The following is a 144,179-nucleotide window of genomic DNA, read 5'->3' on the forward strand; positions in this document are numbered from 1 at the left end:
ACAATATAAGTTATACATGTTATATATCGTTTTAATCGTAACGACTTGAGGAACATATATAACAAGTCAGTTTTACCCCAGGGCGAATGGCGTAAAAACACATTTCCCCCAAATAAACAAAATGCTTTTTTTTTTTCAATTTCACCACACTTTGAATTTTTTTCTGGTTTCGCAGTGTACTTTATGCAAAAATTCAGCCTGTCATTGCAAAGTACAATTAGTGACGTAAAAAAGGCTCATCTGGGTTTCTAGGTGGAAAAATGCAAGTGCTATGGCCTTTTAAGCACAAGGAGGAAAAAACTAAAACGCAAAAATCGAAATTGGCTCTGTCCTTAAGGGGTTAAGAGCGAAATGTGTCCCTTTAAGAGCAAAATGGATCCCTTTAAGAGCGACCTGGGTCTCTTTAAGAGCTAAATAAGTCCCTTTAAGAGCGAAATGGGTCCCTTTTAGAGCGACCTGGGTCCCTTTAAGAGCGACCTGGGTCTCTTTAAGAGTGATCTGGGTCCTTTTAAGAGCGACCTGGGTCCCTTTAAGAGCAATCTGGGTCCCTTTAAGAGCGATCTGGGTCTCTTTAAGAGTGAAATATGTCCCTTTAAGAGCAAAATGGGTCCCTTTTAGAGCGACCTGGGTGCCTTTAAGAGCGACCTGGGTCCCTTTAAGAGCGACCTGGGTCCCCTTAACAGAGACATGGGTCCCTTTAATAGCGACCTGGGTCCCTTTAAGAACTAAATATGTCCCTTTAAAAGCAAAATATGTCCCTTTAAAAGTAAAATGGGTCCTTTTAAGAGCGACCTGGGTCCCTTTAAGAGCGACCTGGGTCCCCTTAAGTGCCAAATGGGTCCCTTTAAGAATGAAATTGGTCCCTTTAAGAGCAACCTGGGTCCCTTTAAAAATGAAATTGGTCCCTTTAAGAGCGATCTGTGTCTCTATAGGAGTGAAATTGGTCCCTTTAAGAGTGATCTGGGTCTCTATAAGAGTGATCTGGGTCCCTTTAAGAGCGAACTGGGTACCTTTAAGAGGGACTTGGGTCCCTTTAAGAGTGAAATGGGTCCCTTTAACCCCTTGCCTCTAAAGCCTGTTTTGGCCTTAAAGGAGAAGTCCAGTGAAAATTTTTATTACAGTATTGTATTGCCCCCCAAAAGTTATACAAATGACCAATATACACTTATTACAGGAAATGCTTATAAAGTGCTTTTTTTCCCTGCACTTACTGCTGCATCAAGGCTTCACTTCCTGACTAAAATGGTGATGTCACGACCCGACTCCCAAAGCTGTGCGGGCTGTGGCTGCTGGAGAGGATGATGGCAGAGGGATGCTCTGTGTCCCTCCAGTGCCCTGTGTCCCTCAGTGTCCCCCTGCCATCATCCTCTCCAGCAGCCACAGCCCGCACAGCTCTGGGAGTCGGGTCGTGACATCACCAGTTTATCCAGGAAGTGAAGCCTTGATGCAGTAGTAAGTTCATGGAAAAAAGCACTTTATAAGCATTTCCTATAATAAGTGTATATTGGTGATTTTTATAACTTTTGGGGGGCAATACAATACTTTGATAAAAATTTTTGCCAGACTTTTCCTTTAATGACCAAGCTAATTTTTTAAAATCTGACCTGTCTCACTTTATGCGCTTATAGCTCAGTGATGCTTTAACGTATGCTAGCGATTCTCGTTAATTTCGTGAAATCTCGAGATTTTTTCGTCACATATGGCACTTTATGTTAGTGGCAAAATTTGGTCACTACTTCGTGTTTTTTTTTGTGAAAAACATCAAAATATCATGAAAAATTTGCATTTTATGAACTTTGAAATTCTCTGCTTCTTAACCCCTTCAAGACCAAGCCTATTTGCACCTAAAAGACCAGGCTCATTTTTCAAAATCTGACCTATCTCACTTTATGCGCTTATAGCTCAGTGATGCTTTAATGTATGCTAGCGATTCTGAGATTGTTTTTTCGTCACATATGGCACTTTATATTAGTGGCAAAATTTGGTCACTACGTTGTGTGTTTTTTGTGAAAAACATCAAAATATCATGAAAAATTTAAAAAATTAGCATTTTATGAACTTTGAAATTCTCTGCTTCTAAAAAAAGAAAGTTGTATTACATAAATTAGTTACTAAGTCACATTACCAATATGTCCTCTTTATTCTGGCTTCATTTCATAAACATATTTTACTTTTTTAGGGTGTTACGGGGCTTAGAAATTTATCAGCAAATTACCACATTTTCGTGAAAGTTTCCAAAACTGATTTTTTTAGGGACCAGTTCTTATTTTAAGTTGATTTAGGAGATTTGTATACTGGAAACCCCCATAAGTGACCCCATTTTGGAAACTAGACACCTTAAAGAATTAATCTAGGGGTATAATGAGCATTTTAACCCAGGGGCTGGAGGAAAGTATTCACCATTAGGCCGTAAAAAAATGAAAAATTAAAATTTTCCAATAATATATACATTTAGATTAAAGTTTCTCATTTTCAAAAGAAATATGAGAGAAAAAACACCCCAAAATTTGTAACACGGGTTCTCTTGAGTACTACGGTACCCCATGTGTGGGCGTAAACCACTGCATGGGCACACAGCGGGGCTCAGAAGGGAAGGAGCGCCAATTAGCTTTTCCATTGCAGATTTTGCTGAAGAAGTTTCTGAGCGCCAGGTGCATTTGCAGAGCCCCTGTAGTGTCAGCAGAGAGAAAAAAAAACCATAAGTCACCCCATTTTGGAAAGTACACCCCTCAAAGAATTCATCTTCGGGTAGGATGAGCAATTTGACCCCACAGGTGTTAGAGGAAAGTATTCAAAATTAGACAGTAAAAATGAAAAACTCAAATTTTTTCCAATAATATGTTCGTTTAGTTTGAAATTTTTCAATTTCACGAGGAAAAAGAGAAAAAAAGTACCCCAAAATTTGTAACGCAGGTTCTCCTGAGTAAAAAGGTACCTCATATGTGAGCATAAACCACTGCGTGGGCACACAGCAGGGCTCAGAAGGAAAGGAGCGCCAATTAGCTTTTTCAATGCAGATTTTGCTGAAGAAGTTTCTGAGCGCCAGGTGTGTTTGCAGAGCCCCTGTAGTGCCAGCGGAGTAAAATCTCGCCATAAGTCACCCCATTTTGGAAAGTGCACCCCTCAAAGAATTCATTTTGGGGTGTGGTGAGCATTTTGACCCCACAGGTATTAGAGGAAAGTATTCAAAAGTAGACAGTAAAAATGAAAAACTCGAATTTTTCCAATAATTTGTTCCTTTAGTTTGAAATTTCTCAATTTCACGAGGAACAAGAGAAAAAAAGTACCCCAAAATTTGTAACACAGGTTCTCCTGAGTAAAAAGGTACCTCATATGTCAGTATAAACCACTGTATGGGCACACATCAGGGCTCAGAAGGGAAAGAGCGCCAATTAGCTTTTTCAATGCAGATTTTGCTGAAGAAGTTTCTGAGCGCCAGGTGGGTTTGCAGTGCCCCTGTAGTGCCAGCGGAGTAAAATCTCGCCATAAGTCACCCCATTTTGGAAAGTGCACCCCTCAAAGAATTCATCTTGGTGTGTGGTGAGCATTTTGACCCCACAGGTATTAGAGGAAAGTATTCAAAAGTAGACAGTAAAAATGAAAAACTCGAAATTTTCCAATAATATGTTCCTTTAGTTTGAAATTTCTCAATTTCACGAGGAACAGGAGAGAAAATTCACCCCAAAATATGTAACGCAGGTTCTCCTGAGTAGAACGGTACCCCATATGTGGGCATAAACCACTGTATGAGCACACAGCGGGGCTCAGAAGGGAAGGAGCGCCAATTAGCATTTTCTCTGCAGATTTTTCTGAAGAAGTTTCTGAGCACCAGGTGCATTTGCAGAGCCCCTGTAATGTCTACAGAATAGAATCCCCCCAAAAGTCACCCCATTTCGGAAAGTACACCCCTCAAAGAATTCATCTTGGGGTAGGATGAGCATTTTGGCCCCACAGGTATTAGAGGAAAGTATTCAAAATTGGCCAGTAAAAATGAAAAACTTGAATTTTTCCAAAAATATGTTGGTTTAGTTTGAAATTTCTAAATTTAACAAGGAACAGGAGAAAAAATGTACCCCAAAATCTGTAACGCAGGTTCTCCTGAGTACAACGGTACCCCATATGTGGGCATAAACCACTGTATGGGCACACAGCAGGGCTCAGAAGGGAAGGAGCGCCAATTTGCTGGAGCAAAACCGCAGATAGTAACAGTTATTAGAATAGCGCAGTTACTAAAATACAATAAAAAAAATTAGATTACAGGTAATGTGGGGTGGTTACGGACAGTCTGGGGTGGTTCCGGGTAATCTAGAGGTGGTTACGGGCAGTCTGAGGTGGTTACGGGCAGTCTGAGGTTGTTACGGGCAGTCTGAGGTGGTTACGGGCAGTCTGAGGTGGTTACGGGCAGTCTGGGGTTGTTACGGGTAATCTGGGGTGGTTACGGGCAGTCTGAGGTGGTTACGGTAATCGGGTGGTTACGGATAATCTGGGGTGGATACGGTCAACATGGGGTGGTCACAGGCAACCTGGGGTGGTTACAGGCAACCTGGTGTGGTTAGAGGCAACCTGGGGTGGTTAGAGGCAACCTGGGGTGGTTACGGGCAACGTGGGGTGAATACGGACAACCTGCTGTGGTTACAGACAGTCTGGTATGGTTACAGGCAACCTGCTGTGGTTACGGACAATCTGGGGTGGTTGCGGACAATCTGTGGTGGTTGCGGACAATCTGGGGTGGTTACGGACAATCTGGGGTGGTTGCGGACAATCTGGCGTGGTTACGGGCAACCTGCTGTGGTTACAGACAATCTAGGGTGGTTACAGGCAACCTGGTGTGGTTACAGGCAACGTGGGGTGGTTACGGACAATCTGGGGTGGTTACGGACAATCTGGGGTGGTTACGGACAATCTGGGGTGGTTACGGACAATCTGGGGTGGTTACAGGCAACCTGCTGTGGTTACGGATAAACTGAAGTGCTAATAGGTAATCAGAGGTGGGTACCTGTAATCTGGCTTGGTTACGGGCAATCTGGAGGGGGTCACTGGCAATTTGGGGTGGTTAGAGGCAAGGTGCAGTGTTCAGAGGCAAGGTGCGGTGGTCAGATGCAAGGTGCGGTGGTCATAGGCGACGTGCGGTGGTCATAGGCGACGTGCGGTGGTCAAAGGCGACGTGCAGTGGTCATAGGCGACGTGCGGTGGTCAGAGGCGATGTGCGGTGGTCAGAGGCGACGTGCGGTGGTCAGAGGCAAGGTGCGGTGGTCAGAGGCAAGGTGCGGTGGTCAGAGGCAACCTGCGGTGGTTGCGTGCAATCTGGGGGGTTACATGTAATCTGGCATGATTACGGGCAACCTGGGGTGGTTACGGGCAACCTGGGGGGGTTACAGATAATCTAGAATTGTTACGGATAGACTGAAGTGCTTATAGCTAATCTGGGGTGGTTACATGTAATTTGGGGTGGTTACAGGCAATCTGGGGTGATTACGGACAATCTGGAGGGGGTCACTGGCAACGTGCGGTGGTTACTGGCAACGTGCGGTGGTTACGGGCAACGTGCGGTGGTTACGGGCAACGTGCGGTGGTTATGGGCAATGGGCAATGTGCGGTGGTTACGGGTAATCTGGGGGGTTACGTGCAATCTGACGTGATTACGGACAACCTGGGGTGGTTATGGGCAACGTGCGGTGGTTACGGGCAACCTGCGGTGGTTACGGGTAATCTGGGGGGGGGGGTTAGGGGTAATTTGGGAGTAAACTGCAATTATTACTATAATAAAAAGTGTGTTTTATTTTTTTGTATGTTTGTCACTTTTTGTACTTTATACATTCATGTTCACTGTATTACTATGATTACTGTGATATTTTCTATCACAGTAATCATAGTTCAGTGACAGAGACCAAATTGGTCTCTGTCACTTTAAATTTTCAGAGCTTGGCTGGTTGTGGAGCGCATGCGCACTTCATAACCAGCCAGGACACGGAAGAGGAAGGAGCTCCAGGAGCAGGTGAGTATATGGGGAAAGGGGGGGGGGGGTGACTGGGGGACGGGGGTGACAGGGGGGTGGGGGGCGACTTGGGGGGTGGGGGGGACATCACTTTTTATCCCCTGTCACCAATCATTCATGGTGACAGGGGATAAAAAGTGCCGGCGGCACATGGCACAAGCGATCAGCGGTATATAGTATATACCACTGATCGCTTGTACCGGGACCCCACAGGGGGGGTCCCGATGACTGCCCCATGCTCTCCGCTACCTCCAGTGGCGGAGAGCATGGGGCTTTCATTCATTTTTCTTTTTTGATCACTGTGAACAGACATTAGTCTGTTCACAGTGATCGCGGCGGCCATCTTGGATCCAAGATGGCCGCCGCGGGAGGGGGGGGTTAGTGACTGGGGCACTAGGGGGCTGATCTGGGGTGCCGCCGCTGTATTTCATCTCCCCCCACCGTGAATCCACGGTGGGGGGAGATGAAATACAGCGGCGGCACCGGCCCATTAGTGACCGCCGTTTAGGCGGTCACTAAGGGGTTAAGGGGGGGTCAGCTGCCGGATCGCAGCTGATCCTCATTATCTCCGGTGCTGTACACAGATGAGAGCGGGATCGCTGTCCCTGCAGCGATCCCGTTCTCATCACAAAGCCCCTGTCAGTCAGGAACATATATGTACATTCCTACTGCACGGGGCATGTGCAATAGGAACGTATATAAAGATGGCTGACGTGAAGGGGTTAAAAAAGGAAGTCATAGCACATAAATTAGTTACTAAATCACATTATCAATATGTCTTCTTTATTCTGGCATAATTTGGTAAACATATTTTATTTTTTTAGGGTGTTACGGGGCTTAGAAATGTATCAGCAATATATCAAAATTTCATGAAATTTTTTTTTTAATGGATTTAGGAGGCTTGTATACTGGAAACCCCCATAAGTGACCCCATTTTGGAAACTAGACACCTTAAAGAATTAATCTAGGGGTATAATGAGCATTTTAACCCTACAGGGGCTGGAGGAAAGTGTTCACCATTAGGCCGTAAAAAAATTGAAAATTTTAATTTTCCAATAATATATACGTTTAGATTAAAGTTTCTAATTTTCAAAAGGAACATGAGAAAAAATGCACCCCAAAATTTGTAATGCAGGTTCTCTTGAGTACAACAGTACCCCATATGTGGGCGTAAACCACCGTATGGGCACACAGCGGGGCTCAGAAGGAAGGGAGCGCCAATTAGCTTTTTTAATGCAGATTTTGCTTAAGAAGTTTCCGAGCGCCAGCTGCGTTTGCAACGCCCCCGTAGTGTCAGCAGAGAGAAACCCCCCCATAAGTCACCCCATTTTCAAAAGTACACCCCTCAAACAATACATCTTGGTGTTTGGTGACCATTTTGACCACACAGGTATTAGAGGAAAGTATTCAGAATTAGACAGTTAAAATGAAAAACCTGAATTTTTCCAATAATATGTTAGTTTAGTTTGAAATATCTCAATTTTACAAGGAACAGGAGAAAAAAAGTACCCCAAAATCTGTAACACAGGTTCTCCTGAGTACAATGGTACCCCATACGTGGGCATAAACCTCTGTATGGGCACACAGCCGGGCTCAGAAGGGAAGGAGCGCCAATTAGCATTTTCAGTGCAGATTTTGCTGAAGAAGTTTCTGAGCGCCAGGTGCATTTGCAGAGCCCCTGTAGTGCCAGCGGAGTAAAATCTCACCATAAGTCCCCCCATTTTGGAAAGTGCACCCCTCAGAGATTTCATTTTGGGGTGTGGTGAGCATTTTGACCCCACAGGTATTAGAGGGAAGTATTCAAAAGTAGACAGTAAAAATTAAAAACTCGAATTTTTCCAATAATATGTTCCTTTAGTTTGAAATTTCTCAATTTCACGAGGAACAGGGGAGAAAAAATGTACCCCAAAATCTGTAACGCAGGTTCTCCTGAGTAGAACGGTACCCCATATGTGGGCATAAACCACTGTGCTGGAGCAAAACCGCAGCTAGTAATGGTTATTAGAACAGCGCAGTTACTAAAATACAAAAAAAAAATGAGATTACAGGTAATGCGGGGTGGTTTACGGGCAACCTGGGGTGGTGATGGGCAACCTGCTGTGGTTACGGGTAATCTTGAGGTGATTACGGACAACCTGCAGTGGTTACAGGCAACCTGCTGTGGTTACGGCCAACGTGAGGTGGTTACGGACAATCTGGGTTGGTTACAGATAAACTAAAGAGCTTATATGTAATGTGGGTTGGTTACGGCAATCTGGCGTGGTTACGGGCAATCTGGAGGGGGTCATTGGCAATTTGGGGTGGTTAGAGGCAACGTGCGGTGGTTAGAGGCAACGTGCGGTGGTTACGGGCAACGTGCGGTGATTAAGGGCAACGTGCGAGGTTACGGGCAACGTGCGGTGGTTACGGGCAATGTAGGGTGGTCAGGGGCAACGTGGGGTGGTCAGGGGCAACGTAGGGTGGTAAGGGGCAGCGTGCGGTGGTCAGAGGCAACATGCGGGGGTCAGAGGCAACGTGCGGTGGTCAGAGGCAACGTGCGGTGGTTAGAGGCAAGGTGCGGTGGTCAGAGGCAAGGTGCGGTGGTCAGAGGCAAGGTGCGGTAGTTAGAGGCAAGGTGCGTTGGTTAGAGGCAAGGTGCGGTGGTTAGAGGCAAGGTGCGGTGGTTAGAGGCAACGTGCGGTGGTTAGAGGCAACGTGCGGTGGTTAGAGGCAACGTGCTGTCGTCAGAGGCAACGTGCGGTGGTGAGAGGCAACGTGCGGTGGTAAGAGGCAACGTGCGGTGGTTAGAGGCAAGGTGCGGTGGTTAGAGGCAAGGTGCGGTGGTTAGAGGCAACGTGCGGTGGTTAAAAGCAACGTGTGGTGGTTAGAGGCAACATGCGGTGGTCAGAGGCAACGTGCGGTGGTCAGAGGCAAGTTGCGGTGGTTAGAGGCAACGTGCGGTGATTAGAGGCAACGTGCGGTGGTTAGAGGCAAGGTGCGGTGGTTAGAGGCAAGGTGCGGTGGTTAGAGGCGACGTGCGGTGGTTAGAGGCGACGTGCGGTGGTTAGAGGCGACGTGCGGTTGTTAGAGGCAGTGTGCGGTGGTTAGAGGCAGTGTGCGGTGGTTAGAGGCGACGTGCGGTGGTTAGAGGCGACGTGCGGTGGTTAGAGGCGACGTGCGGTGGTTAGAGGCAAGGTGCGGTGGTTAGAGGCAAGGTGCGGTGGTCAGAGGCAACGTGCGGTGGTCAGAGGCAACGTGCGGTGGTTAGAGGGGCAACGTGCGGTGGTTAGAGGCAACGTGCGTTGGTTAGAGGCAGTGTGCGGTGGTTAGAGGCGACGTGCGGTGGTTAGAGGCGACGTGGGGTGGTTAGAGGCAGTGTGCGGTGGTAACGGTCAACGTGTGGTGGTTACGGGCAACGTGCAGTGGTTGCGTGCAATCTGGGGCGGTTGCGTGCAATCTGGCGTGATTACGGACAACCTGGGGCGGTTACGGGCAACCTGGGGCGGTTACGGGCAACCTGGGGCGGTTATGGGTAATCTGGGGGGTTAGGGGTAATCTGGGAGTAAACTGCAATTATTACTATAATAAAAAAAGTGTGTGTTTTATTTTTTTGTGTGTTTGTCACTTTTTGTACTTTTACACATTTGTTTCACTGTATTACTATGATTACTGTGATATTTTCTATCACAGTAATCTTAGTTCAGTGACAGAGACCAGACAGAGGTGGCTGGTTGTGGAGCGCATGCGCACTTCATAACCAGCCAGGATGTCGAGGAGGAAGGAGCTCCAGGATCAGGTAATGTATAAGGGGTAGGGGGGGTGACTGGGGGACGGGGGTGACAGGGGGGTGGGGGGCGACTTGGGGGGCGACACTGTATCACTTTTTATCCCCTGTCACCAATGATTTATGGTGACAGGGGATAAAAAGTGCTTCTTTGCACTGGGAACAGGCGATCGGCATTATATAGTATATACCGCCGATCGCCTGCTCCGGGACCACACAGGGGGGTCCCCGATCACTGCCCCATGCTCTCCGCTACCTCCGGTGGCGGAGAGCATGGGGCTTTGATCATTATTTTATTTCCATCCCTGCGAAAAAACATCGTTTGGGATGGGGGCGGCCATCTTGGATCTGATGGCCGCCCGGGTACGGTGATCTGGGGTCTGATCGGGGGGCTGATCTGGGGTCTGAGGGGACATTTTTCATCTCCCCCCACCGTGGATTCACGGTGGGGGGAGATGAAAGCTCTTGGCGGCGCCGGTAATTCCCGGTACCGGAGATCACCGCTATAATGGTAATAGCGGTGATCTCCGGTATCGGGGGACAAGGGGAGGGGGGCCGGTGGACATACTAGTTGTGGCGGTGGGGGGAGGCAACGTGCTGCAGCCTCCCCCCGCCGCCCGATCGCCGGCATATTACAAATCTCCCCATAGATGCTGCGGTCGCATTGACCGCGGCGTTTATGGGGTTAACTGCCCGGGGGGAGCGCGGCTCCCCTCCGGGCAGAGGCAGCAGGGGGATGCTGTGTGACACAGCCTCCTCCTGCTGCCCGATCGCATCTAGGGACAGAGGGGGGAGGCAGGGAAGCCATGACGTTCCTGGAACGTCATGTTGCGGGAACTACCTGCTTTACATGACGTTCCAGGAACGTCATTTTGCGGCAAGGGGTTAAGAACAACCTGGGTCCCTTTAAGAGCAACCTGGGTCCCTCTAAGAGCGACCTGGGTCCCTTTGAGAGCGACCTGGGTCCCTTTAAGAGCGACCTGGGTCCCTTTAAGAGCGACCTGGGTTCCTTTAAGAGCGACCTGGGTCTCTTTAAGAGCGACCTGGGTCCCTTTAAGAGCGACCTGGGTCCCTTTAAGAGCGACCTGGGTCCCTTTAAGAGCGACCTGGGTCTCTCCTAAAGCGACCCAGGTCGCTCCTAAAGGGACTCATGTTGCTCTTAAAGAGACGGGAGCCAAGTTGCTCTTAAAGGGAAGGGACCCAAGTCGCTCTTAAAGGGACGGCACCCAGGATTAAAGTTTCTCTTAAAAGAAAGTCACTGGTTAAGGGGCGCTCTTTTCAAGCTCTATGTATTTCCCTGGAAATGCAAATCTAGTTATATATATTATACAATATATATACACTATGGGGGAGATTTATCAAACTGGTCTAAAGTCCAATTGGCGCAGTTGCCCCTAGCAACCTAACAGATTCTACCTTTTATTCTCCAAAGTATCTGTGAAGAATAAAAAGTGGAATCTGATTGGTTGCTAGGGACAACTGAGCTAGTTCTACTCCCCAGACCAGATGTCCCATGCTTTGTCTATCTCAAGAGGTAGCGACCTGCCGTATCCTCTGGGAAAGTCTATCTCCACCATCAGGAGTATCTCATGAAGAACAGAGGATACACATAGACAATGACCTTAGGGATAGACGGACATGTGACACAGTGGGCTCATGTCCACTAATCCTAACATTACAGCTTCTTTCTGCTGAACCTGAAGGAAACATTCTGCGATTAGACTATAGCAGTCCTAATGTCTTATTGCAGACAGAGAAAAGAGGGAAGGTCCCTCCTTCACCCAACTTACACTTTATCCATGCACAAGTTTTTAAGTAGAAAAATGACCGATCCTCTGGGACACATATAAAGAATTTATCATTTATTTTTCATGTATTTTTTATGTTCAGTTATTGACTTTGAAAAAAAAAAATAAGTAAAGAGTTACCTGTTTTAAAGTGCCACTGTCCTGATTTTTTTTTTGCATAAATCAATAATCCAGGCGATTTTAAGAAACGTTGTAATTGGGTTTATTAGCCGAAAAATACATTTTTATCATGAAAAAGCAGTTTGAAGCTCTGCCCCTGTCTTCATTGTTCTCCTATGGAGAGAGCTAAATAAAACACCAAAACAGGACAACAAAGAGTTAATGTACAAATACATCACCCTCTATCTCCTCTGACAGTCAGCACTGACCTCTCTGACCTCTGAATACAGAGTTTCCCCTCAGCCTCTAATCCTTTGTTCTCAGCTTTCTGCTGTCGGCTAACTCCCTCCTCCCCCTCCCCTCTCCCTAGAACAGACAGGGTACGTCTGATGCATTAAGTCACAATTTCCTGATTTTTTGCAGTGAATGGAAAAGAGGAAGGAGGGGGGGGGGGGGGGCTGGGAAAAGGCTTTTTGAATGCAGATAATGGCATATTTGGCTAATAAACCCAATTACAAAGTTTCTTAAAATCGCCTGGACTATTGATTTCTGCAAAAAACAAACAAAAAACGACTGTGACTCTTTAAAGCTCGATGCAACAATTCTATTGTCAGTGGCACCATATATGATAATAAGACAAATCACGGCTACTGTTCTGTCGCAGCTGACTTCTCCCTGGCCTGCTTGGCTTGAATAACAGGTGTTTCCCAGGCGTCGCCTTTATCATGTACAGTGTGGAGGAGATAAGCTGCCTAGGACATGTCAATTCCTTGGGCGGAAAGCAAATCCGCGGGAGCAAATTCTGCAAAAAATTCTTCCGTGTGAACAACATAGCGGAAATCTTATTGAATGGGACATTGCTGTGTTCACATTTTACAGGAGAAATTTCAAGCGGAAATTAAGAGCGGATTCCGCTTCAATTCCTCGCCTATTCTTCAATGTGCACATACCCTAATAATGTGGTAAATATAGAATTAAACCCCCCCCAAAAGATTATAAAAAAAGAACATTTTCCAGTATCCGACTCTAAGCGGCAAAAACACATCTAGGCAATGCATTCACTTTACATTCCTCCAAATAATATAATATAACAAATTCATTGTTAACGAATTAAGGTGCATGAACTTGCAATATCAAGTAGATAAGTGCAAATTATGTTGCAAATAGTTATATGGAAGACTTAAGGAAAGGTAACCAAATAGCTTTTGAACTTTACTATAGGGATGGAAAATGTAACATCTCATCACAAAGGCCAAAAGGCTCCTGAGTTCCCAGTCTATGTACATATGGTTTTGTTTTGTGATTTGGCTTATCTGCACTTCCGCTCCATGTTACAGGGCAAGACATCTATGCCCTCAGATTAAGTATACCAAGATAATAATAATACTCTATAGGACTATAGTAAATTTTAAAGGATTTACTGAAATGATATTAAGGGTATAAACCCACACACCGTATATGCAGCAGATATGCAACAAATACGCAGCAGATTTGTTGGTACAGATTTGATGCTGTGTTCAGTTATTTAGATCTAATCTGCTGCGATTTTGCTGCGATTTTGCTGCGAGTTTGCTGCGTATCGCAGCAGTAAATACGCTGCATATACGGTGTGTGGGTTTATACCCTAAAGGTAGATACATATTTTTTATATATTATGCTATTACCTCAAATTTAATACGTTTTTTTTTACCTGTTTGCCCATGTTTCTGGCATACAAAATATATTGTTTGCTATCCTATGCCTCACTGTTGTTAGTCTGTAGTGCTGGGGGTAGGCTTTGGACAGAGCCAGTCTCCTTCCCCCTTTGGCAGCTGCCCATTCTTATTCTGCACAAATACCAAATATACTGCCATGCTGAGGCTCTGTTCCTGCCCAAAAAGACAAAGCAAAAAGTTCATGGCTGCTCTGCAGTGAATAGTAAATTAGTATGCAAAGACTTGCGAGTGGAGAAAGGCACTGATCATGTGTGTCCACCAAAATACAGTTCATTAGGTGGATGTGCATATTGCTATACAGTATAAACACCAGGTGGCACCAAAGTATATAGGTAAAATTCATGATGCTTCAGTAAATTCTTTTTTAAGTGAAAGGAAAGAATTATTAATTTTATAACATATGCAATAAATCTGACCATTTTGCCGTACAAGTGTAAGGAGTGTACACTCAGATTATGAATCTTCACACTTCTTTTGCCCAAGCAAATAAGCAACAATATGTAGAGCACCACTGCTTATAGTGAAGTAGCAGGGACTCCTGCCTTTGACAGGTGTTCATGCTCTTTTATGTACTTTGCATGATGCTCTACATTAGAACCTGATGGGAACTATATACTGAAAAGCAAGGGGAACATTGTATTGCAGTGAACATTTGCTGTTGTGGAACGCCCAGTTTAGTGAATATAGTGTGTAAGTGTGTATACAGCATACAGCATGACCACCAACCTCTTGGTGGCAATCTATCTGTGCCCTGATACCTATTTGCCTGAAATGAATTACAAAATGTTTGATCTAGATGATCCTGTCTATTCTTTATCAGAACAAATTTGATTTACTTCAAATTGATTTGCGTATCTCTAGTCCCAAATAATGCATTTAAAAAACAAACAAAAAAAACTTATTCTAGCTAAGCCAACATTTGTCAGAAAGGAAATATGTCAAAAATGCATAATAAATAAGTAGAGAGAAGATGACCATGAAAAAATGGGTGCAAGCGCAGTGATAACCTGCCCCTATTGTCCATAATGAACCTCAGATGAAAACTCGGCAATACACCTGTCATCTGCTTAGTATTAAAAGCCATGCATCACATAGATAAAACAGCATAGTAAAAAACACAGGCTCAGGCCAGAAGATGGAGCAAGCACGCTAAATATACAAAGCTGAGAAGCACTAATAAGCTAGATAGAGCAACAACAAATCTGAAGCATGATGACTTCTAATGCAGTGGGCAGCAAAGTTATCAATGGAATATAAAACTAGGTTTCAGTAACTCCTGAGATATACTGCATTTTCCAAATCACTCTAAGATAAAGTATATACATATTCATAAACGTTCATTATTTTCAGCCTCATTTACACATTAACAAAAATACAAAATTAATAATGCACCTGAAAAGAAATGTTGGATTGCTGCAAAACACTATATGCAGTTGTGCCAGGGGCGGATATGTAAATAATTACCGATGTCATCTGATTAGACCAGGGGTTGGGAACCTCCGGCCCGCGGGCCGCATCCGGCCCCTGACACCTCCGGATGTGGCCCGCGGCTCCCCTGTGACATGCGCCGCTCTGGAGGAGAAGGAGCCGACACACACGGCATCCTCCTGTGTCTGTGACAGCTGCCAGGAGGATGCTGTGAGCGCCGGCTCCTTCCCCTCAGAGCGGTGCACATCTTCTGACTCCTGTCCTCCTGTGACGTGCGCCGCGCTGGTGAGGCAGGAGCTGGCACAGACACAGGAAGATGTGTTGTATGCCGGCTCCTGCCTCACCAGCGCGGCGCAGAGCGGCGCACGTCTTCTGACTCCTGCGGGCCGCGCGCGATGACGTCATTTCATCGCGCGCCGCCTGCAGGAGAAGACCGGCACAGAAGAGAGGAGGGAGAAGAGGACCTGGACAGCGTGGGAGCGGAGGAAAGGTGAGTGGGATGTTTATTTTTTTCATTTGGGGCAGACACTGGGGGTTAACTAGGCCACCAGGGACATGACTGGGGGGGGGGGGGGGGGGGTAACTAGGCTACCAGGGACATGACTGGGGGTTAACTAGGCCACAAGGGACATGACTGGGGGGTTAACTAGGCCACCAGGGACATGACTGGGGGGTTAACTAGGCTACCAGGGACATGACTGGGGGGTTAACTAGGGTACCAGGGACATGACTGGGGGGGTTAACTAGGCCACCAGGGACATGACTGAGGAGTTAACTAGGCTACCAGGGACATGACTGAGGGGTTAACTAGGCCACCAGGGACATGACTGAGGAGTTAACTAGGCTACCAGGGACATGACTGAGGAGTTATCTAGGCCACCAGGGACATGACTGAGGAGTTAACTAGGCCACCAGAGACATGACTGAGGAGTTAACTAGGCTACCAGGGACATGACTGAGGAGTTAACTAGGCCACCAGGGACATGACTGAGGAGTTAACTAGGCCACCAGGGACATGACTGAGGAGTTAACTAGGCTACCAGGGACATGACTAAGGAGTTAACTAGGCCACCAGGGACATGACTGAGGAGTTAACTAGGCTACCAGGGACATGACTGGGGGGGTTAACTAGGCCACGAGGGACATGACTGAGGAGTTAACTAGGCTACCAGGGACATGACTGAGGGGTTAACTAGGCCACCAGGGACATGACTGAGGAGTTAACTAGGCTACCAGGGACATGACTGAGGGGTTAACTAGGCCACCAGGGACATGACTGAGGAGTTAACTAGGCTACCAGGGACATGACTGAGGAGTTAACTAGGCTACCAGGGACATGACTGAGGAGTTAACTAGGCTACCAGGGACATGACTGGGGGGGTTAACTAGGCCACCAGGGACATGGCTGGGGGGTTAACTAGGCTACCAGGGGCATCACTAAGGATTCAAATCAGGTACAAGGGGCATCACAGAGGGTTAACTACAATAGCAGGGGTATTAGGGGAACAATACTTTGCCTTGTTCGGGTGCTGCAAACCCCCGCTACTAACTGCCGCGCACGGTATAACATTGAGTGCGGCCCTCAAATGATTTTATTAAGGCCCGACCGGCCCTCGACATGGAAAAGGTTCCCCATCCCTGGATTAGACAGTGAGTCTTACCAGTGGTACGCCCGAAGAAAAAAAATGTTTGAAATCAACTGGTGCCAGAAAGTTTTATAGATTTGTAAATTGCTTATATTTAAAATCCTCAAGTTTTCTAATACTTATCAGCTGCTGTATGTCCTTTCCAGTCTGACACAGTGCTCTCTGCTGCCACCTCTGTCTGCATCAGAAACTGTACAGAGCAGTAGTAAATCTCCATAGAAAACCTCTCCTGCTCTACAATGTTCCTGACATGAACAGAGGTGGCAGCGGAGAGCACTGTGTCAGACTGGCAGGTTTGAACTTTCATGTGATGCCTATAAGGGGGGAAGTAATATATACCAGACAGTTCTGTCATTGGCTTATCCCTCTGAGAGCATTAGGGTTGGGCAATATAAATCCATCAAACCCCTCCTTTCTCTCCACCTACATCATTTCTTGATGACTCTGGCCAACACTTGTATAAGGTGTACGGGCACTTTTAGTGGGTACTTTTGACTAGTGTACCTCATGGTGAGTGTTAGACATGTCTCTATAATGCAGGTAAAGACATTTTATCCAGCTGACAGACTTTGAGAGCAGGCACATCACTGGAATGGGAAAAGGATGGTCTATTTTAGAGTTACCTTTGTATCTAGGCTGTTCGGACCAAGCTGTTAGGAGGCGCTCTCTTATTCCATCTATGTCCCTATCAGGAACTGTCCAGAGCAGAAAAGATTTGCTATGGGGATTTGCTACTGCTCTGGCCAGTTCCTGACAAGCAAAAGGATGTTGTTGACCTCATGGAGATCAACCAAAAACACCACAGAGACACCATCACGTGTCTCGACGTCTAGGACATTGCCCCCCTGGGAAATCAAATATGCAAAAGAACATTCCAGAGACACAATCAGAGTCTCAACGTAGTGAGCTAGCCAGACCTTTCTCCAGGAAGGAACAACCAAGCCAAGGAATGTCTCCAGTCAAGGAATCCACCCAAGCAAAGTATCCATCCGCAGACAGCTGTTTCAGGGTATTTGCCCCTCATCAATGTAGAGTAGGATTTTGGCTAGTGGGAGCAATTTTAGTAAGTGCACGCAAAAGGACGCTGGTTGATCTCAGGGAGATCAACCAAAAACACCACAGAGACACCATTACAGTTGCATCCGTTTCATTTTTTTTTGGGGGGGAAGAAACTAACCACAACTGATGTCACAACTCATGCTAAAAAAGCATCCGTTGTCATTGTGTCAGTAACTTACCTGACCGCGCTCCAGCGTCGTCTGGTCCGGCTGGAGCGCAGCGCCGCCCTCCTCGGCCGAGCCGGGTGACGTCACGGAGACCCGACGGCGTCCCTAGTAACCAGGGAAGCCGCGGGTCTCGCGTTAGTGTACGTCGCCCGGCCAAGCAGCTGAGTGCTGTTGAGCTCAGGCTGAGTGACGGATCTCTCTGCCACTCAGCCTGCAGCGCACCAGCTGCTATGTGTCTGGATTCAGGAGGCCGGACCAATCAGTCTTTGGTCCGGGCTCCTGATCCAGTATAAAGTGTTTTCAGTATCAGCCTCTAATCGCTGGCTATTAGTTGTTTCTGATCCCAGCTCCCCAGTCCCTTGTATTCTGTCCTATCCTTTTCCATTTTGTCTTGCCTGGATTCTGACCTTTTGCCTGTCCCCTGACTCTCCGCTCGGTTCTGATTTTGTACTGCGTTGCTCGTTTGGTTCCTGACTCGGCTAGTTGACTCTCCGCATTTTGTTTGTCTGTCTGTCTGCGTTTTATGTTCTGCACGTATACAGCATAGGGATTGTCTTCGTGGTTGTCCGCGACCGCCTAGGGTCGACTGAGGCAAGTAGGCAGGTGACAGTGGGTGGGGTCAGATTTAGGGCCCACTGTCGAGTGTCTTGTCTTCACCTGCCGATCGTGACACATTGTTTTTTTTTTCCTTTTTTTCAATAAAAAATATTGGTTGCCATCAGTTACCATAGGTTTATTACATCAGTCGTGGTCAGTTTTTTCCGCTACAGCATAAGCCACCTATTCTAGGAGCAGCAGCACAGGAAAGCACCTACTTTAGGGGTACACCTCATAGAGTCAGCTACTATAGAAGGCAGCACCATAGCGGATGAACTATTAAGGGGGGCGGGGTGCAACTCATATCTGAGCCCTCTAGTGTGGGCAGCAGAACATGGGGCCATCTATAAGGTGCTGCTCCTCCTGCCAGGGGCCACTCTGCTGCAGGACTGGGGTCACAAGGGTTAATGGGGGGCTGAGGACATCTTAATCCCTTGAAGTTCTGGAGGCAAAAGCCAAACGGTGCATATATGCATGCGGTAAGGCCTCCAGCGCTGGAGTGTCAGTGGATCAGCATATTGCAAAATAGGTTCTGCCACACAATATGTCCGGCGATGCGGTGGCACTATTTGCCCTCCACATGCTTTGACTGTTTCGCATTACTGTTTCATTGAAAACAATAGGATCAGTTCAAAGATACGTTTCCCTCTGGCGCTTTTCTCCAGCGCCGAAAGGAAATGCCAGCACGCTGCTGGATGAGTATGAACCCGGCCTTACATTTTGAAAATTATAGCATGATAAATGCAAGTGGTGCATCTCATGTACAGTCTACATTAGTTTTGTTCTGACATAGTTATGCCAGGGTGTAATTTATGATAAATTGTGATAAGGCCATGCCCCTTCTGCCAGACCCCATCCCTCTTTTTAATAAAAGTGGCGTAGGTGGCACAGAAAGGAAAAGGTTGCAAATTTTTGCATATAACCATGGCTTGTACAAAACTTGACTCCGTTACTGCTGCCGACTGGGGACTCGTCCAAGATGGCGCCGTCCCCGGCTGGGCACTCGTTTGTTTTCGGCTGAAGCAGCTGAAAGCGAATGAGTGCCGATCTCATTGATCTTTGCTGTATAACTATACAGCAAAGATCTCAATGAGAGATCAAAGTGTATATACTAGAAGTCCCCCAGGGGGAATAACCCTAACCCCAGGGGGGCTTCTAGTATATGTGTAAAAAAAAAAAAAAAAGTATTGTTATTAGTAAAAAGCCCCCTCCCTTATTAAAAGTCTGAATCACCCCCCTTTTCCCAGGTTTCAAATAAAAGTAAGTAAATAAATAAACATGTTTGCTATCGCGGCATGTGTAATCGCCCGAACTATTAACTAATCACATTCCTGATCTCGCACGGTAAACGGCGTCAGCGCAAAAAAATCCCAAAGTGCAAAATTGCGCATTTTTGGTTACATCAAATCCAGAAAAAATGTAATAAAAAGCGATCAAAAAGTCGTATATGCGCAATCAAGGTACCGATAGAAAGAACACATCATGGCGCAAAACATGACACCTGACACAGCCCCATAGACCAAAGGATAAAAGCGCTATAAGCCTGGGAATAGAGCGATTTTAAGGAACATATATTTGTTAACAATGGTTTGAATTTTTTACAGGCCATCAGATACAAGAAAAGTTGTACATGTTACATAACGTTTTAATCGTAACAACTTGAGAAACATGCATAACAAGTCAGTTTTACCCCAGGGCGAATGGCGTAAAAACACATTCCCCCCAAATAAAAGAAATACGTTTTTTTTTTTCAATTTCACCACACTTAGAATTTTTTTCTGGTTTCGCAGTGTCTTTTATGCAAAAATTCAGCCTGTCATTGCAAAGTACAATTAGTGACGCAAAAAATAAGGGCCCATGTGGGTTTCTAGGTGGAAAAATGCAAGTGCTATGGCCTTTTAAACACAAGGAGGAAAAACCGAAAACGCAAAAACGAAAATTGGCCCCGTCCTTAAAGGGTTAAGTCTAGTTTTTGGGAGAAAGCCGAAGCCAAATTTAAAGGGGTATTCAGCTCCATTTGGGTCCTGGATGAACAATCCTGCCTCCACTTCCAAGATGGACTCATCTGGGGGGTGGCGGGGTGTGTGACAGCCTGCTCAGCCAATCAATGACTAAGACGGGACAGCACCACGGCCAGTCACCCTGAGTCAATCTTGGAAGTGGAAGCGAGATTGTTTAGTCAGGACCGGATAGTGATGTAGAAGGACACCAGGGGAGTGCAGAACGGTAATAATAGGCTGTCATGTGAAACAAGTAGGAATAAGAGCGTGCATTTACCACAATACTGCAAATTCGTTTCTTTATTCTAAGATCACACACGTGAAAGGGAGGTAGATGAATGCAGGAGCGTCCCGGCGACTGTTTCTTGTACCTACAGTACTACTCTTCTTCAAGCCATGTTCCCTTGGCTTGAAGGGAGTGCACGCTCTTATTTCTACATTATCCTACTGGCTAGCTGTCCCACCCTGTTGGCTGCTTGCTTGTGGCAAAAGTATCCTGCTTGTGTGTTTATGGCACAGACTGAACACGTCTCTTTGGTGCATATTCATTTTTCTACTTTTTATATTGAAAGTTTCATTTGAATGGAATACCTCTTTAGGCTGGGTTCACACTACGTATATTTCAGTCAGTATTGTGGTCCTCATATTGCAACCAAAACCAGGAGTGGATTGAAAACTCAGAAAGGCTCGGTTCACACAATGTTGAAATTGAGTGGATGGCCGCCATTTAATGGCAAATATTTGCTGTTATTTTAAAACTACGGCTGTTATATTGAAGTAATGGCCGTTATTTACTGTTATATGGCGTCCATCCACTCAATTTCACCATTGTGTGAACAGATCCTTTCTGTGTTTTCAATCCACTCCTGGTTGTGGTTGCAATATGAGGACCACAATATTGACTGAAATATACGTAGTGTGAAACCAGCCTAAATGTAAGGATCTTAACGTTTTTATATGTTTTTCTAGTATAAAATATGCACAGGTTCTACAGCACATTTTCTGTAATAGTAAGATATAATAGTTATTTAGATTTGTTTGTAGCTTGTTAACATGAATACACATAGGTCTGCATATGAACTGTTGACACAAAACGGAAGGAACACATTTGCTGTAAGGGCCCTATTCCACGGGACGATTATCGTTCGTATTATCGTTAACGATAAACTATCCAAACAACCGCTAATGTGAAAGACCTGAAATCGTTCACCCATTTACATGGAACGATAATTGTTACTTATGATCGTTCTTGCGGATGTCTTGTTGTCGCTATTACGTTCATCACTACTGAGAACGACTGAACAATGTCTTATTCAATGCGAAGGATTTGCGAACGAGCAACGATAAAAAAAGGTTCAGGTCTTATTAAACGATCAAGGATTTCTCATTCGGTCGTTAATCGTTAACTGCTATTCAACCGAATGATTATTGCTTAGATTCGAACAATTTAACGATAATCTGAACGATAATCGTCCCGTGGAATAGGGCCCTAAGTTTAGATGCATTGAAGCCATTAAAAAATTGTTCGCTAGAGTAAAGATACTTCGAATATTTTTGGACTTACTAATGCAAATATATTGTGTGTGCTTGTTTATAAATAAAAAGTATAGCTGTGTACTGTATTTGGTCAAAAAACACATTTTTTCAAATAACATTCAAGTACATAGACACTAAAAACCAAAATAGCGCTGTCTGTGAGGAGGCTCTTGACAACTTTGCCATTGTCTATTTTTTTTGTGTAGTCCTGAAAATAGAGCCAAACTTTTTTAATGAAGTGGGATGAGGAAAAGAGGCGCCTTCATTTTGGAACAGTTTTATGTCGTGTATAAAGTTAGCGTCCAACATTGTTGTTGGCATTTCAGGAATGATTGCTGTGGGAATGTTTTCTATTTCCCCATAGAAGCTTTAAGAGAAGTAAACTGAAGAAGTCCCTCATTGTATTGTATCTCCTACAGCAACCATTGGGAAATTGGTAACATTTTCAGGATTAGCTTTATGACATATAAAGGGGATTTTCATTGTCTGTAATACATGTGAGCAAATGATATTTTGGACGGTATACAAATGCTAGGGTTTATTACAAGACACAGTAGGAAACTGTGGGAATGAGAAATGTGAGTTCTGTGGAAGATAAACTCCAATAGTAAAATTGATTTTTAATTAAATCAGTATCAACAGCAATAAACATAGTGATGACATTGCACAATAGTGGATAAAGTGAAGCAATGTAGGATGTCATCGTCTGTTAATGCAACACAACTAATAATGTGCCGCTCATCTATTCCATCTGCTGCTATATATAAAGTTATGTCCGGCACATTAGGGTTTGTAAAGACAAAACCATATCATATACAGTATAATCAGAAAATACACTACATATTGCCAAAAGGCCCTATTCCACCAACAGATCTGACGACAGATTATCTGCCAAAGATTTGAAGCCAAACCCAGGAACAGACAATAAACAGAGAACAGGTCATAAAGGAAAGACTGAGATTTCTCCTCTTTTCAAATCCACTCCTGGGTTTGGCTTCAAATCTTTGGCAGATAATCTGTCGTCAGATCTGTTGGTGGAATAGGGCCTTAAGTCTGATGGTCTGCCAACTAGTATGGCTCAGTTGCAGAGATTGTAGAAAGGTTATTTGCGGATTAGAATGGGCATTATAAAAACAAAAAACTAACATATTGTTTATAGAACCTGTTTAGCTACACAGGGGGCCACAGACAAAGGGCCCAAATGCTATACCATGTTAGGGGCTACACACATTGCCCTCCATGTCTCATACAATAATTACTGACTGGAACAAAGTGAGAGGTTTTCTACAAAGAAAATATTGTGACATAACAGGTAAGTGTTAGGGCCCTATTACATGGAGTGATAATCAGCCCAATTCGGATTATCACTCCATGTAATAAAGACAACGATCAGCCAATGAAACGATCATTGGCTGATCATTTCTTTAGGTTTAGACTTAAAATCATTGGCCGCCAACAGCGCATCCTTACGTGTAATAGTGATGCACGGCCGACAATTGCTGAAACAGTTAATGCTTCACATGTCCATGCTCCTGGTCTACTCTTGCACTCTGTATGCGTCTCTGCACTGTGCGCTGTGGCTTCTGCCAAACACTACCCAGGACCGCCTCGGGCAGTTATTGGCTGAGTGGCTTGTCAGCTCAGACAGGTCGCACTAAAGCCACAACTCGCAGTGCTGGCTTGCATACAGAGCATAGAAGAAGACCGGGAGTGTGGACAGGTGAAGTATTGACTGTTTGGCAAGGGCTGCCTGGACATCGCTAAAGATTTGTCCTGTTCCTGTAACGATTTGAGTGCCCAGTGTAGCAGATCACCCAAATGAAATTGTCAACTATGATTTGAGAATAACATGGCAATGGAGGGTTGTATTTTATCTGCAAAAATGTTTACATAGTGGATACAGGTGTAACTATGTGGGCCACATAACTGCCATGGCCCAAGAGTTCCCAGAATAAACATTGCTCAGATCATCAAATTGACTTTTCCAGCTTGCCTTCTACCCATGGTAAATCCTAGAGCCATGCCTACTCCAGGTAGGCAAAGTACACACACCTAACTATCCATATAATCTGTGGTTGACTGTACACTGTAATACCATATTCATTTCAATCCCTGTCTCATGGTCCGTTTGCCTGCTGATGCCTTTGTTTTCATAAAAAGACATCTTTTATCCTGGCGGCACTGTGTCAAAGAGGCAGAGCCTAGAGTATCCATGCCTTAGGCCTGTGCCACCTCTCGGGTCTTCCTCCCTGCCCTCCTTCTCTAAATTGACATTCCCTGGGCAGGATCATCATCTTTGGTGCCGATAGAATGCAGCGTATGCACCATTTCATGCTAAAGTGGCGCAGGCGCACAGACAAGGCCTACTTCTTTGCTCTAGGCTACCTTTTCATTGTGGCACAGACGCAATGACAAGGTAGCCTAGAGCAAAAAGAAGGCCTTGTCTGTGCGCCTGCACAGAGGGGTACAGATTTGCAAAAAATTCCCATGAATTCCATTCTCTCTAAAGAATTATTTAATTACACCTAGTATATATACTATTATACCTAGTATATATAATATATATTTTAATGAAAAAAAATCTATCTATCCATCCTACATATTTATAAAAAAATAAAAAGTATTTCTATTGTGCCAAACTAGTAAAACACTGACTTTATTTTTAAATTACATTCTTTCAGAATCCCCCCCCCCCCATTTCTTTTAAAATAAAATGTAATTGATAAATTATATGAACCCTAAAATTACGCATTATGAAATTTCACCTTGTCCAGCAAAAAACAAGCCCCCTCGGAATGTGATAATGAAGAAAAATGATAAAAATGGTTTGGACAATAAGGCCCGAATTAGCTTGTTATTAAGGGGTTAAAATAACAATGAAGCATTGTGGTAAAATGATTCTGTAATTGCGGTGAACCTCAATCTAACAGCATTAGTCGATAAAGCATTAATATCTACACATCTCTTTTTACAGCCCTGTCTTCTTAGGAAATGAATGTTTTGATTTAATTGCCAAAGAAATCTTTTCCTAATTTATGGCTTCAATCTTTGCAGTGACGTGAGGTTTGTTTTCTTTTGTTCCTCTCATTTTCTTCATCTCGTGTAATGTATGTTGGCTTATTTTTCAAAAGTAATGTGTCAGGAGACGAAGAATGAATAAAGTCATAAACAGTAATTTGTGTGAAAAGTCAAGATGGCCACCAGTAAACCTGCCAACTTGATAGTAGACTGTTTACAAAGTTAGAAAACATTTGTGCCAGACTGTGAACAATCAAGGCTGTGGTAGGTAAACCCACAAATATAATTCAGCTCTGACTGCTTACTCGGGATTGGGAAAATAATCTGATTACAGCAGATGCTGTTCTCATTTTCATTTGGCTTCATCTTAATGTAGTAAAATTACTTCCATGGTGTACTTTAAAGAAATCCCATTGCTGTCTGGAACCTCTTTATTATTCTAAAGTTCATTTGATAGGAACTTACATTTTGTACTTTGCTGTTGTTTTTTAAATGTATCTATATTCCTTTCAGTGTGAAAAGGTATAATTTGCATATAAAAGAGAATAGTCATAAAATTATAATAATAGTAATATATATTTCAGCTGACAACATTTCACTGGATAGGTGATGGATAAGAATGTTTACTTAGTAGGGGGAACTGACTTCTGGGAAACCCACCAATTGCTAGAACAGAGGATCCAGCAGTGAGAAGTAATTTATTGAAAGGGGTACTCCATTTGTTTTGAGGGTCTTTGTTCAGTATTTCATGGTTATACTTCCTGGTTGAGCAGTTGCTCAGTACTACAAGTCCCAGAATGCATTGCTCTCCCCCAGCTCTTTATCACAGCCCTCAACCCTGTATCCTTCCCTCTCCCCAGCACTCCTTCCAGTTCCCCACCAAAAGCTGTTGCAGAACATCTCATTTCACTCGTGATCATTGCTGTAAAGTTGCAGCACTCGCTTTCACTCCTCATCTGCTCAGAAAGATAGGGTCCTATTCCACGGGCCGAGGAGGGCCCGATCAACAATGTAAACGAGCGGCGATCTGCTAGATCGCCGCTCGTTTACTGGGCCTATTCCACGGCCCGATGATCGTTGAGCAAGGGCTGCAAGGACATCGTTCCCTTGCAGCATCATACATTACCTGGCTGCAGGGCTTGTCCTCCGCTCCGTCTCCTCCCCGGGTCCCCCGCGCTCTATCTTCTGAATGGCCGGTTAGCTGACAGGCCACACTCAGCCAATCACAGGCGGTCCCGGCCTGTGATTGGCTGAGCGCTCCGTCAGTTGACCGGCCATTCAGAAGATAGAGCGCGCGGGACCCGGGGATGAAGACAGCGCAGAGAAGAAGCCCTGCAGCCAGGTAATGTATGATGATGATGCTGCTGCTGTTTCTTCTCAAATCGTCGGTCGCCCGCCGTGCACCGCTATTCAACCGTAGCGATGCGCGGTGGGGGAACGATGATTTTAGGTCTGGCCCTAAAATGAACGATCAGCCGATGACACGATCATCGGCTGATCGTTCTCTCTATTTCACCGAATGATAATCGGCCGAATCGGGCCAAATGGGCCCGATCCGGCCGATTATCGTTACTGTGGAATAGGGCCCATAGTGTTGTAGACTGGAGATGGTGACACAGATGGTGAATCAGTTATATATCATGGGGTGTTTTATTTAAAAACAATATTCTGCTACAAGAATTCACAAGCAAATTGATTCATAACCCCCCCCCCCTATTTTCATTCAGAGAGAGGAGGTTGGGGTCAGATAAAATGATGGCACAACAGAAAAAAATGCAGAGGAATGAGATCCTATTACATTATGTTTTAACAAGATCTCTGGAGCAGTGTGTGAGGGACTACTTTCTATACTGCTAAGTAGATGGAGACAGGAAAACAGAGATGTTTTAAGTAGGTGGTTAAAAAGGGCCAGGCTTCGATGCCTTGGAAAATACAGCTGCTTCCTGGCGACATAATAACACTTGGGTCCACCCACAGCAAAACACAACAAGCACTGAGCTCAGGGAGATCAGCAAATAAAATCCAATGCAGTACTCATTCAAGAGTCTCCATTGATACATTTCCCTCGGTTGCCCTCGGGTCTATAAAGCCTTAGTTACAAGTCTCTAAACACAGAAACAGCCAGATATCCCTCCTGGGAAGGAAACCTGTTGCCAAGGGGTGCCTCCCAGTGGGGAGATCACCAAACCACCTTGGTACGTAACCCCTTAAGCCCCATTTGGTTGTGAGTATTGGAACATAAATAGGGTGGCCACTTTTGCATCAAAGTCTAACTCAGCTGTGAGTATTACGAAATGATAAGGGTTTACCAAAGCCAGGCATCCATCCACACAGCTGTTTCGGGGAATTGCCCTTTGTCAATATCGAGTAGGATTTCGGCTAACAGGAACAATAAAAAATAGACCAACAAAACCTTTGTTTTGGAACTTGCAACAGAGGCTCCATGGGCCCCTTTCTTGCATATCCACCCACAGCAAGTAAGAAGAGAGATGCAGGAGATATGAAGAGATCAGGTAAAAGTGTAAATATAACCGGGGAGAGTGGCTCTTTTCACATGGCCTGTGTTAGAATAGTGGTGTCTATTACTCCAGGGCTTTATTTATTTATTTCATTTTGTGGGATAACTCCTTTGAATTGTGCTTTATTAGAAACAGTACCACTCATGCTCTCAGCTTCTGGGTGGTATTGTAGCTTAGTTCCATAAAAGAGAAACTATCAGTAGGTTAGATCAGTGCTTCTCAAACTTTTTCTACTGGAGCCTCATCCAGCAGACCAAGGCAATGCCTAGGCGTCACCAGACTGACCACGAGGATGTCTGGGCCTCACTATCTGTGGTGAAAGTCCATTTAGAAGCTGAAAATAATGCTCAGGCTACCTTTCACCCATCTCCCAAACTCTAGATACTAATAAATTAAGTACAAAATAAATTACTAATGGTAAAATTGATATTTTTGCAAACAACAAAAGGACTGTGCAGATCATAGTTACTTTGTGAAAACTGGATCCTCAGCTGGGCCTCACCAACAACTAGTGGGCGCCTCACTGGTGAGGCCCGCCTCACAGTTTGAGAAGCACTGGGTTAGATGCATCTAACCTGCTGATATCTTCCTGCAGCACACAGGGCACTGAGGATGAAGGTAATTTTCTCAACCTCATCCTCTGTGCCATTTCTGTGCAGTTTGCAAGTGAAAATGCAATACTAATAAGGTGGTTTGGTGCACTGGGGAAGGGACCACTGCCCCAGTGCACTGATTTGACCCCCCCCGACCTGCTCTTCTGAGGAATATCAGTGGAGTGGGCTGGCTCGGGGTGGGCCAAATTGGTGCACTGGGGGCAGTAGTCCTGTCTCAGTGCACCAAACCATCTTCTTGGCATAGCAATTTAACTTCTAACTGAATGGAAGTGGTGCCTCAATCCTCAGTGCCCCATGTGCTGTAGGGAGATAGCAGGTCCTTACCTTCATCCTCAGCTCCCAATGTGCTGTAGGGAGATAGCAGGTTAGATTCATTTTAACAAATCTGGCTACAATTCAATTTTTTTTTAAAAGGACATACTTTAAAGTCTGGTGAAATTTGTTAATTAAAGTATTGTATTGCCCACAAAAAGTTATACAAATCATCAATATACACTTATTACGGGAAATGCCTATAAAGTGCTTTTTTCCCTGCACTTACTACTGTATCAAGGCTTCACTTCCTGGATAACATGGTGATGTCACGATCCGACTCCCAGAGGCGTGCGGGCTGTGGCTGCTGGACAGGATGATGGCAGAGGGATGCTCAGTGTCCCTCTGCCATCATCCTCTCCAGCAGCCACAGCCCGCACAGCTCTGGAAGTTGGGTCGTGACATATTAATTTTATCCGTAGCCCCTTAAGTCCCACTCGGTTGCGAGTATTTGAACATAAATAGGGAAATACCAGGGTGGCCCCTTTTACGTCAAAGTCTAACTCTGTGGCGAGTATTGCGACATGACAAGGGTTTACCAAGGCAGGCATCCATCAACGATCATTTCGGGGTAGTTGCCCCTTGTCAGTGTGGAGCAGGACTCTGGCTAACAGGGGCAATTAAAAATAGACCAACAAAACACAGCAATCGCTGAACTCAGGGAGACCAGCGACAAAAAAATCAAATGGAGTACTCACTGAAGAGTCTCTATTGATACATTGCCCCCTATAAATTTAAATATGCAAAAGAGGGGTCTGTGGAGTCTCAGTTATGAGTCTCAAAACACAGGAATAGCCAGATATCCCGATCGTTTGGGGGTAGTTTCCCCCTCGTCAGTGTAGAGTAGGACCCTGGCTAATAGGGGCACTGGGAATCACCCCCTTGGCAATAGGCTTTCCTCCCATGGAGGGATATCTGGCTATTCCTGTGTTTTGAGACTCGTAACTGAGACACCACATACTCCTCTTTTGCATATTTAAATTTATAGGGGGCAATGTATCAATGGAGACTCTTCAGTGAGTACTCCATTTGATTTTTTTGTCGCTGGTCTCCCTAAATGCAGCGATTGCTGTGTTTTGTTGGTCTATTATTAATTGCCCCTGTTAGCCAGAGTCCTACTCCACACTGATGAGGGGCAACTAACCCAAAATGATCGTCTGTGGATGGATGCCTGCCTGCCTTGGTAAACCCTTGTCATGTCGCAATACTCACCACAGAGTTAGACTTTGACGTTAAAGGGGCCACCCTGGTATTTCCCTATTTATGTTCCAATGCTCGCAACCGAGTGGGACTTAAGGGGCTACGTATCAGGGTGGTTTGGTGATCTCCCCACTGGGAGTCACCCCCTTGGCAATAGGCTTTGCTCCCATGGAGGGATATCTGGCTATTCCTGTGTTTTGAGACTCGTAACTGAGACTCCACAGACCCCTCTTTTGCATATTTAAATTTATAGGGAGCAATGCATCAGTGGAGACTCTTCAGTGAGTACTCCATTAGATTTTTTTGTCGCTGGTCTCCCTGAGTTCAGCGATTGCTGTGTTTTGTTGGTACATTTTTTAGGCCACTCATATATCCATGCTACTGCCAATGCTGTGCACTGCCATTTAACTACATGTACTTTCTGGGCCGAACGCTCTGTGCACAACCCAGTAAGTATTTATTGGGCAGGAGCAGGGCCGGCTCCAGCTTTTTGTGGGCCCTCGGGCGACAGAGCCTCGGCGGGCCCCTTTGAGGAGCAAATCATAGAGAGACAGGTGAGGAAAGATTTGCAGCAAAAGAAACATGCGGCGGCTGCATATCTTTCTCCTCCTGTATCTCCTGATCTCTCCTGCATGCAGCTCCTGCTGTGTGTGAGTGTGTGTGTGTGTGTATGTGTATATATACAAGCGCACACACACAGAGCAGGAGCTGTATACAGGAGAACTAGCAGCACCAGCATGATTATATATATATATATATATATATATATAAACATGGTGAGACCCCTAGTTCTCCTATATACAGGTCCTGCAGTGATATACAGTGTATATATATATATATATATATATATATATATATATATATATATACATACATAAATACACACTGAACATCACTGCAGGACCTGTATATAGGAGAACTAGGGGTCTCACCATGTTTATATGATAGAGACAGAGAGACAGAGAGAGATAGAAGATAGATAGATAGATAGATAGATAGATAGATAGATAGATAGATAGATAGTTAGATAGGAGATAGATAGGAGATAGATAGATAGATAGATAGGAGATAGATAGATAGATAGATAGATAGGAGATAGATAGATAGATAGATAGATAGATAGATAGATAGATAGATAGATAGTTAGATAGGAGATAGATAGGAGATAGATAGATAGATAGATAGGAGATAGATAGATAGATAGATAGATAGATAGATAGATAGATAGATAGATAGGAGATAGATAGATAGATAGATAGATAGATAGATAGATGGTAGATAGATAGATAGGAGATAGGAGATAGATAGATAGATAGATAGATAGATAGATAGATAGATAGATAGATAGGAGATAGATAGATAAGAGATAGATAGATAGATAGATAGATAGATAGATAGATAGATAGGAGATAGATAGATACATAGATAGGAGATAGATAGATAGATAGATAGATAGATACATAGATAGATACAGATATCTAGTTGTTTTGTGTATAGAGGTCCTGCTGTAACATATATATATCCTGCTGTAATAGATATATATATATATTACAGCAGGACCTCTATACACAAAACAACTAGAAACCAGCACATACAGAACACTTAGTTTGCAGAGCCTACCGTGCTGCCCTCTATCAGGTCAGGTGTCCGATCACATGACCCGTGACATCATCAAAGGTCCTACACACTCAAAGGTCCTTTCCTACTCGGCTGTAGGGAAGATTTGTGAAGGAAGACAGGTGCCCGGGGGCCCCAGTATGTATCGGCGTGGCCCCTAACTGTCACATGCGGCCTCTAGGGGCCCAGTCCCCTTTGTTACTACACTTTTTTTCCTTTTTTACTAACAAAAAAATGTAGTAACAAACGGGAGTGGGCCCCTAGAGGAGCTGTGGGCCCCGGCATTTGCCCTAGTTAGCCGGTTGCTGACGCCGGCCCTGGGCAGAAGGCATACAGCATATGCCTTCTGCTGAGAACAAGCTGGGCCAATGACTGTGTAGCCATGGGAGTAATCCCTAAAATAAATGTATACAACGTCTAGTGTAAAGATTGAATGTCTATGCAGAAGCAAGAAATAATAGGGGATTTCAGCTCTGAGACCTGCAATATTTTTAATGCATCTCTAGAATATAATACAGACTGCACTCTAGATCAATAAAAAATATGTAATTTACTTGTTTTCACTCAATATTTCACATCTATATGTTACCTTAGTTGAGCTAACTTAATAGGGAATACTATCTAAATGCAAATTGACGGTTTACTGTGCCAAGCAATTACATATCAGCCTTATTTATTAAATTTATTGAGAGTCTCCTGGAAACATTGCACTTTACATCTACCTTTATATTTAAGTTCAGAAATGATTGGGAGCAGATTTTGCACTGATTTATTGCCAAGGGCCTCTACTCGGTATAACAGTTCCCGTAGTCTCAGACATGGGCCTCTGCAGTTCGTATGGCCAAAATATTGTTCCAATTATCAGCTTTATTTATTAGACCTCTCTGACTCTTTAAGCTTTTCTTTTAGCTTTAGTCAAGAAAAAAAAACAACAATATACTAGGAAACGAGTCCAGGTGAATCCTTTCCTAGAAATGTCTTTTAGGGAAATAAAATGTGCTGACAGGTTAGCCGACATGTCTGCTATAGACAAGATTTAATATTACTGTTATTGTTCAACAGGCATATGAAAGCCATGATGCGTAAACCTAATCGAGTGGAACACAGCTCATGGGTGTATTTGAACAAGGCTTTAAAGAATGGTCCCTGGGGGATCTGCAAACCACCGTTCCAGCTTTGTGATACATAATACACTGAATTAGATGTCAGCTCAAATGCAATTCATATTTTTCAACTAATACAATCATTTGCAGCATTTTATAGTTGAAATAATATCAGATATGAAAGAGACACTTTCATTCAAAAATGGACCCTATTTTCTTAGGAAAGAGCAATATTACAGGAATGCTGCCAAAACAAAGACAACTCTATAATGGGTTTGCGAACGTCTTTTGACTCTTTAAGAATCATATAGTTAATATTACCTTAGACAAAGAAGTGATTCATATACATCACTTTCGGAGTTTTGTAGGTTAACATTTTCCTTCTCATTTAGAAAAGTTTTGATGGTCTGAGTATTCAGACCCCAGCCAAACTGTAGGCCTCATTGCCAGTCAGCCTATTGAGTTAAATGAAACTAATGGTGACTATGTCCAGTCCATTTCTATATGTATACTGTTTTTGTGCATGACTCAAAAGCATGAAGATTACACTTCTAAGTCCTACACAGACTTATGAAGACCATATAATGTTCAAATAGAAACAAAGTAACTCCCCACCAGAAGAAAAAAAAGTTAAGTTTTAAGTCCTTTAAGAGTCTTGAAAGATGACTGTGAAATATTGGCCAAGCCAAAATCCCTTCTAGAAGGGAAGGTTATCAACCTATAATAAACTGTTTCAGGGTTCTTGTCAGTACAGAGCAGGGCACTGACTAGCTAGCCAAGAGGCCTTTGACGCAGGACTAGGGAGGTAACGTGTCTATTTTCCATACCCCCCCCCATTTTCCATAGCCAGATACAAAGTAGTAAAGGGAAGAGCCCTTTATCTTGGCCCTTAATAGTCTAATGATGCCAGCCTATTACCACCCCAGGCACTGACCACCATTTTTGACAGTCCGCACCCGTCGGTGGCTCTTCCTAATACTCCCGTGGTGCAAAATACTAGGGTAATAAAGGGCAGTTAGTACTCGAGGAGTACAGAAAGGGAGTTGATTCCCAGGGTCAATTCCAGGCTTTTACTGCAGTACTGGCTGGATGAACTTAATTTCTTTTGAATTGGGATTCGGGCAAATTTCGGTGTGCCTGCATTCCAATTACCCAAAGCACACAATGTAAAGTGTGGCCAGAGCCACACTTTATATTTTCTGCACTGTCAGTTTTGTGTGGCTGCAATTCAATGAATAGCGGCCACAGAAAAATACATGACAGTTTTCGGTGTGGCCTCAAGGAATCCCGTCCGGAGTGTATACAATGTATAAACACTCTGGCCAGGATTCCACGGTAATTAATGTATTCAGTCACTTCGTTAAATGATGGGCGTGGTTGCAAAACTGCCACTACAGCCGTTTTTTTTATAATTTTTACATAGTGTGAACTTAGCCTTATGGTGTTCTATGTGCTTGCCACATTTGTTGAGAAAGTGGACGTAGCTTGATCAAAATGGTTGACTGGTGTAAATTGTACCTAAAATCTACTCCTTCACGTAACTGGTGTAGGTTTCAGTCTGTGGTACATGGAAAGCCACAGAATTGCTACAATTCCATATTAGCTATAGAGCAACCTGTAAATGTCTATAGCAAACCAAAAACTTAGAGTTTATGTGGCTGGATCCCTGGGTATCATCACAATACTCCTCTTTCCTTTTGTTCTAATGCACAGATGCCACTTTTTTTGTTTCATGAAGTATAGCAGGTTTTGGCAAAAACATATTCTTTTGTCATGTTGTATTTACTTTGTATTCTCTGATAGGAAAGCCCTCTAAAATATCCTGATATCATATGTTTGTCATCCTTATTTATTATAATAATTCTATATTCTGTCTGGATTATTGTGCGGAATGTAAGAACATGTGGGTTCTACTTGGCGGGAACTACTGTCGAGCAATATACAGGAATATATATTTAATATTTATATCCTGACATAAACTAGAGATTATGCGTTACCTCAAGCATAACTTATCAAATCACCTATGTTATGTGATGATTGTTGTTCTATTGTTTCTCTGCTGCATTGCAAATGAAACAGGTTGATAATTTACAACATTGTTGACTGTTGTGTTTCAGCACTGACAACATTTCAAGTGCCTGTCTGTGAGCATTGGAGTCTTTCAATAGAAAGAACCGCCTTGGTGTTCTATAGTTATTAGAATTCTTCCCTTGATACAATACTTATATCTGTGATTGCCAGCAATACTAGATGAAAAACACATGATGGAAGGTGCAGTAAAATAAAAACAAGGAAATGGGACAGGGAATGTATTGCCTAGATTTGTTTTTGCTGATCAGAGCTAAATACTAGACTGTGTACTTTTTTCTAATCTGTTTGTTTTTTTCTCATTGAAATTTTTTTTTATTTTATTTGCACTGCATCATTATGGGGACAGCCATCTTCCCCAGGCTTTTATTAACAGCATATACCTATACAGAAACAAATGAACCTCCTTAAAGTATGAAAATACAAAAAATCTTGGATGAGTGGATCCACTCATCTCTATCTTGCCTGACAGCAGCACCCCTCGCTTGTATGTTTTCTGTTGTTTTTAATGTATTTTTCAGTCTCAGTTCACTGTTTTCTATATTTCTTTATTGTATGTTCCTTTTATGAAATAAAGATTTTTTGTATTTTCATACTTTAAGGAGGTTCAGTTGTTTCTGTATAGGTATATGGTCCGTAACTAGAACCCATCTATATTGTTTGTATACACCATCCTCCACCCATGGGATAGCAAATGCTTGCTCCAGTGTGGGGGAGATCTGCTTAACTTTTTCTCTGTATACTTTTATTAAGAGCATTTAGTGACATTCTTTACAGCAAGCTCCATAGTCATAGACACAATGGGGGAGATTTATCAAACATGGTGTAAAATAAAACTGTCTCAGTTGCCCCTAGCAACCAATCCGATTCCACCTTTCATTTGCCAAAGAGTCTGTGACGAATGAAAAGTGGAATCTGATTGGTTGCTAGGGGCAACTGAGCCAGATTCACTTTACACCATGTTTGATAAATCTCCCCCAATGAATATCTCCAGACACTACTCTTTGCATGGGTTACATTTATGATCATGCTCTGTGGGCTCATTCCACATGGGAGTAAGCAACAGCTATTGTGTGTACCTTCAGATAGCAGCTTTTAATCCAAAATCTGTCCTGCGGTCCGTTCGGCAGGTGATGCAGTTATTGTCCTAAAAAACAGCCTTTAAACTGGCAGCCCTGTGCCCAACGGCTGTGGCCTAGATTGTGTATGCATTAGGCTAGCACACTCTCTCTGTCCCTCCTCCCCACCCTCCTCATCATTAGGAATTCTCCAGGCAGATTTCCTACTATTCATCACTTGTGTGAGCACTGCACATGGGCTGGATCGTTAAGGCACCTGTGCAATGTTCATACAGGAGAAAATGTTCTAGGGGCATTCCTAATGATGAAGAGGGTGGGGAGGAGGGGCGGAGGGGTGGTGCAAAGTTAGGGCACAGATACTCCAAGCCACAGCTGTTTGACACAGGGTTGCAAGTTTAAAAGTTTTTTTTTAGGACAATAACTGCATCACCTGCCGAACAGACCACAGGACAGATCTTGGAGTAAAAGCAGCTATCTGAAGGTACAAGTGGTTTGGGAGGGACAGATTGTGGGTACAGAGGTGAAGGGGTGAGGAACAAGGGACTGCTTAGAATCCACACTTCAGCAGGTCAATTGTGAAAATCTTCCGCTGGTAGAGTTCACCTACAGAAATCACACAGGAGAGCCTCATCCTCTTCCTGTTCCTACATCCTCAGAAGTACCAGCAGCGAATGCCTCCAGGTGCAGTTTAGACAAGCGTTGAATAGGTAAAATCCAGCCAGGGGGTGTTCCTAATGGTGAGGAGGGTGGGGAGTGAGGAAAGAGAGGTGTCGCAGACCTGGGGCAAAGACACACCAGTTTGACACAACACTGCAGATTAAAAGATCATTTTTTGCTCTAACCAAAGAGCAAAAAACTAGGCACTAGGCACATTTTTAAAGACTGGAGTGGTAAGGATTTACTCTCATTAAACGGATGGTACTAGCGGTTTGGTGGGGTGGGTTGGTAGATACAGAATTGCTTAAAGGTCCTTTTATGGGTTGCTGTCATAATATTACTAATTCCTGGCAGTCCACCCACTCACTGCTCACCTTTAACTGATCTGTAGAGATGAGCGAACCTCGAGCATGCGCGAGTCCATCTGAACTCGATCGTTCGGGATTGGATTAGCTGTGGCTGCTGAAGTTGAATAAAGCTCTAAGGCTATGTAGAAAACATGGGTATAGTAATTGGCTGTATCCATGTTTTCCAGACAACCTTAGAGCTTTATCCAAGTTCAGTAGCCACCGCTAATCAAATGGCGATTGTTCAGGTTCGGATGGACTCCAGCATGCTCCAGGTTCGCTCATCTCTACTGAGGTTCGCTCATCTCTCTGTCATATACAACTTGCCTCTGCTGGTGGTTATGTCTGTGCACTCTGCTGATCTTCTTCTTCTGGGCTGTGACTGTGTGCATGTCTTTTGTATAATGCGAGCATGTGTCAATGTGTTGCTGCTTAATATGTTTAATGCCCACATCATAGTCTGTTCGAGGGCTCTACTCATTGTAAGTTAGGTGAAGACCTCACAATCCTTTCCCTGGTCCATCCCAACATCAAATGCATAGCAACCTGGATAATAAATTTCTCTGGTAAGCCTCGTGAAAATTGTATATATTAATATAGAGTTTAACTTTTCCTTTTTTTTCTCTTTTATACCTAGAAAAAAGTTAGAGAACAATGCATGTAGGTGTATTAAGAAACCGAATCACAAGTCACTTCATTTACAAGCATATTGTTGTCAAGAGTGGATGAATACAAAAGACTGTGTAATGTCAGCTACAGCTCATAAATGGGAAATAATAAGTTACTAGACCTGTACAGGAGGTCTACTGAAAAGTTGCAAAGTACTTGCAAAGTATTGCTTTTAATAACAGAGTGTTAAAACTTCAAATTACTTACCCCAGTCTGCCCGACTTGACAAATGGAGAACCTTATATTTGTAAATATTCTATTTAAATAATGAATTGTATATGATATATCAAAATGTTACTGATACATTGACCAAAAAAAATGAACTAATCTTTTAAAAATTAGTTTCTGGTCCCATTCACTCAAAAAAGCCATTGGATTTCAATTGAATGTGCAGATGTCAATACAGGAGCAGGGACTCCTGTACAGATGAGAAGTGGTTATACACATTTACCAGGCCAGATATCGAGTGCCTGGCCCAGTGAATGTTCTAGTGAGTGTCAGCAGTGATACAGACAGCATTGCTGCTTACCCTTGGAATAAGTAGTTACCCCAGTCCTGGACAGAATTCCCTGATTCTGTATTTCCTGTGGCACCCCACACTATTGGCATAGGGTGCCAGGGAAAGTATGTACAGAAGCAGAGACTTCTGTCAAAGGAGGGAGTACAGAATACCTAGCCCAGCAAATATAGTAAGGGTATGCAGTGCTGAATACAGCATCGTAGCTTACCTCCAGGCTGCTTAGTGTACAGGAGCAGGTGCTCCTGTATGCACATTACATGCTGCCCTACACTATTGATGTAAGTTTTGGCTTCAGATTAACCTTAATTTTGGGGGAAATTTGGAATGGATTTGATTCGCAATTCAACTTCTCCTGCCACCTTGTTATGCAGATTAAGGGCCCTGTTACATGGGCTGAGGGGCCCTTAATACGTCTCAATCATTCGAGCAGCCAGGCTACATGATCACTTGATTGTTCGTGTGCCCATTAAGACACATATCCCCTGTTTACAAACAGCAGTGTGAGGTCTATTACAATGATTTAACTGGTCGCACAAAAGATGTGATCAGTTAACTAGTTTGTCTGCAAATTGCTGGCCCTCTTACATGGACTGACTCTATGGATACACCCATTCACCTAATAATGGACCCTTAACCTATGCAGATGTGTTCAACATACACATATAAAGTAATTGTTTTCTGACTTCAGTAATATTTAATTTTTTTAATTTAATATTTAAGTGAGAAAGAGGAAGAGGAAGTAGAAAGAGCCATATGAGGATAGCCCACCAGGCCCACAATCCTAAGGCCCAGTTCACACTGTGCAAAACAAGCGGAATTTTGAGCGTAATCCGCGCCTATTTTCTGAGCATTCCGCTCGAAATTCCACTTAAAAAATATCTGCAGATTGATTTCCCATTGATTTCAATGAGATTTCCACTGTACTGTTCACACAGCGGAATTGCACGAAAAATTCCGCCGCAGTAGCGCTTTCCGTTCAAAGAATTGACATGTCAATTCTTTGGGCGGATTTCGCTAGACGGATCCCATAGAAAATCAATGGAGATTTAATTTTACGCCTTGTAAATATTCAGCGCCATTTCCGCACGGAATTGACGTGGAAATGAAGCTGAATTCAGAGCTCAATTTAAAAAGGATTTTTAAAGGAACAGCCCCTGGGAGGTCCCTACAGTTGAAACTTCTTCATAACCAGGGGCCATTTTGATTATATTCTACTCTAGAGAAAGTGAAAGATTTATTATACAGTATGTTGCATAGTATAGATTTTAAAATTATTGCATGGCCTGAATGTAGTCACTCACTGATTTAATTTGACTTATCAGAACAGAAAAGGGGAAACTGCGGACCCCAGCTGCTGCAAACCTACAATTCCAATCACGTCCGGACAGCCAAAGCTTTGGGAATTGTAGGTTTGGAGGTCCACAGTTTCCCCTTCCCTGTATTAAAGTGAATGGTCCCAGTGCAGAATACCACAGTATATGTCAGCATTCCTTTTCTGACAGGGTACTGAAGTATAGAAGTATACCCAGCCTAATTCAGCTTTTCCTGTTCTGTCATACGAGCAGAGAAACTAAATTCAAACTGTAATGGATTTGTTACATTACAGACATCAACGGCACCCAACGGACCCTGTGTGTACTGTAATGTGTACTAAATAAGACAGATCAGAGAATGAAGGTTGCTTATGTCATATATATTTTACCATCTCCTGGTGCTACTTGGTGAGTGATGTGTTACAAATTTGCAATGAAACCTTCTCCATCACACATCCGTATGTACTAATAGATTTCAGAGAGTTCTTTAGATGAATAACTGAGTGTGATAGGGAGAATAATAACATCTAACTAAAATATTTGCACATTTCATACACTGACTCTCCGTAGACATTTGTTTCATAAAACTTGCACTATGTTTTTATCATCAAGCCTGTTGCGGAGATTGGCCATTAGACCTGTCAGGCCATATATAAAATCCAAATACAGTGGATTCTCCAGATAGAGAAATAATACCGCTTAATACAAATCACTGTAAAACAGAAAACACATTGTTTAAATTCATCCCCCATCAGCACTAGGTTACACTCCACAGCTGTGCTCATTTACTTCTTCGCATGGGGTGGCTGAGTATGGGAACCAGCTGAGATCTACGTTCTTACCTTATGTAACCATAAGTGACATTTCCCATGCAATGCAAACTTCTGAGTTCTCCTATGAGGCAGAGCTGGCTCCTTTAGTAAGCATCAAGGAATGTAATAAATTACCTCATTTTAACCCATTTTGTACTGTCCTGACTGTAAACTTAATAATAAGTATTGCTAACAATTGGAATATGATCTATACAAATTATTTCTATGAGTTTTTTTGCTTGGAAAAATCTCCACTTTAAAATTTTATTAACCTTTAGTCATTTAGGAAGTAGGTTCTCCATGTTCCTTTTTGACTATATAAGTGGCATGTCCACTGTATTACATTTTTACATCCTATTACAATATAAATGGGCTACAGGTGCCATGTACCACTAGAAGGAGGCCCTGATATCTTCACATTCTGTGCCTGAGGGCAGACTCTATGAGAAGATCACCAATGCAACAGGACAGAGATGTATTTCTCCTCCGCTTGTCAGGGTAAGTAATTGGGACCCCGACAGTCAGTGACAGGTTAAAGACTGGTGTGTGATCGCAGCTGCCTGTCACCATGTACGGCTACTGGGACTTTGAACATTGAAGCAGCCCTGCACACATTAAATTCCCTTTAAAGTCAAGAACATACATTCACGTTCCTACTGCACGGGGCATCAGGAGTAGGAACGCATATATACATATTGCTGACTGTTCATAAAAGGCATCACCACTATGTCAGTTATTAGAGATTACTGACCATCAAGCATGATAGGATTAGTCTGAACCTAAACTCTCAGCATATGATTACCAGAGGCAGAACAAGTTGGATGCAGCCTTAGGCTGTGTTCACAGCTTGTAAGAGACTCAGACTCAGAGATCTCAGAAAAGATTATCCCGCCCGGTACTCCAGTAACGGCCGGATGATCTTTAACACTGCTAAGTTCTGATGCTGGCACATCCGTATGCGCCCGCATCAGAACTCCCCACGGCACCTAATGGAGCATGCGGCCGAGCTGCACGCTCCATTGTGTGAACTGACAGCGTTTTCTGCTGCCGCTTTTCATTGAATAAAGGCCGCAGAAAACTAACATGTCATGTCCTGGCCAGAGTGTATACTGTGGGGGAGATTTATCAAACATGGTGTAAAGTAATTCTGGCTCAGTTGCCCCTAGCAACCAATCAGATTCCACTTTTCATTCCTCACAGACTCTTTGATGTTTGATAAATCCCCCCCCCCCCTATGTGTATACACTCCGGCCGGGATTCCATAGACGGCAATGTAACGTATATTTTCTTATTAATCACGGCCGATGTTGCAAACGGCAACAACGGCCGTACTTTTACGAAAATATACGTTTTGTGAACATAGCCTTAGGGAGTCCTGGGAAGCATGTATACAGCCTATTATTGGAGAAATGGAATAATTTGAAAAACTTTTATCTTGGGAATTTTTTTTTTTAATTGTCTACTTTATAAATCTCCATGGGAAACTTTCATAAGCAATTGTTAGATTGCTAGTACTGATCCATGTAATGCTATGGCATTGCATAGATCAGTGCTCTATTAGAAAAGTCTGCCTCAGCTAGAATCTATTAGCACTGACACATCTACAGCAGCCATGGAAGGTAAGTAAAATTGAAAACTAAGACTTAAGAGTTTTGGGTTTTAAATGTTTGTCCAATCCTTCTTGTAAAAGTTAAGGAATCACAGGGAGAACCGTGAAAAATACACCAGACTGAAAAGAATTTCCATATCCTGTCATAAACTCTCATGGTACAAGGTCTTCTAGAGGCCTCCAAGGTGGAAATTAGATAGAAACATTAAAAAATCTCATCCCCTACAAGATTCCCTGTTATTTTGGAGGCTGTAAGAGAGCTTGTGCAGGTCTGAATGCAGATTGTTGTAATGAAACGAAAGATGAAGACATAGTGGAAGCTCTCAATATCGATCTTTCGATAATCATGATTTGAATAAAAGCCACACCCTGTGTGGACAAAAAGCACAATCACTATCGCCACTTCTAGGTCCAGAATGATCTTCTGTAGGACCCTAAAATCAGTGACACTGGAGAGAATAAATAAATCATTCACCATCTAATGCCCATTGATGATCTGTCCTGCGTAGGGAGCAATATTTCTGAACATTCACATTGTCCCTTGTCACCATTACACCAGTGTCTGCAGGTGACAACAGAAAAGACCTCTGGATGTAGCTAGTCCACTCTGTAGTTGTGGTCCCCCTGTATTTTTCTTGTGGAAATATTGTGGAGATTGCCCATTTGAAGATCTGTCAGCATCCTTTGCTTTACAATCATTATTTATTTATTATTTTTTTTGTTATCACGCACTTCCTGTTTTCTTTTCTCAAAAATCAGAAAGTCCTGTGCATCCCAGGCCATGTAAGCGCTCACAGAGAGAAGGCAGTCATGTGACTGATGGAGGCATTGAGCTGTGACTTTCTGTACTGGACGAAATTACTTTGTTTAGTCTGTTTTTTCAATCAGCACTAGTCTAAAAATTTGCCTTCAGGAGACTGGACCAAAGTTCAGCTTTGTTTTACAGCATGATAACAACAAGAAAAAATAATAATGAATGTTAATTGCAAACTTGCTTTATATCACATCTACTGTTGATTTAAAATTTAGAAGTTATAATGACAGTAAGACTTTAAGGCTAAGCTTTTTATCTGATTTGAGTAAGACGTTTTGATGAGGTTGAGACTTAATGTAAAAGACTTCACTGCTCTTAGCTTCAACAGATTGGAGGACAGCTTCTTCTTTTGTGGTGACCAGGTTCCCTGAGTCCACTGACTCCAGCCTGAACTTAAGGCATCTGTGGTGACTACAGATCAGTGAATCTCAAGCACGCTCTGGTCTGTTGGAGCCCAAGCATGCAACATTTCAATACCGGTGGCTGCAGAAGTTGGATGCAGCCTTAAGGAGTCCTGAAAAACATGGATATAGCCTATGGCCATGTTCACACAACATATATTTTCATAAACGTACGGCCATTGTTGCCAATTGCAACAACGGCCGCGATTAATACGAAAGTATACGTTACCTTGCCATCTATGGAATCCCGGCCGGAGTGTATACACTTAGTATACGCTCCGTCCGGGATCTCTAGCGGCGCTGCAAACTGACATGTCAGTTTTCTGCGGCCACTATTCATTGAATAGCAGCCGCAGAAAACCCTGTCAGTGGCTCAGATTGCTTGCTCCATTGTGTGCAGTGGGGAGTTCTGATGCGGGCACACACGGATGCTCCCGCATCAGAACTCAGCGATGCTAAAGATCACCCGGCCGGTACTGCAGTACTGGCCAGGATTATCTTTAATGAGACTGGCCGTTCCGTGACCCGGCCGAGTCTCGGAACGGCCAGTCTCATACAGTGTGTGAACATAGCCTATGGCTGTATCTATGTTTACCAGGCAGCCCTAAGACTGCATCCAGTTTCTGCAGTTATCGGTACTCAAATACTGAATACTCAGGTTTAGGCAAATCCAAGCATGCTTGAGATCTGCTCATCTGTAGTCGTAAGTATTATTGGGGAGAGATTTAAGGGACTCTTACCCATGTAAAGATGGTCCTGGGAGAGCAATTTTTAAAGATCTTTGGCGGTGGATTGGAGAATTGTAATGGAAGATAATCCCAATAATCTTAAATTCCTGTCTCAAGCTGACAGGATGTTGGATTGACTAGATGTTGGCCATTTAAACTCTATTTATTATTGATATCTATCTGAAAACCAAGAGATTTGATCCTTGCATGCAGAAGGATTCAGATGCGACTTGCTGTAGTTTATCAGCAACCATTGTTTCACCATGGTCCAGAAATGAGTCTAAAGTCAGAGACAAAAGGAGGATGCTATGATAAGCTTATCATCCATGTAATATACAGTGATCCCTCAACAATGGCCTCAAGATACAATATTTTTAACATACAATGTTGCTTTTTGGACCATTGTAACTTGAGACCAGACTCAACGTACAATGCTACAGATAGTCTAGATAGGCGGAACATGTAAAAAAAAACTAGCTGATCGACCAGAGAAAGTGCTCTACCTGTGCCAGGATGAGTTGCACCTTTGAACACCAGTTGGGGCGGCTTCATTTTATTTTTTAGGACCCTGTATGACCTATACAGGACCTGAAAACTCTCCAGTCCTCTACACAAAGAAATTTAGAGTCTCTTGTAGCTCTTTCTGACTGTTATATGTAAGGACTTGCTGTATCTATATTAGTAAGCTGCTTATTTTGCTTTACATTTTAATAGTTTCTCATTTTGGGAGATTTAGAACCAATTACCAGTTTTCCAGTTTTGGTCTCAACATAGGGCCCTATTCCACCGGACGATTATCGTTAGCATAATCGTTAACGATTAACGATCTCAAACGACCGCTATTGCGAAAGACCTGAAAACGTTCACTCATTTCCATGGAACGATAATCGTTACTTATGATCGTAATTGCGATCGTTTCTTCTTCCGTATTTCTTCGCTATTGCGTTCGTATCTATTGCGAACGACCGAACGATGTCTTATTCAATGCGAACGATTTGCGAACGTTTTGCGAACGAGCAACGATAAAAATAGGTCCAGGTCTTATAAAGCGATCAACGATTTCTCGTTCGGTCGTTAATCGTTACTGCATTTCAACCGAACGATTATCGTTTAGATTCGAACGATTTAACGATAATCTGAACGATAATCGTCCGGTGGAATAGGGCCCATACAAAGGTTTCAACATACAATGGTCGTCCTGGAAACAATTAATATTGTATGTTGAGGGACCACTGTATTAGAAATATGCCTTGAAGCCTGAGGATTGCAGAAATCAATGCTTTGGTAAACACTCTGGTGCCTACTAAAATACCAAACAGAAGACTCTCACTCCTGTCTCCAGGACTTCACCCGAGCTGCACCAGTTCTATGGAATGAATTACCCAAGACTGTCAGACTCACCTCTAATACCCAAAGCTTCAAACATGCCCTCAAAATACATCTGTTCAAGCAGGCTTACCAAGTTTCCAAAATTGATCCCCCCAATACATACACCAGGCATTTAGGCACTTAGACCTAGTCTCCTAAGAAAAATAAAACTCCTCTTCTATCTATTGCTTCTTTACTCGAAGAGGAATTATCTGAAGGAAAAACTGATTTTTGGCCACCTTGGGAGGTGATTCCCAATTAGAAACTTTCTTATGGTCAAGTCTATACAGATTTTTGAACCTGTGATTCAAGTCACATCTCCATCACACTTCTTAGAGAGAGAATGTTGGCATGCACAGTATTCTTAGTATTTGGTTTTGTGTTTTGTCTTCTCTGAAGGCATCTGCAGAGCAAGACCAATGATACCCATGTTGATACACACACTGGTGCTCAGAGATGTGGAAGAGTACAGGCACCATCTCACTTGAACACAATAGCATTTTTCTACGTTTTTTGTGTGTAACGATTTTATGGAATTAACACAATAAGTACCGGATTTTATTGGACTGCTGGAATACGTTTCCTTTTATTCATGTTGCAACGCCTGATCACCCACAGGTGAGGTCCTCTGCACTCCTATTCCGGGAAAGAGAATAGCCAGCTATATTGCAGCAAGTAAAGCATATACGGAGTAGCAGCGGAAAAACTTTTGCTCTCACTTGAACACAGCCTGATCACACAGCGACTTGGCCTATGCCTGATGCTGCAGTCACATTAATTCACGTGCACAGGATGACACGCACAACACATCCACTATCCAACCAAACATGCCTGCAAGGATGAAATCGCCATAATCGCTATAAGAATGGCATCATAACCCATAGACAAGTATATACTTGTGTGGAAGGTATTGCGTCAAAGACCAGGAAACTGAGGGATGTGGTTGAGTGTATACAGGACACATGAACACATGTCTTCAAACAGGAAGGAGAAAACACACCACACTCCTCTTTCTGTCTGTCCTATATCTTGTGCTTAAGGGCTTAATTTGTTAATTATCTAATTGTATACTGCATTGCTGGTAACATATCTTCTGTTCCAGTAAGGGGCCAAGAATAAGTAAACAAAGTGCTAAAGAAGTCCACCATGCTAACAATTCAACACATGCTCTGAGATAAAAAGCTGCTATTAGTCGGCTATTCTTGGACACTTTCCCCCAGACCTTTGGGTCAGCTATAATACTTATTGTTCTCCTTGTCATTCTTGAGGTGCTATTCAAATGGTCTTTCATTCTTCAATCCTTTTTCCTGTTAATTTCCATAACTACTTCCATAACCGGTTAACAGGTCTCTGCTTTTGTCATCCAGTTTTGTGGCTGGATCATCAAATGATGCAATAAATATTAAGGGACAAGTATCCCCTAAATTTTATTATACTAATTAGAGGCAGATACTTAAAAAAGTGTTTATTCATTCTTTCTTTAGATTCTTTAAATCTAGAGCAGACTTTATTAATTTGTTTCTATTTTCTGACTTAAAAAAAAACAAACTTTTTGTACATTGTTCTGGGACTGCCCTCTTGCCAGAGCTGTTTTTAACATTTAGTGACATTCTTTACATCAAGCCTCATGGACATAAAGGACAATAGACAGACTCTGTCCCTTGAGATGAATGTGTCTCGTCTATCTACTTGTGCCATATGTCGCTGCAATGCTGTACAGATCACTTTACAGCAGCCCCCTCTGCAGACACAACAGGAAGTCTCAGCTTAGTTTTAGCCCCAGTGGCGAGAATGAAAACTGCAAGACTGCAGGATTATTTTATAATATAGATAGGAAAATGGAAAATTAAGAAAAATGGCACCAACTTTCTTAAAAAAATATGTGTAACATTGTTTAAACAATAAGTGATTTTCTGATGACACATTCCCTTTAAGGTTCTTTCTTTTATTTTGCCAAGAAGTTCTGAACCTCTTTACATACAAATTTCTGCTGTGCTGGCATTTACTAATGCAATATTCAATCCGCTCCCCAATCCACTAAGTATTTAGTCCTCCAGGCAGATGGAAATGCCGACCACATTGGCTGCTCCACTAATTACTTTAAAGGTAAACCAATTGACTGGGCATTCTTGTGTATTTTTTTGTTATTATAAATCAAGTTCTGATAAAATGTGTTTAGTATTAACAAAAAACAAATTGTTTCAAGAATATGTGCTGGTTTAACTTTCATTTCTTTAATTTTTTTAAAAAAAAATAAATTCATTGGCATGTGCAGCATTTTTGCCTTGCAACATGCTGCTGTACCAAAGCAGGTCCTCTTTGGCATCTATGAAATTTTTACATTAAATTCAATAAGATTAGTAAATTATTTTTTACTCCTCCAAGACTCTAACTTGCTGTTATGTAACCATAGGGGCGAAACATTGTGCACAAAAGTAGTTTTCTTACCTTCACCCTCAGTGCCATTTTGTTAAATGTTAAAATATTATCAAGATGTAAGTTAGGCAGTTTAATGCAGTGGGGGCAGTAATACAGCCCCATCTCCCATCTGCCTCCTCGTGAATATTAAGGCAGTGCTTAGCATGAAACGTCATTCCTATAGTCCCTCACCCAGTGCCAAAAAAATGGAAGATTTTTCTCTCTACCCCCCCTCCGCCTCTCTTCAGAGATAGCTGATGTAAACAAGTCCCTATCTGCAACATTGTAATTTCTTTGTAATTCCCAAAGGGTTAAATTAAGGTCAAGTTTCTAATGAACTCACTGTGATTATCCCTCATGGCTTTTATATAGTTACTACCAAGTTGCAGATACAGCCTGCCAGGGACTTGTGTACATCAGATGTCTCAGAAGGAGGGGGGGGGAGAAGGGGGTGGACATAAAAGCTCACCCACAGTCTTTTGTGTCTTTAGCAGAAAGCAGCAGTTCAGAAGTGGCAAAAGGAGACTGAATAAATATTAAGTATGGAATGAATTGTTAGTCTCTCCATGGGCAGCAAAAATTATGTTTGAGCAGAATACCTCTTTAGAAAGACATGTGAATTTTGATAAAGGTTTACCAAAATATTAGATGTTCTTTGAAACAAAATTTCACAGAATTAAAAAAAATAAAACGTTTGGATCATGAATACTGTAGGACAACAGCTAAGAGTCTTTTCACACCAGTGGTGTCCGAATGCATCAGGGAATTTCCTAGCACATACAGAAAACATAAAACATACTCATAGACCTCTGACGGAGGTTAGAAAAGTCTAATTTTGACCTCAATTCGCGTGGGATTCGCATTTTCTGCTGTATAGAGGAATTTTATAAGAAAAAAAAAAAACAAACACAAAAATTATACCATGCAGTGTATTTGTTTTAACATGGGAGGCTTAGTATTATGGATGCTACAAAGTGGCATCTGTCATAGCTATACAATAGAGTGTGAAAATAGCCACATTGATATTTTTGTTTTCTTTAATGAACTCCAAAATATCTGTGTTACCCTCTATATGATAAAATAATGGTAAAAGCTTGCAATTTTTATTCTCACCACTGGGACTAAAACTAAGCTGAGACTTCCTGTTGTGTCTGTGATGATATGAGGAGGCTGCTGTAAAGTGATCTGTACAGCAATGCAGCTACATGTAACACCAGTAGTTAGAGACAGCAGCTCCCTGTGGAATGACTTTTTCAAAGGTCACAGAGTACACTCAGTAATGTTTCCTATTCATCTCAAGGGGACAGACTCTATTGTCGTTTATGTCCATAAGGGTCCTATTACAAGTAGCGATTTTTAACAATTAACGACTAACGATAAACGATCCCAAACGAGATTGTTTATTGTTAACCTGAAAGCGTTCACCATATCATACGGAACGATGGTCATTATTTACGATCGTTACTATGATTGTTTATTCCTTCTGATCCCAGCAAAACAATGAACAATGTGCTATTACACTGAACGATTAGTGAAAAAATGCGGAACTTGAGTAAACAAATGTGGAATTACAGCGAACGATTAACGATAATTTTAGGTTCAGATCTAAATCAACAATTAACGACATACGGACGATTTTTTGATCGTTGCCTGCAATTACACAGAACAATTATTGTTTAAATTCGAACGATATAATGATTTTTCGCACGATAATAGTCCTTTGTAATAGGGCCCTTTGTCTTGCTGTAAAGCATGTCACTAAATGCTGTTAAAAACAGCTCAGACAAGTTGGCAGCCTCTATAACAATATACAAAAAGTGAATAAAAAAAAACTGTCAAAAAATAGAAACAGATTAGAATAAAAAAACAAGTTTTAGGATCTGACTCTAATCACCAAAAGAAAATGTAAGCGACACATACCCTTTAAATGTCTCTGTGATACCTTTGGACACAGACCTTTGTCTTCTTCCTTCAGGCAGATTATACATTCAAACTCCTGTACCTGTTCTTTCTCTGCAGGAACCCAGTATTTTACTCTTGTCTCGTCTTTTAGCGTTTAAGGTTGCTCGCAAAGGACCTCACCAAAATCTACAACTCTTTACCCTCAACCTAATTTCATGTACTTAATGTACTCAATGTACAGGTGCAGGGGTCTTGTTTTTAACAGAAGTCCTTGCTCCTTTATGTACTTTCAGTGGCATCCCATACTAACACCATGACTCTACTACTATAGCAGGACAGAGATATCAAGAGCTTTGTCTGGATTGCATGATTTCCCCCCCTCATGAATGGTGTAGGAGCTCCAGTGTGTATCACAACCGTATCAATTTGGAGCCAAATTTGAGGCCCAGATTTTAGCTTACAAGAAATGACTAGATTAAAAAAATAAAATCATACTGTGTACATTTCAGTGGAAGTTTCCTAAGGAACCAGAAACAACATGAGTGGGTAGGATTCCAAGTGTGATGCAAGCATGTTTGTTGCAGAACAAAATCTTGGACTCCATATTTATGAGAACAAAACTATTTGCTATCAAAATAAATATGTAGTGATCAAGCATGAAAGCTTTAATATCATCATGGAAAGTACAGTGGAAATCAAGATAGCAAGAAGTATTTAGCGCAATATTTCTTGGGAAAAAGTATACAGCACAAATAACGCCCCTCCAGAAAAAAGAGAACTGTCTCAGCAGTGAAACATATAGCTGGACATCCTCAATGGATGCCAATGGCTAACACTTTTTAAAGTGAATGTACCACTTGGTACATGGCTTTGGTTCTTTACATGAACACACCATCGTCGGCGCGGAATGCCGGTGGTGCAGTCCCCTTTTTTGACCACCGCCCGGTTCCCCCAGCACTGGCCCGGCATGAAGCACTGGAGGCGGGTCCACCTTCTTCCAGTGTGACGATCTCCCCTCCCTATATTGATCAATAGAGCCGTGTCACAGAGGAGAGGGTGTTTCGTCACACTGAGGGGGTGGGCCTGCCTTCATGCCGGGCCGGTGCTCGGGAATAAACTGGCACAGTGCACAGGAACAGAAAAAAAGAGGACCACCCACGCCGTTCCAATCCATTCATGTAAAAAAACTAAAGCAATGTACCAGATGGTACATTTGTTTAAAGCCTTTAATCTTCACTTAGCTATATAAGGGGGCATTTATTAATTTGCAAAACAGTTTTTTATATATGGTAATAGAGAGACCATTTTCTTCTTTCTGGGGGCTATTTTGCTTTAACATTAGAATTTATAGAGCTAGAAATTCAATTGTTAGTAAAATACTTCTGTTTAAAATAATAAAATGTGAATGTCATTTAAGGATGTCAGAAGAACAGAAGCCAAGATACTTTAGTCGATGCAATTTTATAATCAGTTTATTTTTTATCACATGGAACATTATAGGTTGCTTATAGACAATTCTACTCTACACCAGTTCGATAATTCTCCCCAATGGTTTTTAATTTATTCATAAGCATTAAAGGGGTTGTCCAGATATAGAATAAAAAGGCTACATTCTTTCAGAAACAGTACCTCTCCTGTCGTTTGGTTGGTTGTGGTTTTGTAGCTTAGTTTCGTTGAAGTGAATAAAGCTGAATTGCAATACTTCAATCAACCTGGGAACAGGGGTTGTGCTGTTTTTGCAAGAAAGTAAATGTGCTTTTTCTAATCCTGGATAATCCTTTAAAGGCTATAGACACCTTTGCATTTTTTTTCTTTCTTGCTGTGTATTTTGGTGCAGAACAAAAATTTCTCTCTCTATTTTTTTTTATTAAAAAATGTATTAGTTTATCTTCTATGGCCTCTGTATGAGCTCTGTTTTCTCTTTACACCTTTACACCTGTGCACAGCTTATGTGAGTCTCCCTAACAAACTGCATTGCCACCTGGTTACCCTTCTCTTTCCAGCCTATGTGATTTTTCCTCCAAGGATTCTCTCCCCCCTTACTACTAAATGTGCTGCTGTGTAACTCCAATCCACTCCCTTCCACTATAAATAAAAGTGTGTGATTAACTTATTTTTCAGTAACATTTCACATTTCTGATGAAGACTGTTTAGAAAGCTCCCTCCTTTTTTTATACAGGAAACAAATCAACAATAAAAAAATAGTGAAAAGGGTTCCTTAACCCCTTCAGGACCAAGGATGTAACTGTACATCCTTTTCTGCGGTGCATTGCTGCTCAAGGAAGTGCAGTTACGTCCTGGGATGAAACGGGCTCAGAAGCTGTGCACGTGCCATCTCGCCGCGGGTCCCGGCTGTCAGTGATAGCCGGGCACCTGCCACATCTGCCATGCTGGATTGCGGCAGTTAACACTATTAGTGCTGCGACCAGGCCAATCGCAGCACCTATAGTGTGGAATAGAGCCAGAATCTTCCCTCTATTCCCAGAAGAAGTGATCACACGGCCCCGATGGTTGCTATGACACTAGGAGGCTTCCCTGAAGGCTTCCCTGAAGCCACCATAGCCATGGTGGCTGAGCAGGCTCAGCCTAATGCAGATCTGCACTGTAATGTAATGTGCCTGTAATAGGGCAATCAGATAGTATTGTCCCCATGATAGGACAGTAAAATAAGGTAAAAAAGTAAATAAAACCGAGACAGAAATAAATAAATAAAGTGTAAAACACATAAAATCCCCATAGCCCCCAATGCAATAATAGCGCATGGTGACTGCTGGAAAAAAACAAATATGAAAATCACAAATTTTGTCATTTTTTTTCAAGAAATTTGGGCATTTTTCACATTGGGCATTTAGCGCAATATTTCCTGGGAAAAAGTATACAGCACCCAAATTGTACGGATATCCTCAAAATTTTACCACAAATCTAAAGTACAATTTATCATGAGAAAACAATCGCAGAATTGCTAGGATAAGTTAGTCAGACTGGTCAGATTTCAAAAATGGGCTCTGGTCCTCAAAGCGCTATCTGGATCAGTCCTGAAGGGGTTAAGCTGTAACATAATCTGTGTTATCCGCCATCTGCAAATATCAAATGCACTACTTAAACTCTGCTTTCCAAGACATGGTAAAGTGATGTAAACCTGAAACTCTTATGTATAGAAAAACATAGAAATATTTGGCTTTATGTTCCAGACATTACTATAAGGCTATGTTCCTACATAGTATTTTTGCTCAGTATTTTGGTCAGTACTTTTCAACCAAAAACAGTAGTGGATTGACCACCATTTATTGGCAAATAATTTGCCATTGTTTTGAAATAACGGCCGTTATTTGCCATTAAATTACGGCCATCCACTCAATTTCAACAGTGTGTGAACATAGCATATCTGTGTTTTCAATCCACGCCTGGTTTTGGTAGAAAAATACTGACCAAAATACTGTGTGGGAACATAGCCTTATAGGCAAAACAAAGAAACCAAAGAGCACAGATGTAAACCAGAACACGTTTTATCAATAATTCCACACTGTATTTGGACCAGAACATCTATTGAGCTCTTGTTATTTCGGACTGGGACTATTTTTGGACTATGTTGGATTTACAGAAATATTATGTAATACTATGACTACAAATTTTCTATTCAGTAAGAAAAGGAAGCATTTTAGGTTAAATGATGATCTCAGGAAATGTAAATTACTTTCGCGTTAGAGGCAAAATGGTGAATTTATCATATGTCCTTACTCTGGTCTGGTATAATGTACTCTGAGTTCTAATCTTTTCTCCATTGCAAGAGTAAAAAACATAAGTAAACATAGTCCTTCTTCCTTATACAAGACCTTAAAGTGTGTTGCTATCCCTCTGTCAGAAACAGTCTTTTCAATCACTTTCAGATACTTATCTTACTGTTTATTATATTTTGCTGATCCTCGGCTGTGAGCCTCAAGGGCGCTTTCTCAATCCCTTTCTGGCTTGTAAGTGAGTGATGGATTTTATAGTGGAGAACAGCCATGTACTAGTAGACAGCAGCCGATGCTTGTATAATGGAGCCTGGCAGAATAATTAGATGACATATTGTTGGGAAAGGTGACCCACAGGTGTTCCCACAGTAAAGATTGGCTTCTACAAAATCTGTAGCAGGGCCCCCCACCTACCATGTATTATACTAGTGTCTTTACATAAGACAGAGGGGCTTAGAGTCCCCTTGGGTGCTTGTCCTGAGATTGACTGCCTCACCCTAACTATTCCATATACATAACCATTTTATAAAATACTGGCCAAAGTTAGCAAAAAAATATTTTTTGCCAAAAGTTTAGTTTATAGGATTGTTCTATAAAATCAGGGGTTGGGAACCTTTTTTCTGTTGAAGGGCCATTTGGGCATTTATAAAATTATTCAAGGGCCATATAGTACATGACCGCCAGACTCAATGTTATACTGTACACTGCAGTGGCATAGCATGGGGTGGCAGCTCCCAGGAAAAGGCAAATTATTATGCCCCCAGATGCTCCTAGTATAGTAGTGCTGTGTAATACTATTAAAATGCATGGGTCCCACCTAGATCTGTAGCCCTAGGTATTGTACTCTCATTCGAAAGGAGACAAAAAGAAAGTATGAAGAAGGCTGCTTGCCAGTATGTTGCTGGCCAGGGATAACCTAGAGGAGGGCCTGTCCAATGACTGCCACTAAGTCGCATATAACATGATAATGCATTTCAGGGTCCCCTTCCCCATCAGATAATGTATCCCTTTAGGGATCAAATATTAACTTACAGAGTACAATGTCTGGCACTAAAGAGCTCATTTACTTGTGAAACAAAGGATGAACCCATATTTTAGAGAGAGACAACAGAAAGCTATAAGTGTCTTTCTTGCACATTAGATCCTATCAGGGCCGTGACAAAGCATAGGCTGGAATAGGCGATGGGCTTGGGCGCCATCTAGTGGTCCAGGGCAGGGGGCGCCAGGCTCAGACTAGAGGGAAACCCTCCAGTGCGCTCCCCTCTGCCCCAGGTGTCAGAATCCCTGCTGCAGGGCTACTTATCTGTATAGTTTAGTTACACAGACACAGTGAGCTGTACTTGCTCTATGTGTCTCTCCTGCAGCAGTGAGTCCCGTCTCTCTAGGCCCCGCCCCCTCTGCTCACAGTGCAGGACCTTGCTGCATGAGGATGGGAGAAGCCACACAGGAACTTACAGTCTTCTTCCTGAGGTCCTGGGCTGTGTACAGCTCTCTGCAAATGTCGGGTCACAGAGGAGGGATGAATACACAGCACAGCAACCTGCAGAGGTGACACAGCATGTGATCAGTGGGGAGCTGTATCTGCAGAGCTGTGTGTGCTGTGTCCCCTCCTGTATACCTCCATCTGCTGCATCTGAGGACCAGACCTCTTCACTGCTGCCCTGGATGAAAGTGTAATACAAGTAAGGAGACAGACACAGGAGGTTCCTATATATGTGTGTGTGTTGTGTATTGATGTATGTGTGTGTCTGTGTGTGTGCATGCATAAGTGTGGGTGTGTTGTGTGTGTATATATATGTGTGTGTCTATCCTGTCATGTTTCCAATCACCACCCCTTCCCCTCTGCACCCTTGTTGCAGGGAGCCAGTCCTTATTCTCCATATAAAGACTAGTGCCACAACTCCACACACTGTGCCCACTGAATATTTACATACACTGTACCCCCCAAAACACTTCTGTGTTCCCTTTATTGTAATACACACCGTGGTCCCCAGAAATCCATTAATAAACACTGTGGTACTCTGAAATTTGTTATAATACACACTACAGCTCCCTGAAATTCATTATAATATACAATTTACTCCACAATGTATTAAATTACACACAAAGATGCCCTGAAATTCTGTATAATATACACTGTGCCCCTTAATTTTATATTTTTATACATATATATATATTGTGGACATGTCACTGGTAAAGTGCTCGAGGGGATGTACATCTCACCCAGGTTAATACGTAGCGTGAGATGGTGAGTCCAGGAGGCATCTGTGCTCAGCAGTGTTATGCTGCTGAGCTATTATTTATTATTGCCGGGCCTGGATTTACATGGAATGGCAGGTAGGTTTTGGTAGTGGGACTTGCCATTCCCTTCCCCCCGATCCAGGTCAGGTTTTGGGGTCAGGTGTTTCTGACCCTAATCAGCCTGAGAAGGTAAAAGCCCTGCAGAGGATCCAGTGTTTGCTCTCAGCCAGGAGTGATCAGCCTGGGTGTCTGTTTGGGAGTAACCTGGGAATAAAGCCTCTGCTGGAGCTTGTGTATACCCTGCGGTATCCAGGTGAAAGACGCACTGTGATAAGTGTTAGATAGGTGAGCTAACCTGTTAGTAAGCGCCCAGACGGGCAAGACCTTTTTGTTTGTTTTATTCTTAAAGCACGGTGTTGCTATATTTCTGTTATGGACTGTTTATGCTGCAAATAAACGCCAAGCTGTTATTTTACAAGTCCAAGTCTGCTGTGAACTGTGTCCAAACACACCATCCCCCGGGAAGATCCCTACAATTGGTGCTGCGGAGCGGGCAAAATGGTTGCTAGGGGCAACGGTGTGCATCAACTTGGCTACAGCTGCTTATGTCCTGGGTGAAGGCTGCTGCTTCACTCCAAAAACAGTCAAGCAACATGGAGGAGATGATGAAGCAGTTCATGCAAGCTCAGACAGACGCTAACCTCTGCCATGAACAGGCTAATAGGCTGCAACAACAGGCTCTAACAGACGCTAACCTGCACCATGAGCAAGCGATGGCTCAACAACAGAGACTTATTGAGCACCTGATAGCAAAGCAAGAGGCGTCTGCAGGTGCTAATCCACAGCTGGTGGCAGCAGCCGCGCCAGAGACTTTGTCTGTGAGAAGAGCTGTGCAGCGTGCGCTGCAAAAGATGACTGCTGATGACGATATTGAGGCCTACTTAACTGTCTTTGAGCGTGTGGCTGAGCGAGAAAAGTTACCCTCCACTGAGTGGGCAGAGGTTATTGCTCCCTATTTAACAGGCGAACCTCAAAAGGCCTACTATGACCTCAGTGAGCAAGAGGTCAAGGACTATCCTCGGCTAAGAGCAGAGATACTCGCTCGACTAGGAGTTACTGCTGCTGTCCGTGCCCGGAGGGTCCGCAACTGGAGCTACAGTCTGGACAAATCAGCGAGGTCCCAGATGTACGACCTGATTCATTTGGCAAGAAAATGGTTGGAGCCAGACACTTCTACTCCTGCACAGATCCTAGAGAGGGTCGTGATGGACCGCTACCTCCGCGCACTCCCTGCCGATCTGCATCGCTTGGTGGGACAAGGCGACCCTAAGAGTGCCGACGAACTTGTCAACCTTGTGGAGAGGTTCCAGGCGACTGAGGACTACCTCCGTGATGTTCCTGCAGCACCTTCACCTCCCCGGAGTGCCAGACCTGTGCCGTCAGCTGGTAAGAGACTTCCATCTATTGGGGGAGTGTGGAGGGGTGCTGATAGAGGGAAGAGCGCTCAGGAGGCGTCTCAAGGGCAAAAGACTGGTGGTGGTCCCCGGTGGCTAAGTGGCCCTAAAAAGGACTCCCTGCCAAGGAGACCAGGCCTTATCCAGTGCTGGAGATGCCATGAGACGGGACATATGTCTGCCCATTGCCCTCTTACCACTGAGCCCATGGAGTGTGACGCTAGCCGGCGTCAGTCGCTATTTGCGGAACCGTCTTTTGTTGCGGTCACTGGACTAGAGACTGAACCGCAAGTCTGCCACATTACTGTCAATAACTTCCCTGTTAAGGCGTTGCTGGACTCAGGAAGCCTTGTCACCTTGGTGCATGCCAGCCTGGTGACTGGGGACTTTGTGCCAAAAAGACATATGAGCGTCGTGTGCATACATGGTGATACAAAGGTTTACCCTATAGTACTGGCTAATGTCGGGACTGAATTAGGCACTGTACAATATGAAGTGGGTGTGGTTAAAAACCTTATGCATAATGTGATATTGGGGCGTGATTTTCCATTGTTCTGGGCTCTATGGGGAAAACAACAATCCCCTGAAAGGAGTGAGGAGACCCCTAAGTCTATTGCATTACCCACGGTAAATGATAAAAATGTACAGGATGAAAATGATGCTTTTCCTTTGCAGGTCCTGGCTGGTGAGGAAGAGGCTCCTCCTACTGAGCAGAATGTTCCAGACTTAGAGGTGTCTAGGGATAATTTTGGTACTGCACAATTACAGGACCCCACTCTCAAAAATGCGAGAGAGCAGGTCACTGTTCTGAATGGGGTACCTCAGGAACCAGAAGCTGAGAAAAAGTTTCCACATTTTTCTATGACTAATGATCTCTTCTATAGAGTCACTAAGATTAATGATGAGGTTGTGGAACAGCTTCTGGTGCCTAAGTCGTACCGGCGTCAGGTACTCGACATGGCCCATAATCATGTCCTTGGGGACAGATAAAACGCAGGAGAGAGTCCTCCAGAGGTTTTATTGGCCTGCGATTTATGCTGACATAAAAACATACTGTGAGTCGTGCCCCACATGTCAGCTTAGCGCTCCAGTGTCACATTTTCGCAGTCCTTTGGTCCCACTCACCATCATAGAGGTACCTTTTGACCGGATCGCAATGGACTTGGTGGGTCCCATTGTAAAGTCGGCTAGGGGACACCAGTACATTCTAGTTATGTTAGACTACGCGACCCGCTATCCTGAGGCTGTACCCCTAAGAAACACTGCCTCTAAAACAATTGCACGGGAATTGTTTTATATGTTTTCCAGGGTGGGGATCCCCAAGGAAATCTTGACTGACCAAGGTACCCCATTTGTGTCAAAGGTGATGAAAGAGCTATGCAAACTGTGTAAAATCTCACACCTACGTACCTCTGTATATCATCCACAGACAGACGGGTTAGTGGAGAGGTTTAATAAAACCCTGAAACATATGTTAAAGAAAGTGGTGGAAAAAGATGGTCGGGATTGGGATCACTTACTACCTTACCTGATGTTTTCTATTAGGGAAGTACCCCAAGCGTCCACAGGGTTCTCTCCCTTCGAATTAGTCTATGGTCGTCACCCTAGGGGTTTGTTGGATATAGCGAAAGAGACATGGGAAAGTGAGTCCACCCCATACAAGAGTGTTATAGAGCATGTAGCACAAATGCAGGACCGTATAGCCACTGTAATGCCCCTAGTAAAGGAACACCTCCAGAGGGCGCAAGAGGGCCAAAGCAGAATTTACAATCGTTCTGCAAGAATCAGGACATTTAGCCCAGGTGACCGGGTACTCATACTTGTTCCCACGGTAGAAAGCAAATTCTTAGCAAAGTGGCAGGGTCCCTATGAAATTGTAGAGAAGATCAGTGAGGTCAACTACAAGGTGCACCAACCAGGTAGAAGGAAGCCTTTCCAAGTTTATCACATAAACTTGATCAAGCCCTGTAAAGACAGGGAATCCTTGGTGGCGACAAAGCCTGTTGGTCATCTGTCACCACCAATCCCTCCGGTCAGGATTGGTGACACCCTATCAGTGTCCCAGAAGCAGGAAGCTATGGAGTTCCTGCAGAGAAATAAAGACAAGTTTTCTGACCTACCAGGGCGTACGCATCTCATTAGTCATCATATTGAAACTGAGCCTAGAAGCAGAGTAAACCTTAAGCCCTATAGGATACCAGAAGCACAGAGGGAGGCGGTATCATCCGAGGTAAAACGTATGCTTGACCTAGGAGTCATTGAGGTGTCCCAGAGCGAGTGGTCCAGCCCGATTGTGTTAATCCCAAAGCCCAATGGAACTTGGAGGTTCTGTAATGATTTTAGAAAGTTAAATGAGATCTCCAAGTTCGATGCCTACCCCATGCCCAGGGTAGATGAGTTGATAGAAAGGATGGGTAATGCCAGGTACATAACTACCCTCGATCTCACTAAGGGCTACTGGCAGATCCCACTCACTCCTAAGGCTAGAGAGAAGACTGCATTCTCCACCCCTGATGGGCTCTTCCAATACATAGTGATGCCATTCGGGTTACATGGAGCCCCTGCCACTTTTCAGAGGTTGATGGACCTGATTCTGCGACCACATCGTGATTACTCCGCTGCCTATGTCGATGATGTGGTCATTTTTAGCCCGGATTGGGAAAGTCACCTCTGTAAGGTCCAGGCGGTGTTAGATGCCATAAGTGATGCGGGGTTAACCATCAATGCAGAGAAGTGTGCACTAGCCTTAGAGGAGGCCAAATACTTGGGCTACATTATTGGAAGGGGGTTAGTGAAACCACAACTAAATAAAATTGAGGCAATACAGAATTGGCCTCAACCCCTCACAAAGAAACAGGTCAGAGCTTTCCTGGGTATTACGGGCTATTACCGAAGGTTTGTGCCAAATTTTGCTTCAGTTGCAGCCCCACTAACTGACCTGACAAAGGTTGCAAAGTCCGCAATGGTGACATGGACTCCAGAGGCTGAGAAGGCTTTTCAAAGCCTTAAGTCTGCCCTGTGCCAACAACCTGTGCTAGTTACCCCTGACTTTAGGCGAGAGTTTCTAGTACAGACAGATGCCTCTAATACAGGGTTAGGTGCCGTCCTCTCACAGGTCGTGAATGGCGAGGAGCACCCGGTGATGTACTTGAGTAGGAAGCTATCCCCGGCCGAGAAAAACTACGCCATTGTGGAGCGAGAATGTCTGGCAGTGAAATGGGCCCTAGAATCCCTGAGATACTACTTACTAGGCAGGAGATTCAAGTTAGTGACAGACCATGCCCCCCTAACATGGATGAAATTAAACAAGGAGAAAAATGCGAGGGTGACTAGGTGGTTTCTGTCCCTCCAAAACTTTAATTTCATGGTGGAACACAGGCCAGGGAAATTACAGGCGAATGCTGACGCCCTATCAAGGGTACACTGCCTGTGGGGACGAAACGCTCAGCCCCTCCGGTCTGAAGAAGAGGGGGGGGATATGTGGACATGTCACTGGTAAAGTGCTCGAGGGGATGTACATCTCACCCAAGTTAATACATAGCGTGAGATGGTGAGTCCAGGAGGCATCTGTGCTCAGCAGTGTTATGCTGCTGAGCTATTATTTATTATTGCCGGGCCTGGACTTACATGGAATGGCACGTAGGTTTTGGTAGTGGGACTTGCCATTCCCTTCCCCCCGATCCAGGTCAGGTTTTGGGGTCAGGTGTTTCTGACCCTAATCAGCCTGACAAGGTAAAAGCCCTGCAGAGGATCCAGTGTGGGCTCTCAGCCAGGAGTGATCAGCCTGGGTGTCTGTTTGGGAGCAACCTGGGAATAAAGCCTCTGCTGGAGCTTGTGTATACCCTGCGGTATCCAGGTGAAAGACGCACTGTGATAAGTGTTAGATAGGTGAGCTAACCTGTTAGTAAGCGCCCAGACGGGCAAGACCTTTTTGTTTGTTTTATTCTTAAAGCACAGTGTTGCTATATTTCTGTTATGGACTGTTTATGCTGCAAATAAACGCCAAGCTGTTATTTTACAAGTCCAAGTCTGCTGTGAACTGTGTCCAAACACACCATCCCCCGGGAAGATCCCTACAATATATATATATATATATATATATATATATATATATATATATATATATATAAAATTTATGGGTGGGTGTGTGTGTATTTTTGTATTTTGGGAAGGGGGGGGCGCCATTTACCTTGTCTGCCTAGGGCACCAAAACACCTTGTCCCGGCCCTGGATCCTATTATGGCCTATCAGACCAATTCAGCAGATTATCACTCTGTGTAATAAAGACAACGATTTTGGGGGGAGATTTATCAAACATGGTGTAAAATGAAACTGGCTCAGTTGCCCCTAGCAACCAATCAGATTCCACCTTTCATTCCTTCCAGATTCTTTAGAAAATAAAAGTGGAATCTGATTGGTTGCTAGTGGCAACAGAGCCAGTTTCACTTTACACCATGTTTGATAAATCTCCCCCTTTGTCTTTTTGGTCTGCCTAAAAATCATTGGCTGTCTACTGCGAATTGCTGCATACAATAGCGATGTGCGGCTGACAGCTGATGAATGTGTAAAGAAAATAAAAAAGTTTATACATACCTGTCCATGCTCTCTGGTGCTTCTGCCCACTCCATGGTATCTTCCTGGTTTATCCCGGTTGCCTGCAGCTGCCACTGAAACTTCAGAGCTGGTCAGTCACTGGCCGATACCAGCCAGCACTGCAGCCAGTGATTGGCCTGTCACTTCAGAGACCAGCTCTGCAGTTTATGCAGTGGCTGCAGGCAGAAGACAAGAAGACACCAGGGAGCAGTATCAGCAGCTGGGGGCGTGGACAGGTGTGTATAAACTTTATTATTTTACACTAAAGGCAAGGGCTGCGCAGACATCAGTAACAATGTCTGTGCAGCCCTTGATGCACGATAGTCGAGCCGTGTAATAGGCTCAGTAAATCTAGCAGATCTGTGTTTGTTTACATTGGTGTTCGGCCCATGTAATACGGCTCTTACTGTTGGGGCCCTCTAGCAACTGTAGTGTCTGTAGTAAAAGCTACCCCAATTTTATATCGCTTACAGTTAATTTTTTGCAACATTTAAAGTACAGTTATCTCTTACTTCTATTATAATAAGCACTGTATAGAAACAAGATTTTCGGCAGATAAAGACCACCTGGTCCATTTAGTCTGCCCTTTTACTATTTGATTTCCTTTTATCTTAGGATAAATATGTTTATCACAGGCAGGTATACATTAAGTTTTTGTAGAAACTTGTGGACACGAAAATTTTCGCGGTGACATTAGCCAAACCCTAAGGCTCATTTGTTTCCCTATGGCTGAATAAGTTGCATGCCACCCTAGGGCTGCCAGGAAAACATGGATGCAGCCTGTGGCTGTTATCTATGTTTTCCAGGACAGGTTTTGACAGGTACTAATTGCACATTGACCAATTATATCTGCTGGAAATTTGTCCCAAGTAATATTTTCTCATGTTTCTGAGCGTTCCCCCTTTAACCTCTCACTGTGTCCCCTTGTTTTTGTGTTCAGTTTCTTATCGAAAATACTTTCCTCCTGAACCTTATTTAGTCTTTTAACACAGTGTCAGACTGGGGTACATTGGACCCACCAGGGAATTTGTTGCTAGGAGCCCACCCTATATACACCAGATATAACCAGCGCCAAAGCTTTTACATTGCTACAGTGACTTTGCAGATAGCTGTGTACTGTATGTGACTAGCGATGCTAGCTCACTGCCAGTAACTTGTCAGTTACTCTATGCAATCAGCATAGTATGCCACTTTAGTTTCTTGAAAGAAGTCCCATGAAACTAACAAATCGCAGGCAGGTAAGGGAACATAATAAAGAAAGTTTACTTACCCATCCCTGTGCCCCCATAGCACTTCCTTAACAATATCTAACAGCCTCTGGCCTCCTGCAGCTCCTCCAGCTGCAGTGTCACTTACTCAGCTGATGGAACGCCTGCTCAGCCAATCAGTGACTAGGGCGGGACATCGCTGCCGTCACACTCTGGCTAAGCAGGCAATCCAGATGATCCATGTTATTGCCGCTGGAGATACCTGGGCTGTGACATACACAGAACCTTGATGAAATAACCATGACGTATGATATAAAATAAGGTATGAAAACCGCTAAATTTACCCATTACACCTGTGTAGAGATGTCAGAATGCAAAAAGGAGGTGACAGTGTCACTTTAAATAAAAGTACTTTATTACAACAGGTACAATATTATAGATAAATGATCCCAAAGCTAAAAACAAGATACAATAATTATAACCAACTGTGGGATATAAGAAATAATGCAAAAAAAGGACTGCTAAGCTGTGAAGCAATAAAATAGGAATCAGGCCAAATAACCGAATTTCACCATAGCTGATAAGGTAACAGGGTGAAGATGGGTAGTCAAGGAAGGGATGGCCACGCGCTCCGTGTGCCCAACCGGACTTCCTCAGGGTGAACGGAACCTCAGCTCACTCCCCGTCCTATACAATAAATGAGACTACCCCTATATAATGAATCTGCTCAGTATGTAATGTAAATAATCCACAATAAATACAAGTACCTAGAAACACCAGTGCTAGTGCATAAACGATCAAAATACAAAGTGCCATGATGATACAATCAAAGTGCAGCCAAAACAATAGACACAACTAAGTAAGTACTAAATAAGTCGGAACAAAGACACGAATGAGGACAGGTCAGGGGGTCTCAGGTCGGGGTGTAAGGAACCCGAATTTTTTTTTATTCCCATATATTAATGAGAAAAAAAACATGCTGCATAGAATGCTGTAATAAAGTATTCTCAGGAGAGAATATGGTTCTGTATTGTCACATTAGGGGCGGCCGAAGTAACGATGGACAGCCCGGGGATTAGGGTACATTTTAGTCTCTCTGTTACAGATCTGTCCATAATTCCCCCTACCTTGATCCAGTTCTAGAAAAAGAGTCCCAAAGCATAAGGTTGGGTTCACACTGCGTTTTTCCAATCTGTTTTTTTTTTTGCTTTCATCCATTTTTTAAAGAAATGGATGGAAGAACAGATGCATTGGTGTGCATCCGTTTTGATCTGCTTTGGTATTAGGCTATGTTCACATGCTGTGAGAGACCAGCCGTTCCGTGACCCTGGCCGGTTAACGGAACGGCCGGTCTCTGCACGGATAATCCCAGCCGGTACTGCAGTACCAGCCGGATGATCTTTTGCCGCAGGGTTCGGATGCGGGCGCATCAGCGCGTGCCTTCATCAGGCCGGAGCCGCTTGCTTCATTGTGTGAACTGACAGGGTTTCCTACGGCCGCAATTCACTGAATTGCAGCCGCAGAAAACTGACATGTCAGTTCTTTGCGGGGTCGCACAGGATCCCGGCCGAAGCATATACGATGTGTATACGCTCCGGCCGGGATCCCATATCAAAAAAATGGAAAATTAAAATTTTCCAATAATATATACGTTTAGATTAAAGTTTCTCATTTTCAAAAGGAACATGAGAGAAAAAGCACCCCAAAATTTGTAACGCAGGTTCTCTTAAGTACAACGGTACCCCATATGTGTGCACTCCTCAAAGAATTCATATTGGGGTGTGGTGAGCATTTTGACCAAACAGGTATTAGAGGAAAGTATTCAAAATTAGACAGTAAAAATGAAAAACTCGAATTTTTCTAATATGTTTGTTTAGTTTGAAATTTCTCAATTTCACAAGGAACAAGAGAAAAAATGTACTTCCAAATTTGTAACACAGGTTCTCTTGAGTACAACGGTACCTCATATGTGGGCGTAAACCACTGTATGGGCACACAGCCGGGCTCAGAAGGAAGGGAGCGCCAATTAGCTTTTTCAATGCAGATTTTGCTGGTTCTGAGCGCCAGGTGCGTTTGCAGTGCCCCTGTAGTGTCAGCAGAATAGAACCCCCCCAAAAGTCGCCCCATTTTGGAAAGTAAACCCCTCAAAGAATTCTTATTGGGGTGTGGTGAGCATTTTGACCCCACAGGTATTAGAGGAAAGTATTCAAAATTGGCCAGTAAAAATGAAAAACTAGAATTTTTGCCGCACTACAAGTGCCAGCAGCCCCTCCCCCCGCTGGACAAGCAGACCTCAGACCAGTGACCCCCCCCAGGACCCCTTATAACTTACCCCAGCACAACCCCTTCCCCGGGTGCCCCCCGATCCGCATACAGAGGAGATGCATATGGGGTACTTGGGTGGGGGGGGGGTGCCGCTGGTCTGAGGTCTGCTGTTGCACGGGGGACTGGACGGGAGACGCACTACAAGTGTCAGCAGCCCTGTCCTATGCGCCGTGGACGGGGCTGCTGGCACTCCTGAAGAGGGAAGTTTGGGGTTTTTAGAGGGGGTGGGCGGATGGTCTGAGGTCTACTGTGCCGGGGAGACAGGGGACAGATGCAATACAAGTGCCACCAGCCCGGTCCTAAGCGCGACGGGGCTGATGGCACTTCTGATAGGGGTAGTTTGGGGGTCTTTAGGTGGTGTGTATGCAGGGGTGATTCTAGCCTCTCTGTTGCCCGAGGCGAACTATAGAATGACGCCCCCCCCCCCCGTCAATCCGCCCACATTATAATCCACTACTGCCCCCCCCCCCCCACTGCTGTCCCCAATAAACATAATGTTTGGTCCCTTTCTGCACAGAGGATGTCAGGAGAGGAGGGGGCTGACTTTATAGGAGAGGTCCCAGCAGCACAGAGGATGTCAGGAGAGGAGGGGGCTAATCCTATAGGAGAGGTCCCAGCAGCACAGAGGATGTCAGGAGAGGAGGGGGCTAATCCTATAGGAGAGGTCCCAGCAGCACAGAGGATGTCAGGAGATGAGGGTGCTAATCCTATAGGAGAGGTCCCAGCAGCACAGAGGATGTCAGGAGAGGAGGGTGCTAATCCTATAGGAGAAGTCCCAGCAGCACAGAGGATGTCAGGAGAGGAGGGTGCTGATCTTTTAGGAGAGGTCACAGCAGCACAGAGGATGTCAGGAGAGGAGGGTGCTGATCTTTTAGGAGATGGTCCCCCTCTTCCCCCCCTTATAGATGGTCCCCCTCTTCCCCCCCTTATAGATGGTCCCCCCCCCTTATAGATGGTCCCCCTCTCCCCCCTCCCTTATAGATGGTCCCCCTCTTTCCCCTCCCTTATAGATGGTCCCCCCTCTTCTCCCCCCCCTTATAGATGGTCCCCCTCTTCCCTCTCTCCCCCCCCTTATAGATGGTCCCCCTCTCCCCCCCCCTTATAGATGGTCCCCCTCTTCCCTCTCTCCCCCCCTTATAGATGGTCCCCCCTCTCCCCCCCCCCCTTATAGATGGTCCCCCTCTTCCCCCCCCTTATAGATGGTCCCCTCTCCCTTATAGATGGTCCCCCTCTCCCCCCTCCCTTATAGATGCCCCCTTATAGATGGTCCCCCTCTTTCCCCCTCCCTTATAGATGCCCCCTTATAGATGGTCCCCCTCTTTCCCCCTCCCTTATAGATGGTCCCCCTCTTCCCCCCCCCCTTATAGACAGTCCCCCTCCCGCCCCTCCCTTATAGATGGTTCCCCCCTTATAGATGGTCGCCCTCTTTCCCCCCTCCCTTATAGATGGCCCCCCCTTATAGATGGTCCCCCTCTTTCCCCCCTCCCTTATAGATGGTCCCCCCTTATAGATCGTCCCCCTCTTCCCCCCCTACCTTATAGATGGTCCCCCTCTTTCCCCTCCCTTATAGATGGTCCCCCTCTTCCCTCTCTCCCCCCCTTATAGATGGTCCCCCTCTTCCCTCTCTCCCCCCCTTATAGATGGTCCCCCTCTCTCCCCCCCTTATAGATGGTCCCCCTCTTCCCCCCCCCTTATAGATGGTCCCCCTCCCTTATAGATGGTCCCCTCTCCCTTATAGATGGTCCCCCTCCCCCCCTTATACATGGTCCCCCTCTCCCCCCTCCCTTATAGATGGTCCCCCTCTTTCCCCCTCCCTTATAGATGGTCCCCCTCTTCCCCCCCCTTATAGATGGTCCCCCTCTTTCCCCCTCCCTTATAGATGGTCCCCCTCTTTCCCCCTCCCTTATAGATGGTCCCCCTCTTCCCCCCCCTTATAGATGGTCCCCCTCTTCCCCCTCCCTTATAGATGGTCCCCCTCTTTCCCCCCTCCCTTATAGATGGTCCCCCCCTTATAGATGGTCCCCCTCTTTCCCCCCCCTATAGATGGTCCCCCTCTTCCCTCTCCCCCTACCTTATAGATGGTCCTCCCCCCCTACCTTATAGATCGTCCCCCTCTTTCCCCCCTCCCTTATAGATGGTCCCCCTCTCCCCCCCCCCTGCACAGCAGATAAAACAAAAACAAAAAACAGCACACAACTCACCTGCCCTCCGTTCCCCCGTCGAGCCTCTCTGGTCTGGTCCCGGCTGATGTGCGGCTGCCCGGGGTGTCCCGTCCTGTCCCCGGCAGCGCGCGCATCAGAGAGCTCCCCGTGTGCCTGTGGCTGTGACTTCCGGCGCACGGGGATCTCTCTGATGCGCGCGCTGCCGGAGACAGGATGGGACACCCCCGGCAGCCACACATCAGTCGGGGGACTAAGGCTGCATTCCCACGTTCCGTGATCCGTGGAATGCATTTACCGGAGTCCCCCCGCGCCCGGACAGCATCTGTAATGAGATGCTGTCAGCGGGGGAGACTGTATTCATAAGCGCCGCGCGGCTGATTCATTACAGCGCGGCGCTTATGAATACAGTCTCCCCTGCTCACAGCATCTCATTACAGATGCTGTCCGGGCGCGGGGGGACTCCGGTACATGGTACGATCAGTGGCGGATTATAATGTGGGCGGCCGCCCGAACCGCTCATATTATAATCTGCCACTGAATGCCGCCCCCATGAAGACAGCCAGGTGGCGCCGCCTGAGGCAGACGACTCAGGTCGCCTCATGATTGCGGCGCCCCTGTGTGTATGTTCACATGGGGGCTGCTGGCACGGGGGCAGCTGCACCACAAGTGCCAGCAGCCCCATCCTATGTGCCGTGGATGGGGCTGCTGGCACTTGTGATAGTTATTCTTACTATGTAATTTCTCCATACACTGCGCCCCTGCTGGACGCTTCATAGGAATTACACCCAGCCCTGCTCTGGTTCGGTCTGCCTGATCTACTAAATTGAGGGAAATAGCACTTTATGTGCATTTCCCATAATAAGTGTATATTAGAAATTTGTCTAACTTTCCCTAATTAATAACATATACAAAAATAATTTTGGCTGGACTTCTCCTTTAAGGGGTTAAGCAGAAATCTTAAAAAACATAAGGTATTAATGCACAAAGCACAAAGTATAAAAAAAAATTGCATAACATTTCATAACAAACTTGATTTGTTAAAATCAAAATCTCCACCTCAGGCAGAAGAGATAAAACAAATGTCTGTTTTTGATTTCACAGAAATCACTTCCCATATTGACACTTTCCTGTTAGAGAGTTCTTTAACTGAAATGAATTTAATGGTGTGTTTACGCTAGTTAAGTGTGAATGAATGAATGAATATGTGCCTGATATGCAGGTGGTTATCATTATTATGTTCCGGTTTCACGTGCTGTAGAACATCCCTTTGTCATCCTTCAAGAGCTTGGAATGTAAGATTTACCTAGAAATTAAAGGGAAAGGTTAACCCCTAGGCGACCTAGGACGTACCGGTACGTCCTAGAAGTCTGTCCCCAGACGACCCTGGATGTACCGGTACGTCCTGAGCTATGAAGCGCGCTCCGGAGCAAAGCGCGCTTCATAGCAGGTGGGGGCCGGCTGCAATCAGCAGCCAGGACCTTACCGTTAATGACACGCTACAGCGATCGCGCTGCAACGTGACATTAACTCCTTAAATGCTGCAACCGCGGTGCGGCCACGGCGTTTAAGTGTAAGTGACAGGGGGAATCCCCTGTCACTTACCGATCGGGACCCCCGCAGTGTGACTGCGGGGGTCCCGATCGGTAAAACGGACCGCTGGAGGTCTCTCACCTGCCTCCGTGCGGTCCGATCGGCGCTCTGTTCTCTGAGCCTGCACAGACAGGCTCAATGAGCAGAGCGCCGATAACACTGATCAATGCTATGCCTATGGCATAGCAATGGTCAGAGTAGAAATCCAAGTAGTGTATGTACAAGTCCTCCAAAGGGACTTCAAATGTGTAAAAAACACACTACCCCAAACCCCTAATTGTGTAATTGTCTGATCTATTAAAATATAACAAGCGTCATTGCGAACGGTGAACAGCGTACACAAAAAGAGGGAAAAAAGTGCGTGGATTATCGATTTTATGTTACATTATATATATAAAAAAAATTTATAAAAAGTGATCAAAACGTCCGATCTTCACAAATATGGTATTAATAAAAACTAGAGATCATGGCGGAAAAATGGCACCCCATACAGCCCCATAGGTGAAAAAATAAAACCGTTATAAGCGTCACAATAGGCCCATTTTATTAATATTTAATTGCCAAAAAAAGGATTTCATAAAAAAAAATATATAACATTAGAGAATCTGTGTAACCTGCATATGGTTGTGTTCGGACTGACCTATAGAATAATGGTATCATGTCGCTTTTACCATATTGTGCATTACGTAGACACAGGAACCCCCCAAACGTTACCATATTGCATTCTTTTTTACGATTTCACCTATTTATATCTTCATAAATAATATATTTGGGATTCCGTCATACATGTTATGGTAAAATGAAAGACGCCATTACAAAGTACAACTATTCCTGTAACAAATAAGCCATTACATTGTCTTGTAGATAGAAAACTGAAAGTGCTAGAGCTCTTAGAAGGGGAGGAGGGAAAAACGAAAGCGCAAAGATCAAAATTTGCGCGGTCCACTGGGTCATTTTGGGCCTCAAAGGGTTAAATGCATCCCACCTGCGATATGTCCCTACAGGGTACAGGGTGCTAAGGCAAGTTTGTTAAAATTATGTCATCCTTGACACAATTTTCAATATATTAGCAGATTTTTTTTATATGCTAATGAGGCATTTTGGTGCACTGGGGGTGGGGCCACTGCCCATAGCCCCACCCCCAGTGCACCAAAATGCAGTGCACCAATCCACCCCAGGTGACCTGCCCTTCCATCTAATATTAGCATAGCACCACCCCAATATTCATTAGGAGGGACAGGCTGGCCAATGCAGATTGGTGCACTGAAGTCTATGTGAGGAGACATGCAACATAGACTTCCATTAATGCGTCTATCTCCTCACGTGACACAGTCTAGAGAGGAATGTGTGAATTTTTGACATCTCTCAATGTAGCCACAAGGTGTGGATGTACACTGGAAAAGCCTGCAATCCAAAATGCTGGTATAAAGAAGAGAAGAAGGTCCAACAGCATCCATAATGTGATCAAAATCAAGTTTATTCACATAATCTGGCACATAGAATACATGTTTGGACCCCTGACATGAATTTCCTGCAGCGAATTATGTAACTAAACTTGGATTTGATCACATTCTGGGTGCTGTTGGATCCTCTTCTTGCCAGGTCTCTCTGACAAGTCAAGTTTTTTTTGGTGGCAATGTCTCTTTAAATAAGGGTGCGTTCACACTGCATTCTGCCAGATAAATTACAAAAGAATTACAATTCAAAAAGGATTGGATAGGATAAATTAAACCTGTAGTAACAGATCAGAATTCAGATAGTTTCTTTACATGATAGACATCTGGACATAGCACATTTGTAAAACCAAGGTATATTAAGCCATGTTGATCTGTTGGTTATTCTTTCTTTAAGACAGAAGGGGAGAGTATGTTACCCAAGGTAACTCCTCTGCGTGCTACACATTTAACCCCTAATGTTAATATTATTTCGCTAGTGGCATCTTGATATAATATTGGGACATACTTTTGTATGATATTCTGTATTTCCTTAAACTGAGGACTGTACGATGTGGAAAACACTAGAGGTGACAGCCTATTAGTGTTACATTTACTATTCTTTTTATAAGGTGTTATCCTGTAGGTGATAACATCTGGGAATATTTTCAGCAATGGATTTACCTCGGCAGATAGAAGACAAAGGATAACCCCTAGATTTTAGCCGTTCTGTTAAATCAGGACATGCCTGATTATATGAGCACAAATCAGAAGAACTACGGGAGATTCTCACAAATTCCCCTATAGGTACGGTTTTTATGACATGTTTGGGATGATTGCTGGTGGCATGAAGAAGGCCATTCCCTGCACTCAGTTTCCTATAGAGGGATGTGTGGATCTTACCATCTCTAAAATAAAACATTATATTCAGAAAGGAATTTTTTTCAGTATAAAAGTGAAATATATATTTTAGATTCAGACGTTTGATGTTGAGAAAATTAACAATTTTTTTTTTGTATTCTTCTATTACCTTGTTGTCATGATCGTACCTGAAAAGGCATCAGTGCCACCCTCTGCAGTAAAGATCCGACCTCTGCGCCAAAGACTGCGCTTTTGGCATTAAGTCCGTTCCAGGTTTTACTATGTTCCTTGCTTTTGTCTTCTGTGCCATGTTCATGTTTTCTCAGTTCTCCCTGCACTTTCCTTGCTGTGGTCTGTTCACTAATTGTCTCTGCTGTGTTCTGATTGACAGGTCTCTTCACCTCTGGCTTTCTGTGATTCTCTTGTGTGTTTCTCCTTCTCTGTCAGCTTGGAGTCCGGGACTTCTGTTCGCTTATAACTTGGTCTCTCCCTTCACTCTGTGCTCTTGATAGTTTTGTGCAGCTTGTCTGTCAGCTAGATCCAGCCTTTGTCATATAGTCTGTATTTCTGGTTTCCTCATCCCCTTGCTTGTTTCTTGTCAGTCTTTTGGTTCTGTGCCTCGCTTAGTCCTCAGTTTACCTTGCTTAGTCCTTAGTTCATCCTGCTTCTATCTCTGGCTTTTGTTTCTCCGTTTACCTTGTTGCATCTCTAGCTTTCGTCCTCCATTTGTTTGGTCCACTGTTCCTTGCTGCCTTCTTGGTCCTGTCCTCCTGTGTGTCGTTGTGACTTTGCCTTGTCTACTGTCATTGTACCTTGTTCGCCTGTTCTGTCTTGTTTTGTGTTTGCACTTACTGCAGCGCAGGGAACGACGCCCAGTTGTGGACGCTCGTTTAGGACCAGCACTACAAGTAGGTAGGGACAGTGCCCACTTGTCCTTTGTCTCTTTGTTCCCCGGGGCCCTGACACTTGTAGTTAGTGTTGTTCTTTTTAATTAAATGATATGTTCATATATGTTTTTTTTTTTGCATGGCTAAGCGAAAACAGATGCAAATTGAAGATTTGATCATACAGCAACTGTCTTGAAAGAGGCTTCTCTTTCCATCCATGCAAGCTGTTCACTACAGTAATTAGTATCAACATTACATTCACTAAGGTATAATTGTTTCATCAGTCATGGACACGAAAGTGAAATGTTCCCTGCGTCCAGGAAAAGTAAATCCCTTCCCTACATCAAATAACCCATGTAACGCTACAGTGCTTATTCTGAAAGTGTGTCTTGCTATTTTTTTTATTCATCAAGCTGACACAGATGGTATGACTTTATTTTTTTTCCATGTTTTGTTCTTGCACCATGTTTAACCCTATCGATAGTAAACATAGCACAAAACCACAATAATGGCTCGTTCTACTAAAGTGACTGAAGTCCTTACCACAATTGAAGCATAACACATGACTGGATCTAAGCCGCTGTGAATTTGCTGTGACATTCATTGAATAACACTATTCTTGTTTATGGCCCTGACACCATAACTTTCAAAAATGTATTGTAAAGGAGGAGATAAACAAAGCGAGAAGAAAAAAAAAAAAGAGTAAATAAATATCGCATTAATCTGATTTATTGGGCTGTTTAACTAACGACAGAAATAATTTAGTAAAAGCTGAGAAAAAGCTTGAAATGTGTTCAGCCCCTACAGTGATGACAGCTTTAAAAAAATGACTGGAATTTTTATTCAGAATTTTTGCTAATAAAAGAACACACAGAAGAAGAAGATAGGACTTATGGGTACTGGTATTTACATATGTGGTGACCCCCGGTGTGAGGGTATGGCCAGTCACTTGCCAGATGGTTAAGTGTGACGCCAGCCCTGTGGTGGTTGGCTGAGATATGATGGAAGCTTAAAGTGTCACTGTCGTTAAAATTTTTATTTCATAAATTAATAGTATAGGCGATTTTAAGAAGCTTTGTAATTGGGTTTATTAGCCGAAAAATGCATATTTATCATGAAAAAGCAGTTTGAAGCTTTCCCCCCTGTCTTCATGGTTTTCCTATGGAGAGAGAAAGTAAAGGCAGCAAAAACAGGACAACAAAGAGGTAATTTACATTCACATCGCAGGCTCTCAATTCTGACAGGCACCAGGGACCTCTCTGACCACCAATTAGGGCTCTGAATAGCTCCCCTGCTGAGCAATCCTTTGTTCTCAGCTCTCAGCTGCCCACTAATCTCGCTCCTTCCTCCTCCCCCCTCCCCTCTTCATAGACCAGACAGGATCCGACTGATGAAAGAGATGAAAAAACAGAATTCCTGATTCTGAAGAGTGTACGGCAGAAAGGAGAGGAGGGGGGAGCTGGGAAAAGGCTTTTTACATGCAGATAATGGCAGATTTGGCTAATAAACCCAATTACAAAGTTTCTTAAAATTGCCTGGACTATTGATTTCTGCAAAAAAATTTTTAACAACAGTGACACTTTAAGCTCTTAAGGACCCATGTCGTACCGGTACGTCATGGATCACTGTCACTTAAGGACCCATGACGTACCGGTACGCGGGTCCTTTAAGAGGGCGCCGCGGACCGGCTGCATGCGATCGGGAGAGATGGCCTGCAGAAATACACTGCAGGCCATCTCTCCCTGTCGGCACGGGGGGTTGTTAACCCCCCCATGACGACGATCGCCGCTATTGGCTTATCAGTTCAGATCAGCCAATAGCGGCGAACGGAACATTTCCGGGTCATCGGTGACCCGATGACCCGGAAAAAATGGCGGTCGGTGCTGTCCGAGGACGGCACCGACCGCCATTACTGTAAAAAGTAATGGTGGCCAGGTGCCACCGGCCCGATCGCCGTGAACGGCCGGCCGCTATCGGCCGGCCGTTCACGGCGATCAGAGTCCCCAAAAGTTATAAATACCTGCTCTGGACCCCTCAGCTAGGTAGCTGAGGGGTCCAGAGCAGGTATTCGTACATTACTGACCTGTCCCGGGGTCCTGATCGGCGTCTTCCGGGTTCGCGGCGTCCTCGTGTTCTCGTTCGGGTCTTCGGCTTCTTCCGTGACGTCACGTTCGGCTATTTTCGGCTCCAGCGTCGGGTTTTTGGGATTTTCCGCTCTGCTGCCCTCTAGCGGCTGATATGTGTAATACACTTATCAGCAGCTACAGGGATGTTCAGTATGTAATAAAGTTTTTTTTTTTTTTCAAATTTTTTTTTTCTATTTTCCGCACCCTATCGCCGCTGAGTGTTGATCAGCATCGCACGAAAGTGCGCTGCTAATCAGCAACTCCTCCTTTTTGGCGTAGGGTGTTTTTTTTCTTTATCCTACTGCCACGGTCTGCTGATAAGTGCCACACAAGTGCTGCATTTATCAGCAACACCATTTTTGGCGTAGTTTTTTTTTTTTTTTATACTTACTGTAAAAAAACACGTAAAAAACACTACATTACACTACACTACACTACATTGAATAAAGTTTGACACTACACCACTACATACCCCATATACCAATCCCTATATAAAAGTGGCCCCCAGGGTGTTTTCGGCGTCAGAGGGATACGTTATTATTGCCTCCGACACCGAAACAGCCAGTGAGGATAAATGGGGGGATCCTTCGTTCCTCCATTCATCCTCATCCTCCAATGACGTATCTGGGGGTAGCGTAGCATACGCTGCCTCCCGGACACGTCTTTTCCGCCAGTACCATCCCAATAAGAGATGACGGTATGGCGTAAAATTCTACAAACTCTGTGAGCGTACCTCAGGGTACACTTACAGATTTAGGGTACGTGCACACTGCGGAATGGCGAAGGATAACCCTTTGTGCATTCCGCAGCTGGCACCCACCGGCGGACTGATGCGGGCGCGTGTCTCTGCCCGTGTCATAGACTCCATGTTATGCATGGGTGGATTCCATCGTCCGTCCAAAAAATAAATACGTTGGACAGAGAGCGGAATCCGCCCGTGCATAGAATGGAGTCTATGACACGGACGGAGACGCGCACCCGCATCAGTCCGCCGGCGGGTGCCAACTGCGGAATGCACGAAGGGTTATCTGTCGCGATTCCGCAGTGTGCACGTACCCTTAGAATGTATGAAGGAAGGGACACCTGAATGCAGCCCCCAGATGCCCCCTCCCCCCCATCCTCGGAACAAGTGGGAAGATCGTCCGGGAACTGATCTTCCCACTGCTGGATAAAGGTCACCACCCGTACGGGGATAACTTTTATACCAGCACCCCCTCTCCCAGTCCCTCGCTGCCCTGTAGCTTGCGGCACGATACGAAAATATCAGAAGTAGTAATAGCGCCCTAATATTTAGCAGCCATGGAGCGGACCCAGCGCTTCTGGATATGAAGGATCCCATATCGCACCAGGGCAACTTTTTCCAGGTGACGTCCCCCACACTGGAGAACGGGAGACCCCAGAAGAAGTGCAGAGTGTGGCGTAACAGGGGGATCAGGAATGATGCCATTTTCCAGTGTGCCACCTGTCCTGATCGCCCCGGACTCTGCATACAGGATCGCTTCAAGGCGCACCACACGTCATTGGGGTTCTACATTATCTAAATTCTGTCCCTTATTCCTATTTCAGGGGTCACGTTGATCCAGGGATTATTCTGATCGCCATTATGGAGTCAGAAAGGAATTTTTCCCCTGTGATGAGGCTACTGTCGTCTGCCTCACGAGGGGTTTTTGCCTTCCTCTGGATCAACACAGGTTGAATTTGATGGACACCTGTGATTTTCAACCTTATAAACTAATAATTGGCCTAATACCCCCAAATAAATTAGAATGGTCCCTTTTCCCCAGCTAAATAGATATGGCCACCATTCCCATTAGAGGATGCCATGATGCAATTACAAGGCCTCTGTGCTGCCAGGGCAGTAGAAACCCCCCACAAGTGACCCCATTCTGGAAATTACACCCCATAAGAAATCTAACAAAGGGGGCAGCGGGCCCCCTGGTGACGGCCACATTTGGGACGTGAAAATGAAAAAAATGGTATTTTTTATTTTCACGGCAAATGTTCTACACATGTGCCCGTCACCAGTGGGGTCCATATGCTCACTGCACCCCTCGTTAGATTCCTTATGGGGTGTAATTTCCAGAATGGGGTCACTTGTCAGGGGTTTCTACTGTCCTGGCAGCACAGGAGCTTTGTAATTGCGACATGGCCTCCATCCTCCATTCCAGCCTCTAAATGGCGCTCTGTCCCTTTGGTGGCTTGCCCTGTGCCCATATGGCACATTATGTCCACATGTGGGGTATTTTCGTACTCAGGGGAAATTACCCTACACGTTTTGCGTTTATTTTCTTTTTTAACCCCTTGTGGAAATGGAAAAAAAATCAAGGCTAGACCAACATTTAGTGTAATTTTTTAAAAATTTTTACTTTAAATCATTAATCTTGTCATGATTTTTTCATTTTCACAAGGGGCTAAAAGGTAAAAAAAAAAACACTAAATGTGTAGCGCAATTTCTCCTGAGTACGGAAATACCCCACATGTGGACATAAAGCGCCATGCGGGCGCAGGGTAAGCCTCCAAAGGGAAGGAGTGCCATTTGGTTTTTTGAGGCTGGATTTGGCTGGGTTGGATTTCGAGGGGCCATGTTGCATTTAAAAGGCCCCTGTGTTGCCAAGACAGTTGAAACCCCCCACAAGTGACCCCATTATGGAAACTACACCCCACAAGGAATGTAACATGGGGTGTAATGAGCATATGGATCCCACTGGTGACGGGCACAAATGTGGAACAATGTGGCGTGAAAATGAAATATTAAATTTTTTACACTATATCTGGGTTTACACTATGTATATTTGAGACTGTATTTGGTCCTCATGTCAGGTCCTTATAGCAACCAAAACCAGGAGTGGATTGAAAACACAGAAAGGCTCTGTTCACATAATGTTGTAATTAAGTGGATGGCCGCCATATAACGGTAAATAACTGCCATTATTTCAATACAACAGCCGTTGTTTTAAAATTACAGCACATATTTGCCATTAAATGACGGCCATCCACTCAATTCCAACATTATGTGAACAGAGCCTTTCTGTGTTTTCAATCCACTCCTTGTTTTGGTTGCTATACAGCCTCACAAATACAGCCTCAAATATACGTAGTGTGAACATACAATGTTGGTCTAGCCTTGAATTTATCATTTTCACAAGGGGTTAAAAGAGAAAAAAAAACACAAAATGTGTAGAGAAATTTCCCCCGAGTCCGTAAATACCCCACATGTGGACATAAAGCGCCATGTGGGCGCAGGGCAAGCCTCCGAAGGGAAGGAGCGCCATTTGGATTTTGGAGGTTGGATTTGGCTAGAATGGATTATGAACGCCATGTCGCATTTACAGAGCCCTTGTGCTGCCAAAACAGTGGAAACCCCCCACAAGTGACCCCATTATGGAAACTACATCCCTCAAGGAATCTAACAAGGGGTGTAGTGAGCAAATGGACCCCTTGATGACGGGCACATTTGTGCCGTGAAAGTGAAAAAATGAAATTTTTCACTTTCACGTCACATTGTTCCACATTTGTGCCCGTCACCAGTGGGGTCCATATGCTCACTACACCCCTTGTTAGATTCCCTGAGGGGTGCAGTTTCCAGAATGGGGTCACTTGTGGGGGGTTTCCAGTGTTTTGGCAGCACGAGGGCTCTGTAAATGCGACGTGGCCCTTGAAATCCATTCCAGTGAAATCCAGCTTCCAAACGCTCCTTCCCTTTGGAGGCTCGTCCTGCGCCCGCTTGGCACTTTATGTCCACATGTGGGGTATTTCTGTACTCGGGAGAAACTGCGCTACACATTTTGTGTCTTTTTTTTCCTTTTATCCCTTTGTGAAAATGAAAAATTGAAGGCTAGAACAACGTTTTAGTGTAAAAAATACTTTTGTCTTTTTTCACGCCACATTGTTCGGAAAATCTGTGAAGCACCTGTGGGGTCCAGATGCTCACCGCACCCCTTGTTACATTCCTTGAGGGGTGTAGTTTTCTAAATGGTGTCCCTTTAGGGGTGTTTTTTAGGTTTTGGCACCCCAGAGCCTCTGCCAACCTGAAGTGGTACAGTCAGAAATGACCAAATATAATGGAGCCATTGAAATGCACTAGGCGCTCCTTTGTATCTGAGGCTTGTGGTTGTGTCAAATAGCGCAATAGGGACACATATGGGGTATTTCTATAAACTTCAGAAACGGGGCAATAATTATTGGGGTGCATTTCTCTGGTAATAGGTTCATAATTATGAAAAATATTGGATTACAATAAAATCTCTGCACAGAAAATTAAAATTTTCAAATTTCTTACACACTTAGCTTTTATTTCTGTGACTCCCCTAAAGGGTTAAAACACTTTCTGGATATGCTTTTGCAGAGTGTGGGGGGTGCAGTTTCTGAAATGGGGTGCTTTGTGGGGCTTTGTAACACACAGTCCCCTCAAATACACTTTAAACCTGAACAGGTCCCTAAAAATATCTGATTTTGAAATTTTACAGAAAATTTGGAAATTTGCTGCTAATGTTTTACGCTTTCTATTGTTTAAAAAAAATGAAAGATAGTTTAATAAATGCCGCCACCATAAAGTAGACATGTTGCTAATGCTATTTAATATATAATTTATGTGATATAACCACTTTTTGTATACGCAAAAAAGTTTTAAAGTTGGAGAAATGCATTTTTTCACAATTTTTCACGCTATTTTGTTTTTTTTCATTAAGATTTGTTATAAGTATCGACTCCAATTTACTAGAAATGTGAAGTACAATATGTCACGAGAAAACAATCTCAGAATCAGCCGGATAGGTAAAAGCATCCCGAAGTTATTAATGAATAAAATGACACTGGTCATATTCATAAAATTTACTCCGGTCCTTAAGGCCATTTCAGGCCCGGTCCTTAAGGGGTTAAAGAGTCACTGTCGTTTTTTTTTTTTTTTTTTTTGCAGAAATCAATAGTCCAGGCGATTTTAAAAAACTTTGTAATTGGGTTTATTAGCCAAATATGCCATTATCTGCATTAAAAAAGCCTTTTGCCAGGTCCCCCCCTCCCTCCTCTTTTCCATTCACTGCAAAAAATCAGGAAATTGTGATTTGTTACATCAGACACAACCCTGTCTGTTCTATAGAGAGGGGAGGGGGTAGGAGGGAGTTAGCCGACAGCAGAAAGCTGAGAACAAAGGATTACACAAACATGGAGCTGGGTGACAGCTGTAATCAGAGCCCAGAGAGATCAGTGGTGACTGTCAGAGGAGATAAAGGTTGAGGTATTTGTAGATTAACTTTTTGTTGTCCTGTTTTTGTCTTTTATTTAGCTCTCTCCATAGGAAAACAATGAAGACAGGGTGGAGAGCTTCAAACTGCTTTATAAAAAGGCATTTTTCAGCTAATAAACCCAATTACAAAGTTTCTTAAAATCACCTGGACTATTGATTTCTGCAAAAAAAAAATTCACGACAGTGACATTTTAACACTGCATTGTGTGTCATGAGGTTACTTGAGAGAAAACTGTGTCTATCTGCATGCGCTGTCCATCTAGACCACAAGTTAGACTGGGGACCTGGTAGGAGCCAGGGACCAACTGGACTGCTGTAGAGAGCATTCTTGCTTGTGTCCTTACTCTACAGAACCCAAAGGCAAAAAGACCCTACGCTTCCTCTACCCATGTGACTTCCTTTCTACAGCGCATGTAAGGTGTGCTGTGAGTGGGTGAGGAGGGGTGGGTAAAAGTAAAGAGAGATGATAGGTGAGAAGAAGAAAGAACTCTCATTGGTGTACAGACCCATGTGGTACATAAGCAAAACTATAACCCTTTTGGTACTACAACAATATCTAGGTACACATAATTATAACAGCGACATCTTGTGGCAAAACTCTGGTACTACTATATCACCATATAATCTTAAAAGTACAGGCTTTTACAAAGGGTGTAACCAATAGCAACACCCGTGTGGGACACCACTTTGGTAACCATTAGGCTATGTTCAAAAAAGTGTATCTTCACAGCTTCTTAAAACTCATTTGTCTTTATTCAGCATCACAAAAGGTAAAAAACAATATCAGGTTAAAAAAACACGCTGACGCATGGCAAGGATGAACCTCGTAATCATGGCCATGATTATAATGAAATGGCCCTAAAGTTCACAGTTTAGTCACACGGCAAAAGACAGATGGTGTGTGGACATAGCCAAAATGTATAATTCTGCTTTTAGTAACATTCTAGTATAGAACATGTTGATTTAGTTGCAAAGGTGCAATGAACTGTATTGTTGTCCTATTCAACTAAATAAAGAGGTGGAATCTAAAAACATTGCAGATTGTCGGCAGAAAACGACCACCTGGTCCATCTAGTCAGCCCTTATTTTATTTCCTTTATTATTATACAGTGGTACCTTGGTTTAAGAGTAACTTGGATTAAGAGCGTTTTGGTTTAAGAGCTCACAGTTTTTCAAAATAGTAACTTGGATTAAGAGCATTGCTTTGCTTTAAGAGCTCCCTGTACTGGGTGGGAGCGCGAGTGGAGGAGGGTCATGGTCTGCATAGTGGAGTCTAGAGCACTGTTCTCTGACCCAGGAAGTCTCCTTCACCTTTCAAATCATAGCAGATCTATTTCAGGCTGGGGCTTACATCAGGGGACAGGACTGTGGGGGGTAATCTCTTCATAGCTGTAACCCTTCTCTCCCCGGACAGAGAGTGCTGCATGCATGTGCCCACACCTGCCCTGCTCATTCCTCTATGCTCCCTGCAGTCTCTGTCAGCCCTAGTGTTTCCCATCCTCTCCATTACTGTGCAGTAACCTCATAATGTCACATATTCTGCTGTTTTTGAATGGTTGTTTCATCTGTTTTACATGTTATTCAGAATAATAAATCATTATTTTTGGGGTGTGGAACCAATTGTCTGCATTTCTATGATTTGTTATGGGAAAATTTGCTTTGGTTTAAGAGTTGATTTGGATTACAAGCGCGGTCCTGGAACGAATTATGCTCATAATCCAAGGCACGACTGTATTAGGATAGATACTGTATACTGTATGTTTATCGGGGCCAATCAGAATGTTTTGGGGGAATGAATAGATTGTCATAGTAGAATACATACATGAGAATATAAATTGACTGACCTCTCATTGGTTCTTTTGGATTTGTGTCTCCAAGTAAACAGATATTTAAACAATTTTTTGCTCTAGGAATATTGTCTGTAGTAGCTGCTATTTGGCAGCAACAATTACTTTGTGCAAGAACAGTTTCTCAAGAGTTTAACTAATTCCCTTCTTAATAGTAAAGATATATTATTAGTTATAGTTAAATTGTTAAAGCTTTGATTTCACATTGAAATAGGACACACGTTTGTTTGTTTTTAATACTATATTTTCCAGCTCTTCGACAACATTGCATTTTTCCTAATATAGAGCAAGGGTGATGGGCAAGGACTTTAAGGAATTTAGTGGTTTAGTTGAAATATTTCTATCCATGGGAATCTTCCAATGGACTTATGACAGTTCCTGGTCCACTATATATTTTATGCAATTATTTGACTCTCCCATAGAAAGATCATCATTTAAAATACCACTAAATATGTGTTAACTTGCCAGAGTCATATTCATGCCTTTTATGGTTGGTTTGATATAGATAATCTATTTTCTTGGTAAAAATGATGGGTTTACTGTTTACATGTTAATACAATACCACATTAGGGTGTTTGGACTGTTCACAAGGAAGATCTTTAGAGTCAATCTTGAAAGCATTTTTTTTTAACTGGCCACAAACACATTCGTTTAATCTTTTACATAGTCAAAAGGTTGTATTTTCTTTAAAAGCAAATGATAAAACACCTACATAGTCATGGTATATTACTGCTCAGTGGTGCAAAGAGAGGGGAAAAAAACGTTCAACTGAAAGGTCTTTGCAATGGGCAGTGGATGTGGACCCACTGTGCCACCAAACCAGATTAGTTTTGGGCTGCATCAGGAAGTGGAGTCTAAGGGGGACATGCATCATCCGGCGTACTGATGATTTTCGGCGTAAAGTCCCGAGATGGGAATGATTTTATTCGCAAATGGCCGATTTGCGAATAAAATATTCGCATATCGGCACTTCACGCCGAGTAGGCCGGGGGGGGGGGGGGGGGTGTGTGTGGAGGGGGCGTTACGGGGGCGCGGACTCAGACTCCAAGCGATTTATCATTTTTTCAGCGCAAAGATACGCCGAAAACCTACTCCACCTTTCAGGTGGCGTAGGTTTTTAGCTGTGCGCACCGACGCGCTCGGGATTCATGTAGAGGCAGTCCGCCTATACATAAATCTCCGTAGCGCCGGAGATGCGGGGACATTTATAAGTCCGGCGTAAAAAACGCCGGACTTAATAAATGTCCTTTAGCGCCCTTCACCCTTGATTCTGCTCTGGGATACAGAAGCTGGACCACTGTGGCTAGATGACACCAGGTCACTCCACAAGCCTGGTCCTGGTGTGGGTAGCTGCCTGTCAAAGAACTAGACAATGTTAGTACTGGGCATCGGAGAACAGGCCACATGTGCATAGTCAGCTGGGTAGTCAACAAGAGACTCAGCATGGTATCAGGGAACCAACAATGCTCAGTAAAAGAGGAAATAGGGGGACACACACTGGCCTTTTAAATTTCAGATGAGTGGATGGCACCCTAGTAGACAAGGATTAGCATTACATTGGAAGCAACCTGAAAGGACTGGAAAAAGTCTAGAGGACACCAGCAGATCTGCAGCTAGATAAGAGTGTGGCAGAGGAGTGGGCAGGACTGAGCCTGAGGTGGTGAGCAAAAAGGGCAGGCCTGAGACCTGGACACTGGTCACTCAAATCCGTACATTAGCAATATGGAAAAGTACTGAAGGCCCTATTACACGTAGTGATTATCGTTTAAAGATTCACTATAACGATCGATCGCTAGCAATTGTGTAATGAACGAGTCTGACGTTATTACATTCACCGATAACTGTTATGAACAATCATTTTTAAATGGTTAAATGGCTATAAATGGTTATATCGCTAATCGTTCCTCAGGACAACCCACTTAGGGTACGTTCACATATACCGGATCCGCTGCGGATTTCATCTAAGTAACTGAACACAGCATCAGATCTGCACCATCAAATCTGCTGCGGATCTGCTGCAGATCCTATACGTGTGAACACACCCTCATGTTTTATCTGCGAATGACTTATTACACGAACAGATATGCCAATAATTGTCAAACTACCAATGATTTCAACATACTGAAAGGCAAAAATAAACGATTTTTATTTTGACAGACAGATAATCGCTCATTTCCGATCGTTATAGCAAATTTTAAAACGATAATCGTTTGTGTAATAGGGCCTTTAGCTTTACTAGATATATGGGCCAAACAATAGACACTGCAATTTTTTTTTTTTAAATGTAAAATGATGCACTTAGGAAGAAGGAATCCGCTATCTCAGCATCATATCTGCAGTTCTGTGTTCTCTCCTGTAAAAACTTCAGAAGAGAAGGATTTAGGGGTAGTGATTTCTGATCACCTAAAATAAGTCAGCAGTGCTGCCAGGTGGTAAGGAAAGCAAATTGTTTTCTGGGCTCCATAGCTAGAGGTAAGTAAGATAGTAAGAGGGAGATTGCGATCCAGCTGCATAGAGCTCTAGTGAGACCACGTCCGGAATCATATAGATGGGGATAACAAGCCCAGACCTTTTATCTGGAACATTATAAAACTATAAGGAAGAGTTATCAAGCCTTGTACAGTAGATCAGTTGCCCAGCAAAACCGTAAAAGCCTATCTGCGAAAAAGTAAGAAAACTAGTGGACCTGGCTAATAGGAAAGTACATCCAGCAAGTCTGTAATCATCATCCTGCCAGAAAGTTACAAGCATTAGAATAACAAAGTACAATAGCAAAACCAAACAATAACAAAGAGAGCATTGTTCTTTAGCCATCTGTTCCGCTGTAACCTAATGCCCTAACCTATACTGGTGTGCTTGATTATTTACAAAAGGATCAATGGTAAAGAAGAGCTCGAAACTTGTTTTAGCTGTATGAAGTTTTTTCAATTGCTTATGTTGTTTTGCTTGTGACGGAACAGGAGAAAACATGTGGTTTTCATTGTGTATGCCTGCAGAAAATTAGCTCACAAGGCACTAAAGTTTTTGTTTTGTATTTCCTTTTAAGATCATCAGAGTCATACAATAAAATTACATAAAATCAATAATAATAATATGTGGGAAAAATTATGGACCTCATGTACAAAAACAATGTCATGGAAGTGTTGCTGTTGTAATTTTCTAACCCGCACTGGAAAAATGTGAACTAAACTCTGGTTGTTATTCATTTATTATTGCTTATTTTGTGCCAGCATAATCCGCAGAGATTATCATCTCTCTCATCGGTCCCTGTTCCCAATGTGGCTTGACCCATCAGTATGTTTTTGTAGCGTGGGAGGAAACCAGAGTACCTGGAGAACACCCATGCAAACCTCATGAGAGTATGCAAACTTCATGAAGATGTTGTCATGTCCAGAGGCATAACAAGTAACTATGGGTCCCCATAGGATGATCTAGAGAAGACCCCCACTCATCGATGCACAGTAACAGGGATTATGCACACAGTGATGTCACTGAATAGAAATAATAAACAATGTGATGTCAAGGTAGGGGGATCATGCACACAATGATGTCATAGCATAGAAATAATAAACAAGGTGATGTCACAGTTGGGGGGATCATGCACACAATTAGCACGCATCATACAGTGATGACAGAGTTCAAGGATAATGCACACAGCGAACATAATAAGAAAGTATAGGAATGATGCACAGAGCAAGAACACACCAAATAATTATTGGGTTTCATAACAAACCTTGACATGGAGACTATTCAGTTTTGTTATGCCCATTTCCATGTATGAAATTTTCGAATATACTTGTAGCAGCTTCAAAGTGGAGCATCATGGTGACCAGAGACTGAAACAGGAGAGCGCCGAGGCCAGTGATTGGCTGAGTGGGCGGTCAATCCCAAGACGAGAGTGACAGCCCACTCAGCCAATCACTGACTGAGATGTTACAGTGCCACAGCCAGTGATTGGCTGAGTGGGTTGTCACTCTGCGTGTGAAAGCCCGCTCAGCCAATCATTGGCCATCGCGCTCTCCCATCTCAGTGAGTCAGTGATTGGCTGAGTGGACTGTCACTCTTGTCTCAGAATTGAAAGCCTGCTCAGCCAATCACTTGACTCGGCGCTCAGGTGAGCATATCTTCTTTTTTGTTAACTACGTGTATTAATTGTGTGGCTGCCATCTTTATGATTTTGTTACAAACTTTGCAAAACTTTGCAGTGTCATGACTAGAGATTAGCGAAGCAAATCCGGCAAATCATAATTAGTTGCGAATCGTGTCATCAATTTGCTTCGTTCTACAAAGCGAATTCCCACCAATTTGTTAAGGTAATTGGCAAAAAAACTAAATGGCGGCCACACATGCTGTCTGGAATGTCACTGCGTGGGAGGAAGGGACTAACCATAAACCCTAGTGCCCGTCCAATCAGCTTCAGGCCCCTCTGTGATGTCAGCACCTACCTCTTCCCCTATAGATAAAGTGGTTAGTTTCCCGAGGTGTGTGGGGGAGAGAGCAGGATGGCAGCAGGCAGTTAGAGCAGAGCAGGGAGAGACTAACAGAGCAATTTAGGGACATTAAGGAGAGTATAGGATAGGAGGGCTGATTGTGGGTGATTTTTTGTTGTAGCTGCCAACCAAGTGTCCAGTTTACTAAGTAACTCAGTGCCTATAGGAATTCACTGGGACCAGTGAAGACACAGTCCATATTATTCACTCACTGAGTACTATAAACTCCTGTGAACCCCTGTAAACTCCTATTGAGTTATACCAATTTATTGGGATCAGTGAACTGAGCATGGGCCTTACATAATCAGTGGTTGCACTTCACTCCTACTGTGTTATACAAGTTGGGTTTCATTAGATTGACTTTTTTTAAAAAATTGTGATTTACCAAAATTTGACACTTTTAGAAGAACATGCGTTAACAAATTTGTCCTGTAATAGTCCCAGTATTGTAACTACTAGATTGTGGCTGTTTTATTGAAATTTGTTAAGATTCGATTAGCGAATATTAACGAATTTGACCCAAAATTCGCAAAGCTTACGAAAAGAATTTCCGCCTGATTCGCTAATCTCTAGTCAAGAACCTAAAACCAGAAGTGGCCACACATTGTGGATAAAACTACATGATACCAGTAACAGCATGGGAGCCAGGACTGTGAGTGCCTATACCCCAGGCATATACATAACAACTCAATGAAAAATGTTTTTCATCGCCTTTATGCTAGGATCCGCTGTGAAAAAGAACATGCAGGGAAGCAGATCTTTAGTAAGGCAGCATTTTGTGTAGATTGACAATGTCAACATTTACAATAAAACAGTAATAACTTACGTCCTGAAGATAATACATGCAGAGTAATGATACCATTTCTGAATGTTTAGATTTATTAGATTAGTATTGCTAGGTATCACTTCCCAGATTTGGATACAGAATATGAGCCAGTTAGAAAAATGAGAAGCAAGATCTTTATTGAAACCATATCTGCCTTAGGGTAATAGATTTCATCTGAGGTTGTTAAGGTAGACCTGTCATATCGACTTATAACCATGGCAATATCTTACAAAACAGTGTGAAATTTTTCAAATTATAGTGTATTATAGGCACTAAATCTATAACAAAAACCTTATGAATAGTCATTACCAACATTCAACTACAATTTCAGGACCACATTGCAAATAGATTATCCAAACTTCTGTCACACACAGTATGGGGGCAATTTACCAAGTTTTATGTCTGTTTTCTTCTGCACATTTTTAGTATTTTTCTTTTACTCTTTTAAAGGGTTATTCCACTCAAACATAACTTTTAATATGTTGGTGCCCATGTTGAGACTATCAATTCATTTTATACTTATTAATATCTATTCAGTCTCCTTCCTCCAGGCCTCAGCTGCTGCTTTCTGCTGAAAACACAAAATTCTGGCTGTGAGCCTTTCCCTCTGTCTCCCCCTCCTCCCCCTCCCTTCTGAGACAGCTGATGTAAACAAGTCCCTTACTGGCTTTATCTGCAACATTGTAGCTTTTTTGTAATGCTGCGAGGGTTAATCACATTCACTGATTCATCTGCAACTTGACCTCAGAACAACCCTACCATAATTACAAAGAATACTGCAGATAAAGCAAGTCAGGAACTTGCTTTCATCAGCTGTCTCAGAAGGGAGGGGGAGGAGGGGGATACAGAGAGAAAGTCTCACACAGATTTTTGTGTTTTCAGCAGAAAGCAGCAGGTCAAAACTGGGAGAAGAAGACTGAAAAGATAATAACAAGTATGGAAGGAATTGTTAGTTTCACTATGGGCAGCAACATGTCAAAAGTTATGTTTGAGTGGAATACCACTTAAAGCATTTAAAGGTGGCATGGTTTAAGTGATGTGCGTTTTAGGGCACATTTATTATGTGGCAAAAAAGTTTTGCAGCTCCGCTTAACGAGTGGCATAAAATACAGTTAAATTTAAAAAAATGTGATTATTCATCATTGATCATGTGACCATATAATAATTTTGTTCAAATGAAACATAAGGATAGGCATAAGGAAGAAAATGTAAGCTCAAAAATGGGGTAAAGAATTACGAATAATGGATTCCCTGTTATAATCTAGCAAGATCTTTTTTTTTATTTTGCATCTTATTTTTCTTATATTTCATAAAAGGGTTTTTAGACTTAAATTTACTTTGTGTCCCACCACGGGTGTTTTGTGTTTCTCCTTTGCACCTCTCAAAAAAGCTTCTTACTCCAAGTGGTGGTGAAGTGTGCTCTAAGGTTTCACCAGTAGATGTCAGAATCTTTTATATGTGTATTCCTATGTATTGCACAGATGAAGTTAGCAATGAGTTAATGTTTTTTTATGTACCATGTGTTCAGTGCTAGCCTATGGGAGGTGCTCTTTCCTAACCTATTATCTATATTCTTTCTCTTGCACACACTCCTTTCCACCACTCACAGGGTAGATTGCTTAGCCCCTTTAGGAAGTAGTTACTTGGTGGTGGGAGGTCTAGCATCAGTCTTACCCAGATTCTCGTGGAAGAAGGAAACACAGAGCAAACGTCGCTGGTTTAGCCAAGCCAGGACCTGACTTTTGCCAGGAACCCTGTCCGGGACCAAAGTTCAGTTGAGTTGGTTGAGAATTCAAGCACCGCTACAACTACCTCTCTTCTACTTCTCTGGCACCTCCTCAAGCACAAACATGTTCAAGTACTAAAGTGTGTGCAAGGATTTATCTATTTTACCAAAGTGTATTGTATTACTAAGAGATTGCACAGTAAAGCTGTTCTATTTTTATATTACTGGGACTCATCTTTTCCTATGCACCAGCACTTATACACACTAGCCGTACACCTTGGCCTATTCTTCTCCCTTCTGTGGGTGGCGGTACCCATAGTATGGGTGGGTCAATTGCCACTCAGGACTACTGTGACAAGAGCCCAAGGGACCCATCACAACTCGGCAGGTCACCAACTATTTTGGGGAGTATAACCAGCCACAACACAAAGCAAGTACTACCATCATACCTGTGTGCTGGACTGGCACTGGCATCACGACTACACAATCTCTGGCTCAGCTGTACAGCAACACTGATAACATCCATCAATCAGCACTACAGCACCACACATCCACAAATACATGACATACACACTTTTGCAAAGTTTATATGTATATGCACTCACTTCGAAGAAATATATATATCTAGTAGAAAACCAAATTTACTTTTAGCTTATGGTACCTTAATAGAAATGAGCGAACCTAAAGCATGCTCGAGTCCATCCGAACCCAAACTTTTGGCATTTGATTAGCGGTGGCTGCTAAGGCCCTAAGGCTATGTGGAAAACAAGGATATAGTCATTGGCTGTATCCATGTTTTCCAGACAACCTTAGAGCCTTATCCAAGTTCAGCAGCCCCCGCTAATCAAATACCGATCGTTTGGGTTCGGATGGACTCGAACCCGGTTCACTCATCTCTATACCTTAACTCATCAAGACTCTCAGTACTATTATTCTGGCCTATACACTAAAATTGGTGTCGCTTATTTATGCTCCATTAGCCAATAACTGTAACCCTAATCTATTGGCTGGTTAGATGACATGCCTCGTATAAAAGATTTTTAGTTACTATTCCCAAAACTAAACATGCACCCTTTTTAGTGGAGATATGCTAGTTAAGAAGCTTTCCATACACCTATTATATAGCTGTTACTACAAAGAACTACTGACATGATGGTGAATACTGAGGTCAGGGATTTTCTGAATGAGGTTGTCCATGGTTAGAAGCCCTCCCTGTCATCATACTGGCAGTTGGAAGTTAAAAAGGCAATATATAGTTCTTGCAGAGAGGCTAATGGTGTGTGCCCCTGGATAAGCTGCTACAGGGGGATAACTAGACATGGCTGGGCCCCATAGCAAACATTAGATTCCCCATCCCCCACCAACTGACCACAAACCCATCAAGTATGGTCATAACCCTTTGTTTCATGTTTATGAATTACATGTAATGATAAAAGTTGGATAGATTAATAGGGAGAATATTTCCAGCTGCATATAGTTAAAGCAGCAGTGCCATTACCATACACACACATATTAAATATATAATATTATATTCTTCTGTATGCAGGCAACCAAGTCTGTGAAGGGGGGAGCATGCATACACAAATGATCCCAAATATTTACCTACAAATATGTGTGGAGAAGACTGACAAATCCAAAACTGTAGATGACACCCCTTCCTCCAGAATGTAGTATTCCCCATGTTGGAATCATGCTGATAAAATGTAGCATTCCCCATGATTTGTCATCCCCCTGTAGGTAAACCTCCCTGGTAGTTTGTGCCCTCCCAGTATGTAGTAGCCTCCCAATGCAATAGGCATACCACTGTAACTGTAGGTAATCCCCCAAGTATCCCTCCCAGTAGATACTGTCCCCCAATGATAGGCATCTTTCCTTGTAGTTATTCCTCCCTACCCCCTTCCCAACGTAGGTATCCCCCAGTGTAGAAAAAACAAAAACCCTTATCTGGGTTAAGCTTTGCAGCAGTTCTCCATGGCCATCTCTTCCTGCTCTGCGTGTGTACACGTGATGTAAGTTGTGTGCCAGAGCACTGGGGGAGGGTGGGAATGGCCTCTTGTGGCCAGAGGCACAGTGCTGCCTGCGGCCACAAGGGTGATTGGCAGGGCGGGGAGCTAGTGGATTCTCGCTCTGTCATCTAAGCACCACTTTTTTTTTTCTTTTTATTGAGAGTCAAAGTGCATGCACTTTCACCTGAGTGCGCTAAAAAAGTGTATAAAAACATGCACAAGGATGTGGTCTATCGCAAGCCCACTAAAAGGCATGGGCCCCCAACACACCAATATCCCTTCCCTGCAAAGGTCCAGGACAATTGTCTTCTCTCGGCATCATGTCATAGAGCAGTGGGAGCTGAGCAGATTGATATACAATATATCTTTGTGGGAAAAGATTCAGTGTAACTATTGATTGAAATCTCTGATCTAATGCTTAATGGTCCAGAGCAGGAATTTCAATGAATACGTTATACATTGTATTTGTATAAGAGAAATAACCTATACTCACAGCAATGACGTTCCATCAGTGCTGGAGAGATCACAGAGTGCCAGACCCAGTAGCACAGGCCCCAGGGTTGCATAACCGGGCAGACCTATTTCCTCAAGATTACCCAAACAGACTGAGCAGTAGACAGTGGGGTACCTTAGCTAATTGCATTTCTCCAATTTACTTCGGAGATAGTCCTTGGGGCTTGCATGACCATGACATACTTGAGAATGATAACCCCTCACAATGTGAACAGGTTGAGTCCCCTGTTTAGGCAGTAGTAGCCGCTTTAGTAGGTTAGTAGGCCATAGCCAGGCCTGCAAGAATTTGAAAAGAAATACAGCTTACAGCATACACTCCTTCTCTAATCTGATACAGGGCTAAAAACTAACCACATGGCTCTCTCCACCAGAAAGACTGAGACTTGTTTCCTATTGGCGGAGAACAATCTAAGGTTCCTCGGTATCTGATCTGGAAAGGCCTCTGATAGGCCCAGAGACAGGGAGGTGGCTGGCAATCTTCCCCTCATGCACTTAAAAGTGTTACATATCAATTAACCCCTTAGCAGATTTCAGCCTGTGCTCGCAGTAAAGAAATAATACCATCTTGTGGCCAAAGAGCAGTAAGACATTTTCCACCCTAAAAGCAATAAACATAACATTCAGTGCCAACCAACATACATATACAGGAACAATAGCACATTGGCTTCTGGGACACTACTCTATGACATCACACATGGGTTTCTGTGAGGTGAGTGGCTACGCCATCACCAGTGTAATACTCTAACATGACAAGTTGATTTAAGTCAGGTAAGCTGATGTGACATTACATGGTTAGTTATTTTGAGCCCATCCATAAATTAAATGAATTTTGATTGTTTACAAACTTCCAAACTAGCAAAAAAATCAACCAGTAATTCTAATTATCAGAATACTATTGGACCCAACATGTTTTCACATGTCTGACTGGACAGGATCTGTGATTGATGCAGGGAGGACAAGCTGAGTAGCAGAAAGGATATTGTGCCACTAAATTCTCGTAGGAAACAAATAGATTTTAAGGCTATGTTTATGTGATGGATTAAAATCTGACATGCATTTCCATGGCAAATATCTGAGGCTATGCGGTACATATCTGTGGGTGTGCAACAGACCAGCAGAATATTTACGGATTAACCCCTGGGTCTATTACTCATTACTTACATGGGTGTTTTTTTTTTTTTTTTTTTATAGAACAATTTCAACAGAAATCTTTCATTGTATGTGAACAGTGTTGTGGAAACCCAGTTGACATGCATAATATGCAGATTTTCATTGCTACATGGAAAATCCATGAAAACCTGTAAACTGCCCTTAAAGTTCAAAACAAAAATGGGGTCATTATGGTATAAAAAGAAATTGCTAAAATTCCCATTTTCACCTTCATTCACAATCATGGTGTCTTTTATTTTCAATCTCAATAGCTTCCAGTAGGGAATTCAGAGAGATTACTGCTGTTACTATGAAGAACAAAGGAAATCAATTATGTTACAAAGTCTCATATGTCATTTCTCCTAATTAAAAATATATCAATAGGTGGTGTGCCAGCGAGATGTATGTGCTCAGGTAAATCACTCTCCACATATACAAGTGCCGCGGCTTCTAGCCCATAAAAACATATTTATGAGGACACTGGGGCAGCAAATCTTTTTACAGCATGATAGTATCATGGTCAGGTGGAGATAAGAGTTGATTGTATATATTGATCAAAACATACATAACTAGATCGATGAGATACCTTCTCCGAGGAGTGGAAAAGGGAAAAGCAGAAATAGATGATCTGTGTTTAGAAGGCGATGAGCAGATGTTGATGAGGAGTATGGAATAGAATGTATCACAAGTCAACTTCACTATTAAAAGGGAGACAAACCTTATTCTACTGCAGCAAGGTGAATATAGGATCTGCTTCATGTATTATGTGTCTCTATACACTGCCTGAAAGGTTATTAATTCTCTATCTATCTATCTATCTATCTATCTATCTATCTATCTATCTATCTATCTATCTATCTATCTATCTATCTATCTATCTATCTATCTATCTATCCAGGCCTGTATTTAGAGTTCATGCTGCCCTAGGCACCACGCTTCTGTCCAGTGTGGGACTGGGGCACCTGGGGCCCACCAATATAGAACCAGTGAGACACGACATGCTGACCCCGCTCCTTTCCTGAATTCATCTGTATCTGTGACAAATCCCTACATTTATACAGCTCTCCGGCTATGCTGGGAGTTGTAGTCTCTGAGAGGACAACCCTGTAATAAATCACTGTGTGCAGAGTCTCCTGGAGGCTGCAATCTGTGGGTGACAACCATCAGCCCTGAAGGTCCAGCAATACATCTGTCTACGCTGTACTACAACTCCCAGCATATCCTGAGGGCTGCAGACTGTCAGTACATGCTGGGAGTTCTAGTTCCTGTAGCTGTTGTAGTTGGGTCCTATACACTGGATGCTTTGTGGGAGATCAGAATACAGAGATCTGTGGGGGCTCAGTGCAGGGAAGTGACCCCAGAATATCACTAATATGGTAGGGGGAGATGTTTTTATTCTATCCCCTATTAGTGATGTTCTGGGGTCACTTCCCTGCACTGAACCCCCACAGATCTATGTATTCTTATATGCCACAAAGCATCCAGTGTATAGGACCCAACTACAACAGCTGCAGGCACTACAACTCCCAGCATATGCTGAGGGCTGCAGACTGTCGGTACATGCTGGGAGTTGTAGTGCCTGCAGCTGTTGTAGTTGGGTCCTAGGTGCATTATACACTGGATGCTGTGTGGCATATAATAATACAGAGATCTGTGGGGGCTCAGTGCAGGGAAGTGACCCCAGAATATCACTAATATGGTAGGGGGAGATGTTTTTGTTCTATCCCCTATTAGTGATGTTCTGGGGTCACTTCCCTGCACTGAGCCCCCACAGATCTTTGTATTCTTATATGCCACCTAGGGCCCAACTACAACAGCTGCAGGCACTACAACTCCCAGCATGTACTGACAGTCTGCAGCCCTCAGCATATGCTGGGAGTTGTAGTGCCTGCAGCTGTTGTAGTTTGATTCTAGTTTAAAAGTTTGTGCTAGTGTACTGTAGTGTACGCGGGGCTGTGTCAGTACACTACCGCAAACCATACACTGACCCATTTAGACCCCAATGGTACACAGGCTCTGCACACTATAGAAGTGTTTACAGTGCAGTTACTAATGACTCACAGGTGACGTCTTCTCCCATTGCCGTTGCTCACTTTTTGCTTTCTTCTCCATCTGGCGCAACCATCATGAAGACTTCTCTGACCACAACTCATCTGCAGGTGGGCAGCTGGGGGTGACTGGGGAAGGGAGGCAGCTGGGGGTGACTGGGGAAGGGAGGCAGCTGGGGGTGACTGGGGAAGGGAGGCAGCTGGGGGTGACTGGGGAAGGGAGGCAGCTGAGGGGGGCTTGGGAAGGGAGGCAGCTGGGGGTGACTGGGGAAGGGAGGCAGCTGGGGGGGCTGAGGAAGGGAGGCAGCTGGGGGTGACTGGGAAAGGGAGGCAGCTGGGGGGGGGGCTGGGGAAGGGAGGCAGCTGGGGGTGACTGGGGAAGGGAGGCAGCTGGGGGTGACTGGGGAAGGGAGGCAGCTGGGGGTGACTGGGGAAGGGAGGCAGCTGAGGGGGGCTTGGGAAGGGAGGCAGCTGGGGTGACAGGGGAAGGGAGGCAGCTGGGGGGGGGCTGAGGAAGGGAGGCAGCTGGGGGGGGGGCTGAGGAAGGGAGGCAGCTGGGGGGGCTGAGGAAGGAAGGCAGCTGGGGGGGGGACTGGGGAAGGGAGGCAGCTGGGGGGGCTGAGGAAGGGAGGCAGCTGGGGGTGACAGGGGAAGGGAGGCAGCTGGGGGGGGCTGAGGAAGGGAGGCAGCTGGGGGGGCTGAGGAAGGAAGGCAGCTGGGGGGGGGGGACTGGGGAAGGGAGGCAGCTGGCGGAGACAGGGGGGAAAAGCTGGGGTGACAGGGGGGGGAGCAGCTGGGGTGACGGAAAGGGGAGCAGCTGGGGGTGGCAGGGGCAGGGCGAGAATCTGGGGAGGCAGGGGGAGCATCTGAGGGGGCAGGGGGAGCCGCTGGGGTGGCAGGGAGAGGATGGGGGCAGCTGGGGTGGCAGGGGAGAAGCTGGGGGGACAAGGGGAGAAGAGGGAGCAACTGGGAAGCAGAGGAGCAGCTGGGGGCACAGGCAGGGGGAGCAGATGGGGGCAGAGGGAGCAGATGGGGGGCACAGGCAGGGGGAGCAGATTGGGGGCAGGGGGAGCAGATGGGGGGCACAGGCAGGGGGAGCAGATGGGGGCAGGGGGAGCAGATGGGGGGCACAGGCAGGGGGAGCAGATGGGGGCAGGGGGAGCAGATGGGGGGCACAGGCAGGGGGAGCAGATGGGGGGCACAGGCAGGGGGAGCAGATGGGGGCACAAGCAGGGGGAGCAGATGGGGGCACAGGCAGAGGGAAGCAGATGGGGGCACAAGCAGGGGGAGCAGATGGGGGGCACAGGCAGGGGGAGCAGATGGGGGCACAAGCAGGGGGAGCAGATGGGGGCACAGGCAGGGGGAGGAGCTGTGGGGGGGGAAGAGGGAACAGCCGGGGGCAGAGGCAGACCGGTCAGGTCCCCCCAAAGCAGCTTCGTGGCGTCCGGGGTGAGCTCCTTCCGGCACACGCTGCTTCTATCTCAGGCCGGCAGCTCACCCGTGCAGCCCCGCAGTGCCCGAACTTCTTCCTGCTGCAGCGCTCGTGACGTCATCGCGCCGAGCAGGAGGAAGTTCGGGCACTGCGGGGCTGCACGGGTGAGCTGCCGGCCTGAGATAGAAGCAGCGTGTGCCGGAAGGAGCTCACCCCGGATGCCCCGGGGCTGCACAACGGTGGCGGCAGCGGCGGTGTCGCCCCCCCCCCACCCCCACCCCCGGCCGCGGACAAGGCACCCGCGGTCCGGTACCTAGGGCGGCGGGGGTTAAAAATATTTTTTTTATTAAAAAATATATATTTTGATCCCTGTAAGTGCCGCCCCCTGCAGGGCGCCGCCCTAGGCACCGGACCACGGGTGCCTAGTGGCAAATACGGCCCTGTATCTATCTATCTATCTATCTTTCTGTTACTCATATAGCACTGACATATTCCACAGCACTGTACACAGATTGTCACTATTCTTGTCTCCACTTGGCCTCACATTCTGATTTCTTTATTTAAGATACACATAAGGGCAGATTTATGAAACATGGTGTATGATGAAAATGGCTCAGTTGCCCCTAGCAACCAATCAGATTCCACCTTTCATTTCCCAAAGAGTCTGTGAGGAATGAAAAGTGTAATCTGATTGGTTGCTAGGGGCAACTGTCAGGAATGTGACTTTGCGCTTCTCGGTCTGTGCTGGGCGACCGAGGAAACGCTGAGCCTCTGGTTGTTTTTTGTTTGCAGTTCTGTCTGAATGCTGCCTTAGTTTCCCAGCCACACCTGCAACGCCTGTTACTCTCTGGCAGTGTGGGGGTTACTCATTCTAAAGACCTGTCCAGCTGAGCTGGGTGCTAGGATCAGGGCTGATCTAATCAGTTGCTGGACCCAGTCCCTGATTCCAGATAAAAAGCAGCAGACTGTTCATTTCCCTGCTGGCTATTGAGTGTTACTCAGCTAAGCGCTTCAGCTCTCCTGGTTCTGTTACTTCTGTTGCCTGACCTATTGCTTGATCTCCCAACCTGCTTTGTCTGCTGCCTGCCCTGACCTCCTTGCCTGTCCCCAACTCTTCTCCTGCCTTACGTTTTTGTACCTCGCTGACTGCCGTTGCTGACCTGGATTATAGACTCTTCATTATTGTGTTTGTTTCGTCTGTCTTGTTTTGTGTATCACCTGGTGTAGGACAGAGACTGACACCGTGGTTGTCCGCAGCCGTTTAGGGCCGTTGAGGCAAGTAGGTAGGGACAGAAGGTGGGTTCTAGTGGTTAGGGCTCACTGTCTTGTCCTGTTCCCCACCTACGTCCGGCGCTTTTGTGACAGCAACTGAGCCAGTTTTACTTTACACCATGTTTAATAAATGTCCCCAAGGTCACTTTATTCACAGAAAGCCTGGAGAAAACCTAGGTAAACACAGGGAGAGCGCATCAACAATATGTAGGTGGTGACCTTAGACAAATTTGAACCCAGGACTCCAGCTATTCCAATTGTTAGAATGTATTCACATGAAACAGTGAAGTGGTATTTTGTCAAGGTATGAGATGGAAAGATGGATGGATGAATGGATGAATGGATGGATGGATGGATGGATAGATAGATAGATAGATAGACAATGTAGTAAATAATTAATTTGGACTATTGGCTTGCCGTGGAGTATTTAGCACATATCTACTGTACATTGGTTGCAGTCTACACCTGATCTGTTAGCACCCAGGAGGACACTTAAGTGTTGTGCTACATTTTCCTGTATTTAGATAGATAGATGTTAGAAAAACCGACTGCAGCCCTCCAATTCCGTGATGAAAAATTAGAGGGGAAGTCTGGGGCAGGGGGGAACATCACAACTCACCTCTCCTCGTGCCTTTGCAGTGCAAATCGAGTGGTGCTGTCATTTTTTTCTAAAATTCAGCCACACCAAAGGACCCAGGTAAACAGCTGACATGTGCATACATCCTATTTTCATGAGTGCTGCAAGCTATTAGACTTTAGATAGGATGTAGACATATACTAAACATAAACATCCGAGTCATTGATAATGGATACTACTATGACTAGTACTATTAATCATTATTTTAGCACCATTCTAGGCATTATTGTTGCTGTATTGTTAGCATTATTCTATAGGTACCACTACAGTATGGGATTAAGGCTATGGTATGTACTGGCAGGCTTTACCTGACTGTGACTATTTATATAGAGACAGTTTTGTGTTTTGTGTTAAGTCTTAACCCCAGCAATGGCACTTTTGAAGAATAAAATGTTAGGGTTTAGTGCAGTTTCAATGTAATTGTTGCTCTGATAAAGCATAAAAATATGACATTTCAGAGAACAAATAAAAATGTGCTCACTGGCCAAACAACCTTGGTGGCCAGAAATGTAAATGCTCTACCAATCAGACATGGTGCATTATTTCTCTACACATGTAAATGACATTGGATGCCTGCAGTAAACAGTGCAAAACTATTACAATTGCTTTGCTAAATGTACCTAACAATTGCATGGGGCAATCACAATAGCTTATGTGTCTTCTGTTACATGTTTATTAAAGTCTTGGGACTTACAGTGAAGAATATGTCTATTGTAATAAGCACTAAATCAAGTAACATTTTATACAATTCAGCATCTGGACTCCATAAATCATAATGTCTGAGGAAATAGTGGAATTATGAGTAATTTTGGGAGAACTGTTCAAACAGGACGATTGTAGCATCAAGTATTGCGTGGTAAACACTTAGAATGACATAAAATACAGATAAAGGTCAAAGATTCCAATCACATGGTTTTCCTTTGTTGTTGGTTAACATTAGAGATTAGCCAACCTAGAGCATGCTCAGATCTGACAGAGCCCAAGCTTGCGGCATTTGATTACCAGTGCCTGGAGACGTTGGATGCAGTTCTAAGGCTGCCTGGAAAACATGGTTACTGTGGTGTCCCACAACGGGTGTTATTTGTTTTTACACCCCTCGCAAAAGCCTGTACTACAAGTTGACGTGGTAATGAAGTGATACTTAAGTTTTACCACTAGATGTCGCAGTTATCTGTACATGCACTTGTATGTTGTACAGCTGTATTGAACAAGGGGTTATTGCTTGTTATAATCTGCGCACCAACAAGAGCCCTCTTCTCTTCTTCACCTATCGCTATTCTCCTTTTCTCTTTTTACTTTCTTCTCCACCACTCACAGGGGACATTACAACTTCTGTAGGTAGTTGTCACCTGGGGAGAGGAAGTGAAAGCCCACACTGAGTCTTACCCAAGTCTTGGTGGAGAGAGGATGCAAGACAAGATGGTCCCTGCTGTAGTCCAGCTGGGCCCTGTCTTTGCCAGGTCCCCACTCCAGTCAGTGTCCAGTTTTGTCTAGTCAGGAGTGTGGTAGTAGACGGACGCACATGTGAGATGGAGAGACTTTTCTTTAAGATGCTATCTTTGGTCCAACTATGCAGTGCAAAACTACTCAGGAGAGGACAAGTAAGAGAACACCCCAACCCACGCCATGAACACTTCTAAAAGTGCAGGACAGTATCCTGAAACAAGGGCAACTGATCCGGATAGAGCAAAGTTGCTACAAGCCTACGTACTCAATCTCGCAGCACAGGTGTAGCCAGGTAAACTTGGCCACCTTGCTCAACTCAGGTACCGAAGTCTGGGGCTTGTGTCACCCTAATAATGGCACTCATTATCAGTGCCTCTATTGTCAGGAGCACATCTCCAGGTTACATTCGGCAATGGGCTGCCTATAGGGCCCTATTCACATTGCAGCAGAACAACCAAAATGTCACTGTTGTTGGATCCGGTTCCTGGCGTAGGGTCCATCATTTTACCATACACAGCTCTGATGCAAAAGTGCCTAAAGGTACAATCACAGTGGATATCATGAGGAATAAATGATGGTATGAATTATCATCCATGAAATCACTGCTCTATGTAAAACCACCATAAAGAGACTGTCATGTTGAAAATGCAGTCTAATCTTCAGGTATCATGTTACAGAGCAGGAGGAGCTAAGGTGACTGGTTTATATTTTTGTGGCAGAATTACTAGAATAACTTAATAATTAGTAATTCATTTATGTAAATTTCTGCTGAAGAGGTTTCCTTATAGTAGAGGATTAACTCGATATATAGGCAAAACCTGTATGTAATGTTAAAAAGTAAAATTGCAAATACCACACCAATACGTGTATACACCATAAAGTGATGTACCATAAGGAACATAAGGTATACATACAGGCTTCAATGAGTTCTACATACAAGCTTCAGGTCTCAGAATAATGTGTTCCGGTGAGCTGTCCTAGCACATGAATGAGAACGAGGTACACCTGTAGTCAGTGCACCTCCTCCACACAAAAAAGCTGCTGGAATTTTAAACCTGCTGGAAAAATTGGGGAAACTGGGCCCAGCCTCAAGGTTGTATGCTTGGGTGATCTGTCCCTGCAGCTAACCCTATCCCTTCTTCCTCAGGGAACTGGAGGAGCACCTGCCCTCATAAGGGCAAACTATGCCCCATACTCACCCTTACAGAGGGCTAGCACTAGCCCTGTTCATTCAGAGAACTATCAAGGCACTAACCCCAAAAGGACAACTCTTACCCTTTACTAGCCTAATCACACTACCTAGGCCCTAGCTCCCAACATGTTTCATTCAGTGCCTGGGTTCATCAGGCGAGTTAATGCATGTTTCCCTTACGTCCTATTGGCATCACAATAGATGGGGTGTCTCCGCCCCTGTGAGACCCGCAGGACGAGAGGAAATTTTAATAAACAGAAAAAAACAGCTCCACCCCCTCCGGTATAACTATGGCTCAACCCCCTCTACCTTCAGTTCTTTTTTTTCGTCCCTTGCAGGCCGCAGTGAGAGGAGGTCAGGAGAGGTCTCCTGACCCTTTCTACATAGTTCGAGTGGGAAGTGCCTGGTGCACCCGGACTTCTTACTTGGATTTCAGAGGTTAGTGCGCATCAGAAGCGCTCTTGCTACTACCTGACTGAGCTCAGGTCGGCCGGAGGTCTCCTCGTATGGGCGCCGCCATTTTGTCGTAGCCCGGTGAGCGGAAGTGCGTCACTCTAGGGGCCGGCGAGCCTTTTGATGACGTATATCCGGCGTGGGTGCCGGTCAGAAGCCATCTCCGTTCGGCGTTCTTCCGTGCAGACGGTAGAGGATCCTGGTGGTGAGATAAGTAATTCCGTTGTTGTGTACAGGAGCCTGCGTGGCGGAAAGCCAGACTTCAGGCAATGTATGAGCTCTTCTCTTTTTTTCTGTGCATTCTTGTAAGGAGAAATTTTTCACTGTATATATGTATAGATGTCATTGATCACTGTATATATGTATAGATGTCCTCCAGAGAGGGGTCAGGAGGTGCTTCCAGGAAAAGCTCTTCCAAGAGGAAGCATCTAGTGTTTTTTCTCATCTGGGAGAGGATGGCGAGTGTTTTAGCAGCCTGAGATTGTATCATATCATTTTTAGAAAATCTTCTGCCGGACGGCTGGGAATACCTTAAATGTCATATCTGCAGACAGCAAGCTCCGTCCCAGGGTGATGTTACTCCATCTATTTTAATAGACAAGGAGGAGCCTACAGTACAGGATGTGGTCGTCTGGGCTAAGAATTATATGGACCAGTCGGTTTCAGGTCTTAATAAATCTATTGTGGATTTAAAGGAGTCCCTGCAGAAACAGTAAGTCATATGAGTGCATCTCATAAGTATATTCTAGGAGATATCTAAAGTAGAGGTATCTGTTTTATAGGAAAAGATCTAGAAGAAGTTGCTCCCCGATGAGGGTGTCCCCATCTGATCATAATTATAGGGCACCCGTGGAAGAGATTTCATCTTCAGATGATGATGATGACGATGAGGAACCTGATCCTGGGAGATGCTATTTTCCCACGGAAAAATTCAGCAAACTAACCAAAGCTGTTAGACATCAGAATCATCCGTAAAACTATGTATTAATCTGCTTAACTCTTTCTGCCCTATAACATGAGGCCTGCAGATTAGACTGCATTTTCAATGTGATAGGTAGATTCCCGTTTTATATATATATATATATATATATATATATATATATATATATATATATATATATCCATATCTTGTAACATAACATTGAATAAATGTCTTCATTTTATTGCATTCAAAGTCTTCTTGAAGAGGCAGTTGTCTTGTTTTTTCATTACTTTGTAGACATGCCCTTTCATAAGGATAGCTCTATTAGTTACCATAGCTCTGGACCTTAATTAAAGATGTCCTACTTCACAAGATCCGGTCCTTTATCTGCATACTCTTTGTTCTTCATGTCAATCAATCATTCATTCAGCTCTTCATTCCATCTACCTTTTTGATCATGGCTCCACAGCTGTATAAATGAGGTTACCTATGTGCACATCAGGAGCATGTCCTCTGCGTCTGGTTAACTTCTTTGCCTTCAACACCTTTGGCACCTCAGGCACTAACACAAATGTACTTGTAGTATCCAGAACCAGGTGGTCATTAGCTGGAAATAGGACTTTTGACTTTTGTAATGAGTTAATGACAGCTTTCATCAGCTTCCATCCAGATGTGAAACACTATTAACTTCTCTTGTACATACAGCAGCTACTACTAATCGAGTTGAAAGGAATGGCTATATTACTATGGAGTTATGTATACACCTGGGTTAGGTCATGGACACTACCTTCTTTATTCATTATTGCCTTTCCAAGAAATTTTCTTGCACATAGCTGACATGGGTGACTCAGGCTCTTTATATGTCTGTATGTAGGAGGAACATAAAACACATGGTGGATATAAAAGAGAAGTAATTGGGGAAATAAGCCATTCAGCTGGCCATACATTAGAAATAGCTGTCTCTTCCGACATGCTTTCACGCCCAGCTTGGCCAAGTGTTCCTGTGTTATGAGTGGGGATAGGGGAGTAGGTCGCTGCCAGACACCTGAAGGCAGCTTCCCTCCTCTGAGAGAAAAAAAATTAAACACATTCAACTGCCGGATCCTGCACACCACAAAATCAGCTGTAGGGGCAGAGTCAAGAGGCATTCACATTAGATGATTTGTGGATCATACTGAAATCAGCAGGTTCAGCTATGATATCCGCCCAGATAGGCATATATACCATTCCAATTCCATTTGTTTAAAATGAATGAACCATCAGGTACATTCGTTTAAGTATTACCCATGTATAGAACGGTGCTGGCGCTGGGAAGCCGATGCAGCGGTCCTTTTCTTGAACCGCGGCCCAGTTCCCGTGTATGGCGCCGTTCTATTAACGGGTACCAGGCCGGGGGTGAAGCACTGGAGGCGGGCCAGCCCACCCTCAGTGGAAGAAAACCCCGCTATGTCGCAGCTCCATTGATTCTACTCTCCATTGATCTCAACTAGATGTTCTATGGCAATTTGCTACTACTTTGGATCATTCCTGTTAGGGAGAAAGATGTCAGCAGAGAGCACTGTGTCAGACTGGAAGTAATACACCACTTCCTACATGACACACAGCGGCTGATAAGTACTAGAAGAGATTTTCAAGTAGAATTAACAAACAAATCTGTATAACTTTCTGACACCAGTTGATTTGAAAGATTTTTTTTTTTAGCTTGAGTGCCCCTTTAATTTTTTGTTAACATCTCGGTGATGTGTAATGTGCCCCTTTTTATCAGTACACCACAAGTTCCGATTAATAAATCAGATGAAAGGACACAGTTGTCAGGAATTCAAAAGAGAGAAAAATTTGGTTTTCTGTTTCAGTGCTGTAGATTGTAAGGCAAAGTCTTATATTCTCATATTTTTTTTAACTCTGCAAAAAATGTGCAAAGTTATAGCTTATACAACTACTTTCTATGCATTAAACCACACTTTATATATTTATTCACATTGTCCCTTTCTACTCACAAATGTAATCGAACGATTGACAATCCTCGACTCCTTAATGTAGAATTATAAGAGGGGGATGGTGGGGAATGCTTTATGTGGCTATAATGTAGTACAGCCACATTTTAAGATCCCTTGGTAGTTTAAGATAGTTTAATAAAACTATGTGAGGCCCAGATATTGTATTTGTAATATTAGTAAAAGGGACCTTAGGCTCTTTTCACATTTCTTATTGCTCTTTATCCGGCATATGCACTGGGGAAGCTCCTTGCGCATGTGCCAAATGATTTTATAGGTGCACATTAACAGATGCTTAATCCTGCAAATATGTTAAATAAATGACAGTGTATATTTGATGCAAAAACAACATGCATATTTATTTGTTAGAAAGTAATCTATTGATTTTAATGTAATATAAGATGTTTGGCACTATAATGACACCGATAAATTGTGATGCTGTTATGTATCTCAGTAAAATCATTTGTAAATCATATAGATGACTTCATAAACTTATCAATGTATATTTAAGGATGCAAATGATCTGATTGTTTTATACCATTCCATAATTTATTAAAATCCACCATATGATTGTATTATACCAGGCTGTAACGTGCTACGTGTTCCACTAGGTGGCGTTGTTATGAAATGTACAAGAGTGAGTGATTTTCTACTACTTCTTCAAATGGGTAAATAGTCATATATATATAGTATATATGACTATATATATATATATATATATATATATATATATATATATATATATATATATAGTCATATATACCAGAGACGTTCCATCATCATAACAATAAATAAAAATGTTGATACATAAAATACATGTGAATTGTCCCCGCCAAATTTTTTTATTTTTATTTTGAATGGTCAGTTTTGACAGGAATGACCATAGCACCAGTTGTGCAATAACCTCAGAGGATGCTGTAAGTATTGTGCCTGGTTGGTGGTAAGCTTTATGATGTACATAGATGCATATTCCAGATGTCTGTCCTCCAGGGACCGCAGCAGATTGGGTAACTCTACACAGCCCCTGCAGTGCTGCTGACATTGCAGATCCAATGTATCCATGCATCACGATCCAAGGGCACACACCAGGAGGGCATCTTCTAGTTTTCATTTTGCAATTTCTTAACCACACATATAATCTCCACAGGGGAATTTCCATGCAATCTGCTGCTAAGTGGATCAGATTTATCTCAAAAGTCATATGCGGCAAATAAAATGGGTGGAAATGGCCATGCAGTAAATATATTAATGTGGTGTGGTGCATTGTCACTATGTGTGGCCTTAGCGTGCTTTCACACAGGATTAGTATGCAGCAGATTTTCCACAGTGTAACTGCATGTAATCTTCATCCATATTAGAGAAGCAATATTGGGGCGGCTTCATGTTCTTTCACCACTTAATCATGGGTCGTGCTGAAGTGTCGATAGAATGTAAAGTAGCTGTCCCTGGGCTCAGTAAATTGAGGAGTCATGAATACAGCCATTTAATGGATGAAGATTGATGGGGCATTTTTCTTTGCTATTTGTTGCTGTGTTGTAGTGCGATGAGCTGAGGAGCTGCGGCAGAGACTGCTGGGTGGAGTGCTGCTATTCTGATTCCACTCTCTACAGGTTGGATCTGTATGTACATCTGCAGAGGCAAATCCATGTCACATCAAGCAGATTTCAGTGTGGATTTACAGCAGCAGATAGAGGTGTGGACAAGTAAATGATAAAAAAGAACATGGCAGATTTTCTGTTGGAAATACAAAGGTCTAACACTGGATATCTTATGTCAATTTTGACTGCAGTGAATTGTTTACTTTTGGTCACAGATTTATACCATATAATGGATTTAAAGGGATACTCTGTCAGAAGGTGTCAGAAAGTTATACAGATTTGTAAATTATTTATGTTAAAAAATGCGAAGCCTTCCAGTACTTATCAGCTGCTGTATGCCCTGCAGGAAGTGGTGTATTCTTTTCCACTCTGAAACATGCTCGTTGCTGCCACCTATGTCCAGAGCAGGAATGGTTTTCTATGGGGAGTTGCTACTGCTCTGGACAGTTGAGGTAGCAACAGAGAGCAGTGTGTCAGACAGGAAAGAATAAACCACTTTCTGCAGGACATACATCAGCTGATAAGTAGTGGAACACTTGAGATTTTTAAAGGGAATTAATTAGCACATTTGTATAGATTAAGCTCCCAGGGATGCTGCACACACCTTTCAGACAGGTCTCTTACCGGGGGTTGCTCACTTAGTAGCTTTATGTCCTGGTAAACATTGTTTAATCTGGCACATGGTGCATGGGGAGAGCCATGAACTAGTTATCTGGGCGGTGTCCGAGACGTGACTAGTCCCAGCTCTCTGCCTGTCAGCACACGCTGCAGGGGTGATTGACAGATGCAGTGGCCCGTTAGAGGCCATAAGGTAAAAAATTACGTTTCTCAGGGGTATTTTAAGTTATTTTTACCCCTTTTTATTAAATCCCAAATGCACTTGCTGTCTGCTATTGTGTGTCAGATTGAATGCCATACATATGTGGAAAGTGTTGGTTGACTATATTGGAAACCCAAGCAGGAGTATTCCTGGCACATATAATTCACTTATGCGGGTGACTTTCCATTGCATATATCTATTTCAGCTGTTTTTAGTCACTGTAAGGGTTCAAACCCACTTGCCGGATCTGCAGCGAGTCTCCTTGCTGCGTTTTTGCAGCGAGACTCGCTGCAGATCCCGGCCCTATACTTTCAATAGCAGAGAAACTCACAGCAGGGATGTACATCCCTGCTGCGAGCTTGTCCGCACCCGCCCCGTTAACCCCCCGGCCGCCGGACACTATACATTACCTGGTCCCGCTCCGGCTTGCTTCGGGGGTTTTCGGCACGTCCCGCTCGGCCAATCAGTGTGCTGCCCCGCCGCAGCGCACTGTTTGGCTGAGCGGGACATGAAGACACCGGGAGCCCTGAGGCAAGCAGGAGCGGGGACCCGGTAATGTATAGTGTCCGGCGGCCGGGGGGGGGGTTAACGGGGGGGGGGTGCGGACAAACTCGCAGCAGGGATGTACATCCCTGCTGCGAGTTTCTCTGCTATTGAAAGTATAGGGCCGGGATCTGCAGCGAGTCTCTCTGCAAAAACGCAGCGAGGAGACTTGCTGCAGATCCGGCAAGTGGGTTTGAACCCTAAGGGGGGCATTTATTAAGTCCGGCGTTTTTTACGCCGGACTTATAAATGCCCCCACAGCTCCGGCGCTACAGAGATTTATGTAGAGGCGGACTGCCTCTACATAAATCACGTGCGCGCCGGTGCGCACCGCCGAAAACCTACGCCAGCTGAGGACTGGAGTAGGTTTTCGGCGTATATTTGGGCGGAACGGATGGTAAATCGCGCGGACTCTGAGTCCGCGCCCTCCGTTCCGCCCACTACACGCCCCCTTTCCGCCCCCCTGGCGAACTCGGCGGAAAGTGCCGATTTGCGAATATTTTATTTGCAAATCGGCCATTTGCGAATAAAAAAATACGCAAATCGGCACTTTCCGCCGAAAATCATCCGTTCGCCGGATGATACATGTGGCCCTAAGTCTATTATCTACATCTGGGATATACATTACAATTCTTCTATACCTCAGGCTTTTTTCTTGTTAGGTATTGTCAAGGTATTCTGAAGTAGGTGCACACTCCCTTTACTACATTTATGATATTTAGTGTGCCCGTCCACCTTCTGGTGTATAACTAGGTCCTAAGGACAAGTCTAGATCAGATCTTAAAGGGTTTAATTATAAACATTACAGAGGGCGGTAAGCAGTCCTGTTTTACTCTGGTCACTGATCCCCATAAAGACTGTGTTCATCATATAGTACAGGGTTTTGCTATACAGTTAGGCTAGGTTCATACTGCGTTCATATCCGTTTTATGCACACAAAAAAAAGGATGCAAAACGGATGCAGTTGTATGCCATCTATCAGGATCCATTTTTTAATGTCTTACATTGGTTGACTGCATTTTTCTGTAGTTTAAAATTAAACAATTAAAAACTGCTAAGTTTAACGGACTGCAAAAACCCAGTGTGAACCTATTGTAATGACCCGTTCACGTTGAGAAATTCTTGCCCAATTTCATGCTGGGTTTGCTCCGCAAATGGCGCTTGAAGCTCTGCCTGTCCTGTTCATTGGATAGGATGCCTTCTGCGCCCTCCGCTTGTATTCTTTTCAGTCTGACACAGTGCTCTCTGCTGCCACCTCTGTCCATGGTAGGAACTGTCCAAAGCAGCCGCAAATCCCCATAGAAAACCTCTACTGCTCTGGGCAATTCCTGTCATGGACAGAGGTGGCAGCGGAGAGCACTGTGTCAGACTGGAGAGAATACACCACTACCTGCAGGACATATAGCAGCTGATAAGTACAGGAAGATTGGAGAATTTTTAATAAAAGTTACTTACAAATCTTTTTAACTTTCTTACACTTCCTACTTTCCGTGTTTTTTCTGGCACTTTTTTTGCCATTTTCTCATTTTAATGTAAATTACTATTGGCGTTTTATTCCTTCAGTTTTTTTCCCCAGTACAAGTCATGTGATTCTTCATCATGTGATTCCAGGTTTTCTGTTGAAGAACTGGGAAAAAAATTTCCATATAGACATGACAATGTTCCCCCCCCCCCTGTAGAAGTCTGTGGCAAAACACCAAACACATGGCCGGCTATGATTTCACCAAAATTTCACCCACCGTAGCAGAAAAATATCCTATGGGTATTGTGTTTCGCATTTACCCCCCCCGACTATCAGCTAACATCTGGTCTCTGCGTTTTTGGACCCCAAAGATGCCATATGCCATATTTCTGAAAAACACATTCAACCATATAGTACATGAGAACATACCCCTCTCCAAAAGGGTATGGGCTAACAAGACCTATAGAGAAATAATGGAGCACCGTCCCCACTGTTTATTTGACATGTTTCCCACATTCTCGTGACCACTGGGACCCCCACAAATCAACTTGATATCCCCTATCCTATGGATTTGGGGGGGGGGGGGGGGGTAGCCACCTAGGCCACACCTGGATGTATGTGTGTGGGGGCACAATATTTTGCTTTTGCCTTGCCCCTCATGCTGCCCACACACACAAGAGCCACTGGGTTGTGTATATATGATGTATAGTTATGGTGGTGTTCAGGTTGCTATGATAAGCTATGATTGGTGTGACCCTGTCACTTGAAAGAAAACTTTTGACAAGACTTGTAGATGTAGGTATAAACCTTGTGATGCATGTTTTTACGTTCAAATTTGAATGTCCCTTTAATCCAGGGATATGCACATACATGCAGAGGTTCTACTATCCACTGCTCCATCCTACATGCGCTCATTGTGCAGGTGATGGATCTGTGTAGCAGGCAGATGTCCAGCTTTATAACTCTGCAATATGTGATGGATTTCCAACTCCCAGACATAATAAGTTCTACCAAAGAACGCAAAGTAAAAACACAACACATTGTAATCAGGTGTCAAAGAGTCCCAATTTTATTTAAAATCACATGACACTAAAAAAGGCAGACCCCCGACTCCCCCTCCAGCACTCAGGCGAGGAAAACCTCCCTGTGGGGGAAACCTCGAGGGAGCCATGGCTGGAGAGTTGCCCCTCCCCTGGGCTTAAAGGGTATTACCATACTATATAATAAACTGGATGTGAGAGAAATCTGGCTACAATATCTGTCACTTTATTGATGGCTAGGGGGATGTATCTCTTCTTACTCACAAATTCAGGTCAACTTCTTAAGAAGATGGCGACTCGATGAAGGGGTAGTGTAAAGCAGACCACCCCTTTTCCCCTGCTAGAACTTTCAAATTACATCAAGGGTAGGGGGCAGTAAAGTAGTCAAGCTCAAGGTCCTCTGGCGCATCCAAGATGGCACTGATCAGGGCGCGGTGCATTGCTTTATGGAACCTTCTTTATGACATAAGCGCTTGTCATCACAGTGCATGGTTGCCATGGTTACTGCAGGTAAACACATCTGAAGCATTAACCCATTAATGACTGGCGATGCGCTTTACTGCAGAGGTCACTAAACACACTTGTGACCAAGCAAACAGCTTATGGCTAGGCCACACTAAGAACACTAAATAATATGGTAGCAATCAATCAAAGCTCAGCTTTCGTTTCTCAAATAACTATGGTAAAATAAAAGCTGAACTGTGATTGGTTGCCATGTGCAACTTGGGCAGTCTATAGCAGCCCATCGCAACCAATCAAAGATCAGATTTAATTTTATAAGAGCTTGTTAAGATATGAAAGGTGAGCTGTGATTGGTTACTATAGGCGAATCAGACTGTGTTTTGTCTCTGGCAGATTGATAAAGCTGCTCCATTGCTGTAAAGATGACGACGATGACTGAAAACACAGGACAACAAGCTTCCCCATAATGCTTTGCAGTCAGCCCTTCCTCCACTTGTGGACACTTGTGGTTTACATACAGACATATCTACTGTATACACTACAATTCCCAGCATTTCCAGTCACTCAGTTTAGAATCCACTGGTACAGTATATGGTTATATATGGCAGATTTGTGAACATGAAGGAGACTGCTGACAATCTGATGTAACTGTATGTGGAAAGGGCTGACAATGAGTATTATTAATAAAGCTTTTGAAATAAATAGAGAAGGAGGGGATCCCTAACTGGAAAGACAAGCAGTATGGGTGGCATGTACAACTACATTTCCCAGGCTTTCATAGGAAATCAGTGATCACCTGATTAGTTGATCCTCGGAGAAACTGCATCGACTGTACAAAAACTCCACAGTATTAAAGGGGTACTCCAGCAAAAAAAAAAAAATTCAAATCAACTGATGACAGAAATTTGTAATTTACTTCTATATAAAAAAAAAATCGCCAGTCTTCCAGTACTTATCAGCACTGTGTCACACTGGAAAGAATACACCACTTCCTGCAGGACATACAGCAGCTAATAAGTACTGGAAGGCTTGAGGGTTTTTTATAGTTGTAAATTACTAATCTATATAACCTTCTGACACCAGTTGATGTGAAAGAATCTTTTTTTACCCATTTACGCTTTACAGGTGTTCTCTACAAATAAAAAATTTAAAGAGCAGCAAATGTTAAAAAATATAAATTGGAAAAAAACACTTCTCAACTATTACACACCAAAATATGTTCTGAAAACATGTATGTGATGCCTACAATAGACGCCACATTTCACACTGTGTATTTTTATATACATTATAGAAGTAAGTAAGCTTAAATGTCACATATACCAAGCATATTGCTGGGGAGCTGTGTTGAGTGGATCTGTCAAAATGTTTGGGTTCAGCAACATTATTCGAACCCAAACACTCAGCGTTTGACTTCCCGTGGCTACATGATTAGACTTGGCAGCTTTCGGCTTAATGTTATCCAATAGCCACTGGCCTTCTGCAGCTCCTCCAGCTGCAACGTCATGTACTAGGCTGATGGATCGTCCGCTCAGCCAATCATTGACTGGGGATGGACACCGCTGCAGTCATTGACTGGCTGAGCAGGCAATACATCAACTGAGTATGTGACATTGCAGCTAATGGAGCTGGGGCTGTGACACAGAACCCAGTCAAAAATGACTGAAAAAGACTTCCAGCAGCTGTGAGAGAGAGAGCAACGCAGGGGCATGAGGACTGGTGAGTATAGTTTCTGTATTATCTTCCCACACACCCATGCCTGCCTGTATTTGGTTACTTTCACAATACTTCTCCTTTAAAGGGAATCTGTCAGCTGCAATGTGTGTTCCAAACTGCTGTCACTGTTAGATGCTGTTAGGACAAGGTACCTTTAATATATTTGTCTGTGCTTCTATAGCATAGAAAATGTTTTTATTTTCTGGTACACAGAGTCAAAGATGCTTCTCCAAGCTACTGAATAGCTTCAAGCTAGAAAGTCAACTCTCTCCTCCCTCCCTGCTTAACCCCTTAGCGACCCATGACGTATCTGATACGTCATGGTGCCGCTCGGGGTGTTCAGAGCGGGGTCCCGCCGGGACCGCGCTCTGAACGGCGCTGATCCCGGCTGACATGTGCAGCCGGGCAGTGTCTCTATTAGCCGGCACGGGTCCCGTTGCCGCGCCGGCTAATTAAGCCTCTAAGTGCAGCTGTCAAACCTGACAGCTGCATTTAGAGGCACTGCGCCGCACGTCCCTGGTGTCTAGTGGGACGGATCTCCCCCCCGCGATGCGATCGCGGGGGGGAGATCCGTTCTTCTGCCCGTGCCGGGCCTCAACGTCGGAATGACGCTGATCCCGGCTCGGCAATAGATTGCTATGGCCTGCAGCAGGCCATAGTAATCTATGACCGATCTAATCGATCTTTGCTGTGTATATACACAGCATTGATCTCTATGAGAGATCAGTGCTGTCTATATACAAGTCCCCCAGGGGGGCTTCTAGTTACAGTAAAAAAAAAAAGTAAAAAAGTATTTTTATTAATAAAAAATCCCCTCCCCTAATAAAAGTCCAAATCACCCCCCTTTTCCCATTTTATAAATATAAATAAATAAATAAATAAACATATTTAGTATCGCCGCGCGCGTAATCGCCCAAACTATTAATTAATCACATTCCTGATCTCGCACGGTAAACGGCGTCAGCGCAAAAAAAAAATTCCAAAGTGCAAAATTGTGCATTTTTGGTCGCATCAAATCCAGAAAAAATGTAATAAAAAACGATCAAAAAGTCGTATATGCGCAATCAAGGTAGAAAGAACACATCATGGCGCAAAAACTGACACCTCACACAGCCCCATTGACCAAAGGATAAAAGCGCTATAAGCCTGGGAATGGAGCGATTTTAAGGAACGTATATTTGTTAACAATGGTTTGAATTTTTTACAGGCCATCCGATACAATATAAGTTATACATGTTATATATCATAGTAATCGTAACGACTTGAGGAACATGCATAACAAGTCAGTTTTACCATAGGACGGACGGCGTAAATGCAAAACTCCCCGAAATCAAAACAAATTCTTTTTTTTTCAATTTGACAGCGCAAATGATTTTTTTCCGGTTTCGCAGCATATGTTATGGAAAAATAATGCCTGTCATTGCAAAGTACAATTGGTTTCGCAAAAAATAAGGGCTCATATACGTCTCTAGGTGAAAAAATGCAATCGCTATGGACTTTTAAACTTAAAATGGAATAAGCAAAAGCGCAAAAACGAAAATAGGCTTTGACCTTAAGGGGTTAATTGACACTAGCAGGTTTAGGTATGGGAGGGGGAGTTAAAATTGAGTGCACATAACGTGTACATACAGTACACATTACATATAAATATGCACAATATATACACACATCATACACAGATATAAGGAAATACACATTACCTACTGTATATGCATACATAGTACACACACACACACACACACACACACACACACAATACACACATCTACACATCTAAACATATGCATATTACATACATTATATGCATATATAATAAACACACATGTGCACCAGTATATGCATAGATAATAAACACACATGTGCACCATACACACACTTCATTTCCACAGACACAGGTTTACCTCTGGTACAGGAAAGCACCAGGTACAACTCACATGCTGTCAGATTTGCAGCCCCAGGACCACACTGTGCAGGCTGCAGACTTTCTCCCTTCTCTCCTCCTGTGTGCCGGCTGCCAGCAGCAGAACATAATGCAGATGGAGGCAGCCTGAGAGGAGGAGGTGGCAGAGGGTCCCAGAAAAGAGGAGAGGGGCTGCGCTAAATCTGCAAGCTACATACTGCTGCTTGTCACCCCAGTCACTCCCTCTTTTTATATAACATGATAAAACCCTAGGTTACTAGATAGAGGTGTGGAATCCCACCACAGGTGTTTCGTGCTCTACACCTGTCGCAAAAGCTTCTTACTCTAGGTTGAGTGGTGATGAAGGTATTTTAGAGTTTCACCACAAGATGTCAGTGTTTTATATGTATGCTCCTATGGATTGCACGGCTGAAGCTAACAAAGGGTTACTATTTCCTATGTGTTATGTGCTTTTATTGACCTGTAAGAGATACTCTTTCTTTCTGACCTATCCTTTGTCTTCTTTCTTCTTGCACACACTCCTTTCCACCACTCAAAGGGTCCCTTACACATCTCTGTAGGAAGTAGTCACTTGGTGGGAGGATGTGTAGCGTCAGTTCTACTCAGATTCTCGTGGGAGGAGGATACACAGAGCAGATGTCCCTGTTGTAGCCAAGCCAGGGCCTGGCTCTGCCAGGACCCTTGTCTGGGACAAGTTCAGTTGAGTCAAGTCAGTGTGCAGACAGTGTTAGTGAGTTGGCTAATGCTGCGTTTACACGGAATGATTATCGTGCAAATTCGCATGATACCGGTCGAATTCGAACGACAATCGTACGTGTGAACACAGCGAACGATCAACGATTGATCTTTCAACAGGTTCTCAAATCGTCGTTGATCGTTCACAAAAAATTCGCAGATCGTTCCATGTGAACAGTCGTTCGCTGATTTAACCAATGTGTGAGATAGGCTTTAAGCGATCGCAAAACGAATTTCCATACGATATATCATACCGTCTAAACGCTGATCGTTATGAAAAAAAAACGTTACTCCGACATCGTTAATTGTCCGATCGGGCGAATTATTGTTCCGTGTAAACGTAGCATAAGACACACATGTATGCAGAAGCAACCAGAGACACTCAGTTTCTTCAGTCTATCCACTTTATCTACTATGCAGTGCTAGACACTACCCAGGGAGCAGAGGCGGGAATAATCCTAACCCATGCCGTGAACCAGTCTAAAAGGTGTAGGGCAGTATCCTACTACACAAGAGGAACTAGCCTGGATAAAACAAAGCTACCAGAAGGTCTAGTCTACGTGTTCTATCTCGCAGTGCAAGTAAAACCAGGAAGACTCGGACATTTAGCTCCACCCAGGTAACCAAGGCTGGGGCTTTTATCACCCTAGTAGGATGAGTGCCTCAACACTGTAGGACAGAAGGTGGTCAGACTATAGTCTAAACACGGGTACAAGTATCTCTCTTACTATCAAGTATTTCTCTAACGTTCCAGCAGAGCACAAGTACTACGTTGGGTTAGGTCTTTGACAAACTCCTCTCCTCTGCTCTAAACTTTCAAAGCACCGCTACAACTACCTCTACTATATCGCAAGTATCTCCGCAGCCCAAACCAAGTTGAGCACTGAAGTCTGTATAAAGATTATCTATTTGCTGCCAAAGTGTTTTATACTATTCAGAGACTGCACAGTAAATCTGTTCTATTTGTATCACTGGGACTCAGTCATCTTTTCATCCGCTCCAGCACCTATACACATTCGTCACACACCTTAGGTTAATCTTCCCTTTTTCCTTTTTCCGGGTGGGTCGATTGCCGCTCAGGACTACTGTGACAAAAGCCCAAGGGACCCATCACAACCCGGCAGGTCTACAACCATTTGGGTAACACTACAGACCAGCCACTCTACAAAGCAGGTTTCAATATCACACCTGTCACTACACTACTATCACTGGTCAAGAACTGTAATAATACCACTGCTGTATATCCCATCTGCAGCCTAAGCCACCACAGAGGCAGTAAGTGACCGGGTGAAATGCTTGTTCAGCAGTGCTAAAGGGATTATTTGTCATCCTGGAGCTGCTAGACGGGGAGGCCCACCTCCTGCTCAGGGGCCCCCAAAGGGTAAGGCCCACTGGGGGATTCCCCTGCTCCCCTGTGGGACAGTCGAGCCTGATGGAAGCCACTACCCCAAATTATACTGACTTTAGAGCAACAGGGGGGGTCGGTCTGAAAAGGTTAAGGAGAAAAACTCCTTGACTCAAGTCTTGTTGCAGCAGCAGAAGCCAAAGGACAGAGACTAAGCCCAATTTTTACAGCTGGACCTTGTCCTCTAGAAGCATCTGGGGATTGGAGATCTGGTTAGGAAGTGATTTTTGTGAATCATGAAAACATTGGTGATCGGAAATACAGAGGAGCAAAGGCGGAAAGTCAAAGTTTGTAATTTATCATAGTTGACTTGATGAAGAGGATACTATAGTTCTCAAAACCTGTTGTAATAAACACCATATTTTCTCCAACCAGAATGTGTTATATAGAAGCCATCTGCTGGGAGCTTACATCTGGGGTACAGTGCTCTGGCATCCACCACTATTCCCTCTTTTGATGACTAGTTTATCCTAGGGGATGTTGTCAAATTGTCAAATTCTCCAACATGGGTGTGAAGATACATACGCACAGACAGTATGTTAGGTGGGGTGGAATTCCTGCATATCTCCGCCATTTAGGCCAGTTGTTGGACTTGGAGGTGGCCCTGCACCCCTCCAGAGGTGTGACTTGAACAAAAGAACTAAGCATTGCAGTACCAATATATTCTGAAGACCCCCCATTTATTGGACACCACCATAGTAAGAAGATTGGTGCCAGACAAACCAAGGTGTTATATGTCACAGGACTGTAATGTAAGTACCTTCATAGATGTTCCTACTATTATTCCTGTACACATACAGACAGTTGTGTTGATGGGCTCATCCCTACCAGCAGATACTGGGTACTGGGTGGTGAATTGCTAAACCTTTATATGTTTTGTTTTTTGCTGAAAATGTTACATGTTGGTGGACATATATCATAAACCATACAGTGTCTTTCCTGGCTGTGTAAAAAATATGCAAAATAAATAAATAAAAAAATTAAAACAATACAAAAAAGGATGACTGACGGTCTTCATACTACATTGTATGGATAAAACTCAACTCAATTGTCACATTTGACCAGAGTAGCTCATTAAAATCCTGTTCCTTGATTTCAAACATAAAAAGTATGGGTATTAGAGCACAGCTCACTTTTTGGGTGTCAATGTTCTTTCATAACCACAAAGTATAACTACAAATCGAAGGTTTACTCTAGTTTTATGAGACTTTGGAGTTTACAACCATCACATTTAAAAAGCAAAATTTGGAAGAATGTGTGAAATGTTCACCACAATATTTGGCTCCAGTCTGGAAATAGTAAAATAAGAATGTTGAGTTTTGCGGAAGAGTCTGTGGGGAATCCTCAGGGAACATGTCTTCTAAACCTGCCAGTTCTTATGAAAATCCTCTGTGTGAAAATATGTGCTAAGACTTGGAGCCAAGCAGTAGCACCTTCAGCTATTTACTTCTCTAGTACACCAATAGCCTCAATATTTCCATGAACATGAGAAGCTTTAAGCCTGTCGGAGCAGATGTACTAAGGAAAAGATCCAGAGCTTTAGGGAATGCTGGGTCAAAATCTCCTAGAAAACAGGTTATAGACAAGCATCAGTTGCATTGTTTTCCATGGAAAAAGAACATTTGTGTCTGTCAATTCTCAGGGTGGAGGCGTGCGCAAGCCCTCCCATAGAGACACAGAGGCAAGCGGGATTCCGCAGCGGAAAGCTCCACCGCAAAATTCCACCCATATATTACTCAGTGTGAACAAACTGTACCCTCTAGCAGTAAAGAAATCCCTCCTGTGACAATAAAGATACCTTTCCTCTTAACATAGTGGATGTTACCTTGTATTAATCGATATAAAAGGTTAAATAGACACATCTCTGTACTGGCTTTCAACGTTTTTATATATACACTATTTTATACATTTCTTTAAAGGTAGCCTTCTATAAGGTCTCTACAATTTCCAAGTGTTTTGAATAATGCCTTAAAACAGACGTTTTTCAAACATAAGGCCTAAAGCAAGTAGTGTTCACTTATTTTTACAGCTGCTATAATTACGGCCATAAAATCAAACTACATGTGAACTGTCAATGCAGTTTGACAAAAAAAAAGGGGGAAATGGGAAAAAGATGTAAAATGGACGATTTATGCCTCAAAATTTACTTTAATGCTAGTGGAAAGGTTAATAGTCAAAACTCACATCATTGGAATGATAGCAACCCACACTGGATGTGTATCTTCAACATGCAAGAAGTGGGGAAACTATTGGCATAGTATGGAATATAGGGAAATAAAATTCTTAACATTTTTTTTTTTGCTATCTCTTATTTGTCCTTGCTTCTCCTTGCTTTTCTCCTGCTCAGGTGGGCTTTGTCAAAGGCAGGGCAGCTGTTGAGAACCTACGAAAAGTTATAAAGGTTTTAGATTAGGTTAATTTGTGCCCAGACTCACATCCATCCCCAGCTATGTTGTCCCTTGATGCTGAAAAAGCCTTTGATAACATGAGCTGGGGATGGCTGCGTGAGATACTGAGCAAAATGAGATTCCCGGTGGCATTTACTAACCTGATTGAGGCTATGTATCATGCTCCCAAGGCCAGGGTTTCTACCCCGGGGGGTTTCTCTGTGCTCCTTTTCCCTTACAACAGGGTACACGCCAGGGCTGTCCCCTTTCCTCCTACTTTTCAATTTAGCAATAGAACCCCTTTCCAGATATTTGCAATCTTTCCCTAAGGTAAGAGGGATAAAGATAGGAAAGCAGGAAGTGAAAGTTGCACTGTTCGCGGATGACCTCCTGCTCTTTTTGGAACATCTGGAACAGTATTAACCTGAAGTGCTTAGAGTACTTCACCTATTTGGGCAATATTTGGGTTATAGGGTCACGAAAAGTAAATTATTAGACATATCCCCTTCTGCTTCCCGTAGGCTAGATCCCCAATAAATCCCTGTCCAGGTTGTGCGTACATCCATATGCCATCTTGAAATTCCTATAGGCAATTCTCCCCACTCACTTTATTCATTAAACTTTCCCCCTTTTGGGTGCCTTCACACACAGCGGATCTGCAGCAGATTCGCAGCAGATTTGATGGTGCAGATTTGATGCTGTGTTCAGTTATTTAAATAAAATCAGCTGCGGATCGCTGTGATACGGTGTGCGTGAAGCTACCCTTTATTCACAAAATCACATCTGAACTTCAAAGATGGTCCAATATTCCATTACCTTTTATAGCTAGATGTCACTTGTTAAAAATGATGTCTTTTGCCAAGTTACTATATCCACTCCAGACTCTGCCACTTCTCCTCAGACACCAGGACGTGATGACCTTACAACGGACTTTCACTAAATTCATTTGGGCAAACAAACGCCCACGAATGGCCTACAAAAAAATTGGTCCTCCCTAGAGAGAAAGGGGGTATCAACATGCCTGATGTACGCATCTATAACTTAGCATTTCTAATGTGGCATAACAACAACGGCTGAGAGGATCAGGAGGATATTCTAATTTATCTATATTTTGCTTTGGGAAAGTGGGGAGTCGGTCTGCAAGATTGGGGGAGAGGGGAGGTTTGGGGAAGTTGTTTGTTCAATGTTTTCTGTTGATGACCTATGTACTAAGCCTTGATATACTTTACTGGAGGTAATGTGGGCGCCTTGCTCAACGAACTGTACATGCCTTATATATGTTGTTGTGTTATAACAAAACTATTTTTGTGCAAAAATCTTTAGTAAAAAGATATACTAAGAAAAAACCAAAGCCATCCAATAATTTTTGAGATCCATTCATATGTGTTTTTTCTTAGCTATTGTAGCCACATAGAGTTTGTGAATAAAGTAATGGTAACAGTGACCGCTCACCCCATGAATGGAGACTTTTTATTCACCTCGTAGTAAACATAATAAATGTATCAGTAAAACCAATTTATCCTTATTAACACAGCTTTAAGGACACTTCTTATGAATATGTGAAGTACCTTTAAAGTACCAAATAAATTCAACCTTGAGTGTATTGTTAATGCAGACCAAGGTAACAGCCAAGTGAGTAGTGCCGTTTTCAACACTTTTTGGAGTACAACCAAACATGGCACTTTGACTCTTTTGGCAGACACTTCTGCTAAGAATTATATATGAATAAGGAGTAACCAGTTTGGGAATAACCCAAAATAAGCACAATAAATGCACCCGCACCATCATGAGCTAATCATATAGCGTCTGAGAAGGACATTTTTGGCATCGTTAGAGGCCGTCACATATATCAGCATGGCTTTAAATTGGATGCTATGAAAATGTATTAAAGGGATTTCTTTTTATTACACCGCAAGAATAAAGGTAAAACATAATAATAATTCTGCCACATAAAAAACAAAAACACAGTTAAGTCCCTCTTGGAGTAATTTAGGGGGTGTGAGTTGTTATCCAAGGGAGATGTTAGTGTCTGTCCTTTACCTGTCCATAGACAGAAATGGCAGATAGTACATTGCCAGCTCCCGCCAGCCGCGCGTCTCCTGGCCCGTTCCCGATGCAGGCAGTGTGACGTACATTGCCTGCACCAGGGATCCCCAAAGCTCTCCCCAACAGCGGAGCGTCTCATCGGAGAAGCTCGGCTGCTGGGAGAGCAGAAAGTTCCCGAAGCCTCTCTCATTCTCCCAAAGCTCTCCTGGCAGCTGAGCATCTCGCAGCTTCCCCGATGAGCAGGGCTGCAGTCAGGCAGGGGTTAACATTTTCCAGCGTATAAGGCGAACCTCTGACAATCTTCTTAAAAGGCAGGGGTTATCTTATACGCCCAGTCGCCTTATACGCAGGAAAATACGACACTCAGTATATGACATGAAGACTAAATACCATGCAAAAAAGGGGAAATATATCAAATTTCCAACAAACTGAAACACCAAAATAATGCAAAAATTCACATACTTTGCTTAGATAAATACATAATTACAATACACAAACAATTCTCGATTAAAAACATTTAAAAACACATTACAAGAGGACTGTTTAAGATAGAAACGACGTAAGTTAAACAAGATCTATTCCTAAAAAAATACTGGAAATGCACAAATGACATACACTCCTTGCCTAATAAATGTTAAGAAAGTGCAAGTGCCATAATCAAAGTGCAAAATAAGCCCATAACATGACACTTTCATATTATTTCTAAAAAGAGGTTCTGCAGAAGTTCTGTAATATAAAAAATGATGCACCCACTAATATAAATATTTAGGAAAATAGGAAACTACATGACAGCTCAATGACCTACATAATATAGTAGGTATGGGGAGGGCTGACCTTCCATCCTCACCGTCTCACCGTCTAAGGTACTTAATAGCAATTAGCTAATGTCCTGTAATTGATTGTAAAAATGTGAATACTGTGGCAGGGTTACTAGTCAAGATGTATTGGGGGAATCTGGAGGGAGCTTCCCCAACACTTCATTATTGTAACTACATCCCCACAGTGTATTGAGATAAATAATGAGCAGTCAACCACCTGACAAATCAGCCTGCTAAGAACATAGGTGTACTATGATATATGTCTACTCAATGAGCCACTGAGCTAAAACATAGATAGATGAATCATAGACTGGCGTTGGTTCTGTAAATCTCATTGTTAATCTTCAGCACTGGAGCGGAGGAGATAATGTCACTGCAATATAAACCATATATTTGTAATTTCATCATCATTACTATGTAAATGTTATTGTACACCAGCACTTTGTAACTATAAAAGTAGAGTGAAATACATCTACTAAGCTAATCTCCAAAGCCAAAATAAAGAATCACAATGTTAGCAATCCATCAACCATGAGCAACTAAAACCTCCCAGTGGGGGTCACTATCTCAGCTACTAGAACGTCCAGTATGATGAAACTGCATACAGTAGATTGTTCCATACAAGTTCTCCATAGGGGGATAGACACTTCTGTTACTGATGAATATACAGGGCCTGTCACACAGGTATAATGTAAGATATGACATTTTCCCTTACTGTCTTTTAGCTTATTTAGGAGAATATAGAGGGGAGAATTATTAGTGTCCTCCCAGGAGGCTGAGATGCTACTGGCTCTAGCTGCCCATGTCATTCTATCAAAGGATGGATAGCTAAGCAGATTGTTGGAGAGAACAGGATGAAATCTGAAAGGCAAAATAGTGGCATTCATAAGAAGCAAAAAGAAGGCTAGACCACAAATAAAAGGTACTCAATAGGTTCCTCTCCACAGTTCAGGCTGGAGACTTAGCTTACACCTGAAGATCAAAATACTCAGACAGTATCCTCATTAATAGGGCTCATAAATGTAACTTGCCCAGCATGAATGGGTACATCAGTTACATAGTTAGTTGCATAGTTGGGAAGGTTGATAAAAGACAAGAGTCCATCAAGGTCAACCTATAACCCTGTGTGTGCTCCAGAGGAAAGCAATAACCCTTATGAGCCAGATGCATTTTCTCCTATACCAGGGAAAATTCTTTCCTGGCGCCATATATCAGAATAAATCACTGGATCAATATCCTGTGATCAGAAATCTAATGTCCATAAGTTGCAATTTTTCAGGGGATGAACTGGAGATTGTGAATCCTGCAGTTGCCCAGTTCTATAATGCCTCTCTATACATACAGTATGGGTCCTGGAAGTTTGAGGCCATGTGTGCACCAGATATATGAATCACTGTTGTGATTATTGACATTTACACTTAACATTATATGCACTCCTGTATAAAGAACAATGGGTCATCCAGATGCACATAAACAAGTTCCCTTCATCAGAGTCCATTTCAATGTTTTATTTTATACACCTGGATCCTATATACTTGGATAAGGTTGATAAAGCCAGGAATTTGAACAATATGTGGGCAAAAAAATGTGTTTATGGTATGGGGCAAAGCAGAAAGTGTGAATTTCTTTTAAGGACACATTTTATTATTCACACATCAAATAAAATACTGACCAATGTGAAGGAACTCATCTGGCAAACATATGGATTCACTCTACGTATGCCTCCAAGAGTGTCAGAACATACGTATGGAACTAGACACGGTTCCACATGTTAATATCTAACTTCCTAGTGGATCTGCTTACCCCCAACACACATAGTGATTGACAATTCGCTTGTATTATTATGTTTACAGAGAAAGCTGTCAATCCATAAAGAATCTGTATAGCCAGCTCCCCAGCAGGAGACTTTTTTTCTCTCATGTCTGGACCTCATTGAACAACAATCCAAGAAAAGACAGATTAGTCCAGCATTCAGGAAAAAGAAGCTACTCAAAAATTATTCTACATCTATTCAAATCCAAAGCAGGACAAGAGCTTCTTTGCCATGCTATTGCTGATAGAGGGACCACATATTATAAGATTCTGATTCAGACTTAGTAATACTTCTAGCCTTCTAGCCTGCAAACAGTGGAGTCTAACGGCCATATTTCATGGCATGATAATGGGGGAAGTGGGTGCCGAAGTGGGGAAGCTTAGCACTTGCCTCCACCTCGCTGGCTGTGCAATTCTATGCACAGGCAGCGAGTGGAGAGTTGCGGGAGGGGCTGCCTGAACGATCCTTAGATTGTCCAGGATGCTCCTATTACATGGAGCAATGAGAAGTAGACCATCGCTAACATGATCAGGATTTTTCAACTTGTTGAAAGAGCACGATCAGCCGACATTGTGCATATCGGCTGTTGATGGTCTTTAAACATGCACTACAATGCCAAACGATTGGCGGCCGGAACAGCCAGCAATTGGCCAAATATGGCCGATAATCATTTGGTGTAATGGTAGTCCTTTAATAGGTCAATATTCCTCATTTGCAGCCTTAGAGCAGAGGAATGCAAGCGAGTAGAAGCATAAAATGTTACAGATTCACAATTAATCGGGGTATTTTAAACTTTTACTTACTTTTAAAGTGTCCAAAATTAAATTTCAAATTTAGGTTATTAAATATGTTGCTGCCCTGGCGCAGAACATAAAAAATTGGCTGTTTTTACCTTCCTGCGCTCCCTGGTGTCCTCCTAAACCGTTTTCTGGTCCCAACTGAACAATCCCGCCTCCACTTCTAAGACGGTGTCGTGTCAGCAGTGACAGCCCACCTAGCCAATCACTGGCCATGGCGCTGTCTAATCTCTGTGAGTTATTGGCTGAGTGGGCTGTCACTGCCAGACGAGTCTGTCTCGGAAGTGGTGATGGGATCATTCAGCCAGGACCTGAACATGACACAGGAGGACAGAAGGTGAGCGTGGAAAGGTTAGAATAGCCTGTTTGTTATATTCTGTACCAGGGCAGCAACAAATTAAAAGTTTCATTTCAGCGAAATACCCCTTTAATATCAGAATATTTAGAGAGGTCTCATCATTATCCCCATCATGTAACCATTTACCAGTGTGTTCATTATGCCTGGCTGTTGTGTAAACTCAGTATGTGTACTAGTCACCCCTGTGACACTGTGATTATGAAAGCATGCATTGGCCTACCCCATTAAAGGCATTACAATGACTACATTTTTCTAATGTCTTATTGGACTAGCATGTACTTGTTTAATACAAGATGGCTGTGTTGCACTGGACTTTTAGAACAGACATTCAAAGGTTGTGTTATGGAAACCCATCAGTAGTTACAGTTACATTTCTGACTACAATATACCAATACATAAATGGACAGTACAGATCTCTTTCTGGTGATCTTTCTACAGCTAAACATGTGACAATGAAAAGGGAAGTCCTCTACATCTAGAAAAAACAAGATTTCATTGTCAAAGTGGATCAGGACTCTTTACTAAGAGCAGTGAGCCCATGGAACTTTCTGCCACATGATGTAATGGCTGATCTTGAACAACATGTTCAAGATCAGCCATTACATGATGTGGGAGAGAGTTCACTGGGCTCACTGCCTGGATGTCTTTCTTGAGGACTATCATATTTCAAGTTATGTGTCAGGACAGGGGAGGTAGGGACAAGACACGACAGTGAGCCCTACAGCTGAGCCCACCCACTGTCCCTACCTACTTGCCTCAAACGGCCCTAGGCAGCTGCAGACAACCACAAAGGCGGTCCCTGCTCTGGTATAGGTGTTAACACAGAACAAGACAGACAAACAAACACTAAGGGAGAGTCGACAAGCCAAAGTCCATACCAAACGGGCAACGCAGTATAGAATCAGTAAACAATTGGATAGTCAGAGGTCAGGCGGGAGGTCAGATATCAGGTTGAGCAAGCAGATAAATTAGCAACAGGGATGGCAGGAATAGACTATGAATTTCCGAGAGATTCGCTCATATCTAGTTTTTGAGTGAATGTACCAGCAGTACATTCACTTTAAGCATTTAACATGGATAGAACGGCGCCAGCGCAGGGAAGCCGGTGCCATGGTCCTTTTTTTTGAACTGTGGCCTGGTTCCAAAATCAATGAAGTTGCATTACAGAATGGCGGGGGTTTCCTCCCACTGGGGGTGGACCGGCCTGTCTCTAGTGCTTCAGCTCCGGATGGTGCCGGGGGAATAGAATGGCGCCATACACAGAAATAGGGGAACACCAGGGTGGCCCCTGTAAGTCAAAGTCTAACTCTGTGGCGAGTATAACGACATAAGACAAGGGTTTCCAAGGCTAGGCATCCATCCATCCCTATTTAGGTCCCAAAGCTTGCAACAGAGTGAGGACCTGAGGGACTACGTATCAGGGTGGTTTGGTGCTCTCCCCACTAGGAGGCACCCCTTGGCAATGGGCTTCCTTCTCTGGAGAGAGGGATATCTGGCTATTCCCGTGTTTTGAGACTCGTAACTGAGGCTCCACGGACCCCTTTTTTGCATATTCAAATTCTGTATGGGACAATCAATGGAGACTCGTAAATGAGTACTCCTTTGGAATTTATCACTCTTCTCCCTGAGTTCAGTGATTGTTGTGTTTTGTTGGTCTATTTATCATTGCCCCAGTAGCCAGAATCCTGCTCCACACTGATGAGGGGCAAATACCCCGAAACTGCAGTCTGTGGATGGATGCCTAGCCTTGGTAATCCTTGTCTTATGTTGTTATACTTGCCACAGAGTTAGACTTTGACTTACAGGGGCCACCCTGGTGTTTCCCTATTTAGGTCCCAAAGCTTGCAACAGAGTGAGGACCTGAGGGACTACGTATCAGGGTGGTTTGGTGCTCTCCCCACTGGGAGGCACCCCTTGGCAATGGGCTTCCTTCTCTGGAGAGAGGGATATCTGGCTATTCCCGTGTTTTGAGACTCGTAACTGAGGCTCCACGGACCCCTTTTTTGCATAGAACAAATTGTAAACATGATATAATGAAATGAGTGGATTGATTAATTGATTAATCGATGGATTTGCTGCATGAAGAAATACCGAAGAAAACACTATAAATTTAGGTTTCATATTTCCTCCGTCCTGCATTAGTCCACTACCCCCTACAATTAAACAACATAATTTTTAAAGAATTAAATGCTAGGGGAAAAGTGACGCCAGCTGTTTGAGCATCGCAGGATCATACGGATGTGACTTCATTGCCCATCTGTGATTGCTTCAAGAGGATCACACAGATTTTAAAGATTAAAACCTCTTAACAGCTGGATACAGTTGTCATGCTGCTCTTTGTGGTAGTTGAAGTATAATTGTTGTGTTAATATGTGCGGTGATTTAAAACCTTTCATACTACTTTCAAGTAAAGTTAACTGTTTCTTAAAACACAGCCAAGAGGAAATATCAAAAGAGCACTAAGAAATTTGTAGCAGTTACATAAACTTCAGGTACTAATGAGTATCAGACTTCAGCCCTATCATATATGTTCTTTATAATGGTTCTCTTCATAATCGTTCTAAAATATGAAAATCATTTTAGTAATAAATATAGGGGGAGATTTATCAAGCCGGTGTAAAGTAGAATTGTCTTAGTTACCCCAAGCAACCAATCAGATTCCACTTTTCATTTCTCACAGATTCTTTGAAAAAAGAGAGGTGGAATCTGATTGGTTGCTAGGGGCCAGTAAGACAATTCTACTTTACACCAGTTTGATAACTCTCCCCCTATAGTGTATGATTACATGTATTTTAGTGCATTGTCACTTTTTTATATAACACCTGAAGATGAAGTGATTAGGCTATGTTTACACACTGTAAAATAATGGACGTTATTTGATACTTTTAGCAGCGGCCATTATTTTCAGTCTTCCATGATTTGTAATGAAGTCTATGGGGACAACGGCTGTTAATTCACACAATGCATTGAATAATGGTTGTTGTTTGCAGTGCAATTAACATTCAGGACATTTATAAGTGGCCTTTACTTAGCAAATAACGGCCATTAATTTAAGTTGTTCACACACAGTTTGGTTGCACTTTCACTGTTTTTCAAGAAAGTTTAAAGGATTTTTAAAAATATCTGCACCCAAAAGGGTGTTAAACACTGCTGCCATTCTACTTAAACTTAAAGTATCAACAGCCATCATTGCAATGGTGGCTGCCGAAAATGTTAAACAATGGCCGTTTAAAATATGTGTGAACATAGCCTAATGGTGGTTTTACACATTGCAGTTTTTTTATCCAAAACCAGAAGTTGATTTAAAGTAATGGGGTAAAATCTGCCACGAGTCTCACGCTCAAAATCCGCAGCTAATCCGCAATACACGTAAGTGCGTGTTTGATTGTGAGTAAATCTACATGTAAATCTAAATCTACCTAAATGCGATTTACCCCCAATTAAACAGGAACTTACGTGTATTGCAGATTAGCTGCGGATTTTGAGCGTGAGACTCGCGGCAGATCTGTCCGTGTGAATTTACCTTAAAGATAATTTATTTATTGCTAAGGGCGTATTTAAAAACATAATAAAAAACCTATACTCACTTACCACACTTCCTCGGGGGTCCCTATGCCACAACTTCTAGACCCCAATATATACACTATTGGGCTTTGTTCACACTAGGTATGAGACTCTGGAAAGATCATTGTAGCCATTTCAGCAGTACCGGCTGGATGATCTTTAGTGCCACTAAGTTCTGATGCAGGCTTACCAGTGTGCGCCTGCATCAGAACTCCCCACTGCACACAATGGAGCAAGCGTCCGGAGCCGCTTGCTCCACTGTGTGCACTGACAGGGTTTTCTGCTGCCGCTATTCAATGACATGTCAGTTTTTTTAAAGCGCCACTAGTGATCCTGGCCTGGGTGTATACTATGTGTATACCTGTATCACTACATAAGTTCCGTGGGAATCATGGCCGTTGTTACAGCTGCCGTGATTCCCACGGAACTTACGTTGTGTGAACATAGCCTTACTGTTAAAGGAAATCTAAGGGTTTGTTTCTATTAGGTCACTATTATCAAATATTAAAAATACATAAACTTAAAAAAAAAACCTTTAGTGACAAAAAAGACATGCAAATATTTAATAATTATTATTTATAATGTATTATGGGCATCAGAAGCTTAGACATTAAAGTTGTATTCCTGCCCCCAAAAACGTATCCCCTATCCACAGGATCTGCAGAATATGGCCCCAACTCTGCTTGCAGCATGTGGCAAGGGGTATGTGTGTGTTTTCCATGCATTATGTGTGGGAGTGCTGTATTCAGGTCTGGCATTACCATAAACAAATAGACAATACATAGATCGCTTACTGACGTACCACACCCTTTGAATAGGGTATAAGCTTTAGGGGCCAGAACATATATTTCTGTCATGCAGAATGTACATTGCTTAAAGCAAATGTAGCACCGGTACATCACTTTTTAGTTTTTTTACATGAATAGACTGAGCACCATCGGGGATGAAGCACTGGAGGTGGTCCCGCCGGTCTGCAGTGTGACGATTTAGGAGGGGAGGGCTGCACCAGTATTCCCACACTGGTGCTGGTCTATTCATTTTAAAAAACAAAAAAGCAATGTACTGGAAGTACATTTGCTTTAGGGTGCCTTCACACGTACTGTATGTAACCCCACTGAACTTCACACTAAACAGATTTGCAGCAGCTTTCGCTGCAAACTCGCAGCGTGAAATCTGCTGCGACTCCGGTACGTGTAAAGAAACCCTAAAACTTAGATCCACAAGGTGAGATTCTTATGTGTTATTTATTTAGCCTAGGGGCACTACTATCAGCCATAGGTGTGAGGTGCAGCACTCTTTTTCTTCCCTGAACCGCATTTTGTTTCTCTCTTTTCTCCGTGTTTTGCACTCCTCCTGGTGAGACCCACATGACCGCAATTAGCAGGAGACACCTGAGTGCACATGGTTTTAATCCCTCCTGTCTTTTCCCATTCTGTCTGCAGCAGCTATGGTGAGCGCAATACCTCATCCAGACTTGTGCTGTTTAGGGGCGACCTTCTCCGCCGGCGGTGCTGGCCAGGTTCTGGTGTGGTGTTTTTGGGTCTGGTCCTGTGGCATGGGGGTCGCAGGGCCGTCCCATGGCCCCCGTTCCCTGACTGTGCGCGCCTGCGGGGTTGGTGGCCACTGACTGGCACGGTGTGGACTTAGTGTAGGGACCCATGTGTATCAGATACCTGCACGATGGTACATGGGGCAGTATGGCTTGATCAATTCATACACAAAATTCTGATGTGTTATTTATTTAGCCTAGGGACCCTAGTATCAGCCATAGGTGTGAGGTGCAGCGCTCTTTTTCTTCCCTGAACCACATTTGCTTTAGGGTGCCTTCACACGTACTGTATGTAACCCCACTGAACTTCACACTAAACAGATTTGCAGCAGCTTTCGCTGCAAACTCGCAGCGTGAAATCTGCTGCGACTCCAGTACGTGTAAAGATACCCTAAAACTTAGATCCAAAAGGTGAGATTTTATCTTCGTCATGAAGGCTCAAAACACCTAAGTTATCAGTAGTGATAACTTAATCACAGTTAGGATCCTATTAAAATGTAACCTTTATTAATCACTAAATATAAAAGATACCCACACCAAAGGTGCGCACAACAACAACCTCCACCATAGCAATATCGGACCCGAAGTCCACACGCCTAAAATATATACTTAAAACCCCTATGGACGTCCATCAACACAATAAAGTATGTACTTAGACAATGTATGAATAAATAGAAAACAATGTCATGTGAACAATCATACTAAAGTGCATGCGTCATAGATGGGCTATGTATTAACAGGAGCAGATTCTAAAAACGGAAAGGTGGTGGGAGTGACAATCCCTATAGCTCCCTATAGGTGCACCACACTATCCCTGCTCGCTCAGGGTGTAGCGGGGTGATCGCCCTAGAAAGGGCGGCCCCTGCCCCGTACTACCCCTAATGCCACTCACCCTACAGTATCCCTACCTAGATACACTCCCGACACCAGTGTTTCGTACTGATACTCATCAGGGTTTTTTTTTTCGTATTTGGATAGGGTGGGCAATATAACAAAATATAACAAAATGTGGCTACAGCAGTTGATCCAAATAGGTTAGGATCACTGCACTCACGTGGCTCAATGGCCTCCGGTAACGGGCGGCGATACGAAAGCGGCTCCTGTCCACCTTACACCAGTATGGAGATTTAAATACCTCGCGGTCATGCAAGTAGCCGCTGCGTCACCTCCTACTTCCGGTCCTGTGGAACGCAGTATGCGCTCCACACCGTCACTTCCGGAGTGGCGTCAGCTCAATAATCATGTGACCGCTGTTACTAGGCGACCATACCAACAGTCGCTCTACAGATTTAACAACTAGAGATTTACATGGAAGCGTAACCCATCGCATATAGCAAACACCGTCTAATTTCTTTGGGCTCAACTATATGTATAAAACACCAGTTAGCATGCTACATAATACTGAGTGATATGTACATATTTACAAGAGTGGCACAAAATACAGGAAACAAAAAGAAACAAAAAGAAACAAAAAGGAGAGAGAGGCGAGAGGGGGCGCAGTGTGTCACAAAAACACCAGTCCCCCAAAAAATGGGGTATCATCAAAGATAAAAAACTATATTGCACATATACAACAACCAGGTCGCTAATTTATAAAAAACAAGCATAGGTGAGTTGTTCATTAAGACCACTGGGAAAGACTGTGCGCATCCGGAATATCCACTCCGTTTCGCGCTGGAGTATAAGTCTGTCCCAGTTGCCACCACGAACAGGGGGTTTCACCAATTCCAAACCTTGAAACTTGATACAGTTAATATCTCCTGCATGAACCAAATTAACATGTCGCGCAATTGGTTTGTCAACCTGATTTCTGATATCACATAAATGTTCGCCAATGCGCCGACGAAACTCACGGATCGTTTTGCCGATATATTCCAACCCACAGATACATGTGGCTTTGTAAACGATCCCTTTGGTTCTGCAGTTGAAATAATCCCGCATTGCATATTCTTTACCAGTTACATTACTTTTCACCACTTTACTAACCCCTATGTGAGTACAGGCAACACATCCACTGCATTTAAAAGTACCCACTATTTTCCTTTCTAACCAAGTGCCTTGGGATTTAGGGGGAATGTAATGACTTTTAACCAGTCTATCACGTAGACTCCGCCCCCTTCTGAAAGTGATTTGGGGTCTATCACTAATCGTTGCTCTGATATCCGGATCCAGGAGGAGGATGCCCCAGTGTCTCTCGAGCACCTTCCGAACCTCACTGGATGCGGCATCAAAAGTGCCTATAACTCTGGTGACACTCTTAAGCTCTTGCTTTTTCTTAGGTATCAATAGTTCTTCCCTTCTAGAGTTACCAGCCGCCTGATACGCTTTCCTCAGAACTTGATCTGGGTACCCCCTTTCCTTAAATCTGTCCCTTAGGATCGTTGCCTGTCTCTGATATTCAGTGGGGTTGGAGCAATTCCGTTTGACTCTTAGATATTGCCCCCGTGGTATCCCTAGTTTCAAAGGCTTTGAATGGTGACTATCCCATGTCAGTAGTGCATTGGTGGCAGTAGATTTCCTAAAAATGGTGGTTTCGATCTTTCCACTTGTACCCCTCTGTATAAGAAGGTCCAGGAATGGTAGTTGTATTTTATCAATTTCAAAAGTAAATTTTAATCCAATTCCATTATCATTGAGTAGGTCCACAAACTGTACAAATTCATCTCTACTGCCGTTCCATATCAGAAATATATCGTCTATGTACCTTGCCCATAATCCCACATGCTGTACAAGATGGGATTGTAGTTCACCAAAAACAAGCTCTTCCTCCCACCAGCCTAGGTAGAGGTTAGCGAAAGTGGGGGCACAAGGGCTCCCCATCGCCACCCCCCTAAGCTGGTGGTACATCTTGTAGTTAAAGAGGAAGAAATTATGGGCAAGGACATATTCGGTAAGCTCCAAGATGAACTGATTGTGTGCCTGATACTGGCACCCACGTGATCTCAGGAAAAATTCCACCGCCTTGAGACCTGGTCCGTGTGGTATGGACGAGTATAATGCCTCAACATCAATGGATGCCAACCATGCATGCTCATCCAATGTAATGTCTTCTATTTTAAGCAGTAAATCCATAGAATCACGAATATATGAGGCTAAACCAGTTACAAAGGACCGCAACACCTTGTCAATGTATATGCCGGCATTCTGAGATATGCTATTAATGCCCGACACAATGGGGCGGCCTTTAAGGGGATGGGTACCCTTGTGCAGTTTCGGCATGGCATAGAAAGTAGCTTTTACTGGGAATTTTGGGATCAGAAACGATCTCTCCTCTTCCCCCACTAACCCCTTCTCAAAAGCTCTGTCAACCACTCCCTTAAGTTGTTCAAGGAAGGCTACACTTGGGTCTTTACTGAGCACTGCATAACACTCTCGGTCGTCCAACAGCCTCATGCACATATCCCTATATTGGGACGAGTCCATCACCACCACATTACCACCCTTATCGGATGGCTTGATGACGATGGACTCGTCCCCCTCTAGGCCCAAAATTGCCTCCATCTCAGTCTGACTACAGTTGCTCTGATATTTCATATCCTCCAAAGATTGTAGATCTTTGGTAACCATTTCAACAAACACATCAATACATGATATGTCACCAAACGGAGGTGGCATCTTGGTACTCTTAGGCTTTAGCTCAGTAAATGGTCCCAAGCCTCGTGTCCTCTCACCTTCCGATAGCAGGGAAGTGAGTATCTCCACCCCCGCCAGAGTGTCCTGTGGTATACCAAGCTCCTCACTCCTTTTCCTGGCCTGAATCTGGTGGTATTTATGCCATCTAATCTTACGTGCAAACAAATTAATGTCACGTGTCCAGTTAAAGTGGTTATACCTTGTTGTTGGCACAAAAGAAAGTCCCTTACTTAACACACACATTTCAGTCTCAGTTAGGGTTCTAGAGGATAAGTTCACAACTTGTAGTTTATCCTGTGATTCTAATGTCTGTTGCGGTTGCGGAGTGGTCCGATATTGCTATGGTGGAGGTTGTTGTTGTGCGCACCTTTGGTGTGGGTATCTTTTATATTTAGTGATTAATAAAGGTTACATTTTAATAGGATCCTAACTGTGATTAAGATATTTTTTCTGAGGTTTCCCAATTTAGTCAGAGGTTATTATCTGTACTACTCTGTGATTATATCAGTAGTGATAAGCAAACATCCCAATGTTCGGTTCAGATCCCGAACACACAAAAAAATGATTGTGATCGGTTTGTGTTCGTGTTTGTCAAATGTTCACAAATGAATAACAAATCTACAGTAGAAGCATACATTTTGGTCTACGCACACGTGTACAGATTGCTAGGCCCAAAATGTGAATTACGCAGTGGCGTACGTTCGCAAATTTGAATATGATCACAAAAGGTTTGTGATAACAATTCCAAACATCAAACAAATTGTTTGTAATCGGCGAACACGGACAATAACGAACATCCGAACATTTACGAACGTGTTCACTCATCACTAGTTATCAAAGGGTCAAAGATTATTTGAAAGTGATGCCATATCTTGTTAAACATATCTCATTGAAATGTTAGGTGTTAGTAACAATATTTTAAGATCTACTGTTAACATGCAGCTTTGGCTGGCATGCAGCCTCATGAGCCTTATATTTATGAACTTTGTACTACATTAGTGCTGTTCTGTTTTACTGTTGTCAGGCTATTTTTACTCGATGTCTATTCATTATCTCTCATACTTTTTATGCTCTCAGAATGTATAGGTTTATTGCTCGAGGCTATCCCTTTTTGTAAGAAAGCTCTCTCCAGCAATAAACTGATTACAAGGTATACCTGTGCCGGGACTCCAGCTATCAGCTAGTCCAGCTGGAAATATCTATATATTTTTTTAGGGTCAGGGTGGTTATAAATATAGATCACCTTATCTCATAGCTATAGATTATTCTATACCTAAAAAGCACAAAACAAAAATATTTGCAACTAAATATGGAATGCTAACCATGCCCCAGTCTATCTACTAGTCATCCCATCTCTGCCGCATAATAAGCGCCACTAACTGTTGCAATTTATATTGAACTGATAAACAGAACAGTGATAGCTGACTTGATCAAATATATTAGTAATAAATCACGGCGACTTGCAAGGGCCCTGCACTAGTCGCATGCGGTTTTAACCGCACCGTATGCAACAACTACATGCGGACTTAACCGTACTATATTAATTTTAACCGCATTATTTTAACCTACAAATAATCAAGTCTATATCCTGTATTATACCATTTGCAACCGCATGAGATTTATATACAGAGATTTTTTTGCGTGTAGTTACATGTTCATTTGTTTATATGCTTTTATGAATTTTAATTTTGATTTAGATAGTGTTATATATACATATTTACTTGTGATTTAATTATACTTCGAGATTTACATTTGTCTCAAAAATAATATTTTAGGGGTATTGCTAGAGAGCCTACTAATTATACATACTAATTAGGTCATTTGGTGCCAGCCAAGTAGTGTACTCGCTATACACCCATTCCATAACTGCACTAGAGGTAGAGTTCTTACACCAGAGTTTTTCCACACAGTTTATCTTATACCTATACTATGACCAGTGTATAAGGGTATGTTCACACTGAGCAAAAGTGGTGGAAACCGCCTGCCTCAGTGTCTCACATATCAATTCTTTGCATGGAGAGCAGCGGAAGCGAAGCCACGGCGGATCTCTCTCTCTTTGCTCAGTGTAAACATACCCTTATTGTGTACAAATTCACTAGTGAAGAAACTTTTTTCAATGAGCCACCTATCAAGCACAGGAATACTCGGTTTGCCTAAAAATCAGTTCCTTGTCTGTAGCAAAAGCCCTGCCCACCTGATGGGGGGGGGGGAGGGGGCATGGCACGGCAGAAATCTACACCTACATGCGCCTCTTTGTATATCTGGTAGACTGCTTGGGGGCAGGGCTTTATTGAAGACTGGAGTATAAGTACATTGGTCTTTATAAATGTCCCCCATTGTGCCTATAGGTAGATCTGGTTCTGGGTATATTGCATGTAAACATGACTGCTTTACATCTCTAATGGATAAATGGTTTATTAACAACACATATGTTGGGAAGTCCTTGGGCTCACAAAAGGAAAAATGCATATTTCCATATGTCACATTTTGTTCCAGATTAAACCACCAAACATTTTTCTTTCCATTGAACAGACTCCAAGTAATTGCATGCATACATCCTTCTTTTAATCTATTATTTGTTACACGTTTCCTTCCCTATGTAGTAAATGTTGAATTCGGGAAAATAACATTTAATGAATTAATACCATTTTCCCCCATGTACTACTAATATTTTAACAGAGCATCTAATGGAAGAAAGCTGTAAAAGCAAACAGCGCCAATCGGTACACTTGCCCAAAACAAAGGAATTAATTGATAATGTGCTCTAAATAATCGTGCGGAGAAATGTGTGGAAACCTAAAGAAAATAAATCGCTCTTCATTTCCTCTTTAAACTGCTCCTTACTGAAAGTGTGACACATTTGGATCTGATTTATGGACAAGGAAGTAATGCGCTAACTACTCTTTCATTAACTTTAACCAATACTGTACTAAGTCGTTTTAAATCATCAATCAAACACAATCAAGAAGAAAATAGTCATATGTTGATCATTTTCTGCCATTTCCTTCTCCATCTGCTTCCATTCTGGCATCTCATCAAGCTCTGAGGGGTAAAGAAACTAGTGCTGCGGGTTGTCTTACTGGAAAAAAAAAGAGATAGCATAGCTCTCAATGTCTGTATTATACTGCAAGAGCATACTCAAAGCTGAATGTGGTCACTGACTTTTTGTTATGTTGGTAAAAAAAAAAAAAAGGAAATAAATGACATTTAACAGTTTCTCATTGGTCTAACTGTTCTAGTTGTTCTAGAACAGGGATGAGTATCTTTCAACCTTCCGGATGTTACAAAATTCTACAATTCCCATCATGCCTGGACAGTGAATTGTACAGTAGTTTTGCAATAGCCTGGGGGCGGAACGTTCCTCATCAGTCATCTTAAACAACTACTACTATCTAGGTCAATGACTGGCGAAAGAAAATTGTGTACAACAAAAATAATATATCAAATGACCAAACAGTACTATGCACTGAACAAAGCAGAGCTATGGCGGAGTAGAAGTTTATATCCAGCTGGAAATACTTCAAGTACGCAGGTTTTTTTTTTTTTTTTTTATCAAACCCCTCCTTTTCATCAATACATATCCTCTCCCCTTCCCTTGGTTGAACTTGATGAACATGTGTCTTTGCTTGAATGTACTATGTAACTATGCAAATCAGTTGGGGACTGATGTCAATCTGTGTATAGCGCTATATACATTATACAGTAGGTTAGCATTACATAGGAAACAGAAATAACTAACAGAGCTATAGAGTGTCTAAATAACAGGGCTCAGGCTGTAAGCATCTAGGTCTCAGTGCCTATATTAATATCAATTCACATCAATCACTATTTATTTCACTTTCAAATAATCTTTCAATATGATAACTAATGTTCTCAAATCTAGTGCTTTATCTGGACATCACAAAGGTTGGGCTCACATCTGCATTAGAGGCTTCATTTAAAGGGAACCTATTGAATCTCTTGAAGATTCCACCAAGGCTATCGGCTTCATGGTATAGAGTAGAAGGATCTTAGCGGAGACATTTTTTATGGGAAAAGATGGAAGATATATTTATGGGAAAAGATTAAGTATAACTTGTAATTTATTGTTTGAAATGTCTGATATTTCCGTGCTGAGGTGTCCAGTATATTGACACCGCCCACTGGACTCCTTAACACAGAGTGAGCAGAGATTTACAAGAGTTACAAGAGTTACTTTATCATTTCCCAGATCTATATATCAATCTGCTCAGTTCTTTGTGCTCTATAACATGATGTTCATAGATTAAATAGCATTGTCTTGGTGACAGGTTCCTTTTAACTGTCACCCTCTGACTGCCTACCAAGCGGGCAGCACCAGTGGATAGATATCTTTAAAAGCATTCAGAACATACTTTTGTTGCCTTTGTTTGTTTTATTATTTTATTTTTAAAAAGGCCTTTGTTCAAACCATGAATAGGGTCAAAGAGGTGGGGTGTATCGTTTCTTGTGCCCTCATCCCGCCATACCTCACTGTGTTGTATGCCTACCTCTTTGCATAATTAGGGCCAAGCACTGTGCATACAGCATAGTAAGGCAGACGTAGGAGTGCTAGGGTGAAGGGAACAATAGGCCCCGCCTCCTTGACACTGTTCATGGCCTATGAAAAGGCTTCTTTTTATCTTATGGCATAGCTGCAAGGACTGAGTGTTATGCTGTCATGTAATAGGTTAAGCAACTAAAGGAAGGAAAGTCCAGTGTGTGTCCCACTGACAAACTGTCCAGGTCTTACCATATCCACTGAAATGGAATAATATTTGTTCAGTTTCTCATATAATCCCTAGTATCCTGGAGTAACTGAACAGAACCTTGTAATGAAATTTAATGTAGTACTTTATTTTTTGGTAATGAATATTTTAAATATTGCCTTTTCTATTCCGATAGATTTTTTCCTTCGGTTTAAAGTTTATGTTTCTCAAAGGTCTCATGTACACCTGCGTCTGCTTTTTTGGCCTAAAATAAGGTGTGCAATACAGATCAGTATGGCACCTGCTTAGTTTGAGGCTTAGTTTCTCTGTAGGAGGACTAAATTCATTATTTCTAGGCCTGATCAATGGCAGGTGATAGATGCATGCAGAAATTCAGGTTTCTGCCAGGGTTCTGGTTATTTTAACAGTAAGAACCCCTGGTAAGAAGTGTGAATAATACCTTAGAGAAAGGTAATAAGTTGTAGCACTCATATTACATCACGGCCTATAAATTTACAATATGTCACTGCTGAATCAAATAGAAAATCACATGGAAATATAAGCCATTGAGTTCTGTCAAGTAACTACTATGTGGCAGTTACTGGTAGCTAATGGAACTGAAGTTGAGCATAGAATTATATAAAATCAGGGCCGTTTCTAGGTAATTTTGACTACAGGGTGAATCCTGCTAAAAGCGCCCCCCCCCCCCCCCCCCCCCCCCCCCCAATAAAAAAAAAAAAATCATTCAGTGACTCACAGATGACGTCTTCTTTGATCTGAGGCGTCACTTTCCTTTTCCTCTTCTCTTCTGGCCCAGACCACCATGATGATTTCTTGCAGACACAATTCATCTCTTGTGAACCTGCCAGACAAACATCTTAGGCTCTGCACTTTTACAAAAACTTCCACTTTTCTGTGTCATGTGCAAGAAAGTCAGTAGGTATGTGGGTTGCCCCCTGTATATAGGATCCCCTGCTATGCCCCCCATATAGTAATAACACCACCTGCTGTGCCTCCATATAGTAATAATGCCTCCTGTGCTCTTCCCCTATAGTAATAATCCCCCCTGTGCTCTTCCCTATAGTAATAATCCCCCCTGTGCTCCCCTCATAGTAATAATCCTCCCTGTGCTCCCCCCATAGTAATAATCCCCCATGGTTTGTCCTCATATAGTTATAATCCCCCCTGTTTAGTCCCCATAGTAATAATCCCCCCTCTGCAGTCACCATAGTAATAATCCCCCCTGTGCAGTCCCCATAGTAATAATCCCACTGTGCTGTCCCTACAGTAATAATCCCCCCTGTGCTCCCCCCATAGTAATAATCCCCCTGTGCTCTGTCCCATAGTAATAATCCCCCATGGTTTGCCCACATATAGTAATAATTCCCCCTGTGCTGTCCCCATAGTAATAATCCCCCCTGTGTAGTCCCCATAGTTATAAACCCCCCTGTGCTCTTCCCCAATAGTAAAAGGCCCCCTGTGCTCCCCCCATAGAAATAAGCCCCCCCTGTGCTCTTCCCCCCATCGAAATAAGGCCCGCTGTGCTCCTTCGATGCTTTGTCCACACACAAAAAAAACCTTTATACTCATCTTGTTATAGCGTACAGGGGGTCCCTCTCTCCAGCCTGTGAGGAGCAGGCTGCCGCCACCCCCGCACACATATTCTGCAGACGCAGTGATATGAGATCATTGCACCTGCTGGAAGGAGAAGATACGTGAGGCGGCGGCGGCCTGGCAGGGGATAAGTGGCTTAGCGTGGTCCCGGGCGGGGGTCAGTCGGTGCGGTGGTAGCGATCTGGGCCGGTGATGGGGTGCGCAGGCTGGGCAGCTGGCTGTGCGCCGCTAGGTGAGGTCCTGGGGTTCCACCAGTGCCCCCTAGCTGTCGGCGCCCTGTGCGGTCTCCCGGCCTGCCCGCCATTAGAAACGGCCATGTATAAGATATCTAACAGCTCTTGATTACTTTTCACCATAATCAGCTACTGACAAGTAAAATCTGGGATGATTCAATGGAAAGACATTGTTACTAGAGATGAGTGAACCTTGAGCATGCTCAGGTTCATCCAAACCAAACACTGCATTTGATTACCAATGGCTGAAGAAGTTGGATGCAGCTCCAGGAAGTCTTTGAAAACAGGACTTCTTAAATTGTCTGTCAGGATATGGGACAAGGATGACAAAGGACAGGTGTAATCCTGATGCTGGCATCCGCCCTGCTTTCCCCGCCTGATTGCCTCAACAGCCCTAACGGCAGCAGAGAACTGGTCGCCAGTCCCTAACCCTATCTAATAGTGAACACAGAACAAAGATAACACAAACACAAAAGAGCAGGGTCAGAGGTCCAAGTCAGCAACAAGAGGGCGGAGCAGTACAAAACTTAATCCAAGAGAATATTTAAAGTCCAAAAAGCCAAAAGTCAGAATACCAAATACACAATGCAGGAATAAACACTAGGTCAAGACGCACTAGTAAACTAGGCTCTATTGCAGGCAAGGAACACATGAATGGGGAGGATGCTTATGGGGCATGGAGTCCCAGCCCCAGACATGACTGGGGCTGAGACTGCAGCCCCAGGACACATAATATAGTTTAATTGGTGGTAACGGCTGCCAATCACATAAGTGAAACATGAAGCAGCTGTGCCATTCAGGCGGGGGCAGGCAGCCCTGGCCGAGGCATAATAAATGAATGCCGCCACGCCCCTAGCAACCCAGCCGGCCGGTAGGGTTGCTGTCTGCAAGCGACCGGCCACACATGCCTAAGATGAGCCAGCTGGTTCCTGACAGTGTCACTGTCATAACTTTCAAAACCTAAATCAACAGTAAATGTAATATAAAGCAAGTTTGAAATTTACATTCATTATTTTTTGTTATCATGCTGTAAAACAAGCTATACTAAGCCAAAATCCAGATCCGGTCTCCTGAAGCTTTTTAGTCTTGTGCTGGTTGAAAAAAAGAGACTAAACACATGAAATCCTAGCCAGTACAGAGAGTCACTGCTTAACATGTCCATCAATCACATGACTGCCATCTCTGAAAAACAAGGGACTTCCTGTGTTTAGGCTCTTAAAAATAAAAAAGAGCCAGAATACAGGAAGTCCTGTGTTTTTTATGATAATTAAAAAAAAAAAGGTTTAGATTTTAACAGTTACGACAGGTACATTTTAAGCCACTGGTAATCAAATGCTGAGCTTTCAGATTTGGCCGAACACAAGAGTCCTTGGGGTTCTCCCATCCCTATTTGTTACCATTTGTTATGTGCCTTCTTCTATATAAGATTGTATGTATCAGCATTGAAACATAGTCAATTGTCGTTCCTGTAATATAGCTGCAAATATACAGACAACATACATTTGACCCGTGTCATATAATTAGGCCCCATTTGTGCCTTGGTAAATGTACCCCACCAAAATTACTGTAAAGGGTAATGAAACGTAACATGTCATAAAATGTACCGTAGAACGGACCTAACTGCTAACTGGAAATTATAGTCATTATTTTTTTAAATTAAATTTCTTCTGCCATCCTCTGTTTTAAAACATACAGATGTTTCCTTTATACAACATTAGATACGCAACATATTCATTTGCTACTTCGGTTATAATTGTTAATGGAAAAAGCTATTGAAAGCATTTTATTACCTTAGAGTACTGTCTGACATCATTTCATCTGGTAATTGTAAGCAAAGACGGTCTCATCTACAGTCATTGTTCTTCATGTATACAATATACACTATAGCATATAAACATACACTTGTAAAGCCTATATAGGACATAAGCACACACTTGTTATAGCCTAAGGCTATTATCAAGGATGAAATTTATGATCCGCAATCCGCAAAAAATCATCCGTAGTGTATCTGTAGTGTGCTCTGTATTTAGCAGATCTGCAAATTAAGGCTATGTTCACACTACATAAAAGTACGGCTGTTGTTGCCAATGGCAACAACGGCCGTACTTTTGGCGCGGTGGAACAATGCCTTATCTTCAATGGGATCCCGGACAGAGCGTACACACATCGTATACGCTCTGACCGGGATCCGATACGGGGCCGCTAATAACTGACATGTCAGTTTTCTGCAGCCGGAATTCAGTGAATTCCGGCCGCAGAAAACCCTGTCAGTTCACACAGTGAAGCGAGCTGCTCCGGCCGCTTGTTTTACTGTGTGCTATTTGAAGCTCTGACGCGGGCGCACTGATGCGCCCGCATCAGAGCTCTGGGGCCGGAAAAATCATCCGGCCGGTACTTAAGTACCGGCCGAGATGATCCGGCCAGAGACCGGCCGTTCTGTGACCCGGCCGGTGTCACGGAACGGCCGGTCTCTTACGTAGTGTGAACCCAGCCTAAAGGTGTAGATCTTAAAAAAAAGGTTGATAGCAAAAATGATGTCACTAGCTGTCCCAACCCCTAAAAAAGCCCTCAGAATCGTCTGGGGGCCATTTTATAGTTATTTCTATCCTGTTTACTGATAGAAGAATTGTAGTAGTTATCCACAGCTCATATAATTGCGGCTTCTATAATCTTTTTTTTGGACAACATGGTGTTTTTGGTGGATCATGATCATGTGGATAGAGTTCTTCTTTGCTGGCTTATCTACCATCGTTTTGTTCAGCCTCCATGTCTGGAAGCTGATTCAAGAAGGACCAGGATGAGGAGCAGGAGGAGATTTTGGGTTCATCCCTTGATGTCTTTGAGTCCTCAAAAGGATCACTTTAACCTGGTATACTGGGATCTTCTGCAGTACCCTGGAAAATTTCACAGCTACTGCAGATACTGCAGGACTCACCTACCAGGACACATAGATGCAGTCGCCGATCTTCCAAGAGGAACGTCTCATTGTTACCCTCAAGTAAGCAAATGGTTTTATTGTGCCTATGTACCTTTTTTCCACTCATTGTAATGTGACACAATTTTTTTTCTGTTTTCCCTAGATTTCTGGCTACAGGAATTTCTTTTGCATCATTGCATTTTGAGTTTCTGCTTGGTCTTTCCACCATCTGCATGATTGTGACACCTGTGACAAGTAATTGAAAGCCACGGTCATGCCTTCCCAGAGCAAAAAGATTGGGTCAGAATTGTTAAGGGATTCAGTGAAGTTCCGCAGTTTCCACACTGCATTGGAGCGCTGGACGCAGTAGCGAAATTTGATGGGGGGCAGAGGGGGCGGCCGCCCCCGGGCCCACTCTGGCAGGGGCCCACTGTGATCTCCAGAGATTATAATTTGACGCCGCTGCCCGCCGCTGCCCGCTGCTGTCCGCCGCTGCCCGCCGCTGCCCGCCGCTGCCCGCCATTGGATGGGTGAGTGCAGCCCCCCCCCTCTGTTACCGGCAGCCCGATGCAGCCCGGCCCCGGAGGCTCACAGCTCCAGCCCCGCCTCCTGCATCCCTCTCCTCTCCTGCTCGTCGGCAGACGTGTGACGTCATCCGTTGCTGCCCGCCCGAGCAGGAGGGGAGAGAGATGCAGGCGCCGCGGGTCTGGAGCTGTGAGCCTCCGGGGCCGGGCTGCATCGGGCTGCTGGTAACAGAATATGTAAGCAGCTAACAGCACCGGACCAGAGAGGACCTGCTGGATCCACCAGAGGTGAGTATACTTTTGTTTTTTTGTTTTTTACATGAATGCTCATGTGGGAGCTTCACTTGGGGCCTATAACATGTGGTTACAGAGGGGGTCCTATACTATGTGGGGGCTGTACAGGGGAAAAATGCAATGTGGGGGGCTACAGAGGGATGCTTTCACTGTGTGGGGGGCTTCAGGGGGGGATAATATGTTGTGATTATTCTATGTGGGGGCTGGCTGCACAGGGACCTATACTATGTGGGGGGCTACACTGGGGGGGGGATAATATGTTATGGCTATACTATCGGGGGAGGGAAATATGTGGGGGCTGGCTACACAGTGAGTGACATCCCCGTATACTGTGCATATACTGAGTGACATCCCTGTATACTGTGCATATAGTGAGTGACATCCCCCTATACTGTGCATATAGTGAGTGACATCCCTGTATACTGTGCATATACTGAGTGACATCCCCGTATACTGTGCATATAGTGAGTGACATCCCTGTATACTGTGCATATACTGAGTGACATCCCCCTATACTGTGCATATAGTGAGTGACATCCCTGTATACTGTGCATATACTGAGTGACATCCCTGTATACTGTGCATATACTGAGTGACATCCCTGTATACTGTGCATATACTGAGTGACATCCCTGTATACTGTGCATATACTGAGTGACATCCCCCTATACTGTGCATATAGTGAGTGACATCCCTGTATACTGTGCATATACTGAGTGACATCCCCCTATACTGTGCATATAGTGAGTGACATCCCTGTATACTGTGCATATACTGAGTGACATCCCTGTATACTGTGCATATAGTGAGTGACATCCCTGTATACTGTGCATATAGTGAGTGACATCCCCGTATACTGTGCATATAGTGAGTGACCTCCCCGTATACTGTGCATATACTGAGTGACATCCAGGTATACTGTGCATATAGTGAGTGACATCCCTGTATACTGTGCATATACTGAGTGACATCCCCCTATACTGTGCATATAGTGAGTGACATCCCTGTATACTGTGCATATACTGAGTGACATCCCTGTATACTGTGCATATACTGAGTGACATCCCTGTATACTGTGCATATACTGAGTGACATCCCCGTATACTGTGCATATAGTGAGTGACATCCCTGTATACTGTGCATATAGTGAGTGACATCCCTGTATACTGTGCATATACTGAGTGACATCCCTGTATACTGTGCATATAGTGAGTGACATCCCTGTATACTGTGCATATAGTGACATCCCCGTATACTGTGCATATAGTGAGTGACATCCCTGTATACTGTGCATATACTGAGTGACATCCCTGTATGTTGTGACTTTACTATGTGGGGGCTGGCTACACAGGGACCTATACTATTTGGGGGATACAAGAAGGGGGGAATAATATGTTGTGGCTATACTATGCGGGGGCTACAAAGGGGGATATACTATGGGCGCTACACAGGGGGAAGGGCTATACTATGTGGGGGGGCCTTTATTATGTGGGACTGCACAGGGCATCTATATTATGTGTGGGGGGCTATATGCCTGACTACTATTTGGAGGCACATATCGGGCCTGACTGCTTATGTGGGAGCACAGAGGGGGCACTGTTACTGTGTAAAGCAATGGGGAATATAAGGTTATAATGAGGTATAAGGTTAGGATGATGCTAGAACGTGGAGCCTAAAGTGTTTGTCTCGCAGATTCTGGGGAGACGAGTCATGGCTGGAGAAATCTTCATGATGGGATGAGCCAGATGAAAAGAAAAGGAAAAAACAGACAGCTTTCACTACCAAGAACGTCACTTATGATTCATGTAGGAAGACGCCTCCTGTAAGTCACTGGAAGTAACTGCACAATCATGCATAATCACTTTTTTGGTGCATTCACACGTACAGGATCTGCAGCAGATTTGATGTCGGGTTCCGTCATTGAGTAATAGAACAGGAAAAGAGTTGTCAGCTCACCCACTCAGTCTTGCTTCACCTGATGTGTGGATCTCCGTGATGTGGAAGCTCGCGGGTACTAATATTGGAGACCGCAGCCCGAATCATCCATGATAAGAAAAAATGTGTTCATCCGCAGCTTCATAAAATTCAATGGCTTTATTCAACGTCACAAAACATAAAATAACAGGTGATTTAAAAGACACGCCGACGCGTTGCAGGGTGAGAACCCCTTAATCATGGGGATGATTAAGGGGTTCTCACCCTGCAACGCGTCGGCGTGTCTTTTAAATCACCTGTTATTTTATGTTTTGTGACGTTGAATAAAGCCATTGAATTTTATGAAGCTGCGGATGAACACATTTTTTCCGTCATTGAGTAACAAAGCTATCTGCAGCATCAAATCTGGTGCATATCCTTTATGTGTGAACACACTCTTAAAGGGGTAGTTCACCCAAAAAATTTTTCTTTCAAATCAACTGCTGCCATGAAGTGCCAGAGATTTGTTAGTTACTTCTATTAAAAAATCTCAAGCCGTCCAGTACTTATCAGCTGCTGTATG

The sequence above is a fragment of the Dendropsophus ebraccatus genome, chromosome 3 (assembly GCF_027789765.1).
Source record: "Dendropsophus ebraccatus isolate aDenEbr1 chromosome 3, aDenEbr1.pat, whole genome shotgun sequence".
NCBI lineage: Eukaryota > Metazoa > Chordata > Amphibia > Anura > Hylidae > Dendropsophus > Dendropsophus ebraccatus.